This window comes from Meles meles, chromosome 7 (genome assembly GCF_922984935.1).
Source record: "Meles meles chromosome 7, mMelMel3.1 paternal haplotype, whole genome shotgun sequence".
Classification (NCBI taxonomy): domain Eukaryota; kingdom Metazoa; phylum Chordata; class Mammalia; order Carnivora; family Mustelidae; genus Meles; species Meles meles.
The window spans coordinates 88,651,375-88,762,835 of record NC_060072.1 but is presented as its reverse complement, the minus strand read 5'-3'; the positions used below and the strand labels follow the sequence as shown (position 1 = coordinate 88,762,835).

At 47.3% G+C, this 111,461-nt stretch overlaps 4 protein-coding genes and 1 non-coding gene across 15 annotated transcripts; 4 read left to right on the top strand and 1 right to left on the bottom strand.

Annotated features, from left to right (window-relative positions):
* Positions 1 to 1,439: 1,439 nt before the first annotated feature.
* BIN2 (bridging integrator 2) lies at positions 1,440 to 33,016 on the top strand. Of its 3 annotated transcripts, none has more exons than XM_046010862.1 (13): positions 1,440 to 1,557; positions 8,628 to 8,708; positions 17,591 to 17,645; positions 17,936 to 18,030; positions 18,599 to 18,694; positions 20,625 to 20,732; positions 21,059 to 21,144; positions 22,292 to 22,367; positions 23,192 to 23,274; positions 26,930 to 27,665; positions 29,549 to 29,629; positions 31,060 to 31,125; positions 32,526 to 33,016. In XM_046010862.1, the coding sequence occupies exons 1-13, from the start codon at positions 1,477 to 1,479 to the stop codon at positions 32,553 to 32,555; spliced, it is 1,674 nt and encodes a 557-aa protein (XP_045866818.1). In that variant the 5' UTR covers positions 1,440 to 1,476; the 3' UTR covers positions 32,556 to 33,016. The 3 variants fall into 3 exon arrangements, with proteins under 3 accessions (XP_045866818.1, XP_045866820.1, XP_045866821.1); XM_046010864.1 differs by having other exon boundaries at positions 1,445 to 1,557; positions 26,933 to 27,665; XM_046010865.1 differs by lacking the exon at positions 1,440 to 1,557 and having other exon boundaries at positions 17,498 to 17,645.
* A 4,681-nt stretch (positions 33,017 to 37,697) lies between these two features.
* LOC123946398 (small cell adhesion glycoprotein) lies at positions 37,698 to 54,459 on the top strand. The gene is made up of 5 exons (XM_046011825.1): positions 37,698 to 37,803; positions 37,922 to 38,296; positions 39,050 to 39,118; positions 51,836 to 51,913; positions 52,620 to 54,459. Exons 1-5 carry the CDS (start codon positions 37,698 to 37,700, stop codon positions 52,796 to 52,798), a joined length of 807 nt encoding a protein of 268 aa, XP_045867781.1. The 3' UTR covers positions 52,799 to 54,459.
* A 305-nt stretch (positions 54,460 to 54,764) lies between these two features.
* DAZAP2 (DAZ associated protein 2) lies at positions 54,765 to 58,882 on the bottom strand. 2 transcript variants are annotated; one of them, XM_046010867.1, is made up of 4 exons: positions 58,737 to 58,882; positions 57,591 to 57,709; positions 57,019 to 57,187; positions 54,765 to 56,181 (listed from the first exon to the last, which is right to left on the bottom strand). In XM_046010867.1, exons 1-4 carry the CDS (start codon positions 58,747 to 58,749, stop codon positions 55,859 to 55,861), a joined length of 624 nt encoding a protein of 207 aa, XP_045866823.1. In that variant the 5' UTR covers positions 58,750 to 58,882; the 3' UTR covers positions 54,765 to 55,858. The 2 variants fall into 2 exon arrangements, with proteins under 2 accessions (XP_045866823.1, XP_045866822.1); XM_046010866.1 differs by having other exon boundaries at positions 55,914 to 56,181; positions 56,942 to 57,187; positions 58,737 to 58,880.
* A 111-nt stretch (positions 58,883 to 58,993) lies between these two features.
* On the top strand, positions 58,994 to 105,291 carry POU6F1 (POU class 6 homeobox 1). Of its 8 annotated transcripts, none has more exons than XM_046010857.1 (12): positions 58,994 to 59,028; positions 79,572 to 79,624; positions 86,963 to 87,056; positions 88,781 to 88,976; positions 93,644 to 93,765; positions 94,663 to 94,888; positions 95,405 to 95,667; positions 96,344 to 96,472; positions 97,103 to 97,306; positions 100,291 to 100,432; positions 100,917 to 101,085; positions 102,058 to 105,291. In XM_046010857.1, the coding sequence occupies exons 3-12, from the start codon at positions 87,009 to 87,011 to the stop codon at positions 102,401 to 102,403; spliced, it is 1,845 nt and encodes a 614-aa protein (XP_045866813.1). In that variant the 5' UTR covers positions 58,994 to 59,028; positions 79,572 to 79,624; positions 86,963 to 87,008; the 3' UTR covers positions 102,404 to 105,291. The 8 variants fall into 8 exon arrangements, with proteins under 8 accessions (XP_045866813.1, XP_045866817.1, XP_045866811.1 ...); XM_046010861.1 differs by lacking the exon at positions 58,994 to 59,028 and adding an exon at positions 75,207 to 75,491 and having other exon boundaries at positions 93,649 to 93,765; XM_046010855.1 differs by lacking the exon at positions 58,994 to 59,028 and adding an exon at positions 75,207 to 75,491.
* On the top strand, positions 99,053 to 99,123 carry LOC123947813. Its single transcript, XR_006819845.1, has one exon. It is a non-coding gene; the product is annotated as a small nucleolar RNA SNORD63 (small nucleolar RNA).
* Positions 105,292 to 111,461: the final 6,170 nt, after the last annotated feature.

The following is a 111,461-nucleotide window of genomic DNA, read 5'->3' as shown; positions in this document are numbered from 1 at the left end:
GGACTGCCGAGAGTAACACAAGTGTTGGCCCCCTTCTGCTAGTTACAGACTTATTATCATGACCATCTCTCAGTTTCCCACAGTACCATCATCCCCTGGGCTTCTCCCCTCTTCTTCCCATCCAACATCAAGTCTTTCCATTTTCTGCACTCTGCCCCTTCTAGACCATCCCCACAGCTCATATCCAGCATAAACCCCAATGACCTAGGACCCGACGATTTTGTATCCATCTCTATAAATGCCTTCAGCACATAATATTATAATCATCTGATTACCAACCTCTCTCCACCTCCAGACTTAACGTATCTTGAGGTCAGAAATCTCTCTCTCTTTTTAATTTATCCTTGGTTTCCCAACACGGAGCAGTGTCCGTCACACAGCTGACCCAGAGTGCAGTATGTCTGTTTTGGGGAATGGCCTGGGAAATGACAGCAGACAAGGGCCTCCAGCTTCCCTCTCCGCTCCTCAGGAGGTCATCTTGATCCTCTTCCCCTCTTGGAGGAAGGTTAGAGAACGGTAAAAATCTGTGAGTAAATGACACCTCCCAACCCAGTGTCCTAATCTCCAGCTATCCCCTCAAAGCCATCAGCTTCGGGTAGGAGACCTCGATGGGAACAACAGGTGCGATCTGAGCAGCTTCATCCCCACTTTCCCAGCCTGTACCTGTCTTCACATTCTGCCTCCATGGAGTACTTGCACCAGTCCATCCCACTATAGACGTGTGCCCCCCTCTGCAGCACAGGTTTTCATTCTCTCCTCCTCCATCTTTTTCCAGTAAGATCCTCTTTTCCTAAGGACCCTCATTTCGAGCGCTGGCTCAGTTGTTCCTCCCTTTCAAATCCCGATGTGGAGTCCTGCGCCTTCCCACACTTGGTCCCTACCCGTTCCAGGCTTACAGCAGAGGCCTTCCATCCTTAAAAACAGTAACCTGGAATAAGACGAGCATTCCACCCGGCAACCCAGAAGACATGGCCATGCAGTGAAATGACGTTTCCCAATACTCTTGCTAAGTGGAAATCGCAATCTTTCTACCCCATCGTTCCAGTTTATGTTGATGTTTATGGCAAATCGGCTACCGGGACGAATGAGTCTTGGCCCACATTAGAAAACTGTTCTTTGGGGCTGGTGCTTCCGTCCCTCCGGGCCGGCACAGCTTCAAGGCTGGTTTTGAGTGAGCACCACCTGAGGGCAGTCCCAAATTTCCAGCCTCCTCCTCCGAACAGGTGCGGCCCCCGCTCCAGAGGTCCCCCTTGGAGCGGGAGCTGAGCGGTGGTGGGCCTGGGGGCCTCGGGACCCCCGCGGCTGCGCTGGGAGCCAGCCTCCGGAGGAGCCTGGGTGGCCGCGGGGGGCTCCTGCGGCGTGGGGCGGGGCCGCCACGCCATGGCCGGATGCGAGGCATGCTGGGAACCGCACTTCCTCCTTGGGGGCCTCCAGAAAACCACAGGCCGCCCGGCCAGGCCGCCCGGAGCCGGCAGGATGGCGGAGGGCAAGGCGGGAGGCGCCGCCGGCTTGTTCGCCAAGCAGGTGCAGAAGAAGTTCAGCAGGGCCCAGGAGAAGGTAGGTGGCCAGGCCCCCCCACCCGCTGGTCCCGCCAGCCGGACGCGGTGAGAGGGGCGTACAGGGTCCCCGGGGGGCCTGGGCCGAACCGATGGGTCCCCAGCTTCCCCTGCAGACGGGAGTGGGACTGTGTTTCCCTTAAAATAAAACGATTTGAGAGAACGGAGGAAATCACCCGATCTCGGAAGACGCCAAGGAGATAACAGTCTCCCTCAGGAACCCTAAACAAGGCTCGGGCCCACCCAGGACAGGTGGGAGAAAGGAACCAACGTTGGCAGTTTTTGTCGTAGCAGTCCAGCGACGATGGTATTTTACAGATGATGAAATTGAAGGTTCGAAAGGGAGAATCTCCCCAAAGTCATAAGGCAGCCGTGACCGGCTGTGCTACCAGCGAGGACCACCCAGTCCACAAGGACTAGAGTTATTCTGCAGGGTTCTCTCTGTACCCACCCCTGCCTGGCCTCCACCCGTTGTAGAAGCTGTTGTAAGGGGTAGCCCGTATCTGCCTTCTGTGCCGTCTCTTTGGTGTTGGAAAGTACCCGGCCTGGGGTGATGAAGGAGCATCTCTTTCTAGATTGTGTCCTCCATTTAGCTCTGGGTGGCCCTACTCCAGCACTAGCATGTAGGTAAGCTGTCCCCCTGTAACTCCTCTCTACACATTTTAATGACATTCTTGTTTCTGCCTGTCCAGAGTCTGCCCTTCCCTTGTAGCCTGAAGCTGTCAGCTCTCCACCTATCAACCCCTGGTAGATGAATGTCCTTTTTCTGTCTTTGAGGAAGCCAGGGTCATGTGAAAGAGTGGAGGAAAAGGAAAGATTTTGTGTGGCCAGACTTACTCTGACTTCACCTTGATCGTGGTTTCAGCGTCTTGAAAAGCTGTCTAGCTAAAATCCGATCGCGATCAGAGCCTGTGGGCAGATCTAGTTAGAAACCATGTGGAGGAACAGGAGGGACCAGCTACGCTATTATTTGGAAAAACAAAGAAAATCCAGAAGACCAAAAACTCATGGATAGTAGTTACTTTAAAAATACACAGCAGTTGGTTTTACCTCCCTCTTTCACCTCCTGTCCTCATCCAGCCGATCATCAACACTGTGCCCCTGGCTTGGGATTTCTCTCCTTTTCAAAGCATGGACTCGAAAGCCTTAGATAAATAATGTCCCTGCTCTGGGCTTCAGGTTCTGCATCTGTAAAAATGAGAAGGTCGATGTTAAGTGATTTGGAAATTAGACATGGTAAGGATATACCAAAGAGAGAAGGGGCGAGGGTGCCTCGAACCTCAGAGGCAAATACTTTCCAAAGGGAGAACCAGCCACCCAGGTACACCCTGTTCTTCCTGGTCTGAACCCGGAGAAAGCAGAGAGCCCCCTCACATCTGTCTGCCTTAGGGAACTTGCAGGTTAAGGCAGAAAACAGGAAGATGCCCTGAACGCAGACTTAAACACTAAGGCAGGCAGACCCTGAACTTGGAGCAGTACCTCTGGCCCCCTGGAGGTCGTTGATGCACTTAGATAGAATGGGAATGGCCTGGAATGTGGGAAGGAGCTCAACTCAGCCTGCTGGAGTCCTTGAGTCCTGAGAGGTTTTTGAAGGCAAGACAGAGAAAGTTACCATCAAAAGAAAGGACTCCCTGGTACACTTTACAGTTGTTGTATTTTTCTTTATAAGCAGTTGGCTGTAATATTCTGAGTAATATGTAGTAACTCAGGTGTCACATAGTCAAATGGGTCAAAAATATTAAGCGCCTATGATTGACAAGGCACAGGAAATTAAGAAAGACACCATCTCTCTCTATGAGGCCAGCACTCTCATGATATGGTCTCACTTCGTCTTTGCAACACTTTGAGCATGTTATTAACAGCCCAATTTTAGAAATGAAGAAATAAGACTTCAAAGCAATTGGCAAATGGCAGAACTATCACTGAAGGCCAGGTGTCCCGCCTTTGGATCCCAACCCCAGACCGCTGTCTTTACAAGGCTCCAGATAAACCATCCTGACATCTGTGCCTGCCCACTTCCTGCTGCTCTCTCAGGAGCAAAAGGAGGAGGAGAAACCCCTTTTGCTCAGGCCTCCTCTGGAGAGCCAGGAGTGAAGGTCCAGGGAGTGTCACACACAGTGGAGATGAAGCATTCTTTTTGTTTTATTTTCCAGTTTCCACCCAGACTCAACATGAGACTGAATTGTGTTTTTACAGCAAGATCCTTCTTCACATTTCAAATGAATGCTTTCACCATCTGTTTGTGATTTCTCTGTGGCAAATCTCTCTGTTCTCCCCTGAGAAGGGGCATTATTTACCACTTCTTTGTCGGTCTTTTCCTCTACTGACTTTATTCAACTTGTCTTTCAGAGGGTTCTGTCAACAATACTTAGAGAAAAATTCCTTTGTCCAGGATCCTGGGCTGGACCCAGGAAGGAATTTAGAGATGAGTAAGAGGTACTCTCACCTGCCAGACGCTTCTAGTCTAGTTAAAAAAAAAAAAAGGTGAAATGAGTCACCTGAGAAGTCTGCACTCTGTGGGAATTCAGAGGAGAGAAAGACTGAGGAGAATCTCGAGGGAGGTTTTATAGTAGAGGCAGAATTTGAGATGGGAATTATGGCTGATTAGTAGTTCCTCGGGCAACTGGTAGGGGAGCATTCGAGCCGAGGAATGCCAGCATGAGCAAGGCCTGGAGTGTGGAAATCCTTTGAGGCCGAATAGTGAGAAATGCAGCTCAGCTGGAACACTGGGAGCAGTGGCAGAAAAAGCTGGAAAGTATATTAAGACCATATTCAGGAAGAGCTTACTTTAGCATATATCCTGAAAATGAGGATTTCTCACATAAACTACAGTACGGTTGTCCCGCCTAAGGAAAAAATTTTAACAAAATCCCGTAATATCTTACCGGGGTCCTGTTCAAATTTCTCCAGTGGAGAGAGTAAACTAAAATACAATAAATGAGGGGCGCCTGGGTGGCTTAGTGGGTTAAAGCCTCTGCCTTTGGCTCAGGTCATGATCCCAGGGTCCTGGGATCCAGCCCCGCATCAGGCTCTCTGCTTGGCCGGGAGCCTGCTTCCCTTCCTCTCTCTCTGCCTGTCTCTCTGCCTACTTGTGATCTCTATCTGTCAAATAAATAAATCTTAAAAAAAAAATATATATATATATACAATAAATGATTATGGGGGGAGGGTCCTGGTAAAAAACCGTAGCCACCAAACATATCTACAATGATTTTTTTTTTAAGATTTTATTTATTTATTTGACAGACAGAGATCACAAGTAGGCAGAGAGGCAGGCAGAGAGAGAGAGAGGGGAAGGAGGCTCCCCGCTTAGCAGAGAGCCCGATGCGGGGCTCGATCCCAGGACCCTGAGACCATGACCTGAGCTGAAGGCAGAGGCTTAACCCACTGAGCCACCCGGGCGCCCCAATGATTTCTTTTTTTAACCTTTGTCCTCATACCCCAATGTACATAAACGTTAAAATAGGTCAATGAACCCTGGAGTGTTCTCGACCTTTTTCACCAAGTGTTCACATTTTGCCACATCCACTTTGTCTCCTGTTCCTGTTCTTTCTCTCTGAATGTCTCCTGTTCTGCCGGGGGCCAAATTCTTAATGTAGAACTTTAGGGACCAGCATTGGGTGGGCTTTCATCAGGCAAGTGACCCAAAGGTAAAATCTATTCATTCTTTCAGATGTTTGCTGAGCACATACCTTCTCTTCTGTCAGGGAACTCTGGATAAGGAGGAATGTCTGCAGCATAGGTCATGTGTCCTGATACACAGCCCTGTTGCCAATGGCAACAAGTGACTTAGGGCCCAGGGCATTGGGTGATGCTTTCAGGGTGATATCACGCTCCTTTTTTCAGTTTCGGAATTAAAGGCAGGAGTGTTCAGCACACACACTCACAGCCCTTCGAAGCCTTTTGCCTTGAACCCTGTGGGGGCTGGAGAGATCAGGTGTGCCCCATTAACTAAAGACTGAGCTGACCATCCTTTCCGCCCCTTCCACCTAAAAAAAAAACGAACCATGCCCCCCCCCCCCCCCCCCCCCCCCCCCCCGCAAAGGAAGGGAGGAGTAGCAGGAAGGAAGTGAGAGAGGCGCTTACTGCTTAAACAAGGTGGTTTTGCAACTTTCTGGTAGAGGATGGTGTTTGTTGGTGGGGGAGGGAGGGTTGGGTCGGGGATGCCGGTGGACTCTGCAGACCCAGGGCCAGGTGTTCGGTGAGGTGAAGTTAGACAGAGACGGACCTATGGCTGAACTGAAGGAAATAGACAGGTGCTCCTAGGGAAGGGAGTGGAACTGGATGAACGGTGGGTTTAGTGGGTTTGTATTGAGTGCTCCCTGCAGGGTAGCACTGGGAAAGCATGTCACTTAATCCTCCCAACAACTCCAGGAGATGCAGTCATCTTAGTGGGGAAAGGGGAGTTCTCTGACTGGAGGCTCAAGAGACGCATAGTTTTATTTGCCCAAAAGCTTACAGCAGTAAGTGGAAAGGCCAAGGCAAGGCATATTCTGTTTGAGCTCTTGATCGTAACCACCCCAGAGAGAGCTCCAGAAGTGAGAGATGCCAACCCCAGGATGAAGAATGGAGACATTCTGGGTCCGGGGCTCTACATAGGGCCTCCCTCACTCCCAGGACCTGGGCACTTTTGCCTGTGATTCAGAGCCCTTCGCAGTGAGAAGCCAGTCTCCCTTTCTAGCTCCCTTACCCACCACCCCCCATAACACTCTAAACCAGCCACACGGAGCCATCTCAAAAAGCTGTGTGAAAATGGGTACTTCTCTGACTTAGTCTCTTTCCATTCTCCCGCTTTATACTCTATTCCAGTCTAGCAAGATCTTTGTGGTTTTTTTTAAGGCCTTATTTATTTGAGAGAGGAGAGCACGAGCAAGGGGACGGGCAGAGGGAGAGGGAGAAAGAGACTCCCTGCTGAGCAGGGATTCCCCCCCCCCCCCAAGGCAGGGCTTAATTTCAGGACCCTGGGATCATGACGTGAGCCAAAGGCAGACACTTAACCAACTGAGGTACCCAGGTGCCCTGTAGTTTAGCAAAATCTTAATTCAAGGCCCAGCCTGTTGATCTTCTCCTGTATCAGTCCCAATCTCCTTCCTCTTGGAAGTATTAAGTATCTCTTTATTGGATACTGAGAAATCTAGGTGAATAAGGCAAGTACCCAATTCTCAAGGAGCGCACCGTTTAGAAGGACACACAGCTAGATAAATACAAATAATAAAACAATAATAGAAGTGTATGCAAGGTGGAGAGGTTGTAAGCACTTAGGAGGGAGTAATTAACAGGGTGAAGTAGATGTGGTTAAGCGTCATAAAAGGATGTGGAATATGAATTAGGGTTTTTAAAGATTATTTATTTATTTATTTGACGGAGAGAGAGATCACAAGCAGGCAGAGAGAAGGAAGCAGGCTCCCTGCGGAGCAGAGAGCCAGACGCGGGGCTCGATCCCAGGACCCTGAGATCATGACCCGAGCTGAAGGCAGCGGCTCAATCCACTGAGCCACCCAGGCGCCCCTGAATTAGGGTTTTTACATCCTTTTTTGTTTGTTTGAGTCCTCTCTACAGCCAATCTGGGGCTCAAACTCACCACCCTGAGATCAAGAGTCGCCTGCTCTTCTGACTGAGCCAGCCAGGTGCCCCTAAATGGGTTTTGGTTTTTTTTGTTTTTTAATAGTTGCCTGTGAGACAAGGAGGGGAAGAACATTCTAGAAAGAGGGCACAGCATCTACAACAAGCAACAGTATGGCTTATTTGGGAAACTAAAAAAGTGTTAGGGAGGGGACCTGCAGGAAGGAGGACTAGTGTGAGGTGAGGCTTACGGAGGAGTCAAGTCATTGAGACCTGTCTGCGTGCTGGAGTTTGAACTACAACTGATAGATATGTATGGGCATTTCATACAAATCCGTGGAGCAGACGAGTGGAGAATCGTGAGCAGGCATTAAGCAGCAGCATGAGAGGCCTGTTGGCAGACGAGAAACAGCGAGAGCGGAGAACAAAGCGATGACAGACTTGAAGGCATGGGATGGTTTTCAGAGATGGACACAGTGCGGATTCGATGAAGGAAGTGAGAGGGAAGTAGTTGAGGGCAACCCCCAAGTTCTTCCTTGGACTTGGGTGGGGGGTGTTAGTGGTGCCTCCTTCCAAACTGGGGGCTCCAGTAATGGAGCCTGGGCTTGCTTTTTTGTTTATAGGTGTGCTCCCTCTGGGAGAACAGGCGCTGTATCTTTTTCATTTCCCTGTCCTTTGCTTTAGCACCGAGACTAGGGCGGTGGTTGGCTCTCAGGTTCGCAGGGGAGAGGAGATAGACACGGAGAGCCTTCATTTTGAGCTGAGTTTCAAGTGCCTTTTATCAGTGTTCCTCGTAGTTTTCCACAAGGGCCCTCCCAAGAAGAGAGTCTCCTTCCTACCTGCCTCTCTCACCTCATCTATCTAGAGGAATCTGTGGCTGTGGCTGGAAGAGGGTCTTGCAGGCGAAAAGTCTTCAAGGCTTCTGTTTTACCTTTAAAATTAAGCAATGCATGGGGCATCTGGGTGGTTCACCGGGTTAAGCCTCTGCCTTCGGCTCAGGTCATGATCTCAGGGTTTGGGGATCGAACCCTGCATTGGGCTCTCTGCTCAGTGGGGAGCCTGCTTCTCTCTCTCTCTCTCTCTCTCTCTCTCTCTCTCTCTGCCTGTCTCTCTGCCTACTTGTGATCTTTCTGTCAAATAAAATGTTTTTTAAAAAATTAAGCAATGCACATTTTACATTCTTCTTATTGATCCTTATTTTAATGTAATTACCCCCCCAAAAACCCCACTCTAAATAACAAGTCATTCCTGGCATATATGCTCTATTTATTCCAGGCTTTATATATACCCCCAGCACACTACTGTGTATCCCCAGGTGTACCCCAATTTGAGAAGAACCACAAAATGTGATTTTTTTTCACAATGTGCTATATTTTTTATTCCATTGGGCTGATAGGAATACAGCCCTTTAACTGCATCTGAAACTCTGAGAAGCCAGAGTCCCATGAGGCCAGCGGATGAGAAAGACTTGACTCTAACCTTATGGACCTTTCCAACTCACATTCCCAGGTACTGCAGAAGTTGGGGAAAACTGTGGAAACCAAAGATGAACGGTTTGAACAAAGTGCCAACAACTTCTACCATCAACAGGTAATCTGGGGCGGGCGGTGGGGCGGGGTGGGGGAGGGGGAAGGGAGGCTTGGAGGAGGCAAGGAGACAGGAGGGCTGAATGGCAGAAGAAACAGCAGGTTCTGCAAATCAGCAGGCGCCCCTACTAAGCCATCCTCCCACCTCATCCCCCTGCCCACGGGTAAAGGCTACAGGGTGACCTGCTGCTTACCACTTTCCCTGGCAACCAGAGAAACTTCCCTTTCCTGTTCCTGCTGACCTGGGTTTTGGGGGAGAGACAAGTGCTCTTATTTTCTCTTAATGGTCCCCCTGGCTACAGTGGGATCCCCAGGTCCTTAGACAAAGTTGCAGTGAACCCCTGCCCCCTCTGTTTTTGGCTTACCACTTCCCCAGGGTGCCTGTTTCCCACCCTCCGGCTCTTCTCATCATGGTAGCACCCTCTTTTCCTTGTTGCCTCTTTGTCTACTCCCTCTGCCTCACCTGAGCCCTCATTTCTAAAGAATCCCTCCGTCTTTCACCTGTCATTCTCCGCAACACACCTCGTATTCTCCCTGTGCCTTCTGTCTTCGCCGGATACTACGGGTCATTTTATGTAGAAATTTCCATTCAGAAGTGGATGACAGGTTTGGCCTCCCAGGGGATATTTCACTTCCGGTCTCCACCTGCCAGGCATTGTGCTTGGTGCTTTACACACGTGATCTCATTTAACCATCACCTCAGTCCTGGAGGTTGCGGTCCCCTCTTTATCATAGAAGAGGGTCATTCACTTACATGACTATGCAGTTGTCATGCCGTTCAACCGTTTCACTCCGGGTTAGGTCCCAGCTCATGGGTTAGGGACACAGTTGCCCACTAGACTGCTTCTCCTCAGACACCAGTCACATGTGCCTGAGCTCCCATGCCCCCCTGCACTCCTGACCAGCGCTACAAATTTGGGGGTTTCTACGGGCCACTTAGCTTCCACAATCCATGAGGCCAACTGACAGAACTCAGGAAAGCGCTCTAGGTACAATCACTGCGTTATTACAAACGATACACATCAGGACCAGCCAAGTGAAGAGACACATAAGGTGAGGCCCGGGAGAGCTCCAAACGAGAAGCTTCTGCATCCTCAAGACATGTCACCTTCCGGGCATGCTGCTAGAGGAACCAGGGAAGCTCACCAAAGCGTCAGTTGTCTAGAGCTTTTTTTTTTTTTTTTAATTTTCAGTGTAACAGTACTCATTGTTTTTGCACCACACCCAGTGCTCCATGCAATAAGTACCCTCTCTATTACCCTCCACCTGGTTCCCCAACCTCCCACCTCCCACCCCTTCAAAACCCTCAGGTTGTTTTTCAGAGTCCATAGCCTCTCATGGTTCATCTCCTCTTCCAATTTCCCACAACTCCCTTCTCCTCTCCATCTCCCCATGTCCTCCATGTTCTTTGTTATTGGAGCTTTTTTTATTGTGATTTCGTTACCTAGTGAATCCCTGGCCACATGATTGAATTTAATCTCTAGCTCCCATTCTCTCTCCTCTGCTGGAGGTCAAGCTGATATCACCTGTCTCGAAGTCCCAGCCCTCTAATCACATGGTTCATCTTTCCAGCCTGACCAGTGGCTGGCCTGAGTCATTTGTTTAGCATAAACTGACTCTGATCTGAGAGGCCCACCATGAATAACAAACACATTCCTATCACTCAGGAAATTCCAAGGAGTTAGAAGTTACTTCCCAGGAACTGGGGACAAAGGCCAGCTAAATTCTTTTTTTTTTTTTTTTTTAATTTATTTGACAGAGAGAGTGAGAGGGAAGCAGGCTCCCTGCTGAGCAGAGAGCCCGATGCGGGACTCGATCCCAGGACCCTGAGATCATGACCCGAGCCGAAGGCAGCGGCTTAAACCACTGAGCCACCCAGGCGCCCCAATTCTTTATTGGACTGTATCAGTAAATTGAATTATATGGAAAATAATTACCTAAAATTATATTAAAAGGAGATTCACTATAATTCAGCAGTCAATTATATATTAGAATCACTTGGGAAACATATGTATAATTTAGAGATTTTATTTATTTATTTGAGAGAGAGAGAGCATGAGCTGGGGGAGAGGCAGACAGGGAGAGGCAGACTCCCTGCTGAGCAGGGAGCCCCATTTGGATGCAGGGCTCAATCCTTGGAGCCTGGGATCATGACCTGAGCCAAAGACAGATACTTAACCAACTGAGTCACCCAGGCGCCCTTTGGGAAGTATTTTTACATGGGAGATGTCTGATAGTAGGGCTTGGGAATCTGTACTTTTAAACTTGTTGTAATGGAAGATTTCAAATATATGCAAAGATAGGAAAACTTGTATGATTAATTCACGTATACATACCCATCTCTTAGCTTTAATAATCAATCAACTCATTTCTGTCTCCACCTATTTTCCCTCATCCTTGATTACTGTGAAGCAAATTCTATATATCCTATCGTTTTATCCAGAAAAATTTCATTATTGATCTCTAAAGATAAGGACTTTTTAAAAATATAACCACAAAGTCATTATCACACCTAAAAATATTTTCTCTGAGATATTTACTCCTTTCCAACAAACCAGAAAGGACAAGAAAAACATGAAATAAAAAATCCTGGTTTCGGGGCACCTGCATGGCTCAGTCATGATCCTGAGATGGAGCCAAAGCAGGCCCCTTCTCTGCCGGGAGCCTGCTTCTCCCTCTCTGTCTGGCCCTCCCCCCAATGTGTTCTCTCTCTCAAATAAATGAATAAAATCTTTAAAAAAAAAAAAAAAACTTATTTCACACCCTCCCATGCTACCACCACCATTGTTTTACATCCTTACAATCACCCGGCTATGAATGTGTATGATCTCTAAGTAAATCCACAATAAATAGATAGTTTACCAAAGTGAGACTATTCCATTGATACTGGTTTTATAACTTGCCATTTTCAGTTAACAATATAACATAATATCCTTTCTGATACCCCACTAAAATGTAAGACTAAGTGGTATCTTCAAAAAGTAGCACTAATTTTTTAAAAATTTTATTTACTTACTTGGTGGGGGGGGTGGAGCTGGCTCCCCACCGAGCAGAGAGCCCGGTACAGGGCTCGATCCCAGGACTCTGGGATCATGACCTGAGCTGAAGGCAGAGGCTTAACCCACTGAGCCACCCAGGTGCCCCAGTAGCACTAATTTCTTAATATAAAATATCCAGTTAATGTTCACGTTCTCATAATGTCTTTTTTTTTAGTTTGTTTAAATCAGCAGCTTATTGGCGTGTTTAAGTCTCTTAGGTTTAAAGTTAAATCTCTTCATCTGCGACTTTCTGATCCCTCCGTCTTTGCAGTTTGTTTATCGCTGACACTAGATTGTCCTCCCGCAGTTTCCTGCAGCCTCAACTTGATCGATTAGGTCCTCAGAGTACTGTTTAGCCTGCTCACTTGGTTCTGGTATTTTCTATAAATTCATACTTGGGTTTAGAGGCTTGATGGGATTCAGATTTTTGTTTTTGTTTGTTTGGGCCGCAAGAATACTTGGTATTTTTATAGGCCTGAGAGTTTTCCACCTGGAGGCACATGATGGCTACGCCTCTCCTTGTTTTGTGGGACATTAACAGCCTTGGTTGATTATTAACTAAGGAGGCTGTGTTTTATATTAACTTTCCAGGTAGTGACGATGTAGTAGTGAGTCTGAGAACAGCATTTGGCAACCAGTGCCTGAGTCAAACTAGGGGGGAAATAGGATCTGAGAAGGAGGTGGTTTAATCAAGGTAAAAGCCGAAGAGCTGCCGAGCTGGGATTCCAACTTAAACCCTTTGCTCTTCCCCCTGCACCTCACTAGGAGGCCTCCGTGGGCCTCTGCTCAGTGATTGCTCTGTTCTGCTTCTAATTGCAGCGTGAAAGGAACAGGAATTAGTAAGTCAACACCCACATCGAGAGCTTTCTGACTCTTGACTCATTCTGCACCTTGGTCTTTCCTCTTCCTCTTTGCCTTAAAGGATGGATCTGCCAATGGCAGGTGTGTGGGCAGAAAGGATAGGAGATGAAGGAAAGACTATCAAGAAGAAGAGAATAGGATGTTGACAGTCCCTTCAGAATTTCCTGGGCGAGCCCACCACCTGAACAACACTGGAAGGGGTGGGGGAGATGGATTTGAGAAATGAAATAGAGGTCGAATAGGAATAAGGGAAAGTTTTCTTCTGAGTGAAGGATTTTCCTCTAGTAACTGGTATTTGAGTGTGCATGGAAAGGTCACTTCACAAGCGTGTCATGGGGTCCTGCTACACGCCAGGGACTGGACTAGATTCTGGGACTCCAATGTGAATAAGATAAGATAACAACAGCCTGCCCTCAGGCTCTCACAGTTTAGGAAGAAAGACAAGAACAATACAGTCCAGTCTGAGACTGGACCTGGGGCGGCTAAGACAAACAGGAGGGAAAAAGACAAGGTCAAGGAGATTGAAAGTGAAGTATTCCAGAGGATGGACCTGTTAGTTGGTCATGTGCCCAGGGCTTTACCGCAATCAGCTTGTAGGTAAAGTTCTCATTAATAAGTAAATATCACTCCCAACCTTCCCAGCCTGATTTCAAGACCTTGCCATTTGCCTGAGTTCCTAACCAAATTTCCATAGGTAAGTTTTCCTTCAGGGCTCTGCTTGGCTGCTTCTTCAAACCATATTAAATAGGAAGAATTGTTTTCCACAAGCAGCATTTTAATCTCTTATTTCTGAAAGTGACAGCTGCTTCCAAGTCATTGCATTCAAAGTCAAACCTAGGACGCCTGGGTGGCTCAGACCATTAAGCGTCTGCCTTTGGCTTGGGTCATGATCCCAGGATCCTGGGATTGAGTCCCACATTGGGCCCCTTGCTCAATGGGAACCTGTTTCTCCCTCTCCCTCTGCCTCCCCCTGCTTGTACTCTCTCTCTCTGTGTCAAATAAATAAATAAAATCTTTTTAAAAATAATAAAATAAAATAAAACCTAATGGGGCACCTGGGTGGCTCAGTCAGTTAAGCCTCTGACTCAGTTTTGGCTCAGGTCATGATCCCAGGGTCTTGAGATCCAGCCCCACATTGGGCTCCATGCTCAGTGGGGAGTCTCTTGGAGATTCTCTCTCTCACTCTGCCCCTCCCTCTGCTTGTGCATGCATGCGCGCTCTCTCTCTCTCTCTCTTTCTCTCTCAAATAAATAAATAAAGTCAAACCAGCTTCTTGTCTCCCTTCTGGACCTCCATCAAATCAAACACTTTCAGCACTCACTCAGGATTGGTCATGCTACTTGCTGTTTTGCTGAGTGTTTGGATTTCTCTGAGTCCATTTCTCTCCAGCAAGTGGGGGAACCCCAGGCCAAGGACTCTCTCAGCATGTAGCTTTGTCTGCCTAAGTGCTTAGGACAAGCTTCCAGAGGGGGTGAGTGGTCCATTAACTGAGGGCTGAGGCTGTCTGCGTAAGGGGGAGGAAGGCCCAACTCAGACTCTTCGTGGGGCTGCCAAGAATTTGGCAAGGATTCAAAGTGATAAAATCATAAGCTACAGGTATAGAAATGGCCTTAACCCAACATTTATAGAGGAGGAAAATAAAGCCAGAAAAGTGGAATAACCTGCAGGGTTTTGACTCCCAGACAAGTGGGAACTTAAGACTGGGAAAGTTGTATCTGTCAGGAAAGAAGAGAGATGCTGGGCAACCTGGAGCCATTTTGGGGCTGGGAGACAGGGACAGAGAGGCCAGCAAAATAAGAGGAAACCTAGTGGGCCCCATTTCCTGCTACCACTACACACACACACTCTCACACTCTTCATCTCTTCAAAGGAAAGAGCAAGAACATAAAGAACTTGTACTTACAGGTTTGATCCGAAAACAGAAATACAGTTGGGCTTCTGTGAGTGCAGGGGAAGGCAGAAGGCATTCACGTTTTACGGACTCTGGTATTGATAGAACCCCCTGGTTTTGCACAGCAGACACACAACCTCCGTAGTCATGCACAATAGCCTTGATTACTGATCTGATTTTTCAGGCCACATAATATCTAATGGGAGAAAAACAATTTTTATTTCATTTGTAGAAATCATGTGAGATGGCTTAACAGCTTTTATTACTTTTATGTGTATTTTGGAGACCAAATCTTCATGGTGAAGTAAAAGGTTGAGCCCACATTCTTTTCTTTCAAAAAAGCACTTCAAATCCTTGTTAATTTCTATAATCCTCAGAACTCTCTCAAACTTTGGCTATCAGATTTTTAAAACTCTTAAAACTTATACCCACCTACCAGATACAGGTTTAAAATATTTTATGTACATTGAACATCTTAGACTGTTTAAACTTTTCCCATGAATGAAAAAGCAAAGAGGAAATGAAACATCCTTCCTGGTGAATGCTGAGTGTTTCTGAATTTTGGTGACTGACTGTCTCCATTGTGCTATTGAAAGCACTTCCTTAAGGTCACCAGTGACCTCCAGTTACCAAGTCCAGCAACTGTGACTGGTTCTTCCTGGACTCTAACCTCTCTGTAGCATCTGGCCCCTCCTTGGTCATTCTCCGACGCTCTCTGGGTTCCCACTTGCTGTGACACCCCACACAGCATCGGTTCTTCTCCCACCTCTCTGACAGTGTCTTCAACTCCCTTCAGACCACCTAAGGGTTGGTGTCCCTTGAGCCCTGGCATTTAGCCCCCAAGGACTTTTAACCTGAGGTATAGTCAAGTGTTTGGACTGGTTTAGAAGTGAGGCAAAAAGATGGACAAAATAATTGTTCCAATTTTCTTTGACCTAGTTGACCTAGATTTTTTACAGCTGAATTTACATACATAATAATGATCTTTCCTGCCAAGATTTCCACAGGGGAAAAAAATACATACATATATATATATATATATATATATATATATTTTTTTTTTTTTTTTTAAGATTTTATTTATTTATTTGACAGACAAGGATCACAAGTGGGCAGAGAGGCAGGCACAGAGAGAGAGGAGGAAGCAGGCTCCTGCGGAGCAGAGAGCACGATGGGGGGCTCGATCCCAAGACACCATGATCATGACCTGAGCCGAAGGCAGAGGCCTTAACCCACTGAGCCACCCAGGTGCCCCAAAAATACATATTTTTAAGATTTATTTATTTGAGGGGCACCTGGGTGGCTCAGATGGTTAAGCATCTGCCTTCAGCTTGGGTCATGATCCTAGGGTCCTAGAATCAAGCTCTGCGTCGGGATCCTTGCTTTGGTGGAGAGCCTGCTTCTCCCTCTCTCTCTCTGCTGTTCCCCTGCCTGTGCTCTCTGCTCTCTTTGTCAAATAAAATCCTTAAAAAAAAAAAGATATATTTATATGAGAGAGCTGCGGGGGAGGGGCAGAGGCAGAGGGAGAGAGAGAACCCCAAGCAGAGGCCCCACTGAGCGTGAGGGCCAATGTGGGGCCAGTCCCATGGCCTATGACCTGACCTGAACCAAAACCAAGAGTCAGACGCTTAACCAACTGAGCCACCCAGGTGCCCCCCCACAGATAAAAAATCTTTAAGTTGTTAGGTAGAATTTTCTGATTTTCAGTTTTTCGCCCATAAATTTTTTTATACTGTTGGTTTGCTCACTGAACCTATCTAGTGCTGAACACAAGCAAATAAAACAAATGAACAAGTTCCTAAGTGCTTTATGGTACATGCATAATACATCTTAACTTAAATACTCCTTCCCCGGAACTGGTGTGAGGATCACTATTCGGACCCATCGGCCCTGCCCTGTGGCTTACCTTTCAGTGGGCTGCCTCTTTCAGTCAGGCCCACACTCCAGAAGTCACGCTCCAAATGTCAGTGGTCTGGCCTCAACCTCCGTTCTCATACAACTTCTAGAAACTGGAGTCCATGCAGAGGAAAGAGACCAGAATCAGAAAGGGCTTTAAAAATGCTAGGAGCAACAACAGAGGGAGCTTATGAAAGACAGGACTCGGTGCAGGGTCTGGGGAAAGATGTCTTCCAACATGTGCGAGAGATACCAGATCTGCTCTGAGTGCAGAAGGCCAGCCCGAGAGCAGGGGGCCAGAGCTGTAGCAGAGCTATTTAAAATTGAAGCACAGGGATGCTGCCTGGATGTCTCAGTCGGTTAACTGTCTGCCTTCCGCTCAGGTCATGATCCCAGGCCTTCACAAGAGGTCATGAGTTTCTGGTCGCTGGCAGTGTTCAAGAAGCAGAAGCTAAATAGACATTTATTTGTCAGAGTTAAAACAAAAGTGGTCCATCTGTTGGGTTGGAGATTTGAATGTCCAAACTTGAGTGATACCTTCCTCTCCTTTTCTCCCTTCTTCTTCGTTTTCCAGGGAGGAAAGCTAATCTGTGCTTGTGAGACCCAGCCTAAAAAAAATTGAGAATTGAAACACGGGAGCGAAGTTAAGGTTGGGTAGACAGAGCTATAGATGAGGCCATTGGAGTTGAAACAGGAGGAGAATCAGTGATGAGCCATTTGGAAGAGAAGTGTAAAGCACGTGACTGATGGAAGGGGAAGGTAAAGGGAGGCAAAGCAGAGAAGGATGTCAGGGGGAGGAGAAGAATGGCCCATGTTGGGGTTCAGGGGAGGAAGAAGGCCGAGTGTCTGCAGAAGATGGTGGCAGGTGACTTACCCAGAGAGGAAGGTGTAAGCCAGAGGATCGCATAGATACAGTCACATAGGACACTTAAATTTCAGCAGAGGACCTGAGGTATAGGCCTTTGTTCACTAGAAGGGAGAACAGAGGCAAGAAGGCCTGCCAGTGCCATAGGAACAACCTCCAAACAGAAACTGCCCCCAAAAAGACAACCTACAACTTCTGGGTAAAGAGAACAGAGGCTAATTTATACCATTTGCAAATTCCAGGACTGATTTCTGCTTCTAACTTCTCTACCTTGACCTCTAAAGCATCTCTCCAAATGTATCTCTTTGGTCACCAAAAGCACTTCTCCCTTCCAGGCAGAAGGCCAGAAGCTCTACAAGGACCTGAAGAACTTCCTTAGTGCAGTCAAAGGTGGGTAGTGTGTTACACAGGAGACACGAGCTTCTGAGGGCTCTGGGGATGGAAAGAAAAACCACCATTCTCGGGCATTTTATCACTTGCCTGCCCCTGATGCCCGCAACTCGTGGGCATAGAAAGATCGGCCTTTCCTGTCCCAGCCCCCCCAGTTTTCCTCACAGATCACCCAAACCTTCTGGGTATGCGTCCTTTGGAGTGGACCCGCTGGTCTGCCCGTTCACCCAGATGGTTACAGCAGCCTCCCTCGGGGGAAGGTATGGTAGGACCGACTTCTGTCTTTTCAGTGATGCGTGAAAGTTCAAAGAGAGTGTCAGAAACCCTGCAGGAGATCTACAGCAGCGAGTGGGACGGTCACGAGGAGCTGAAGGCTATTGCAGGGGTAAGAGCGTCCTGGCTTTAGAGCTCTTCTGCACTCACCCCTGCCCTCATCTCAGCCTTCTCTTAGCTTCTCCGTCCGAGCAAATAGGAAAGCAAAGGAGCCTGTCTGAACCCCTCATGTGTATAGCCTCAGTCACGGGTGGTAGCACAAAGCACCAACCATGAAGGTAAAGACAAGTGTTCCCTGGTCTGTGGATGCCTCTGCGGTTGGCCATCTTCCCCTCCTTAAAACCTTACAGAAGCTGTACCTACATAAAACCCAACTGGTTGTCTTGGAAAACTAACTTCATGCAGTTTTTTCCTCCCAAATTTCCCTGTCCTTCAAGCTCTAGAGTCCAAGACTCTGACCGCCTTCTCCTGTTCTTGTCCCTGAATGTATGGCCAGACTGTTACAGGGCAGTTCCTAGGGGCAGGGCTGGTTCTTCATCTGACCCTTTGCCAGAACCCAACGTGACATTTGAAACACAGCACTCCAAAAAGGCAGGTTGCTGCAGGAAGGATTTGGGTTTTCCCTGGTATCCAGTTGTTACCAAGAAGCGGGGCCCTCACCTCTGCCCTCTGCCCCACAGAATAATGATCTTCTTTGGGAAGACTATGAAGAGAAACTAACCGACCAGGCTTTGAGGACCATGGAAAACTACGTAGCCCAGTTCAGCGAGATTAAGGTAATCAGAGTCGAGCGGGGCCCCCAGAGGTTAGAGGACATACGGGGTCAACATCCTAAGTAGAGTTCAAGCCCACAGTTAGGAAGGAAGCTTAGGAAAAAAGATTTAAAAATCAGGGGTTGGATAGGAGGTTAGGGTGGAGGGTTAAAGGTGTCAAGGGCATGTTTGTTTATTTATTTATTTACTTATTTTATATATATGTATATATACATATATTTTTTTAGTGATGTTCAACAAGTTTATGTTATTTATTATGTATTTATTTATTTATTTTTAAGATTTTATTTATTATTATTTGACAGAAATAGTGAGGGAGGAAACACAAGCAGGGGGAGTGGGAGAGGGAGAAGCAGGCTTCTTGCTGGGCAGGGAGCCTGATGGGGGGCTTGATCCCAGGACCCAGGGATCATAATCTGAGCTGAAGAAAGACACTTAATGACTGAGCCACCCAGGCGCCCCAAGGGTGTGTTTAGAATTAAGTTTCAGTGAACTAGATCCGAGTGGGTTTTGAATTAGATCCAGGTCAAGGCATCCATTTTAGTGGTGAAAAGAAAAAATAGCTAATAGGGATGCCTGGGTGGCTCAGTTGGTTAAGCGACTGCCTTCGGCTCAGGTCATGATCCCAGGGTCCTGGAATCGAGTTCTGCATGGGGCTCCTTGCTCAGCGGACAGCCTGCTTCTCCCTTTCCCTCTGGCATTCCCCCTGTTTGTGCTCTCTTTCTCTCTGACAAATTAGTAAGTAAAATTTTTTTAAAAAAACCAGATATACGGGGCACCTGGGTGGCTCAGTGGGTTAAAGCCTCTGCCTTCGGCTCAGGTCATGATCTCAGGGTCCTGGGATCGAGCCCTGCATTGGTTTCTCTGCTCAACAGGGAGCCTGCTTCCCCCTCTCTCTTTGCCTGCCTCTCTGCCTACTTGTGATCTCTGTCTGTCAAATAAATAAAATAAAATCTTTAAAAAAAAAAAAACAGCTGATATGTTTATTGTAGAGAAGAGGAAATTTGGAGGAATCGTGAGTCATAACAATTATCTTCCAGTACTGGGAGGTCTGTTAGGTGAAAGAGGGATGCAGCCTGTTCTAAATGGTTTCAGAGAGCAGAGTTAGAATTCATTGATTCATTCAACTCAGATTTATGAAGTTTCTATCCTGTCAGGCACTGCGCTGCTTATAGATTCATACGGAGAAATTAGAGGGATCCTAACTTAAGTTTCTCATAGAGCTTTCAAACACTGAAATATACTGTGAAGTTGAGAGTTGAAGTTCAACTTCAAGCAAAAGTTGAACTACTGATTTTGAGTATTACAGAGAAGCTCCATGTATGAAATAGGAAGTTGGACCAGACGATCACTAAGATCCTTGCAAAATCTAGGATTGGATTTATAGTTCGGATGAGACTATGTAGATGCTCTCTCATTGCACACCGTAATTTAGTACTTTTATTACACTTTAGGGTTTTCAAAGCACTTCATAGTCAGCGTTTGATCTTTAAAATAACACTGTAGAGCAGATGAGGCTGCTCAAGTTCTAGAAAAGATGTGATTTGCCCTCAGGCACAAGGCTAATAGGTGGCGGCATTGGGAGTAAGACCCCACTCTCCTGACTTTGAATTCAGCTGGATCCTCAAAGCCATTGCTCCTGGAGGCTGAACCCATTTTTTTTAGTGGGTTCATAGGAAATATTAACATTTAGTGCAGGCTTCCACGAGTTCTGTAGGATTTCCCTCTATCTCCCCACCCCCGCTGCCACCCGCAATGAGAATCCCCATTCTTTCCAAATAGCGAGAGAAATCCCATGGGCTCCAAGCTGTTAGGAACTGAAATTTGGTAATATGACCCAGTAATTGTGCCTCTGTGTTTGCTACTCTGTTAACCTGCATCCCGGGCCGCTGAAAAGGGAATATCAAGGCCCTCTCTCCTGACTCTGGTTTAGGAAAGAATTGCTAAGCGGGGTCGGAAACTTGTGGACTATGACAGTGCCCGACACCACCTGGAGTCAGTTCAGAATGCCAAGAAGAAAGATGAGGCCAAGACTGCCAAGGTAAACAAAACAAAACAAAACAAAATGAAACGGTGAAACCTTCCTGCCTTCTCTCCCCTCCGTAACAGTGCAAGTCACTGGGCCAAACCAGGTTTAGGAAATGATAAATTCAGCATCCACCATCCCAAAGGAAATCCTGTTTTCCCTGACACCAGTGCTCAAAGGATAGTCAGAGATGCCAAGGCTGGGGAGGGCCCGGGTCTGGGTAAGGAGAGGTGTGGTTCCAGGTAAGCCAAGTCCCTGAAAAGAATGCAGGGAAGATAGGGGCCGCCTCAAGCCTCGGATTCCAGATTGAGGGAATCTGTCCTGTCTCTTTTACCCCCCAGGCAGAGGAAGAGTTCAACAAAGCCCAGAGTGTGTTTGAAGACTTGAACCAGGAACTGCTGGAGGAGCTGCCTGTTCTTTATCATAGGTAATGGTTGACAGTCAGGAAAGGCCTAGACTTCTGGGCAGAGGGAGGCCCAGGTTACCTGGCAACCCAAGCATGTCCCTCGTGAAAAGAGCTCTGTTCCTAGAGTGGGATGTCGCCTCAGTCCTGCTACTGGCTGGCTGGGCGATATTAGGCAAATGGCCTTATCACCCTAGACGCTGGTTTCGTCATCTCCAATATGGAGATAGCGGTGCTTGGCCTGCCAGTTCTTCCGGTTTCAAGGCAAGATGCTTATCGGCTAGGAGAGATCTTGGCAAGTCAATTACTGTCATCATGGGAACTAGGAATATCTGGTTTCATGCTTCAGTGTGTATTGTTTTAAACGAGCTTGGTTCTTGAATATCCAGATTGATCTAGAAGATAAACCATGGGGTGATTATTTCTATTTATGATGTCTTTGCTTCATAAAAGGTAAAAGTGTCTGGGTAGAAATTCTGTTTGTATCCTATTTTTGTTGTACAAGATATGCGGCAATGTAGCTGGAGTCAGTATTTTATGTAGCCACTTAATATTAGTCTATGTATGATGGAGCCTTTTAAATAACTACATGTATATTCAGACACCACTTATGTGACTCCTGATTTAAATAGCACTGAAATTTAATACAGTTTCTTTAAATGTAAACTGCCCCAATTCATTTATAGTAGAATTCCACTAATGTGCATACCACTCCATAGCAGTCCAAGTAGTGAGTAACAAGAAAGAATAATTATTTATTATAATAATTATTATCGCATGGCCTTATATTTAGAGCACACTTTAAAAAGGCCTCAGAGTACTTTCATTCATATCTGCTTTAATACCTAAAGAGCCTGAATCAAGAGAGCTTCATGCAACTGGAGATCTCTCCTACTTTGATGTCAGACTGGACTGATAAGTGTCTCCTCTGACCTTCCCACCCTCTTCCAAGAGTCAAGTGTGCTCCTGGCCCTGGCTTGACAAGTCCAGATTCCAGAACATCCTGAGTCCTTTTCTCTGAGGAGTCTTGTTGTTGGCAGGTGTTGCTTAAGCTCCTACCTTGTATTTCAAAAGGTTTCCTTTACTAACCTTACCTGGATGTGTTGTTGTGGGGTTTTTTGTTATTGTTTTATTTTTTGTTTCTGTTTTTTGGTTTTTTGCCTCCTGACAGTCGTATTGGATGTTACGTGACCATCTTCCAAAACATTTCCAATCTGAGGGACGTCTTCTACAGGGAGATGAGCAAGGTGAGAAACCTCCGGCCAAGGTAGACACCTAGGTGGGTTTTTCTAGGAAATAGGAAAGTAGCCCTAATGTACATAATCACATTAAATATTGATCGTAGCACCCCAGGTTTGAGCCCTCAACTGACCGTGTTGAACTGTGTTAAAGCATAGGTATACACAGCAGAGGGCCCTCTCTGTCTCCATGAACAACTGAATAATGGCAACCAGATTTGACCTTCAGATAAATAAAGGAGGTTAGGCCTGGGGAAGGCAGAGCTGAAATGTGGAACCAAGCTGTGAAATCTTTATCTTGTGTTGCTAGGGAGCAAAGGGGGCAGTGTTTAAATACAGGTCGGTCTCTCAGGTAGCTGGGCATGAATGGAGAAGGCCAGTCCTGTTCAGTGAAAGGCAGCCCCAGAACACTACCTCATGGGGCCTTTTCTAGTCCCAGGTTTCTGAGACTCAGTTCTGTCACAACATTAAATCCACGTACACATCCACATATTCCTCTCCACACTTGCTTTAGCTAAATGAGGGTTTGCCTTGTTAATATTTCCTCCCTGGATTACCTGAGAGAAGCTAGAACCTCAACTTAAACATCAAACATCAAGGACCCAGCCTTGAGAGAGCCGCCCGTCTGACAGAAGAGGCAGAACTTAAGACACAGTCCAGGAAGAAGGGGCATCAGGCAGGGTCCTGGATGCTAGTGCCAAAGAGATGAGGGGGAATTTTATAGTTAAGTGTGGGGAGGGTATTGTTTGGGGAACTGTGAAAGGGAGAGGAGAAGGGATATGTCTGTCTCAGGTCCCCACTGGCTAGCGACCCGTCTCTCTTGCTGGCTGTAGCTGAACCACAGTCTCTACGAGGTGATGAGTAAACTGGAGAAGCAACATTCCAACAAAGTCTTTGTGGTGAAGGGAGTATCCAGGTGAGCAACTCCTCTGAAACTCTTTGCTCCTTCGCGTCTCCTGTCAACATACGCAGCACTGTCACTGTACCCGATCCTGGCCTTTGTGTTCACGTCCATGATATTGTTAGTTATTTGTATTACGGCCCTATATAAATCCTTTTTCTTTGTGTGAACTATTTCAGCGATCACTAAAGGTATAAAGAACGATGCACTAAAAAGGAATACAATAAGTAGCCGTATAGCTGTCACCCAATCTACGAAATCAACTATCCTGTGTACTATTGAAGTCCCCAGTGTCCCCCTCCCCACCCATCCTGCCGCTTCATCTAAAGTAACCACTGTCTTAAATTCAGTATCTGCTTTTCCCATGCTTTTCTTTTTACTTTTTGACACACATAGATACCCACAGAAACTACCATTTTGCATGTTTTTAAACTTTATAAAATGGAATTATACTATGTATGTACCTCTGCAACTCCTTTTGTTCTCTCTGTACTCTTTGTGAGGGTCGTGGGCCCTGCTGCTGCACATTGCCAGCTCTGGTCTTTCCTTTCTCGGTTACGGATGCTGTTGTGGAGCTAGTCTACAATTTATTTATCCGTCCTCTTGCTCATAGACATTTGGGTGGTTTTCCAGTTTCCTGCTCTTACAAATCATGTTGCAATGGACACATTTTACATGGCTCCTGTGACTGTTACCAAGAGTGTCTTTAGGGTATGTACTGGGAGTGGAGTTGCTGAGTCACGGGCCGTGCATCTGGGCCTCTTCAGCTTTACTAGACATTGGCATTGTCCAGCAGCTTTCTAAAGTGCCCAGTTTATAACCCACCAGCAGCAGATAAAAGCCCCCGTTGCTCTATATTCTCGCTACACATGACCTTGTCAGACTTACTAATTTTTCCAAACAGATATAAAATGGATTTTTTTTGCAACTTTAATTCATATCTCTACAATTACTAGCTAGCTAGCTTGAACTTCTTTCCATGTTATTGGCCATTTAAGGTTCCTTTCTGGGGCCTTCCTGTTTATCCTTGTTTTCACATTTTTCATTTAGACTGTTTATCTTTTTAAAAAATTTAAAGATTTTATTTATTTATTTGTCAGAACGAGCACAAGCAGGGGGAGAGGCAGGCAGAGGGAGAAGCTGGCTCCCCGCTGAGCAAGGAGCCCAATGCAGGGCTTGATCCAAGGACTCTGGGATCATGACCTGAGCTGAAGGCAGAAGCTTAACCAACTGAGCCATCTGGGCATCTCTAGATTGTTTACGTTTTTTTAAAAAATTGATTTATAGAACAATTCAGTCGTCCTTTAGAATGTGATCACTTTCTCATTCTGAAGCCTTTGCTTAGGAAGATTTAAGTTCCTACTACATACAGGGTTTTATGCTGAGAGGTAGGGATCCAAAGACATAGGAGACCTGTCCTTTGGGTGGTTTACCAGAAGTTGGAAGGACAGGAAATCTACCTAAGGAGACAAGGAACAATATAAGCTTGCGCATACTAAGTACCTGATGAGACCAGCAGGAATTCCAGAGAAGAAGGTACTTGCTTGCCATCATATGGATGGTCAGGGAAGACTTTTTTTTTTTTTTTTTAAGATTTTTTAATGATTTATTTGACAGCGAGAGATCACAAGTAGGCAGAGAGGCAGGCACAGAGAGAGAAGAGGAAACAGGCTCCCCACCGAGCAGAGAGCCCGATGTGGGGCTCGATCCCAGGACCCTGAGATCATGACCTGAGCCGAAGGCAGCGGCTTTAACCCACTGAGCCACTCGGCGCCCCAATCAGGGAAGACTTTAAAAGGAGGTGGTGAAACTGACCTTGGAACTTGAAGGAAGAATCAGGCTCATATTTGTTATTTGTACTATTCATTTAGCAATTTGTTATAAACTATTAAAAATCATCACTGCAGGGTCAATGTAGATTTTCTAGATGAATTCCCTTTTGCTCTAAAAAATTCTGTTTCTCCTTTTCCCAGCATTAAAAGTCAGAGTTCTTTCTGTCTCTTTATGTGAAACCTACTATCATTTAAACCAAGATGTCCCAGAACCTTGTAGGGAAATCTGGTTTTTTTCTTGCTATGTCCTGGGCCTTCTAAACCTGCTGACTCCAAGAATGCTGCTGCTAGAAGGAACCTCTGTCACTCAGCTTATCCCACGTCTAGAAACTCCCACAAGGCAGGAACTAGGTTTCTCTCTCTCTCTTCCTATCCCTGTCTCCTATCCTTGTGCCACATAATTGGTACCTGTCAAGTAAATATTTGTGGGTTGCTTAATCTGCTTGTGGACAGTACGTAGGAGGCACCTGAGCAAGTGAGAAGGAGTCAAGCTGATGTTGGCTGTAGAAGCACTCAGCTCGGTAAACTCGATAAAATTACATTATACTCGATAAACATTACAGTCAGTTTCATTATCCGTGGTGCTCGTATTCTATAAAGTCACGGCGAGCATTCGTGAATACCGAACCATTGCTGCTAAGGGAAAGACAGCGTTAGGTTCCTGTGAGTTTCTGCTCCCAGCGTCTTCATCAGCCAATCAATACATGAACTCGTCTCGTGTTTCTGTTTAAAGACACCTTATTTGCTACATATTGCTGGGGTGCCTGCGTGGCTCAGTTGGTTATGCATCTGACTCTTGATTTCAGCTCAGATCATGATCTCAGGGTTGTGGAATCGAGCCCCAGGTCAGGCTCTGTGCTCAGCGTTGAGTCTGCTTGAGATTCTCCTCTGCCTCTGCTTCTCCCCCGTCTTGTGCTCACTCTCTACGTAAACAAATAATATATATCGTTGATTCCTTCATATTGAACTTCTGCCGACAGCACCATAATTCATGCTGGAGGGAAGCTTCTCTAACATGTTCTTTCTCTGTAAGGCATGTCACAGTTTTCTGGCCCTAAGCACTGTAGTGCTATACTTGGAGGCCATTTTAAACAGCAGAATCACCAACAAAAAGCACAACAATGTGAAAAACATGGCCAGATGGACACATTTGCAGTGTAAGAGCCGAAACATGGCAGGGATTGCCTTCTTAGACCTCAGCTGGGAAAGTGCTCGTCTAGGCACTCATCTTTCAAAGCTCGTGTATGTCCGCAGCTCGCTGCAAAGGCATCATGAGAATTAATTTTGGAGTTGCAAATAGGTTTTAGGGAGGAGGTGAACTTGCAAATACAGAATCCACAAGGACCAACTGTATATCTATCACCCAGGGAATCCTTCCCACAGAGAAAATATTTTGTCGGTGTTTTGCTGTTTTTTTTCTAGTCTTGTTTTCTTTATATATTTTTATGTAATTGAGATCGTGATATGTATAAAATTTTATAGCCTCTTTCTCACCTTAAGAAGCATGATTGCAGGGGCGCCTGGATGGCTCAGTGGGTTAAAGCCTCTGCCTTCGGCTCAGGTCATGATCCCAGGGTCCTGGGATGGAGCCCCGCATCGGGCTCTCTGCTCAGCAGGGAGCCTGCTTCCTCCTCTCTCTCTCTCTCCCTACTTGTGATCTCTGTCTGTCAAATGAATAAATAAAATCTTTAAAAAAAAAAAAAAGCATGATTGCAAGGTACACAGACTTCCTCATACGTTGCTCTGTTGTGTCTTATTTATCTATTCGGGGTGTTATATTATTCGGGGTTGCTTCCAGTTTTGAGCTCTCCTGAATCCACACGCTTGTGTTTTTTCAGCAGCAGCAGACGCTCTCTAGTCATCTCTTCCCCAGTTCGCACGTCTGCAGTCTCCAGCCCCCTGACCTCACCTACCAGTCCCTCTGCACTTTCTTTGAAGAATGAGAGGGAGTCCGGGTCTGCAAGTGAAGAAGAGCTGGCATCCAATCTAGCCCCAGGAGAAGAGGATTCTGAGATTAAAGACAAGGAGACGGAGGAGGAAGAGTCCGAAGCCAGCTCGTCTGAGGAGGAAGAGTCCCTGCCAGCTTGCAACGGCCCCGCCCAGGCCCAGCCCTCTCCCCCAACTGAGGGCGACAGGTCCCAGGAGGAAGTTCTCCCTTGCTCGCCCTCTCCGTCACCAGGCAGTGCCCTTACCCCCTCAGAGCAGCCCTCATCTCTCCCAGAAGTAGTCCTCCGAACCCGCACCTCAAGCGAGGGAGCTGAACAACCAAAGAGAGCCTCTATCCAGAGGACCTCAGCACCTCCGAATAGGCCTCCTCCACCCAGAGCCACTCCCAGCCCCCGGCACTCCTCAGGGAACATACCCTCCAGCCTTCTAGCCTCTGAGCAGGGCTCACCTGCCAGTCCCAGGGCCTTATTGCGGGCTGGGACTCCAAGTCCTAGGGCCTCCTTAGAGGTTTCTCCTGACCCACAGCCACCAGAGAAGCCAGTAAGAACTTCTGAGACCAGAGAAAAGGAAAACATCAACAATCTGAATCCAGAAGAACTTTGTACTTCCCCTACCTTGATGTCTGAGGTGAGATTGGATCTTGTTGAGTCCTTTTCTTTTCTTTCTTGAATATTTTCATTTATTTCTTTGAGAGAGAAGGCACAAGACGGGGGACGGTCAGAGGGAGAAGCAGACTCCCCACTGAATGGGGAGCTCAATGTGGGGCTCAATCTTGGGACTCTGGGATCATAACATGGGCCCAAGGCAGACACTTAACCGACTGAGCCACCCAGGCACCCCCAGGTTGAGCCTTTACTCCCTTTTAAAACCACCATGTATATCGTCTTTACTATAGTCAGCTTGCCCTAGGTGATAAGATCTTATGTCATTAAATTCCAGTTTTAGGGACATTCCTGGACACCTCCTTTGGTTCTGGGGATTATTTCATATATTCATAGCAACTAATTCAGTGCCGTGTGCTCTTGGGGTGGTTGACTTCTGCAAAGGACTATCTCTAATATTATTACTATGAGCAGAATCTTGCTAATTTCTTTCTTTTGCTCCAATTTCTGGGAGTTCCAGTGTAAAGAATCTTACAGCTGGCATCTTGAGCTTTACCCTCTTTAGTGGGGGATGGGGAGGAAGGTCTCATTTTGGTTTGTCATATTTATGACTACGGTAAGCAAAATGGCATCTGCAAATGTCTGAGGTCTATCTTCTTTGATGAGAGAGGCATCCTAGAAGAAGGCACTCAAAGGAGAAGGTAAAGCAAAAAGGATGGCCTTTTGAAAGGTGAAGATATGGATGAGAAAAGGATTGTGTTAAAATAGAGACAGAGATCCCATGAAGAGCAACCAGTTCTGTGAAGGATCTAGAAATCAAGTCGTATTCTATTCAAATTACATGGAAAGGCTTATTGTATAGGAGGGAGGTTTGACTTTCTCTATGAGATCCCTGAAGGCAGAACTATATGTAAAAAATTTTTTTTCAAGTACAATTTGGATCAGTATAAGAGGAACTTTCAGCATTTAGTTCTGTTTTTAAAAAAAAATATGATATGGAAAACCAATTTGAAATATAGGGGAAGAGGGACATAGGGACTTCCGAAAACAAAATAGGGTAGGCCATCTTGAGAAATAGCCCTCCTTCCTTGCTGTTAAAAGCTAAGGATATATGATCACCTGTCAGGTGCACTGTAGAGAAGATTATGGTGAGACATCTAACTAAATGGCACCAAGATTCATTCATTCATTCATTCCCTAATTATTTACTGACCCCCTGCTATGTGCTGGGTACTTTTCTAGGAGGTAGGCTATTACAGTGAACAAAACATAAAATTCTCTCCCTTCCTGCATCTTACATTCTAGTGGATGGGGAATGGGAGGAATAAGGACAAAAAGCAAGAAATAATAAATAAGTAAAATGACAATTTAGTCATGATAGGAGATAGAAAAATTAAGTAGGGAGTACATTTAAGTACAGGGAGTGAAGGCTAAATTGCAGGGTTTGGTTTTTTTTAAAGATTTTACTTACTTATTTGACAGAGATCACAAGTAGGCAAAGAGGCAGGCAGAGAGAGGGGGAGAAGCAGGCTCCCTGCTGAGCAGAGAGGCGGATGTGAGACTTAATCCCAGGACCCGGGGATCATGACCTGAGCAGAAGGCAGAGGCTTAACCCACTGAGCCTCCCAGGCGCCCTAAATTGCAGTTTTAAACAGAGTGGTCGGAGGAGACATTTAGCCACTGAAGGAGGTCGGGGCCTACGCCATGCAGATATCGGGAGTCTGAGACTTCTGGGACCCCTCAGTTCACACCACTGAAGGCTGACCGGGCTCCGTTGAGATCCTTCTGTTCTCTGGACATGGGACCCCTGCTGCTTCCTTAGGCACCAACTAGTGTGCACAAGGGGTCCAGGGCTGGTAGCCAGGGCGGGAGGGTGTGGAATTCTACATTGTCCACTTTGATCCACAGGTCTTTTCAGAGTCTGACGTGGCAAAGAAGATGGAGGGCAAGGAAGAGAACAGTCAGCTCACCTCCGCTGACTCCCCTGAGGTACTGACACCCGAGTCGTCGGCTTTATTATGCTCTCAATCTTGATTCATGTGAGGCGCAGAAGGTCCTCAACAGAGCAAGATGTGAAACTTTCTGCCTTCGCGGGCTTCCAGGCGGAGGAAGCTCTTCCGATGGGGAGAGAGGTGCAGGGCGAGTAGACAGTGAATAAGTACACGTAAATGTGGGATTTTGAGTAGGTACAGTGTAGCCACTTTTCACTGCCCTGCACTAAAAAGAGCAATTCAACAGCATGGAAAATTCAAAATTCATTTAAATGTGACTTTGTCACGTATTATATGATTTTAGTATGGGGTCAGCAAAAGAGTGAATAAAACAGGTTTGCCTCTTGGGCATCATCTTATTAAAGGGGAGATGATAGGGGCCTACCTACAATTCTTGAGGAACAGGCCAGTAACGCTGTCCTCTTTGGGAAAGAGATACAGGGTGCAGCCTCCTTCCCCCGGAAGCTCCCTCCCTGTATTGGAGATTTATAGTGTTTCCTTACTCCCAGCCTCTGCGCTAGGATTACTTGGTCATCAGCTAAGGAGACATGTTTTTCCTTTCGAATTAAGCAGCTGGAGCATCTCAGATCCTAGCCTATCAGAGTCATCAGTCTCCAGAAGCCTGTGTCCTGCAAGATCTGTTCCCTTCTCTTACAGATGCGCCGTAAGGCATATTTTCCCTCAAGCAGAATTATGAACATATCACATATAAAAATGGGTACATAAAAAGAAAACTGTGAGCAGATCTTTTCTCGCTCAGCATTTGAATCACCTGAGAGAGAACGAAGGTCCTCTTAAAGAATAGTAACTTTCTGGAAAGTGCTATTACCTTTGGGGCAGTTCATAGCCTGGAATTGAAGGAAGGAATAAGAAGAAGGAAAATTCCTTCAAGGAGAAGGCCCCTTAGAGTGCCAAGGTCTTCTTCCCCTGGCTTCCACGCCTCGGGTTCCCATCTCAGAACCCAGAACTTTTCGCAAAGAAACCATCACACCCTTGCCTTTCCTAACCATCCCAGCGGAGGGTCATCTCAGTGTGAGAGCTGCTGTGCATTCCCAAGGAGGGCTGGTCTAGAAGTGGTAGGTAGTGGTTTTAAAACCTATATTTATACCCTTACAGCCTCCCACATAGATTTATATACAGATGCGTGTCACACAGATCACACAGTGTCTGATCATGGAAACAGTGGGAGGCCAAAGACCTGGTTTCCTGTCCCAGCAGGTCATTTGACCCTTGGGATCTCAGTCTCTTGATCTGTGCCAGAGAATGACAGTAAAGCCTTCCATGATGCTCTCAGGCCATAGTAAAACAACACTGTATGTTGTCTGTAATGTCTGTGACCCTTGTGAAGTGTAAGACACAGAAGACCCTTCTGAGCTGAGAGACTGGAGGTTGAGCCGCCTCTCACGGGCAGAACTCTTCTTTTTGTAGAGCCAGGATCTTCAGCTTCATGTCTCTGCCGTTCCAGAAGAGAGCAGTGTCATACCTCAAGAAGAGGTAAGGATGCCAGATAACATGGAGATGATGGGGTGAGTGGTAAGACTGGGCATCGGGGGTGCACAGAGGTTTGGCTAGAGCCTAGAAACCTCACCATGGGCTACAAGGGGAACCTGGCAGTGAACCACATCCTCAGGGTGAAGTCAAGCAGGCGGGAGCCAGAGGACCCAAGAGTAACCTGGGACTTTGTGGCTCCTGTGCTCATTTCCCAGTACTTGTCCTTGAACCTCTTGACCTCTCACTATAGCCTTATCTCCTAATTTTTGACACAGAGATGGGGAGAACAAGCAGGGGAGGGGCAGGCAGAGGGATTGGGAATTCGAGGCTTCCCCCAGCCCCCACCCCAAGCAGAGAGCCTGACATGGGGCTCAATCCCAGGAGTCTGGGATCATGACCTGTGCCAAAGGCAGACGCTTAACTGACTGAGCAATCCAGGTACCCCCTAAATATTTTTATCTGAACTTATTTCAAAAAGGAGTTAAATGCGGTGCCTGAGTGGCCCAGTCGGTTAAGTGTCTGACTTTTGATTTTGGCTCAGGTCATGATCTCAGGTTTGTGAGATCAAGCCCCACATGGGGCTTCTTGCTGGGCATGGAACCTGCTTAAGATTCTTTCTCTCTTCCCACTGCCCCTCCCCTTCCCATATACACGTGCGTGCATGTGCGGGCGTGCACACACACACATGCACACACACACGCACACACACACACACATACACTCTTCAAAAAAAAAAAGATATATATAAAAGGCACACAAAAAGGTAAATACACAGACACACAAAATATACTCAGAAGCAAATTAGCAGGTGCCTGGGTGGCTCAGTTGGTTCAGCGACTGCCTTCTGCTCAGGTCATCATCCCAGAGTCCTGGGATCCAACCCCACATTGGGCTCCCAGCTCCATGGGGAGTCTCCTCTCTCTGACCTCTCTCCTCTCATGCTTTCTCTCTCTCTCTCTCTCTCAAATAAATAAAATCTTTAAAAAAAGAAGTGAATTAGTGATATAATATGGAGCCATGAGTTAGGCAAGTACAGAAACACATTCTATAAAATAAAATTATGGAGGATGGACCACAAAGTTGGTTCTACACTCCCTAACATCCAAGAGGAAGGTGCAGAACTGGTCAGTTCACCCAGTTCACGATGCCCAGTCCTTAAGAGTAACAATTCCAGATATTAAGATGAAAAAGAACTTTCTCCTATGAACCCTCCTAGAGAGATGACAGTGAACAAATCTTTACAGTAATTCCAACAACCAGTTTCACACCGCCTCCCTCCACAGAGGCCAGTGCCTTACAAGAAATATAATTCGACAGAAGCGAAATGAGCCCCTTCCCCATGCCCATCTGGTGGTTGGTGGGAGGGCAGGTCAGCGTCTAACCCAATCCTGTTTCCTTTCTAGGTATCTACAGTTCAAACTGACTACCTCTGAAGAGGGACTACCGAGACCTCCACACACACCTCCCCAGAGAAGCTCCTCAGCTAGAGGGTATATAGGTCAGAGGGACTTAAGATCTAGCATTCCTTTGTAGGTTCTCGAACTGTTTGAATGCTGGTGGTCTCGAAAGATCTAGCATTAATGGAGGCTGAGGAGCAGACTTAGGGGAGGGAGGGCGGCAGGCTGGGGAGAAGAAACTCTTAGTTCCCGGGAATATTTAATTCAGGCTTTTAGCACTGTTAGAATAAGAAGACTTCATATATTAAGTAAAGTGGGCCTAAAGTGACTATAAAAAGCGTAAGCATCTGTAGACGGAGACACGTCTGCATAGAGACACATTACCACAAATACTCAGAGAATAGTGAACGAATCTTTGACTTACCACTCATTTTGCAAGACTTAGAGCCAAAAGAACAGATTTTCAGATTGTTAAATAAAGGATTACTCTGACTGTGCTCAGATTGCTTTTCTTTTTTTGACACGAGGAGTTGTCCCTGCCCCGCACACTGTTCTCCACGTAGGTAAGGTCATCGATTCTACCCCGTGTTCAGAAAGTTTTAGTCACATCCTTGACCCCCAGTTGGAATGACACCAGGGGCCACGGGCTCCTTTGCTCAATCCAGATGCCCTAAGGCAGGCCCCCTGCCCCCACTTTCAGCCAACAAGCAAGTACCCGGGGAAAGGGGTTACATTTTAGAGCCATAGCCCATGTTTACAGCTTGCTACTTGGTGTACATGAGTATATGAGCAGGCTGGAGGGAGAAACGGAGCTCCCAAATGAAGGGAAATGATACAACCGGACTGATAGGGTGGAAATGGCACAGAATTTAGAATCCAAAATCCTGGATTCAAGTCCTATCATTTACTTCCGGGAAAACGTTAAAAATGCACTTTGACGTCCTGCCACCCTAATAAATACACACATGCTGGTGCTTCTCCCTCTTTGCTTCTGTTTGTGGGGTTATGGGCAGTGTCCCAACTCATGCAGCCACCCGGCAAGCATTTGCCAGCCCCTGCTCTGTACCAAGCACCGTACGAGGTACCAGAGAAACAACAACAAGGAAAAAAAGTGACAACTTTATGGAGACAGACTACTGAGCAGGGAGCAGAATGGACAGGATTTAGGAATGGGTTAGAAGAGGCCACATGACCAAAGTTGTAAGGAATTACTCTGGGTTAGGCTTGAGAGACTAGGGTTTGGGGGTGCCGTTCTCTAAAATGGTGATGACAGGCTGACAGGTGTCACTGCGTGTGGGTTCTTTGCTCGCAAACAACAAACTGCCCTGATCAAGCAATAAAGAATACGCTGGAAGGACACTACACAGCTCTTAGAGCTGAAAGAATGGGGATGTCTGTCGCAGGAATGTGTTGGGCTGCCCTCCAAGCAAGAGACTTCCACCACCTCCTGCCTCTGTGTCCCCTCCAGATCCAGATGCCCTGGAGAAAGAATGAGACTGGCCCAGTTTATAGAGATGCATGATAGTGTCTACAGTGACAGACCACTGGTGGTGGTGGGAGGGCGTGTACGAGGAAGCTTTCAGAGTGATGGGACTATTCATAATGCTGTAGCGATTGTTTAATGAGTACACTGTTGAACGACAAATACCTATGTGTCAAACCGATCACATTACACACTTACTGTGTAGTTGACTGCATGTCCTGTATAAAAACTGGATACAAGGAGCTTAAGAACTTGGGGGATTTTCCAGTAGATGTATCCATCAGGGAGCTGGAAATAAATGACTGTATTTTGGAGTCATTCTTCCAAGATCTAATCCTACTAGTCTTCCTTAAAAGCCTTCAAAAGATTTCTACTGCTGAAATGGAGAAGAGTTTGCATGCTTCCCTGTGAAAGCCCTACTGCCTACATTTTAATACCTTTCTCATAAAGCAGCCCATTCCCCTGGTGCTCAGAACCGCGGCTAGGAGTGCTACTCCAATACCCGGGACCTGCTTGGAATCACCCTCCCACATTCATCCAGCAAAATCCAACTCAAGCCTTTTCTCTGCAGGGCTTTCCCTCCTAGGAAAGGAGTATGCCAGGAAGGACTTCTAGGGACTTACAGTCTGATGCGGGTGGGGGGGAGACAAGCACCCAAGGTAACTGCTAGGACAGAGGCACGACAAAAGTGGAGACATTTACGAAACTGTGAGATTGATGCTTCGTGTGCATATGGCCCCACAGAAGATTCTGGGAAGGCAGGGGAAGGGGCCAGTATGCTGGGCATAACTAGTAATTCTGCTTCTTTAGTGTAGATAGTCTTGGCTAGGAACCAACTTGTTTACCCTGATTTACAAGGTGGTGAAGTTGGGGCTCCTCGGTGGCTCAGTCAGTTAAGCGTCTGCCTTTGGCTCAGGTCATGATCCTGGGGTCCTGGGATGGAGCCCACATGGAGGCTCCCTGCTTAGCAGGGAATCTGGTTGGATTCTTTCTCTCCCTCTCCCTCTGCCCCTCCCTCTCCCCCTGCCCCTCCCTCTGCTTGTTCTCTCTCTCTCTCTCTCTCTCTCTCTCTTCTAAATAAATCAGTCAGATGCAATGTTCAGTGGGGAGCCTGCTCTCCCTCTGCTCCTTCTCCTGTTCTTTCTCTCTCAAATAAATAAATAAAATCTTTTTTTTTTTTTTTTTTTAATGGTAAAGTTGTCCAGGGGAAAGGCTAGGATTTAGAAGACTGCCGTCCTGTGGCTAGCACAAGAAAGAGCTAGAAGCCAATAAATTGGGAAGAGATGAGTATCTCTTATTCCCTGCCCTGAGGCCCCTGAGGTCTGTTGACAGAAGGATGGCTGCTCCAGTTTCTGAAGTTCAGCATCGAAACCTTGGAGAACACTGCTAGTTCACCACCATTGAGCCTCCATTCATCATCTGTCTGTATGCACCTCCTTATAAAATTAATTGCAAGAACATCCCCCAGTCCCTGCCTTCTGGCAATCTGAAGGACAATATTGATAGAGAAGACTGGAAACATGACACAGCCAGGATATATAGGATACACCAAAGAACAGCATACACACACTGCCGACAGTATTGCTATTCTATGCTAAATTAGGTGCTGAGCATATGCATACTGGATCTTGTCTGCATATTTACACTTTTTAAATGAATGGTATGTGCCAACAGGGCACATCATTGTACCAGCATACGTTTAAAGGTTTTATTTTAAAGAGAAAAACGTTACTTGTGAATGATTAACCATCAAATTGTGAAAGTAACAGGACATTTCAGTAGCCAGTGGAGCTGGATGGCCTTGAAGAGTATGCAGGGGGTCAGGACAATCTTTAGTACATAATGGAATATGCTATGGGGACAGTAACCAGATTATAAAAAAAATCTCAACCTTTCCTGGAATTCATGATCAGCTTGTCAGTAAATACAAGCATTTGTCCACCTTTGGAATTTAACCCTTAGGATTTGAATTTCCTTTTGTCTTGGATATTCTTTTATCTGAGAACTGGGCAGCTTGACCTCTTTTCTTAACTTGCATACATCTTGCCTACACGTTACTTTCTTTGCCTTTCTTGGTTGGATTGGTAGTTTTCCCACATATGGGCTTCCTTCCTCTTCATTGATAACTACTATGCCCTTAAGTACATTTTAAAACGATGAATTTCATGAATTTACTCTGTTTTTTCCCTCTGATTTTTGCCAACCAAATATCTTTAGGAATGAAAACAACCATGCTTTTATTTATTTTTATTTACTTATTTATTTCAAGATTTTATTTATTTAACAGAGAGAGACAGCGAGAGAGGGAACACAAGCAGGGGTAGTGGGAGAGGGAGAAGCAGGCTTCCCACCCAACCGTGAGCCCGATGCTGGGCTCGATCCCGGATCATGCTTAATGACTGAGCCACCCAGGCAACCCCACGTTTGCTTACTTTATGTTTTCATTTTTCTTCAGGACACTATGCCTCTATTCTCTGAGATTTTCTGTCAGTCTTTGTTCCCCAAACAAACATGCACCAGACCAGTCTGTCAATCTATATAAACACTGATTTCCAAAACTAGAGAACTCCTCACAGGAATACATAAGCAAGGAAATCTCTATCACTAGCAGAATAACCACTTGAGTCCTAACCCTAAATAGGAAGCCAAGATAAAAACAGCTAGCCTTGGGCACCTGGGTGGCTCAGTGGCTTAAAGTCTCTGCCCTTGGCTCAGGTCATGAACCCAGGGTCCTGAGATGGAGCCCCACGTCCGGCTCTCTGCTCAGCAGGGAGCCTGCTTCCCCCTCTGTCTCTCTCTGCCTGCCTCTCTGCCTACCTGTGATCTCTGTCAAATAAACAAATAAAATCTTTTAAAAAATTTTTTTAAAATAATAAAACAGCTAGCCTTTTTTTTTTTAATTCATTTGCAGAAAGATGACAGGTAGGCAGAAAGAGAGGGGGAAGCAGGTCCCCCTGCTGAGCACCATGACCTGAGCTGAAGGCAGAGGTCAACCCACTGCCTGGTAGCCTGGGCGCCATCTAGGCGCCCCAAAACAGCTAGCCTTTACTGAGCACTTACTATGTGCCAGGTAAGGTTCTAACGCTTTGGATGTATTCTGTCCCCCAACTAACTCCATGAGACAGCTATTGCCCTAGATAGAGAAATGAAACCCAAGTGGCTTGTCTGAGATCACACAGCAGAGCGGATTCCAGAGCCTGTGTTTATAGTATTACATCCTTAGTCACTGAGTTCATTAATTTGGTAACATTTCCTGCCACGGAGAAGTGAGTCGAGATGGCTCAAGTATGGCACGATTAGCAGTTAAAACTGAGGTGCTCATCACGTGCTAAACGTGCGGCTGTGACATGGCTTCATTGCAGGGATGAGGGAACAGATTTTAGAGATATTAAGTCAGTATTAGCCCAAAGTCACCACGCTAACGAGCGGCGGGGTTGGTACTGTTTGAATCAAAAGACCATGCCGCTCGTGGCCTCTATACTCCACCGCCTGAGAAGAACGTCAGGCTAGGAAGATCCGGATGGCGCCCGGCGCCCCGGTCCCCTCCCCGCCAACCCGCCCGGCTTCCCCGCCAAGGTGCGCCTACTGAGTTAGCTTAGGCGCCAAGCTTCTGCACACCGACCTATCTACGTAAATGACATGCAACCGCACGTAAATGTAACTTTCCACCTTTGCTGGAAATTCAGATTACGTCGATGGGGGGGTGGTGGTGGTGGCAGCGGACAGATCCCAGTTATCCCAGTTCCCATCCCACGTCGTCTGCCGCCTCGGCGCGAGGGAGGAAGCTGCTCCGGATGGAGAGTAAAGTGACAATCGGACAAGGAAAAGCAGCCTTTCCTCCCGGGGGAGCAGAGGCGGCCCGCCGGGCAGAGGGAACCTGCAGAGGGCGGTTTCTCTCCTCTTTTCCTGTCCCACCCAGTCGGCCGGTCCCTCCACCCCCACTCCCGGCCGGCCTCCACAGCTCGCTCCGCGTGTCCGCCCGCCGCTTCCTCCCGCTCCGCGTCCCCCGGAGGCTCTCCGCGGCTCTCCGCCGTTCCCGCCCCCGGCCGCTTCAAAAGGCCGCGCGGAGTGGCGCCGGGCCCTCCCCCGGCCGCCCGTCCGACTGGTAAGGTGAGCACGCGGAGGAGGGCACCTGGGGAGGGCGAGGCCCGCACGCACACCGCAGTCCCCTCGGCCACGGGAGCCACGCGAGCCCCCAGCCTCCCGTCGCGGCCGCTCGGAGCCGACTGCCCGGACGGACGGACGGACGGACGGCAGCGCGCGCGCCGCGGGCTGTCCCGGGAGCCGGGTGCCGGTAAACGCCGGAGGGCCGGGGCGGGGCGGGGCCGTGACCGGGTCTCCCGGTCCTCGCCGCGCCAGCCCCGACGTCCGCGCGGGCCGCCGAGTCTCCGGCCGGGCCCAGTGGGGTCGGCGCTGCTAGCCGGCCGGTGGGGTTCGGCAGGCGGTACGCGGGCGGCGCGGCGGGCAGGGAAGAGAGGGCTGGGGGGTTGGGGTGGGGGGAACCGGCCGGGGCCTGACAGCGGCTGCTCGGGGACAGGTTGGAAGGGGACGGAGGCCCCTCGCCTCCCTTTCCCGTGTCTGGCTCCCCGCCCGCAGGCCCCGGCCCTGCCCCCGCGCGGGCACCGGAGCCGGTGGGTTCTGCCCTCCCGGGCCTCTCCTGACCCCTAGCGGACGGCTGCGCGCAGACACCCGGCTCGGGAAGAGCGGGGTACCTGTGCCTGCGGCAGGGTGAAACTGGGTCCGCCGCTTCGCCTACTTTCTCAGGTCGGGAGAAATCCCTTAAGTAAATGTGGGGGCCAGGTGAAAGGACCTCGGGTAGGACGTTCAGAGGCAACGCCCTACCAAGTACCAGAGGTCTTGGCTCTGCTCTTGGCACCCACAGCCGGAGGAGACTCAGGGAAATCAGAAGAGAAGGGTTTAAGACTAGCCCCATGAGGGAAGGAATCCGAGAAAACCTGGCCCCAAAGGCCTTCCAGGGACTTCAGTGTCTCCAGCCCCGGATAGGGGCCTACCCACCTCACGCTTGTCTTTGTCGCTCTTCCGACAGATCTGCCTCTCCCTGGTGCCCATCCATTTGCTGCAATGACTAGCCCGCCAACCACGCCTTCTCCAAGAGGTAGGTGGAAGGCCTTTTCCAATAGAACGGTAGAGACTTGTTAACATTCCCCCACCTCCAGCCAGGGCCTGGAATTCCCTGAGGCCTCAGCCCAGATGGGGTGACCCTCCCATTTCCCTGTGCCCGCCTCACACCGGAAAAGGTCCTGGGAAGCTGCAGAGGGCAACCAAAATGCTTACTTTGGTTCCGTTTGAATCTGAAATCACGTGGACCTGGGCTAGTTCCCAATACTCCCGCTTAAAGCTTTGTGACCTTGAGCGAGTGATCCACTCTCTAAGCTACAGTTTCGTCATTGGTAAAATGGGGGAAATAGTACCTATCTTATGAGGATATACGTGAAGACTAAATGAGATAACCCATATAAAACACCCAGCCCCAGTGTCTCATATCTAGTAAGCACTCAGTAACGTTGGTTGTTACTATTAACCGGTGCTTGTTAGAGATCCACCTTTTCCTGGGAAGGAATTCTACCTGCTTTTTAATTCCACTCCTCTGATGATACACTCCAGCATCAAAACCCGTTGTTATCTGGGGCTATGGTCAGGCAGGGATCCACCTCTCACCACATTGCCACCTTTTGTTCAGTAACCAAGCTGAGCCAGACAGACCATCAGACAGTCACTGATGGTTTTCGCTGTGTACTGTAGGGTAAGGGAGGAAAAAAACCTTGGTTGGTCTATCACCTGTGTTTTCATGTACACAGCCTTGTTCGTCATTCATTAGGACACACATTATCTACTATATTGATGTGGAAACAGGTGAGCGACAACCCCAGGGAAGTTGAAGACACTGTCTTCTATGACCGTGATGCACATCATTCAGAATGCCCATGGTCCAGTGAGAAACGAGAAGACGGAGAAGTGGATAGAAATCTAGATTGGTCAGCAAAGGCTTCATGAGTGGGGAATGGAATGGGATGGAACACTTACCCTTGAAGAATAGATGAGGTTTGTACAGACCAAGAAGGGTGCAGTGGCTGTTCCAGGTCAAGTTAGTGCCATGTGTGAGATCACACACACTGTCTTCCCTGGAAGGTGTTCTGGAGAAGGCAAAGGACCTCTAGAATAAATCTACCCACAGGGAAAAGAGGGGGTGCTTCAGCAGCTAACTGAGGAGTTACGACTTGGAGTCAGTAACTCCAGGAAAGGAGTTTCTTTCTTTTTTTAAATTTGTGGTGAAATATACATAATATAAATGTTACCATTTGAACCGTGTTTTGGTAGTTCGGTGGCATGAATTACTGATTAACATTCACACCGTTACCACCACACGTAACCAACCACCATTACCGTCCATCTCCAGAACTTCATCATCTTCCCAGACTGAAACTCTGTACGGATTAAACAATAACTCCCCATTCCCCCTCCCTCCAGCTCCTAATGACCAGCATTTCACTTTCTGTCTGTATGAATTTGCCTGGGTACCTCATATAAGTGGAATCATACAGTATTCGTCAGTTTGTGTCTGGCTTTTTCGCTTAGCATCTCAAGTCCGTCCCTGTTGCAGCGTGTGTCAGAACGTCCTTTTTAAGGCTGGATAATATCATACACACATCATGATATATACATGTACTATCTCATTTTGTTTATCCGTTCATCTACCAAGAGACTGCTTCCACCATTTGGGTATTGTGAAAAAAGGCTGCTGGGAATATGGGTATACAAATTTCTTCTCGAGTACCTGCTTTCAGTTTTTTCGGGTATGTACCCAGAAGTGGAATTGCTGGATCACATGGTCATTCTGTTTAATTTTTTGAGGACCTGCCACCCTGTTTTCCATGGCAGCTACACCATGTTCCAGGCCCACCAGCAGTGCAGAAGGGTTCTGATTTCTCCACATCCTCGCCAACACTTGTTCTGTTCTTTCTCTTTCTTTCTTTTTTTGATAGTAGTCATCCTTACGGGTGTGAAGTGCTATCTCTTTGTGGTTTTAATTTACATTTTCCTAATGATTAGTGATATTGAGCATCTTTTCATATGCCATCTGCATTATTTCTACTTCCTCCTCCTCCCCCTCCTCTTCCTCCTTTCTTTTTGTGTATCTCCTTTAGAGAACTCTCTATTCAAGTCCTTACCCACTTTTTAACTGGCCGTTTTGTTGTTATTGTTTCTCATTCTGCTTATTCCTTATCCCAACCTCATGAACAGATTTTAATCCTCATTTTACAGAAGCAAAAACTGAGGTTCGGGGCAATTAAGAAATTGTCAGAGGTTAAATTCTCCCAAGATCATGTGGCTAATAAAGGCCAAGGTAGGATTTTATGCCCAATCTTGATTTACTGCACAGCCTGTGTTCTTTCTGTCCTGGCTCTCGTGGGCTCTGCACATGAAAGAGAAGGAAAGAGAAAGGAAGTAGAATTCCAGGGCCGGTTCCCATGAAAAAGAGATTTGAGGGAGCCACCCATTGTTGGGCAGGTCTAAAGCAAATAAGTAGGTTGGCAGACTCAGGTGGAAAAGGATCTGATGCCTCAATGATAAGAGATTTAGCCTGAAAACAAGGGCCTCAAAGAAACCAACAGGTATCTGGGTTAACAAGGACCAAAAAGGTACGTAAGCAAAATAGATCTTGAAGTTCATTTGCTATTGGTTAGGATTTGGGTGGAGCCTCAAATCTTGTTGAGGTCCTCTACCTCAAGCCCCCCACCTGAGAGAAAAATGGTGTTACAGTCCTTCCTAGCCTGGAAGAGAGGGAAGGAAGAGAGTAACATTAGTATTCCTTTGTTTGGACAGGGAGACAGGAGAGAAATGGTGTTGGAACTCCATGTTTATGGTGTTCCTATTTTGTTGTTTATTTTTTCATTGAAAAGCTGTTACATGGGGGCGCCTGGGTGCCTCAGTGGGTTAAAGCCTCTGTCTTCAGCTCAGGTCATGATCCCAGGGTCCTGGGATTGAGCCCCACATCGGGCTCTCTGCTCAGTGGGGAGCCTGCTTCCTCCTCTCTCTCTGCCTCTCTCTCTCTCTCTGCCTACTTGTGATCTCTGTCTGTCAAATAAATAAAATCTTTAAAAAAAAAAAAAGCTATTATTTGCCCCCTTAAGGAATAGACTTCTAGACCCTTTATATATATATGCAGACATAATATATGTGTGTATGTATGTGTTTATAGTTTCATCTTAATTTACTTTTTTTCAAACATGTAATCTTATTACACATTGCTGCCCTAGTAATTTGCTTTTTTCTTTTTTTTTTTTTTTAATATTTTATTTATTTGACAGAGAGAGAGAAGTCACAAGTAGTCAGAGAGGCAGGCAGAGAGAGAGGGAGAAACAGGCTCCTCACTGAACCGAGAGCCCGATGCGGGGCTCGATCCCAGGACCCTGAGATCATGACCTGAGCCGAAGGCAGAGGCCTAAACCACTGAGCCACCCAGGCGCCCCTAATTTGCTTTTTTCATCTCACCATATATCCCGTGCCAGTACTTACAGATTTATGACATTCCTTTTGACAACTGTATAGTGTTTCCAGAATGAATGGCCTGTAATTTATTTAATCATTCCTCTACTGATGGACATTCAGATACGTGTCACTCTTGCAAACAGTGCTATAGTACTTTCCATTCCAGGGAACCAAACCCAGTGGACACATAAACTAAAATGGTTAGCTGAGGCAGAGCAGAGATATTTCCAGAACCTGGAGAGTTGATGGTGTGTGGTGGAAAACACCTTGGAATGAGGTGCTCATTCCAAGCTCAGCTCAGCCAACAGCTCAGTGATCCTGGGCTGGCTGATGGCAGTTTTCTGAGCTTGTACATAATGACAATACCAACCCTGCTTACATCACCAGGATGGAGTAGAGATAAAATAATCTTAAAAAAAAAAAAAAAAAAGTGAGAAAATTTAAAAAAAATATTTATGTTGAGGAGAATTCTGATGGAACATTTTCAACTTATAAAAATTCTAATATTAAGGTTGAGGGTCAGCTAGTTGACAATTTATAAAAATTCCAAAACTAAGGCTGAGAAAGTTTCTGAGGGTCAGCTAACTGAACCACCCATTCCGTGCTAGAATTCTCCTTCCAGTACCCCATGAAGGATTTGACCAGTTTTGCTTTTCCTTCTGTGGAGAGACACCTCTCTCCCATTAGTTTCTGCCGGTGGCTCTCTCTCTCTCTCTCTCTTTTTTAAAGATTATTTATTTGAGGGGCACCTGGGTGGCTCAGTGGGTTAAGCCGCTGCCTTCAGCTCAGGTCATGATCTCAGGGTCCTGGGATCGAGTTCTGCATCGGGCTCTCCACTCAGCAGCGAGCCTTCCCTCTCTCTCTCTCTGCCTGCCTCTCTGTCTACTTGTGATCTCTCTGTGTCAAATAAATAAATAAAATCTTTAAAAAAAAAAAAAAAAGAATTTTAAAAAAAAAGATTATTTATTTGACAGAGACACAGCGAGAGAGGGAACACAAGCACGGGGAGAGGAAGAAGCAGGCTTCCCACCGACCAGGGAGCCCGATGTGGGGCTCAATCCCAGGACTCTGGGATCTTGACCTGAGCCCAAGGCAGACACTGAAAAACTGAGACACCCAGGCACCCCATCACCACCACCACCAGTGGTCCTCTTGCACAGGTCATCCATCAGCATATTTGAAGATAGCATTCAAGCTCTGGGCTCTCCCTGAGTTTCTTCTCTGGGTTTTCTCTTGCCAGCTTTCCTTATCTGAACAATTTCCAAGCCATTCACTATGTTAGCCGCTCACCACAAAATTGTCATACGCAGACGTAGCTCAGCAGTCTAAGAGTGGCACAAAGTAGGGCCGCGCTGTTGCCTTCTTTATTAGAGACCATATTTATATTAATGGGGCCTAGAATAACAGCAAGTTTTAAATTCTTTAAGATAAAAGAACAGTCGACCCTTGAAAACTAGGGGTGCTGAGCCCCCACACAGTCAAAATCCATGTATAACTTTTGATTCCCCCAAAACTTAACTACTAATAGCCTACTGTTGACCAAAAGCCTTACCAGTAACAGTCAATCAACACGTATTTTACATGGTATGCTGCATTGTTGCAATAAAGGAAGCTAGAGAAAAGAAAATGTTATGAAGAAAATCACAAGTGAAAAATGCATTTACAGTACTGCACTGTGTTTATGGGGGGAAATGGATGTTGTAAGTGGACCCATGCACTTCAAACCCATGTTGTTCAAGGATCAACTGTACTTATCATCGTAAGAGATTTGGAAGATAAAGGAAAGCATATAGAAGAAAATAAAAGCTATCCAAAACCCCGCAGCCCAGCTGTCCCTCTTGTTGCCATTGGAGGGTATATCCTTCCAGTACCCATTGCTTTCTGGGGATCTCACTGTAAATCTTTTATATATGCTGCTGCCACGCCACGGCCTCCCCATTCTTTCTTTATCAGTAGTTGAACAAGACCTAGCAATCTGTTAAATTCTCGCCCAGCGCAGTCTGTCCCATTTCTCTAGTCGTTTTGAAATCTCTCCGTTCATCAACTGAATAGCTGCCCCCTCTTGGAGACTTGCACAAATTTGCCACACCTTCCCTGGGCTTCTAGGAGTCTGCATTTACCCAAAAGGCACGAAGCGCTTGCACACTCAGCTTATGTGGAAGGCGCCACCAAAGCGGACCACCAAAACAAAGAATTGCAAAGAATTTAATATCCAGTGGATTAGGAAAGTCAAGCGAAAAAGCCAGAGTTATTACCATCAGGGGAAATTGATAGTGAACTTTCTTAGGCCTATCTGGTGATGAAATACTTTTATTTTATTTATTTATTTATAGTCTTTTATTAAGATCTAAGAAAGATCTTAAATTTGGTCCTGGCGTGGCTTGATGTAGTCGTATCAATTCGAAAAGAACTAAGGTCAAATCCCAGAGGAAGAACCTGTGGTTGGATTTGCCCCCTTCTTTCCATGGTGGTCAGTTTCTGCTCCACTTAGTCCTGATAGCTAGGCTCTGTTACTCCGCAGGATATTATAAACAGTCTTTTTAAAAATATTTATGTATCGGGTGCCTGAGTGGCTCAGTGGGTTAAAGCCTCTGCCTTCAGCTCAGGTCATGATCCCAGGGTCCTGGGATCAAGCCCGGCTTCGGGCTCTCTGCTCAGCGTGGAGTCTGCTTCCTCCTGCCTCTCTGCCTACTTCTGATCTTGTCTGTCAAATAAATAAATAAAATCTTTAAAAAATAATTTTTATTTATTTCTTCTGGAGAGTGAGCCCGAGCTGGGGGAGGGGCGAGGGAGAGGGAGAGACACAGACTCCCTCCTGGGAGCCAGACAGGGACTGCATCCCAGGACCCTGAGATCATGATCTGAGCTGAAACCAAGAGTCAGACGCTTTACTGAGTCACCCAGGCGCCCCTAGTATAAACAGCCTTACCCGCATTCTGTGATAAGACACTACTCCTGCAGCTCTCCTTAAACTCCGGCTCCCCCCGCCCCCACTCTCCATTGATGACCTTGCACTCTATTTTCTTGAGCAAATTAAAGTTCTCAGAAAGAACTGCCAAAGGCTCCCACTGTCTCCATCTTTCTGCCCCCACTGCCTGTGTGCCCACGTGCGTGTCCGTAGCCCACGCTCTCTACTCTGTCTGCAGCCGGCCCCTCCCTCTCCGGGGTGCGGGATCCCCTCCCTGCAAGGACTCAGTTGCAGCCACTCTCCTCCCTCAGGCATCCCCAGCTGTTCCCTCTCATCCAAGTTATTCTGTCCTTCCTATCCATACAGAAACATGCTGTCATTTTTCCCATCCTTAAAAAACAAACAAAAAAACTTGAGCTCCCTTCCCCCTCCAACTGCAGTCCCATTTCTCTGCTCATGTTTACAGAAAAAAAGAGTTTTATCTATATTCTGCCTCCAGTTCCTCCTATTCCTTTTTTTTTTTTTTTTTTTTTTTTTAATTCAGTGTCAGCCAGGGCCTTACGTAGAGCAGTTTACCAGAGCTGCTGTTTTCTGGGACCTTCGCGGGCCCTGCGTGGGGAGACCCGGTATCCTCGTACTTGGTCTATTTGGCTGCTTGCTACTACTCCTCAGTCTCTTTTGCTCTTTCCTTTCTGGGCTCAGCCCTTGGGCTTCTTTATCAGTACTTATTTCCCTTGGTGATTTCACCCATTCTCAGGGGCTTAAATATATGGATTTTTAAAAAAATCTCCATTCCAGACCTCTTCCCAAAATTCCAGTCTTAACAGCTGCACTTGGGTATCTAATAAGCAATCATGTCCAAAACTGAACTCTGATCTTCCCTTCCAAATCTATTCCTCCTGCAGGCTTCCCAGCTCGGGTAACACCATGCCTTCCTTCCCTCCAGTGACTCAAGCCCAAAATGTTGCTGTCATCCTTGACTGCACCCCATACATAACTTCTCAGTCTTAGTGTCAGAATGTCTCACAATCCTACTGCTTTTTCACTGGGCTCCGTGAATATTGGGCCTCCCAATATGGTGGTCTCAGTGTTTCAAAAGCATGGTCTTTGGAATTTCAGGCCCTACCCCAGACCCCCTGAATCCTTGTAACAAGATCCCTAGGAGGTTCTTATACACAACAGAGGTCGAGAAGCACTTCTTTGGAATATAAATCCAGTCTCTGCCCCAGAACCTCTAAGAGGTTCTCATTTCAGTCACTGAAAAAGCCAAAGCTTTTCCATGGCCTCCGGCACCCATAGTACACAGCCCCCTCGATTTCCTCTCCTCTTGCTTCTCCCTTGCTCTGTTCAGTGACCTCTGTGCCGTGCCTTAAGCATGCCAAGCATGCATCAGTGTTTTTCATTATTGTGGCTACCCCCATCTCTCAGTTGCTGTTCCCTCTGCCCAGATCTCTGCCAGGCTGCCTTTCTCACCTTCTAGAGGCCTATACTCAAGTCACCTCATCAGAGAGACTCCCTGAGCACCATGTCAACCCCCTACCCCACTTCCTGCTCCTTTTTTTCTACATAGCACTAATCAACATCTAATACAGTTACAATACAATAATACTAATACAGTAATGATTCTGCTTATTTATTTATTGTCCATCTTCTCAGAATGTAAACTGTATGAAGAGAAGTGTTTTTTTAATTACGGTAAAATTATACATAACATAAAATTTACAATATTTAAGTATACAATTCTGTGCCATTAAGTACATTCACACTGTTGTGCAACCATCCGCACCATCCATCTCCAGAACTTTCTCATCTTTCCCAACTGAACTCTACCCATTAAACAACAACTGCCATCCCGGGGCCTCTGGCTGGCTGGGTCGGTAGAGCATGCAACTCTTGATCTCAGGGTTGTAAGTTCAAGCCCCATGTTGGGTAGAGAGATTCCTTAAAAATAAAATATTTTTTAAAAAAACAAAAAAATTGTAACAACTGCTCATCCCCTCCCTCCCCATTTCCTAGCAACTACCATTCTACTTCCTGTCCCTATGAATCTGACTATTCTAGGTACCTCATATAAGTGTCATCCATTAGGGAGCCTGGGTGGCTGAGTCGTTAAGCGGGTGCCTTGGGCTCAGGTCATGGTCCTAGGGTCCTGGGATCGAGCCCCGCATCGGGCTCCCTACTGGACAGGAAGCCTGCTTCTCCCTCTCCTACTCCCCCTGCTTGTGTTCCCTCTCTTCCTGTGTCTTTGTCAAATAAATAAAATCTTAAAAAAAAATAAGTAAGTGGCATCCATTTTGTAGCATATGTCAGAACTTCCTTTGTTACATTATTCAGCCTTAAAAACAAAGGAATTCTGACTCTGCTACAAAATGGATGAGCCTTTATTCCTGAGGTGTGTATTTCCTCCTTTTAGAAGTAAGAGTCCAGAGAGCCTTTGCTTCCAGCAGAGACCATTTTCATCGTAAGTAAAAATCGGATGTAGGGTCCGCCTTCTTCATTAATCCGGTGTCTTCCGGTAGATGTAAATTTCTTTGTACCTCCTTCATTTGTGCTTAACTGCTTCGCCAGATGGCTTCACGCAAGTAATAGGAAGGCACTCCTATGGAAGTGTATGTTTCTTTTTTTAATCTTTTTTTAAAAGATTTTATTTGTTTATTTGAAAGAAAGGAGATAGAGAGAGAGAGAGCACGAGTGGGATCGAGGATGGGGAGTGGAGGGGGAGAAGCAGACACCCTGGTGAGCAGGGAGCCCAACTCAGGACAGGACCCTGGGATCATGACCAGAGCCGAAGGCAGACACCTAACCGACTGAGCCACCCAGGCGCCCCGAATTGTATGTCCCTGAAGGTCTTTCTGCGTTGCTGACATGCGCTGTTTAGTTGTAGTGAGCTTGCCTCTGAGTGCATCAAAGGTTAAAGTTAGGGAGGTTGCCTGTGAAGCAACATGGCTTTCCCGTTACACTGATGTCGCTCCCCTGAGCCAGTCTGCATTAAGGACACCCCCCCTTTTTTTTTAAGATTTTATTTATTTATGACAGAGTGAGGGAGAGGGAACACAAGCAAGGGGAGCTGGAGAGGAAGAAGCAGGCTCCCCACTGAGCAGGAAGCCTAATGCGGGGCTTGATCCCAGGACACCGGGATCATGACCTGAGCCAAAGGCAGACATTCAACAACTGAGCCACCCAGGCGTCCCAAGGACAACTCTTTGTGGCACAACAGTGATTGTAGTCGGTGGGTGTTTCTCCTCCCTTTACCCCAATTTTTTAAACCCTCGAGATTTCTGGAAGGCTTGTTGTGCTGCCCCATGGTAATCTTTCATGATCTCTTCGTCTTGTTCCCTATTGGAAGAAAAAAAAAGGACGCAGTAGAAAGGATTGGTATAAATACCTCGCTTGGGCTTTGGAGCGGGTAGTCCTGGATTCAATTGTCGGCTCCATGCACTGTTCCTTCATGTGCAAAGTGAACTGTTTCACTTAACTCTCCCAGGGCCTCGGGGTCCTCATTAGCAAATAAAAACACCTACTTTGAAGTGATTGATGTAAGGATTAATGAGTATGTTATAAAGCCCCCAGCATGGAGCAGAGTCTTAGTAAATGGCAGCTGTTATAATTGGGATCATTTGCAGAATTTCCCAACTAGTAATCATTGTCTGTCCTCGGGGAGTCATACATATCTGTCCTCTGAACCCTCACTGTGACGGAGCTCCGTGGTCCGGTCCCTGGTTGACCTCAGCACTGCCCCTTTCTCAGCATGGTAGGGGGCAAAGTAAACTGCTGTTGATTGACTTGAATCTTCTTATTCTTTATACTTAAACTTCCATACATGAACTAGTCTTCTCAGTGCTTTGTATATCTTAACGTTTTCTAATGTTTAAGAAAGGCAAAACTAAGAGCATCTGTACAGAATTCTAGGTCAGTGGTGGGAAGACAGAGTGCAGTCCTGGGAGATTTGGGAGAGGAAAGTATGCGTGATGGGGAGCTCTGCCTGCTGGAAGACTAGATCAGGCTTCCTTTGATGGAAGTCACTGCGTAATCTCAGAAGTGACAGCCCATCACTTTTGCTGTACTCTCCTTGAGAGAAGCAAGTCCCTGGGTCCAGCCCACGCACAGGGAGAGGGTCTCACATAGGGTGTAAATAAACACCAGGCAGCGGGGGCCATCCCGAGCCCCCTCACCAGCTGACCGCCACGCTCCCATTTTGCAGTTCAAGAAAGGAACGCTCAGAGAGGTTTAGTAACTTCCTTAAGGTCATCTAGTAATCTGTTTGGGCAAGGTTCAAACCCAGAGTAGCTTTCTCTTTTAATCACTAAGCAGGTAAACAGTGTCACTATGTGATTGCTTTCTGCTCTCGTTCAGGCCTCACCAGTGCCCTGCAGAGTTGGCTAACGTCGCCCCAGCGGCCCCAGGAGAGCACATTTGGGCCAGCCTGGGGCAGGGTGGGGAGGGGCCCTAGGCAGCCCACCTCTGCTTTCTCTGTTGTGGGACCAGCTTCATCAGCCCTCTTCTCGGCCCATGTGAAAAGACCCCCCAACACCATTGGCCCCTTTCAGCGCTGCTTCCAGGCACTCAGGCCCACGGCTGGTGACTTCATCTCACTTGCCCTAGATGGAAACCTGAAGTCAGTGGGTGTTAGACAGGAGTCACGCTCATGCCCTGTGCTCCAGCTGTGCTGGCTCTTGTCCCTTTTACCCTGTAAACTCCTACCCCTGCTTCAGCTGCCAGCTCAAATCTCACTTCCTGCGGAGGCTGTGCCTACTGGAAGACTAGATCAAACCCTCTGTCCCGTGCTCTCCTGCATGCCCCAGGTTTCCTTGTCTCCTGTATTGCGGTCCTTAACTGTGAGCCTTGGCATGGTGGGGGGCCAGCTCCGTGAAGGTGGGCCGAGTGCTTTCTGTGATAGACCCAGTACCTGGCGAAGGGGAGGCAGTTAATGAGTGCTGCCGCTATTTACTGAGTGAATGTTAAGTAAGGCCTCCTGTGGGCATGTCAGGGTCAGCTGGCCTGTTTTCCCCAGGATACTACCTCTGTCCTACAGTAACCTTAACTCGGTGACTTTCATATCCCTATTCTAAAAGGATAACTAGGGACAGAACTAAGGACTCCCTGACTGCCCATGTAAATACTTTTATTTCTTGTTTAAGATTTTATTTATTTATTTATTTATTTGAGAGCGACAGAGAGAGAGAACACAAGCAGGGTGAAGGGCAGAGGAAGAAGCAGATTCCCGCTGAGCAGGGAACCCGATGCAGGACTCGATTCCAGGACCCCAGGATCATGACCTGAGCCGAAGGCAGACGCTGAACCAATGGAGCCACCCAGTGCCCCGTGTGTTTTACACAGTTTTGAGTGTTGTGACCCTGGGTAGTGACTTTAGGGTGGGACTTTCAGGCTATAAAGGATGGATAGACCACTAGCAGGAGGAGGTATGAGATAATATTTTAGGGTAGGAGAGGCCTTGTTTCAGAATCTTTCAACTGCAGAGCCTACTCTGGTGGCATAGGAAAGGGTTTTAATAAGGGAGGAGTATTATTTTATTATTTGAAAATAATGGGGTGTCTGGCTGGCACAGTCAGCAGAATGTGTGAATCTCAATCTTGAGGTTGTGAGTTCAAACCCCATGTTGGGCATGGAGCCTACTTTTAAAAAATACAATTTAAAAAAACGAATAAAAATAATGTTTACAAAGAGTTTGTAAGAGCATTAAAGAAATGCCTGTGCCAATATAATGTAAATATGTATACGTATACACTCATCATTTGATCTCATCTGTGTAAAAGTATGCATTCCTAATAATAGCTTACCCTTACTGAGTTACTTATTACCTGTCACAACAACCCTATGAAGTAGATACTGTTATCTCCATTTTGCAGATGAAGATGCTAAGGCACAGAGGGGTTAGGTAATTTTCTGAAGATAACACAGCTAGTAAAGGACAGAGCTTAGATTCAAATCTTACCAGTTAGGCTCCAAAGCCCATACTTTTTTTTTTTTTTTTAAGATTTTATTTATTTATTTAACAGAGATCACAAGCGGCGGGGGGGGGGGGGGGGGGGGGGGGGAGTGGGCTTCCCGCTGAGCAGAGAGCCTGACGTGGGGCTCGATCCCAGGACCCTGGGACCACGACCGGAGCCGAAGGTAGACACTCAACTGACTGAGCCACCCAGGCGCCCCTCCAAAGCTCATACTTTTAACCACTGTATGAGGCAGAGAAAAATCCATCACAGTGTTCATTGTCTTTGGATGGTAGTTTATTTTCTGTTTTGTTCTCCAGGTTTTTTCATATGGATTTACGATAGGAGTTGAATGACAAATTCTTTATTAGGGAAGAGGTGGAGTGGTGAAATTTGAAGGACAAATGTACATCTTAGAACAAAAGAACTCACCCCATTTCCTCTTCCACTTTTCTAAATTTTCTAGAAGAACTGATGACCACCCCGTTTCTACAGGCCACTGAAGCCCTGTCAGAAGCCGAGGCAAGCACAGCCCTCATTGCAGGTAACAAAAGCCCTGAGCCAAATCCAGAAGACTTCTTGAACTCAAGGGCTATCTCTCTCCATAGACTAGGAACCCAGTATGGTGATCAAGGGTTTTCCCTATGCAGGAAAGCACCACAAATTGGAGACCAGATCCGTTAATGGGCTCATTCTGGCATGTAGGTTTTCTTCTATGCACACACACGAGGCTACAAAAGACTTAGAGGCTTCACGCCTGAGACACTGCCAGTAAATGTGGGAAGTGGCCACAAATAGATATAAGTGTGTACGGGCCCTACGCTCCAGTGTGCGGGTAGCGGTGGGGGTATGTGTGGCTTGTCAAGTGGATGAAGACAGGGATGGGAGGGATCAGAGAAATCCCTGCAGGAGGCCGTGGGTTTCAAAATGTCTTCCTGTCGGGATAAGCTATTTCCTCTTTCCCTCCTTCCTGTTTCTATCAGAATAATCAGGAACTGGTTGAGAGGGAGTGGTTTTGTTAGAAATCCAAAGCCGTGTGTGCTTAGCTTAAGCCCCAGGAGGCTCCAGAAGTTGTGGAACTGTGGAAGTTGGGCTTGTGGGGGAATATGGATTTGGACGTGGACACTGGTTAACTCGGACAGGAGGATCCTTATACAAAGTGAGGGAATCATTGAATTCAGGGGACCCCGTGAATGACTGAGACATCCTCAATCCTGAAACATCTCTGCATTTTCCCTCTCCTTTCCAAGTTGTCATCACCGTGGTCTTCCTCACCCTGCTCTCGGTCGTGGTCTTGATCTTCTTTTACCTGTACAAGAACAAAGGCAGCTACGTCACCTATGAACCTGCAGAAGGCGAGCCCAGCGCCATCCTCCAAATGGAGAGTGATTCAGCCAAGGGCAGGGACAAGGAGGAATATTTCATCTAATGATTCCCGGGCCCCCAAGGAGCTTATCCAGGCTCCAGAGCTAACACACTCTTTAATTTATTAGGCGAAAGTTTTATCTGAAACCAGTGAGAAGCATTGATTGATATGGGCAAACCTGAGCTCCTTCTAGGACACGAGCCCAAATGCCAACATCACTGATGCCAGGGACACAGAGAAAGCTGTTGATGATGTCTTTAGCCAGACCATTGTATTATAGCTAGTTTCGGTGGCTGCCCAGCAAGGTGGAGTGACGCCAGGCCACATGAGTACGTGCCTGGTCATCTTCACTTTTTTCAAGGTCAAAGGGCAGGAGCATTAGGGTCTCTGGCTGCTGCTCTGTCCCCTACCTGGTCTACTAGTGACAGCTTGAACAAAGATAGTGTCGGTAGTTCTTCCCAGGTGCTAGATACCATGGTAACAGGCTGAGCAGGAAGGGACAGGAGACTGGGGAGACCTCAACCCCTGATGAACGTGCTCCATCTCTTAATCTGAGCCCGCCCTTTCTGTCTTCCCGAACAACCTTGTACTGATGCTATTTTTATCACAATTAAAAATGTTCATTGATACAGAAATCTGATTCCCATGTGCAAGAAATAACTATTTATATTTTGACTTACCCATCCTCAAACATTTTTGACAGTTTCTTTTGCTTATTTAACTCATTTGGATATGTTCTGTCCCCAACAGAAAGAACCCTAGAGGAGTTTCACAAGTTCCCACAACAATCTCAGGAGTTTGAAACAAAGATGGTCGTGGGAAGCTTGTTCCCGGGGAGTGTCATTAGAAACATACCCTGGGAGGTGAAATGGTTTTACCTTCCATCTTGGCAAAAGCCAGAATTTCCCAGACCCACTTTTTTTTTTGAAGATTTATTTATTTGAGATTCTGCTTGAGAGAAAGCATGAGTGAGTTGGGGAGGGGTGGAGGAAGAGAGCAGCAAGCGCCCCACTGAGCAGGAAACCCAACTCGAGACTTCATCCCAGGACCCTGGGATCATGACCTGAGCTGAAGGCAGATCTCAACTGACCTGAGTCACCCAGATGCCCCTTCCCAGACCACTTTTGTATACACAGAGGGAACCAGGAACAATCTCCCTACCATTCTTCCCACCAGTGTCCTTTGAATCAAGCCCAGAGAAACTTCTTGGATCTTAGTCCCCAAATGATATGTGTTTAAAAGACACAATGTTTTGATAGAAATCATAGCTCCCCAAATACTGTTTTACTTAGAAATTAAGTTAAATCTCCTTTGAGGTCTTAACTGTATTGCTCCATTGTCCAACCTCAATTCCTCCCAAGACCCAAGAGCTGAAGAATCAATTTTGACAATTCTAGTTTTCATTATTTCCCCACACAGAACTTTGGAGAAACTGAAGGTCGCCTTGAACTTACAGACTGTCATACTAAAACATTTTCCTCAAGTCATATTCTAGAGCAAGTTAGGAGAATCAATCCCCTTATTTCTAAGTTTATGTTCTGACTGCCTCTGGCATAATAGGCTTTAAGGATATGAAAGGGCTTAGGAAGTAAAATGAAGAAAAGTAAAACATCTAGAATGGGACTCATGAAAATAGTCAAATCTTGGCCTTGTACTCCTCAATTTATTTCAAAGGCTTCATTTAAAAAAACAAAACCCCAGGGGCACCTGGGTGGCTCAGAGAGTTAAGCCTCTGCCTTCAGCTCATGACCTGAGCCCAGGACCCTGAGACCTGGGATTGAGTCCCGCATCGGGCTCTCTGCTCAGTAGGGAGCCTTCTTCCCCTCTCTCTCTGCCTGCCTCTCTGCTTACTTGTGATCTCTCTCTGTCAAATAAATAAATTAATTAATTTAAAAAAAAAAAAAACCAGAATGACAGCAGGACCCATCTGAATTCTGGGTGGGACATGAGAGATACGTGAAGAAAAAACCTAAGAACGAGTTGAGTAAAGAACCCTTAAAGTGAGGTGTAATGCAACTTCATCACTTTATTCAAATCTTCAAAATAGTCTTTATTCTACATTTTTAGTATAAAAAAATCCACAAGTTAAGTGCACCACAGTGTAGAGAGAGACATACAACGCTGAACTTCCATAACAGTCAATGGTACAGTCAAACATCACATGGACAGAACACAAAATTTAGATGAACTGAAATTATAAGATAAAATAAAATAAAATCCAATTTCAGAAAACAAAAATCAAAATATTAAGGATCCCTGAAATATTCTTAACCCTAATGAGATTTTACTGGACTCAAGTCATTTTGTAGTGAGGGACTCATAATATGACCCCATTAAACCGGCTGCGGAATTTTCGGGAGCCATGAAGGCTTACATGAGATACTCTGACAATGAACGGTAACCAGTTTTTGGGTAGGAAAACTTCCCCTAATTTGGCTCTAATGTCATCAGGCTTTGGAAATGCATCCTCCTCCTTGCCCCCACATTTTTAAACAAACCTGTTTATAGTTTGCATTGATATCCTTTGTTCAAATGGAGCTCTGTTTTTCTGGCACCGAGGCAAATTGGAGTTTGGTTCACAGACGAAGAAACAACCTGTAAGGAGGGTCCGAGGGGCACCCTCCACTTTTGCCTGAGGAGATGCAAAAGCAGAAGTAATGGGGCCTGTGCTTGGGGCACAGAGGGGGTTTCAGAGGATCCTTGTGAAAGACTAGTTAAAAGATGGCAAGTGGGGACAAGTGCAAGGAGAGAAGGAAGTTAGTCTGACTGGCTTTCTGTCCTGCACCATTGATTCAATGGAGATTGGCGGGAAGGAACTGGAAGACTAGGGGTGCGGATGGGCCATGGGGCAAAGGAGGGAAAGGCAGACAACTAATGCATTTCATTTATAACAAGTAATAGAAATCAAAGACTTAAAGGAGATTAAAGACCAATCAGAATAATTTGGCAACTTTAATTCTTAGGAAGATCAAAGTTCCCTCCAAACCTAATTTGATGTTTTATTACTAAGAGCGAAGACCAGTATGGTACAGTAGTACTCCAGAGGAATTAAAAGGAAGATCCTCAGGGCTGCTTTACCCACATTCATTTTATGAATGGATGCCTCCCCTACCTCAAAATGCTTTAAGGAGGTACTGCTACCATAACATGGTTCCTTATTAAGTTTGAAAAGTGCCTGAAAGTTTGGGCACCAGAAAGACACCCCAACAACATGTGTCTAAACTGCAACTTCAGGTTAATATGACTAAAGCAGTTACATTGTGAGAAGTGCTGAAGGTATGTGATGTCTTTCCCGGCACGGAGGTGGCCTTGGTTCTTCACCAGATGGTGTAGCCACCATCTGAGCCACCCATGAAGAAGTTTCCCTTCCGCTGAGTTACGAGGACATTGGCTCCCTGCATGACTGCAAGCTGAGCGGCGTTGGGAGGGCATCCAGGGGGTGGAGGCTGAAAGGAAAAGACAAGGCTGACTGGGCATAGCGCAGTTGAGACAAGGGAAGTGGACACGGGGACAACATGATCCATCAGGAAGATGGCAGTGTGCTCACCAATCGCATTGTTAAGCTAGTTCTGTCACCAATTTGGGTTGTAAAGCAGGTCTATATTCTCAAAGATATATATCCAAAGATACAAACAGGAAAGAGAGGGCCTACCACTCATTCAAAGGCATTCTCATCTCATTTCAGGTATACGGTTTTGAGCGGATGGCCCTAGCAAGGACCCTTTGAACTCCAAATCTTATACATGGGGGAACTAAGCAGGAAAACAGAACTAAAATCTCTAGTATCTCTCCAAACCCTATTTCATATGGATTGTGCTTTTCTCCATTTAATGATCATGTTTCCTGACGGAATGCCATGCTGATGGCACATGTGAAGTCAATGCTTTAAATGCTCGTGGAATGAATAAGGAGAATTCCTAGACCAGTACCAAATCGGCACTGAAAAGGCAGCAGGCAGGACTCCTAAGATAGGAAAACAAAGGAATCTGGTTAACTCAGACCCCAGGGAATGTGCTAGATGCTACTGACTTGGCACAGATCTCCTGCCCCGCCCCCAACTTGCTTTCTGCCTGACTACTGGGTATCAGTGGTTATACCAATACCACAGCAGCTGTTACCCAGGGATGGTGAAAGGATGACTACATAATCTCTTCCGGGAAGTGAAAATACACAAGAGCTGAGTGTTTCCGGTAAGGTCATACTCACAGGAATGTTGCCAGCAGTAGCCCCAGCTCCAAATCTGGCACCCGCATCATACCCTCCTTCCACCAGCACAGCTGAACCAGGCGGATAGATTGGACCAACTGGATAATAAGCCATAGGGATTGTGGAACCTAAAGGTCCAACAGCCACAGACTGGGCCATGGGAAGATACAGTGAGGCGCCAGGAAATGCAGCAGACATGGTGGGGACTGTGGCGGCCCCGGGGTGCACGAAGCTTGGACGATAGAGCTAGAAGAGGTAGAAGAGAAGGGAACAGGTTACTTTAAGACATTCCAATTTTAGATCCCTTTCCTGAGTCCATTCTTAACTCTCCTTGTGCAGATTACACCGTGAGTTCCACAAACTGCCTTTCCACTACCACTCGATATTCTCCTGGGTCATTTCCTGCTATAGCTAATGTTAGGCTCAAGGAACGCAAACTCATCTTCTTCACCTCAGCCTATGCCAGAAAACCTAAAATAATCAGAGAATGCATTATCAACCCTGACAGAAATTGCTGAAGTACACGGTGTTTCAGATTAGTCATGTGAGCACGCTCTCCTCTTTGTGGAGAGTAAATAAAAATGTGGGGACAGGCTCAACTAAGGGCTGAAAATGTTATCCAAGTTCAAGTCTAGTAAACTGGAAGCACCTCGGAGTAGGCAGGTGGAGCATCAGTATAGGGTGGAGCCTGAGGAAGATGCAAGGTCTGAGGGTACACCGGATTCCCAGGAGGCTGCACAGGGTAGGTTGGCTGCGTTGGATATTGACCTGGAAGACAAGACAAAAATGCACATCGCCTACCATACAGAGCCACCAGAATGGAACATACTGGGTAGCTAACCTAGTGACAGCAAACCCATTTGGAAACAGAGTGCTCTGAAGGGCCCGATATCTGGGGCCAAGAAAATAAGCATTCTCTTTGCTCCTTTATCCCCACTTATGCCCGAAGATGCTGGATTCTAACTGGACAGAAAGGAAGCTCTTTCCATTAGCATACTGGTGTAAGGTACTAGCTTGGACCCAAGTTTCACCATCCATGCAGGGTAGGTCTGGGCACCCATTCCTGACAATGTACCAACGGTAGGTACATCCTGCCTCTGCTCTGGTGGTCTTCCCAAGCCTGGATGTAACTGCCCAAGACTTCGTTGAGTCACAGTAATTACGATTATTTGCCCCACAGATTCCTACTCAAGGTCGACTTCCAAATAAAATGAGTGGTGGAAGTGAACCTTCAGATTCGAGAGAAGATAAAGGGAAATGTCCTGAGAAACAGCTGAGACTCGTGCTCTGCCAAACACTAGTACAATCACAGGAACCGGGAGAACTTGGCGCCGCCATCGGAGGAAACGGGAGAGAGACCCTTCTTGCCCCCGGCCCGCCCACCAGCGCCGGCACTTCACTAGTTAAGCCCGAGCGCCAGCCTCAGGTTCCGGAGCGCGGCGCCCCGCCTCCGCCGGCTCTCCATTGGCCTACCCGAATCCCTGCTCTAGCTCCCCATTTGCTTCTGCAAATGCCCATCATGACAAGCCTTTTCCACCCCCCCCCCCCCACCCTCCACCCGAGCCCGCAGCTCCAAACTGCGCCACAGAGTTTAAGGAGAAAAGGGCCGGGAAGGAGCGAGCAGTCGTAGTTCGGTGATGACGAAGGCGTCTGGCGCAGTCCCCGGGACTGCAGCTGGCCCGGAGCGAGGCGCAGCTCGCCCCGAGCCTGGCGCTTGGCGACCCTGGGCTCCAAGCCCACTCGCTCCAGGCTAGCACTATTCCCCCCGACGGCCCCAGCCGCCCCGCGTCCTTGCCTTTGCTGTTCATGGTGGCTGCTGGTCCGGTTCGGCTCGGCGTCGCGGACGGTTATTTTTTTCGTCCTCTTCCTGTTCGTAGTCACTTCCGTGTCACGTGACGATTCGTCCTCCTGGCGTCACCCGACGCCCGAGTCCGCTATCACCGGAAACCCCGCCCCTTTGCCCGGCCTCCAGTAGCTAGAGGGAGGGCTCGCGTGGTCCCGCCTACTCGCGCGCGTTGGCCCCGCCCCTTGGGCCTCGTCTGCCAACCGCCACCCGCGTCCCACGACGGGAAGAAAACCAAATACAGGTATTGTCTCAAAACAGGATTTTTTTCTCTCTTGGGCGCTTGGAGGCAGAACCATTCAACTGTTCCCCGGAACCTTTTTCCACCTACGCGCCGCAACTCAAGGTCACCTCACCTTGACAGCCTTTCCCCAAGGAGCGGGGATTTCTGATTACTTCTCTAACTGCCTGAAATACGCTCCCCAAACCTTGACCTGTCGTGCAGTTTCCCTCCTGCGAGGTCCGACTTAAGCCTCAGGTCCGTCCAGTTTTATTTTGCCAGTCCGGCTATCCAGTGTCCTTTCCTGAGGTCGACCAGCAGTGGAATCTTCGCTGCCTTGTCCGTTCCACCGACAGGCTGTCCTGACTACTTGTGTCGCTGTCTATCTTCGCAAAAGGCAGGACCTGCTGTGCTGTGTCCTCCAAGCGGCTAGCGCTAAAACCGGCACACTCGCGGTACCCAGGGAGTGCTTGTGGCCCTGCCTTTCCTTTGGCCCTTGTTGCAGGTGACCTGTGTGGTGCCTTGTGTATATTTTCTCTGTTTTCGTTTCGCCCCAACCCCCTAATTGTCCTTAAGGGCAGAGATGCCATCCTTGAGGGCAGCAATTAAGGTTTTCCTTACATCCTACATTTTAAAATATGCCTCCTGTATGCAAGTATAGAGATGGAACTGAACAAGACATTTTTAGTATGGTTCAGACTAATACTAGTATTGAAAAACCTATAACATTTGCCATTTCCTGTATGTCTGACTCTAATCTTCTCCAAGGCAGTATACTGTTAGACATCCACTCATTCATCTTATTTGTGAAATACAGATGCCAAGCGCTGTTCTAAAACAAAACAAAGACTTTGCTCTCTTGAAGTTCACCTTCTAGTGCAGGGGCTTGCAAACTGTTTTGACCACAGTCCACAATGCTGCGCTTTAAATCATGACCCACCACACACACGCATTTGTAACAAAAATTTTTTACCTTATCCTTCTGTGTACAGTGCACTGTAGTATTTCCGATTATCATGTTTGGTTTTTTGTTGTGTTTTTTTTTTTTTTCAAACCTGGTTGTGGTTTCTCATCCCACTAACAAGTCAACACCCACAGCTTGAAAAACACTGTTTTTTAGTAGACTTGTATCTCCAGAGACCTGTACTTTTCTTAGCATGAAGTTTGTAATCAGTAATTAGTCAGTAAAGGAGCAAATAAATCCTTGAAGGTCAGATCAGACAAATCTTCCCTGTATCCTAACTTTTCCAAATTAGGTCATAAGTTGATTCCACCCCAAAGCCTGAAACTGGAGAAGTCACTAATCTGTCCTAACCTGCATCCTATGCTCAAGGCTTCAGAAAAAAAAGGACTGAACCTAGGAAAAGTTTTAGTTCCTTATTTCTCTTTGTGGCCCTTGGGGACTCTAAAATTGTGTTGACTATAGCAGTCTGTGTCGATGAGAGTGTTGAGGGGGCCACTGAATCAAGGTACTCGTTTTGTTTTTTAAGATTTTATTTATTTATTTGACAGAAAGAGATCATAAGTAGGCAGAGAGGCAGGGTAGAGAGGGAAAAGGGGAAGCAGCCTCCCCACTGAGCAGAGAGCTCCATCGTGGGGCTCGATCCCAGGACCCTGAGATCATAAACTGAGCCAAAGGCAGAGGCTTAACCCACTGAGCCACCCAGACACCCAAAGGTCTTAGTTCTTGTTCTCATTCTGTCACCAACTGACTTTGGTCCTCATCTATTCAGCTCCCACTTATCCCATACTCTTTATTAATTAGATACTGCACGGGTAACCTTGCAGATGTAATCCATTGTCCATTGCAGATTGAGGAAAAGGGCAGATCAGGAAACTATTTCAGAGAAGTAGTTGAACTCGGCTTCGCAGCTGCAAAGCCAGTATTCAAACTCGGGTTTGTGACTTTATAAGCATTGTTTTTAATTTGTTTACATTGTTTAATCTTTTTACCTTGTTTTTAAATCTGTTGTCTCCCAAGGGTCTCAGTTTCATCATCTGCCAAAGAGGTCACACAATCCTTGTGTCACCTCCAACTCTAGACTCTGTTTTCAGGAAGGAAAGGAGCAAAGGGAAGCCTGAGAAGACAGAGGAGAAGTGGGCAGAGCTGATAACCAGGTTGTAAATTTTGGTCAGGCCCTACAAGGTATTAAAAATTTAGATACTTCTGGGGTGCCTGGATGGCTCAGTGGGTTAAAGCCTCTGCCTTCAGCTCAGGTCATGATCTCAGGGTCCTGGGATCGAGCCTCACATCCGGCTCTCTGCTCAGTGGGGAGCCTCCTTCCTCCTCTCTCTCTGCCTGCCTCTCTGCCTACTTGTGATCTCTGTCTGTCAAATAAATAAATAAATAAAATCTTTTTTTAAAAATTTAAAATTTAGATACTTCTGGGGCGCCTGGGTGGCTCAGTCATTAAGTGTCTGCCTTCGAATCAAGTCATGATCCTAGGATCCAGCCCCACATCAGGCTCCCTGCTTGGCAGGATGCCGCCTTCTCCCTCTCCCATTCCCCCTACTTGTGTTCCCTCTCTTGCTGTGTCTCTCTCTGTCAAATAAATAAAATAAAAATAAAAATTTAGATACTTCTACTGGATGGTAAATAGCCATTACCCCAAACTGTGTCCCCAAGTACACCTCTCTGCTCTGGCTCTCCCTCCACTGGAACCCACCCCCGGCCCAGGACCTAGCTCTAGCTAAGGCAAGTTGCCCTCAGTTTGGTAAGTGCTTCCTCTATAGGATATTAGTTATTTTGCTTATCACTGTGGGACCTGGGCATAGAGCAAGCTAAGGCAGAGGCAAATGAGGTTACCAAGAGAAATGGAAAGATCACAAACCATTGTTTTCTCTGGCAAGTGGAATTAAGGAGCAACTGGCTACTTTCTTGGACAGGAGTCAAGAACCTTTCTATTTTCTTCATTCTCCTGGAGCCCCCAGCAAGATGAGGGCTTCATTTAGTCATTTATCAGACATCCTTTCTTGAATTAATTTAGGAAATATTTATTGAACACCTATTACATGCCAGGCCCTGTGATAGGCACTAGGGAAACAGTAGTGAAGAAACAGGCTTAGTCCCTACCCTCCCAGAACTTAGTCTGCCTAATGGGAGAGACAGAGGAGTAAACAGATAATCATAATGTAATGTGACTAGTGCTGACATAAGGACAGTATGGGGCATTAGAACACATAGATGACGTGCCTAATCTCTTACACTGGGCTCAGGGAGAGCTTCCTGCTGGCAGTGATGTTGGATAGGAAATCTGAAGGCTGAGTGGCAGTTTAGCAAATGAAGGGAATTCCTCAAAGAAGGAACAACTTACGCAAAGGCCTGAAAGTGAGAGAGCTTGTGGAAAGGGAGGATGTTAAAACAGTTCGGTATGGGGCGCCTGGGTGTCTCAGTGAGTTAGAGCCTCTGCCTTCAGCTCAGGTCATGATCCCGGGGTCCTGGGATTGTGTACCGCATCGGGCTGTCTGCTCAGTGAGGAGCCTGCTTCTCTGTCTCTCTGCCTGCCTCCCTGCCTACTTGTGATCTCTGTCTGTCAAATAGATACATAAAAAATCTTTAAAAAAAAAAAATTCAGTATGGCAGGAGCGTGGAACAGGAGGTGAATTCTAGTAAGACATGACTCTAAAGAGGGAAACAGGAGCCAGACCACACAGGGGACCTTGGAGCTCATAGAGGATCTGATCTTAAGACATGGGATTCTAAGTAAGGGGACTGGTTAGCCACTGAAGAGTTTTAAGCAGAAAAGTAACATGACCCTGTTTTTAGTTTAGAAATAGCTTTCTGGCTACAAAACATAGAAGAGATTAGAAGGGGGCAAGAATGGAAATATGTCTGGGAGAGCAGTTAGAATACCAAGTAGTAATTTTAGTGAGTGATGATGGCAGACTGACCCAGGGAAGTGGCAGGGGGTAGAAAGAAGGAGGGCAGCATTCCAGAACGATTTAGGAGGCAGAAACAACTGGACTAACACTCAGGATTAATGTGTCCAGAATTAATTAAGAGAATTAAAGCCAGGATGAAAACTACATAAAGTGAAAAGACAAATGACAAATTGGAGAAAAGATATTTGCAGTTTGTGTCACAAAGAGCTAATCTCCCTGTCCCAGAACTTATAGACATCTGTAAGTCCATGAGCAGCCATTAGAAAAAGTAGCAAATGACATTTACAGACAATGCAGAGAAAAGGAAATACAAATGGCTTTTAAACATATTAAAGGATGTTCGGCTTCACTCTTAATAAGAAAAAGGCAAATTAAAACCACACAAACACCATTATCAGTTTGGTTAAAATCCAAAATGCTAACTTTATTTGCAGTGCTGTGAATAAACACTCTAATTTATTTATTTTTGTTTAAGTTTTTATTTTAATTCCAGTTAGTTAACATTCAATGTAATATTATTTTTTAAAGATTTTTATTTATTTATTTGACAGAGATCACAAGTAGGCAGAGAGGCAGGCAGAGAGAGAAAGGGGGAAGCAGGCTCCCCGCTGAGCAGAGATCCCAATGCAGAGCTTGATCCCAGGACCCTTAGATCATGACCTGAGCTAAAGGCAGAGGCTTTAACCCACTGAGCCACCCAGGCACCCCACAATGTAATATTAGTTTCCGGTGTACATATAGTGGTTCAACACTTCCATACAACACTAGGGGGTACTCACCACAAGTGTGCTCCTTAATCCCCATCACCTATTTCACCTATCCCCCCACCCCCCTCCCCACTTCTAGATATGATCCCTACAGATACATTTGCATTCCTGAGAAACACTGTATAAGGTGTTCACTGTGGTATTGTAATAGCAGAAGATTAGAAATAACCCATATGTCCATGGCGCCTGGGTGGCTCAGTCAGTTAAGCATCTGCCTTCAGCTCAGGTCATGATCTCAGGGTCCCGGGATCCAGGCCCACCTCGGCCTCCCTGCTCCATGGAGAGTCTGCTTCTCCCTCTGCCCCTCCTCCCACTCATTCTCTCAGTCTCTCTTTCCCTCTCTCTCTTGCAAATAAAAATAAAATCTCTGGGGCGCCTGGGTGGCTCAGTTGCGCCTGGGTGGCTCAGTTGGTTGAGCGACTGCCTTCGGCCCAGGTCATGGTCCCGGACTTCCAGAATCGAGTCCGGCGTCGGGCTCCCAGCTCCTTGGGGAGTCTGCTTCTCCCTCTGACCTTCTCCTCTCTCATGCTCTCTCTCACTCCTTCTCTCTCAAATAAAGAAATAAAATGTTAAAAAAATAAAAATTAAAATAAAATAAAATCTCTTAAAAAAAGAAATAACCCATATGTCCACCAAAAGGGAACTAGTAAAATAAATCTTCACACATCCATACAATTAAATACTGTGCGGCTATAACAAAGAATGAAAAATACTCTCCAAAATGTTTTTTGTTTTTGTTTTTTTTTAAAAGGAAAGGTTCAGAACAGTGGAGTTAGTATGATGCCTTTTGCAGAAGAGTGGGAAAAACAAGAGTATTCATTAGCATTTGAGTAAAGAAATTCTGAAAGAATACCCAAGATACCTATAAAAGTGGTTACTGGTTGGCATAGAGAGACAGAGGCAAAAGTGAGACTTTTCACTCTATGCCTTTAAGTTTGTTTTTGTTTTTTTTTAATTTTTGAACCATGTGAATGCTTACCAAGTCAAAAAATTAAAACAGTGTTCGCACACATGTTTAAATGGCTAATAGAACAAGCCTGAATATTTCAAGTGTTAGAATGTGGAGCTACTAGAACTCTCACACACTGGTGGTGAGAGCATCAAATGGTACAACCACTCTGAAAACAGTATGGCAGGATCTTTAAAAGTTAAACACACCTAGAACCACCCTACGATCCAGTAATTGCACCACCATGTATTACTCAAAGCATACAAAACTACTGATTCAAAGGGGCACATACACCCTGATGTTTATCGCAGCGTTATCAACAACAGCCCAAGTATGGAGAGAGCCCAGATGTCCATCAACTGATGAATGGATAAAGAAGAGGTAGTATGTACACACAGTGGAATATTACTCAGCCATAAGAAAGAATGCAATCTTGCCATTTGCAATAGTGGATGGAACTAGAGGGTATTATGCTAAGTGAAATAAGTCAGTCAGAGAAAGACAATTACCTTATGATTTCACTCATGTGGAATTTAAGGAATGAAATAGATGAACATAGGCGGGATCGGGGGGAAGAGAGAGGCAAACTGTAAAACAGATTCTTAACTATAGAGAACAAACTGAGGGTTGCTGGAGGGGAGGTGGGCAAGGGGATGTTTTAGATGGGCGATAGGTATTAAGGGGTGTACTTACTATTTCTTCCTTTTTTTTTTTTTTTGAAAGAGAGATCACAAGTAGGCAGGGAGAGAGAGAGGCACCCTGCTGAGCAGAGAGCCCGATTCAGGGATTGCTCCCAGGACCCTGAGATCATGACCTGAGCAGAAGGCAGAGGCTTAACCCACTGAGCCACTCATGCCCCCCAGGGGTGTACTTAAAATGAGCAGTGCGTGTTGTATATAGGTGATGAATCACTGGATTCTACTCCTGGAACTAATATTGTGCAATTTGTTGACTAACTGGAATTTTTTTTTTTTAAGATTGATTTATTTAAAGACTGAGAGCATGCGTGCGCGCAGGGCGGAAGGGTAGGGAGGCAGAGGCAGAGGGAGAGAGACGCTCAGGCAGACTCCCTGCTGAGGTTGGAGGATGCACAGGGCCCTGAGAGCAGACCTGAGCCGAAAGCAGGAGTTGGGTGCCACCCAGGTGCTCCACTAACGGGAATTTAAATAAAAACTTGAAATTAAAAAAATAAAATAACTTTTTTTTTTTAATCCACATACCCTATGATCCAGCCATTCCATTCCCATTAACCCAAGAAAAATGACAGCATATGAGCAAACAGACTTACCAGGATATTTTTTTTTTTTTTTTTTTTTTTTTGACAGAGAGAGATCACAAGTAGACAGAGAGGTAGGCAGAGAGGCAGGCAGAGAGAGAGGAGGAAGCAGGCTCCCTGCGGAGCAGAGAGCCCGATGCGGGGCTCGATCCCAGGACCCTGAGATCATGACCTGAGCCGAAGGCAGCGGCTTAATCCACTGAGCCACCCAGGCGCCCCCTTACCAGGATATTTATCCCAGTTTTATTTGTAACAGCTCTGAACTGGAAGAGACACAGATGACCCTCAGTAGGTGAATGGATAAACAAATCGTGGTATTGCCATACAATAAAAATGAATGAACTATGGATCCACACAACCTGGATAATGTCAGTTATGCCAAGTGAAACCTGACCCAAAAAAAAGAGAATGTATACTGTAGGATGCCATTTATATATAATTTTGAAAAATACAAATTAATACGTGGTGACAAAAAGCCTGGGGAAGAGGGGGGGGACAGGAGGGAGAGATGGACTCTGAGAAACTTAGGGGGTGATGGATATGTTCATTATCTTGATTGTGGAAATGGTTTCATGGGTGAGTACCTATGTCAACATTTATCAAATTGTCCATTTTAAATGTGGTTTATTATGTGTCCGTTATACCTCAATAAAGGTATTTTTTTAAAATAATGTTGGGGACACCTGGGTGGCTCAGTCAGTTAAGCATCTGCCTTCGGCTCAGGTCATGATCCCAGGATCCTGGGATCCAGCCCTGCATAGGGCTCCTTGCTCAGCAGAAAGCCTGCTTCTCCCTCTGTCTGCTGCTCCCCCGCTTGTGCTCTCTCACTCTGACAAATAAAAAGATAAAATATTTAAAAATAATAATAATAACAATGTTAGGATGAGGAAAAGGGAAAGCCCAAGATGATGGTTAGTGAACTGCTGATGTGCCTGGTGAGACAGCTGCTGGGAGCAAAGTTAGGGCAGAGCTCAGTAAGTGCTGCAGTAGAGACGGGTAAGCTGTGGTCTGAGAATCATCTTGTCTCTTCCTGCAGGGTCCCTACTCCCAGTTAATCAGGCTGGGCAGAGCTTTTTTATGTACCTTTCTTGAACACCTATGTTTTCTGCTCTTGACTCCTGTACCTGGAAGAACAAAACCACCTCCCATTTTCCAGCCCAAAGAGGGAGGGCAGAGGCTTGTAGAAGAATCCAATCAGGCTCTTTGAAGCAGCCTTTTCAAAGCTTTGGCTGGTTGTTTTTTTGTTTGTTTGTTTGTTTGTTTTGTTTTGTTTTTGGTAACTAAGGGAACAAGGATTACAAGATATATGACTCAGAAATGGACCCTCCTTTCTTCTTCAGGCCAGCCTTTGTAGGAGAGGCGCTAATACTGCTCTGCATGGTAATGCAATGGGCTAACTCCACTGTGGCAGGGGCAGCCTAGTAAACCCCAGGGCAGTGTCTCTTCCTCTGGGGTTTCGATCCGTTTTTTTTTCAGTGTGAAATCGTAAGGCACTGCATCAGAATCATCTCGTGCTCATTAAAAGTGCAAAGTAATGGGAGTCATACTAACACACATCGACATTCGCCGGTTTGGGGGTGAAGATTTCATTTTCTTCTTCAAGGACACACCTTGAACACACAGTTTGTGTTCCAGAGGTTGGTTACTCACTTTCCAAAAGACAAGAATAGAGCCTCATCTGCATCTCAGTCTGGCCAAGAGATGCAAGGTTCTGGACTTGGATCCTGGCCTCCCCTAGACAGTTCTGCTGGGCAGATTGTGTGCCAAAGTTCACTGGGACACAAGCTCTGTGGCGCCTTTCACTGGTTCCACCACACACACACACACACCCACCCACCCACCCACCCACCCCCATTCACCTCTTCCGGATCAAATTTGTCAGATTTAAGGAAATGGACTCAGGGTAGCTGAGGAACAAGAGGGAGGAAGGGCCTGGGGCTTCCCAGAAAGAAGTGGAGGTTTGAAGGAGTTTGTAGGGAGGGAGGCAGACCTGAGGACAGGGAGTCAGGTTAGGGTCTGGCCTACATCCATGAAAGGAACAGACCCTTTAATATCAAGAGTGAACTTCTCAGCTGTTTTTCATCTGGATCATGGGGAAAGTTAAAAGCAAATTTTTACGCTTTCTCTTATTCCCTGGAATTCTCTTTAGTCTTCCCCCAACCCTCCAGTAAAGAACACCTTGTGTAGTCATGTTGGGGAGAAGTCACAGCTCTGCCCCACTGTGAACATAGTTGCATTTCATCAGAGGAACCACACCAGGTGTGCTAGGCTTTGGCAAGTTAGTGGCCCAGGACCAGACAGAGCAGAAGGTGAAGCAGATTTGGGAGACAGGCATGAGACAAACCTTGCCTTGCGTTCCAATTCCCCAAGTACACTAGAGAGAGGTGACCCTTAAAATGGAGGGAAATACAAAAAAAAGAAAAGAAAAGAAAAAAGAAAAAAAAAGGGACAAAAAATGCTGATGCTTGGGTTTTACATACATTATCTCCATCAACACTTACAAAACCTTAGGAGTGAGTGTTATTTCCATTTTACAAATGGGAGACTATGGCTTAAGAAAACTAATTTGCCCAAGGTTACACAGCTAGTAAGCAATCATGGTCATGTCTGAACACAGATCATGGATCTGATTGGAGTGTGTCTCCTACTTGTTCCTGTGGCCATAGCGGCTGGCAGTCCTAGCAGCTAACTACCTGTTCGTGCCCCAGGGACATTTGTTACTCTCCATTCCATAGACCTTTGCCTTATTTGATGATTTCAAGCCTATACTACTTCTGTAGTTCACAGAAATAATCAAGATGTAAAAAAGGGAAAATAAAATCAAAGGTTCGTGGAACGCGTTGTGAAATGCTTTTGTCCTGGGACCTGTGGCCTTTATCATCCAGAGGCGTTAGGAAGACAGAGTATGAAGAACATAGTGTGTGAAAGAAAATGTAGGCTCTACTCCTGGTCTGTTCCTCACCAGCTGTTTGGCCTTAGATAAGTCACTTAACCTCTCTGAGCCTCAGTTTTCTCATCTTGAATATTATTCCTACCGCACAGATTTGGTGTGAAGGTCAAATAAGATTAATGAAAAATACGTCTTGAACTGTAGAATGCAACTAACTCTATCAGATTTGCTGAAGCTGCTCTTTTATTGCAAGGAAGGGTAGCCCCTCCGGCCACTTCCTGGGCACAATTTCTATGCAAGCAGGAATCAGGGGCCTTTAGCCAAGTTAAATGAATGGTGGGTGATTCTGCCAATTTATTTCCTACTCCAGGCTTGCTTTCCCTCTTACCTACACATCTGCATGTCAGGAATAAATTTCTTTTTCCTACAATATCATTTTTTGTTGGAAACTTCCAGACTTACTCAGATGGGAGAAAGGAGGGGGAGAGAACAAAAGACGACATTTCTTCAGCATTTCAATCAACAACCTCATTTTCTTCTAGCAGTTGAAGTGAACTTCTTATGAATAATGGATGATGGCCTGATGAATATGCACACAGCCTATTATGCCTGTGAGGTTTGGTAAATAATTTATGAGCTAAAATGTTCCTCACCTTGTTACTGTACAAAAATTATGGGGGGAAAAAAACCCACATATTTACCCTTTGAACTGGTAGGGTGATCTGTCAGAGTGACAGCAACCTAGTAATACAGTTCTACTACATCATTGCTAAAATTAAAGTAAATAGAATAAAATATACGCATTTCAGGGTGGGAGGGCCGTAAAAAAAAAATGGAGTATGCACAGCCATACTCTGAGTCACATACAAGTTTTCAAAAACTCTGGCTTCTCAAAAAATAAAAAGAAATTTGAAAAAAAGAAGAAGAAAATTAAAAAACCCTTCTGGCTTCTCACCTTAAAATATCCCGCATTGTTAACAGTACTCAGGGACCTCCTCCTTCATCACCCATTCTCACAAGGGCTGCAGTATGACCAGTCAAGATGGACAACAGCTTCCTTGTTTTGTGAAAACCAGCCAACCACCACAAGCTATAACGTGGTAAAATTGAACACTCCAGAGGTTTAAAAAAAAAAAAAAAAAAAAAGGCCTTATCGCTTTCGGAGAGAATGAGCAGGTAGCACAGAGGGGAAGACACTGGCAGAGAAGCACTTGGAAATGCATCACTGTCTTTTCTCTTTTCCTGCTGACCAACCTGACTCCCCGCTGTATCATCCTCCAACTCAACTCCTACCTGCCCACACCTCATTCCCTTAGCAACAGCAGTGATGCCTTTAATCTTGTGATTAGAGAGGGGGAGGGGCAAGATTAGCTATGGACGCCAGGAAGGTGTTGGGGAGAATATGCATGGATCCTGGGGAAATTTGATTGTTCCCTGACCATTTCTGAAGACCTGGAACTGGGTTAGTTCTCAAGGCGGGGAAGATGGGACACCAAGGATTATTTGCTCAGATTCCCAGAGCTTTCTAGGAATGGAGTGCGGTGTCACGGGAGACTCTTCCTGTCAACAGCCTCTTGCTGTCCCCCTGATATGCTAAGTGCTTGGAGGGGATAAGACAATAGAGGAAACATGAGGCCCTGCCCCACATCTGTGGGGAAACCAATATATTCTCCAGAAAAAGAACGACTGGCCTATAAACTACAAATTATGTAATGAAGTCACTGGAACAATGATGTAATTAAAATAATACTAATTAGAACAATGTGGTATCATTCAAGAAGGCTTTTGGGAGGAGATAAACCTTGAGTGGAGTTTGCAAAGAAGGAACCCAATTAAACGGAAAGATTAGAGGTGGATATGGCCAGGCCTTCCTGATGCGGGCTGCCTATCTTCCCCAGCCCCATTCCGTGCAGCTCTCACTTGCCGTGTTCCAACCATTTTGGTCCTCTTTCAGGTTCTCGAACGCCAAGTTCTTCCCTGCCTCATGGCCTCTGCCCTGCCTCTTTCTCTGCCTTTGCCGTTCCTTCTGCCTCCTGCTTATACTGTCTTTTACGCTTTGCTTTATATTTGACTCCTTCAGAGGTCTGCCAGCCTCTCCCCGTCACCAGCGTGACTCTTCTGTACCACCTTGTTTTCTTAAACATGTGTAATGTGTAATGATATAGTGTTTATTTTTTGTTTCATGTCTGTTTCCCTAGTAGACTATAAATTCCAAGAGAGCAGTCTATTTTGTTTTCCACTGGACACTTAGCACCCAGCCCAGTGTCTGGCATACAGTAGATAATAACTATTTGTTAAAGAAATGCAGGCTTGGAAGGCATGGGAAGTGGGAGTGCAGGAGAAAAAAAATGTGCTGGGCTGAGGATACTGCTGAAGAGCTTTCTTTGGCATGGGAAGCAGAAGGAAGAAGGAAGCCACTGGCAACAACTCTCTCCACCCATCCATGAAAATATTTATATTGTTGAAACTTTTTTAAAAAATTATCAAATATATACTTATTCCAAAAAAGACTGTACTGCAATATTTAAAAACAACAACAACAACTATTACAAGTATTGGAGGGGATGTGAAACAGCTAGAAGTCTCATATGTTACTACTAAGGACATAAATTCATTCAAACATTATCGAAAATGCAGACTCGATGAAAGTTAAATATATACTCCAAACCTAGCAATTCCACTCCTCAGTATTTACCCAGGAGAAACGAGTGGATATATTCACCAAAAGACTTGCGCAAGAATGTTCCTAGCAGCTTTATCCGTAGAAGGGACAAAAACAGGAATAGCCCAAATGCCCATCAATAGTAGACTGTGGCATAATTATGCAATGGAATATATACAGCAATAAAAAAAGAACAAACAGTACTGCTAGACACAACAACATGGGTGAATCTCAGGAACATATGTTGAGTGACAGAAGGCAGACACAGATCCCATACTGTCTGATTCCATTTATATGAAGTTCAAGAACGAGCAAAACTCATCTATGGATAGAATTCAGAAGAGTGTTAACTGGGAGTTTATTGACTATCAAGGAGCACAGGAGAGTCTTCTTGGGTTTTGAAAATGCTCTTTTTTTTTTTTTTTTAAGTAGTCTCCACATCCACTTTGAACTTGCAACCCTGAGGTCAAGAATCGCATCCTCACTGAGACAGCCAGGTGTCCAGAAATGCTCTATATCTCGTTGTGGGTGGTGATTTATAATTACGTAAAAAGTTGTACATTTAAGACTTAGATGCTTTACTGTGTGCCCATGTTAGACCTGAATTAAAAAATTAAACATATGGGGCACCTGGGTGGCTCAGTGGGTTAAAGCCTCTGCCTTCGGCTCAGGTCATAATCTCAGGGTCCTGGGATAGAGCCCCACATCAGGCTCTCTGCTCATCGGGGAGCCTGCTTCCTCCTCTCTCTCTGCCTGCCTCTCTGCCTACTTGTGATCTCTCTCTCTCTCTGTCAAATAAATAAATAAAAATTTTAAAAAATTAAACATAGGGGCGCCTGGGTGGCTCAGTGGGTTAAAGCCTCTGCCTTCCGCTCAGGTCATGATCCCAGGGACCTGGGATGGAGCCCCACCATCTGGCTCACTGCTCAGCAGGGAGCCTGGTTCCCTTCCTCTCTCTCCCTGCCTCTACCTACTTGTGGTCTCTGTCTGTCAAATAAATAGAATCTTTTTTTTTTTTTAATATTTTATTTTTTTTAAGATTTTATTTATTTATTTGACAGAGAGAGATCACAAGTAGGCAGAGAGGCAAGCAGAGAGAGTGAGAGGGAAGCAGGCTCCCTGCCGAGCAGAGAGCCCGATGCGGGACTCGATCCCAGGACCCTGAGATCATGACCCGAGCCGAAGGCAGTGGCCCAAACCACTGAGCCACCCAGGCGCCCAAATAAATAGAATCTTAAAAAAAAATTAAACATACAAAAAAGTTAATATATTCTTATCATAAAAAATTCAAGCAATGCAGGGTGCCTGGGTGGCTCCGTTGGTTGGGTGACTGGGACCGGGAGTCCCAGGAAGGAGTCTTTTGTCTGGCTCCCTGCTCAGCAGGGAGTCTGCTTCTCTCTCTGACCCTCCCCCATCTCATGCTCTTTCTCTCTCAAATAAATAAAGTCTTTTTTAAAAAATTCAAGCAATACAGAAGTATACATAGGATAAATTAAATGTTTCCTTTTTCCAGAGAAAACCACAATTGACATTTTAGTGTATGTCTCCCTCAACCCCTTCCATCACATCTGTTTCTTTCTTCAAACTATCCTTGAGAGGACACCTGGGTGACTCAGTTGGTTAAGCAGCTGCCTTCAGCTTAGGTCATGATCCCAGCATCCTGGGATACCTGCTCATCAGGGAGTCTGCTGCTCCATCTCAACTTGCTTCTCCCCACTGCTCACATCTCTCTCTCAGTCAAATAAATAAATACTATTTTTAAAAAACATTCAATGTTTTTTTGAATGACATTCAAGTCATTCAAGGCATTTGATCTGTGTGTAGCACCAAACCAAGTCCCACAGACTAAGAGTTTCCACTTTTGTATGACAATGATCCATAGCAAGACTGTGCCCCTCCTTCACACAGCGTAGTGGGAAATACAACACAGCCTGTGCTCCTGAGGAATTTATAGTCTGAGGGAAAAGAGCCTACAGACAGACCAAACAAAACTCCCAAGAGAAATAATACCATGACATGTGTCAGTTTCACAAAGCCATTAATACGCATGAAACTATGGGACACCTGGGTGGCTCGGTTGGCTAACTGTCTGCCTTTGGCTCAGATCATGATCCCAGGGTCCTGGGATCGAGTCTCAAATGGGGGGTCACCCCTAGCAGGGAGCCTTCTTCTCCTTCTGTCTGCTGCTCTCCTGCTCTCTCTCTGACAACAAAAAATACATGAATAGAATCTTTTTAAAAAATGGATGTAACTATCATACAGGTATCTTACAACAGTATAGAGCTTACAGTTTTCAAAGTGCTTTTACATACAGCCTATTAAACTTCTTAACCCTATGAAGTAGTGATTATAGATAGAACCCTCATTTTATAAAGTAATGAAGAGGTTAAATTACTGGCCTGGACTGTGAGTGGAAGAGTTGGGACTCAAATCTGAATATTCTGACTCCTAATCCATTGGTTTCTTATAAATCTGGTACCAGCAGTATCTCCTCACCCTCAGGTACAAACAGCGGAGGGACAGAACCAGAGCCATTCTGGCCAGGCGAATGATAATGCCAGGCCTCCAGAGGGAAGCTTCTGTGACCAGGACCTCTGGGTGTGAGCAAGCTCCAGGCAACATTCTGGAAAGTGTGTAGGAGTGATGGTGTGAGGCCACTTGGCGCCTGCTTCCCCTCTTCTCCCCGGCAGTGTATTCCACCAGGGGGCTTACAGTACAGTCCTGGGACAGTCCACTTCCATTCCCCTCAAACTATACTAAAACTATACCAAACAACTCTCTCCCCGCTCTCCATTAACCAGCAAATTGGCGAGGGTGGGGGGATGGGGGACGGGAAAGGCGGGCAGAGGTTGTGCAGTCCAGACAGACAGCCGGCCGGAAGCTGCAATCACTGAATTTCCAGTCTCCCTCCTCAACTCTCCCCTCATTCCTTCTCTTCCACTTTGGTCTTCCAACGCCTTCCTCTTCCACTTGTCCACTACTTCTCCAAACTGCTTTACCTTCGGCCCCAAACTCTCCGTCTTCGTATCCCTTCCCCTTCCCCTACCCTCAAGAGCCTCCAGGTAAACCAAAGCTTCTGCACCATCACCACCAGCAAAACATAATCTCCATTCTACTTAACTGTCATTCTCATTCTCTCTTTTTTCTTTTCTTTTTTTTCTACATTTTCTTGTCTACTTGGACAAGAAGGCAAGGAAGTTGTCTTTAGACAAGACAGCCCACAACCAATGGCCAGTTGTTGGAGGTGAGGGCGGAGGGAGCATTCAGGACCTGGGTCCCCTCCCTAGGGAGGAAAGGCGGCGGTGGCTGGGAGTCACCGCCCCAACCCATGGCTGCAGGGAATGTGGCACAGGTTCCCCACTTCGGACTCCCGTGCTCCTGCTCCCCCTCTCGCACCTTCCAAAATGAAACCACCTCGAGCAGCCCCTCCGAGGGGGGGCTGCGTGACCCGCCTCACGGACCCTCCACTCCAGTCGGGGAAGAGAGCCCCTGGGGCCTCCCAGCGTGACCAACGGCGGAGGGTGCCCACCCCACCCCCACCCCTCCTCGTTCCCGGCTCCCCAGATCCCCTCCCTTCCTCCACCGCCCGCCCAGCCCGCCGCCCCCGGCGGCTGGCGCGCGCTGTGCAGCATGCGGCAAAGCTCTTTGCATAAATTATGCTCATGACGCAGCAGCTAAAAAAATCCAAGTAGCAGAAGGAGGGAAAAAAGGGGGGGGAGGAAAAAGGGGGGGTTGTGGAAGGGGGAAAGAAGAAAAATATATATACCTGCCCGCCCCCCCCAGCTCCCCCTTCCCGCTTCCCGGCCGCCCCCCCCTCCGCCCAGCGCAGCCCGCGGAGTCCCCTTCGGCTCTGCCCAGCCCGGCCTGGGGGCCCGGGGGTGGTGGTGGGTCCCGACCGGCTCCCGGGCCGAGCCGAGCCCAGCCAAGCCGCACTGGCTTCTTTGTCTGCGGGCGGCGGCCGCCCGGTCCCGGCCCCGGCCCCCTGGCCCGAGCTGTGAGATGAATCTCTAATCGGTGGCCGCCCGGCACCCGGAGCGAAGGCGGCTCGGGCTCGGGCTCCGGTAAGTAGCGGGGTCCGGGGCGGGGAGGGGTTTGCACGGAGGGGGAGGGGGCCGGGCAGGGGAGGTTTCGGGTTTGGTTAATATGCAATGCCCGTAATTAGCATAATTTATATATTTATGATAAAGAGAAAAAATGCCGCGGGGCCGGGGTGCCGGGATGCCGGGCCGGGGCGGCGGGGAGCTCTGGGAATGAGACTGCGCGCGGCCGCCCGCCTGGGGCCGGAGACCCCTGGGGCCGCGCCCTCGCCCGCCAGGCGGCCGGCGGGGACCCGAGGAGGGGAGGGGGCTGCCGCCAGGTGGACCCCGTGGGGAGCTTGGACCGGTCCCCTCCCCTGGAGCCCAGGTGGGGTACGGACGGAGCGGACGTTACAGACACTGACCCGGTGGCTACCGGGAGCGGATTCCCGCCCCACGGGAAAACCCGGACGCCTGGGTTCCCGGCGGTGAAGGTCAACTGAGTCGGCCTGGGCGACCTGTCACCATTCTCCCCAGCGACAGTGCACAGGGAGGACTGGTGGGACTCGGGTTAGGAACCCAGCCGTTGCTGGAAGCGTGGAGCAATGGTGGGAGGGTCATCAACGATCAGAGCATGAGCACTTCATAAATATTTAATAACAATATTATTATTAATAAATAGTCATAATAATAGGCCAGATTTGTGCTTCCCAGCCATTCTCACCTGGCAAGGCCAAGGGAGCGCCAGGGTGCCTTGAGATCCCCACTTTAGCGTTGGGATCCCCCATTCCGCGGTGACTGGAAGCCTGAAACCCCAGAAGAGCCTCTGCCGAAGGGCAGGGGGTAATAAAACAGGATCAGGAAGCCTTTCCGGGCAAATGGAAAGACGTTCTTTGCAGAGATTGTAGCCTCATCTGCTTTTCCAGGTTCCTTGCTCCAAAAGTAGAGGCTTGTCTTGAATTGTTATGGACATATATCCCTCCTCCCCTTATCTTGGTATTCTGAGGCAGCCAACAGGGACAAGCAGGGCTTTCTGAGGAAGAATCCCATATATTCCATTTGGATAGAAGCCCTGGTGCAGGGTGGTGATATTTCTGTGATCTGTTTTCTGTTTGTTTATTTTGTTTTTGAGTATGTGCCAGAGAACTTCATTTTGTTCCTTCGTCAAACAAAAGTACCTAGTATGTGCCATGCTCTGAGCAATACAGATAGAACTTACCCTGTCACGGAGTTTTCGGTTTAGGTGGTGGTGGTGGCTAGGGAGTCCAGGGAAGGCCAATCATAACCATGAAAAGCTACAAAGTCATACCATGGAGTGATGATGATATGTGTGTGTGTGTGTGTGTGAGAGAGAGAGAGACAGAGAGTTGAGCTATTTCTTCTCTTTTGAAGGTATATCTAGCAACTAAGAAAAAGTGAATCAGAAGAAATTTGCTTCTCTAAGGGTTCTCTGCATAATGAAGGAACATGGGATAAGATCATATCCCTCTCCCCAAGATTTACTGCCTATAAAATCATAATAGTAATCTTTTCTATTTTTAACACTTTACAATTGAAACCATTTTTATATGCATACTTTACTTCAAATAAAAACAATAACATTATTTTTATATGCCATAGGTGGTTCTGTCAGTTAAGCATCTGGCTCTCAATCTCAGCTCAGGTCTTGATCTCAGAGTTGTGAGTTCAAGCCTCGCACTGGGCTTTTTGCTGGGCGTGGAGCCTACTTTTAAAATAGTAATAACAATAGTAGTAACTGTTACATAGTTTTGCTGTGTGCCAGGCCTAGTTCTAAGTGCCTTACATAAATGTTACCAATTTAATCCTTAGTAACCCATGAGGCCGGTACTATCGTTTAGCTCCATTTTACAAATAAGAAAACTGAGGCTTAGGGAGATTACCTGAGGGGAAGCAGTACTCAATCTGGGTCTTCTGCCTTTAAGCCCCAAGCTCTTTCTGTGTCAGAATGAGGGTCAGTGAGGCCACAGAGGGAATAGGAGGGAAGCTGGATTGCCACATTAGGAAGGGGTAAGTGTGGTTAGAGTTCTCCAGAACTTATTGCTACTTCTTTGAAACAATTTTTTTAAATCAATTCCTCAGTAATGTATCTTTTTTTAAAAAGATTTTATTTATTTATTTGACAGAAAGAGATCACAAGTAGGAGAGAAGCAAGCAGAGAGAGAGAGGAGGAAGCGGGCTCCCTGCTGAGCAGAGAGCCCGACGCGGGACTCGATTCCAGGACCCTGGGATCGTGACCTGAGCTGAAGGCAGAGGCTTTAACCCACTGAGCCACCCAGGCATCCCTCTTTGAAACAATTTTTAAGTAGTCCTAGAACTGTGAATTGGGCAAAAAAATTGAAATAGGATCTGTGTTTCAAGGGAGAAGGTAGGAAACATGAGGAGGGCAAGTGATATGACCTGATTTCTTAGTTTATATTTTTGGCTCATAGTCACTGACACACACACACACACGCGCGCGCACACACACGCGCGCACACACACACACACACACACACATTATGTACCAGGTATTATACTAGGCACTGGAGCATGTTAATAAGTGGGTGGGTCTTCGTGGAGTTTACAGTCTAGTGGGGAAATATATCTACTTCTTATTTTTCATATTTCATTTGCGTCCTCCCTTCACCCTACCTGGGATGAATCATGTTTGGGCACAAGGGAAAGCGAACAGGAGGAGAAACTAAATCTAAATGTGTCTTTACTAAACTAGTGTTTACTGTTAGCCTATATATGTCTACGATTATACATGAGAGTTTGGAAAGGGGGAATTAAAGTTGTCCACTGCTTTCCTATCTTTTTCTCCTTCCCTTTTTTCTGGCCCATGTGAATGCCTAGCTGGTCTGTCAACTGTTTACCAAGCTATTTATCTCTGCCTGTGGATGGAGGGCGGGGTGGGGAGGTGGAGAGGGTTGTCTTGTGGAAAACTGAGAGTTTCATTTTCAATGTGTCCTGATCCTTGGGGCCCAAAATTGGCCCCTTACCATTACAGAGAGGAAGCTTGGTATTGTATTAGGCGGATAGGGGTCTGGGACAGGTGGACACTGCATTGAACTTTGAGTCTGCCGTTGACTTTCCTGTGCCCTTGGGCAAGTCCCCTGAGCTTTCTCTGCCTCCATTTCCGGGTCGATAAAACTGGGGATCATAAGAGCACCATGCTACGAATTTCAGTTACATGATCTCGTATCACTGTTGTAACAACTGCATATTTTCCCATTTAATCACTGTTTTAAAGGTGAGAAAATTAGGGGTGCCTGGGTGGCTCAGTTGTTTAAGCATCTGCCTTGGGCTCAGGTCATGATCCCAGGGCCCAGGTCAGGCTCCCTGCTACATGGAGAGTCTGCTTCTCCCCCTCCTTCTGCCCTCCATCCCGTTCCCACTCATGTGTGCATGCTCTGTTTTGTTCTCTCCCAAATTAATAAATAAAATTTTAAAAAAGAAAAAAAGATGAGGAAATTAAGTTTCGTAGAGACTAAGATCACACCGAGATCACACAGCTATTTCATGGCCAAACTGGGATCTGAGTCTAGGTTTCCCTCCAAAGCCCATACCCTTACCTCTCCTTAATCCTCAACTTTCTACCTGTAAAAATGGGAGTAATAACAACCAATTGTTCTTAGTGTTTTATACAATAATTCTGAGGTAAGCTTTCTTATTGTTTATCCCTGAGAAAACAGAAGTTACCTTCCCCCCTGTGGAAAGTCACACAGTTGGTCCAGTTTCAGTATGGATTTGCACTACGGTGTGGGGGGCGCCGGTGTCAGAACTGAGTAATAATAGTTAAGATACATTGAACCCTTGTGCAATTTACTGTCATACTAGCCCCATTTCACATATGGTAACTGAGGCATAGAGAGGTTAGGTCCTTGTCCAAGGTCTCACAGCGAAGACATCTTAAAACTGAGAGACGAATCTAGCTTCTTAATTGCTGCACTAAACTCAAATGAGATAATGTATGTAAATTAGGATAATAGCTCCCATTTTCTGAGCCCTTACTGTGTGCCAGACATCGATCTAAACTTTTACATGCATTAATTTATGCATTAATTTATTCAGTCCTCACTATAACCCTGTGAAGTCGGTGCTATTTCTCTCATTTTTTTTCAGATGAAGAAACTGAGGCACCAAAGTTAAGGCATTTGTCCTGAGGCCCACAGCTGGTAAATACCGGAGTTGAGATGATGAACCCGACAGTGTGTCTCCAGAGGGTGCTCGCTGTAATACTATGTATAAAGGGCAGCAATCCCGATAAACTGTAAATGATTCTTCTTCTTCAGCAGGTGTAAGCAGGGAAATCTGTGTCCTGGGACCAGAAGCAGAGAAGGATGGGAGGGCGTGCAGAAAATCCATCAGGCAGTAATGACTTAGAGGTGGAAGCCTCTTTGGAGTCTGGCCATTTAAGAAAAGGGCTGATAATAGTTGTATGCAGGGGTGTGGTGGTGTTCCTTCACACCAGGTATGAAAGCTGTGTGGACTGGCGTGGCAGTGTTAAGTGGGGGATTTCTGGGCATCCTGGAAGGGAGAGCCTGTGGGATTTGGTGAAGGAGCAAATGTGAGCCATAAGCGAGAAGGAAAGGATGATGGCAAGGTTTTTGGCCTGAGCATCTGTGGAAAGATGCATAGGCTGAGATGGGGAAGGCTGCATGCAGGTGGAATGGATTTGGGGGCGCCTGGGTGGTGAGGTTGGTTAAGCGTCTGATTCTTGATCTTAACCCAGGTCTTGATCTCAAGGTTGTGAGTTCAAGCCCCGTATTGGGCTCCACATTGCACGTGGAGCCTAGTTAAAAAAAAAAAAAAAAAAAAAGGACAAAGAAATCAGGAGTTTGGTTTTGAACATGTTGAGTACGAGATATGAACAATCAGTAGGCACTTAGATATCTGAGGCTGAAGTTCCCAGAGACAGTCCCAGATTTGGTCCTTGTGTGACTCAGTGAGCCCATCTAGGGAGGACGTAAAACCTTCCAGTGAGCTCAGCCCTAGTTCCCCATCTCGGCCAATCTCCTGCGTCTTGTCATTGTGGCCTTTCTGAATGGCAGCTTTGTAAGAGGTAAGTGCAAACACAATTTAAATACAAAAGTAGCCTAGCGCTGGAGATGCTGATGTGGACAAACAACCTAGCCTGAGAGAATTAAGTCAAATTTGTGAAAGGTGATTTCCCACAATAAGTGGGGCTTTCTTTCAACTGAGTACAGGTAAAACTAATTTCAGCTTGATCAGCCATATCTTAGAGTCCACTGACACCATGAAGAGGAGACGCCCGCTGCAAAATGGACTATAGATTGAGAAGGTATTTTACACCTTGAAAACCTCAACCACGTGAAGTCTTAAGGGAGGGATGAACACCACAGAAGGGAGTCTGTGTTAAAAGTAGGCATCCTGGAGCGCCTGGGTGGCTGAGTGGGTTAAACCTCTGCCTTTGGCTCAGGACATGATCTCAGGGTCTTGGGATCAAGCACTGCATCGGGCTCTCTGCTTAGCAGAGAACCTGCTCACCACTCCCTTCCCCGCCTCTCTCTGCCTGCCTCCCTGCCTACTTGTGATCTCTGTCTGTCAAATAAATAAATAAAATCTTCAAAAAAAAAAAAAAAACCCATAAAGTCAGCAACCCGCACGAGAATTTCCGTTTTCCTCCACATGGCGTAAGATTCTGCATACATAAAATTTCATGTCAGAACCACATGCCACCCTGGAATGAGGGAGAAGGGACCACCCAAAACTGCAGCAGGTATCCTTTCTGTGGATCCTCTTGCCCTTGTTTATCCACCATGACTTTGAAACATACTGTACCACAGTTCTCTCTTTGTTTCCTTAACTCCCATGTTAGACTGAAGGCTTCTCAGCAAAGCCGGGAAAGGATTTCTCCCCCATTGTATTTTTAATGCCCAGCAGGTATAGCCACTCAAATATTTGTTGACTAGATGAAGGATGAAACATTTCAGAACTTTTCCCAATAGGATCTCAGGCTCCTCCAGGGGGTTTCGGATGTGTTTGAGATTTCCTTTTTTTTTTTTAATTTAAGATTTTATTTATTTGAGAGAGAGAGAGCATGGCAGGGGAGAGGTCAGAGGGAGAACCAGACTCCCCGCTGAGCAGGGAGCCTGATGTGGGATTTGATTCTGGAACTGCAGGATCATGACCTGAGCCGAAGGCAGATGCTTAACCAACTGAGCCACCCAGGCGCCCCAAGATTTCCTTTTTTTTTTTTTTTGTAAAATTTTTATTTACTTATTTCACAGAGAACACAACCAGGGGGACAGGCAGGCTCCCCGCTGAGCAGGGAGCCCAACGTGGGGCTCGATCCCAGGACGCTGGGATCAGGACCTGAGCCAAAGGCAGACATCTAACTGACTGAGCTGAGCCATCCAGGCACTCTTGTTTGAGATTTCCTAATGCTCCTCCTGGGTGCCTTAGAACGTTTCTCTAAGCAGGCCCAAAGCAGTTGCCAAAGGAGGTCCCCTGACTCCGTCCCCTCCGCTGGAACTCCTGGATAGTCCTAGACCTCTGGATTTTCAGATTGTGGGCAAATGCCTTGGCACCCACAGTTCACTCTCCTCTTAAGGTTACCTGTGTTTTTAGATGTTAGCCCAGGAAAGCGAGGCATAAATGAACTCTCTGGGAACCAACTGAGGTGCTTTGCCCGGTTTGAGTCAGGTGTGTTTCACTCATCTCACTGGAGAAACAAGACCCAGGAGGAGGCTCCGGGTGGGCTCTGGCTCCCATCCCAGCTTTACCCAGAGCAGCTCCGCTGTACTGTGTATGGTGTGGAGTTCTACTGCCAGAGTGATCGCAGGAGCCCCTTCTCTTCGAACAGACCAAGGATCGTCTCTCCTCACTGGCTCTCAGGCTATGGACACGGCATGGCATCGTGAGCTCAAAGGAGGCCGTTCACTCCAGTCATTGGGGAACTGGTCAAAAAGCAAACTAAAGGTGGCTGCTGTCTCGTCAGTGAGGCCAAGCACAGACTTAGGCTTGAAAAATGTGGAATGTTCCTGGCAGGGGGCTGGGACCTGGTGCAGGGGAAAGTCTGCACAGATACTGAGCTAGGAAGTACACAGGACAGTGCTCAGAGTCAAAATGCTGAGTGTCTGCAGATTGGAGAGGTGTTTCCATCACATATATCTCTGATAGGAGCCATCTAAAGCCAAGACGGAGGGAGATGAGTAAGTTCTGGGGTCTGAGATGAGGGAGGCATTTGTCTCTGTCCTGCGTGCCTTTCTGGAGGGCAGAGCCTGGTCAGTGGGTCAGAGTGTGCCTGTGTGTGGGCAGAGGCTCTGAGCCAGGACTACCTTTTCCCTTGACACAAAGGACTAAATACTGAGGAACCAGGTCCACATAAGGTCATAGAATTTCGAGGGTGGAAGGGATGTTAGAATTACCTGAGCCTCTCTACTGCTTAAATCCCCCTAATAACACAGTCACAAAGTGGACACTTGCTTAATCACTCCCTGTGAGGGGCCATGGTTGGCCCAAAGGAACCAGTGGCCACAAGACTGGGAGCACGCTTTAAGCCCCTCTTGACTGGCTATGGATGCCTCCTGCCTGAAGGCCTTTGGAATTGGAAAATTGTTCCCCCGTGAAATGTGTGTATCAAGCTATAATGGACCCAAATTTACTTTGCACACCTTTCCGCTCTGTTTTGTCTCTGCCTTTTATTTGAATTTGCAGATGACTTGCTAACTGACTTCTGTATATTACAAATTTCTTGGCTCATCCCAGTTCTCATCCCAAACTCGTGGTAAGTTGCCAGGTTGGCAAAACTCATAGAAGATTCCCATGTACAAAATCTGGAGGAGGACATCACCCAGGAATGAGGCCAGAGTCCCAGTGAGGGTGGAAGGTGCCTACTAGGTCTTCCAGCAAATTCCTCTGCCCTTTCTGCCCCACCTTGTCCTACCTGAGAAGGGGAGCCTTATTTACTCCTTTTTCAAATTGCTAGGTGTCTTGAATTTCTTTTTTTTTTTTAAGATTTTATTTATTTATTTGACAGAGATCACAAGTAGGCAGAGAGGCAGGCAGAAAGAGGGGGAAGCAGGCTCCCTGCTGAGCAGAGAGCCCACTGAGGGGCTTGAGCCCAGGACCCTGGGATCATGACCCGAGCCAAAGGAAGAGGCTTTAACTCATTGAGCCACCCAGGTGCCTCGGTGTCTTGAATTTCTTGCCTTTCCTTTCATCCCTAAGCTAGATGGTTAGGGAAGGAAAGGGAGAAAAGGAACCTCGTGGTCCTCCTTGCCTTCTTGGCCAAGGAAAATTCTGCCATAGAGTGAGGACCCTAAAACCTTTGCCATAGAGTGAGGACCCTAAAACCTGTAAGCCGGCAATTACACTCTTAGGTACATATGCCAAAGAATTGAAAACAAGCGTTCAAACAAAAACTTGTACGGAAAAATTCACTGAAGCCCTATTCACACAGCCAAAAGGTAGAAACAACTGAAACATCCATCGACTGGTGAACGGATAAGCAAAATGTGATATATCCATACAGTGGATTTTTTTTCAAGACATGAGTTTAATTGCCTACTAGACCATCCAGATGGAAATATGTGGTAAATGAATGGAAATCAGGTCACAAATTAGGAGAGAGGCAGGCATTTTTAGGCCAGTTTAGGTTGAGACATTCACCAGGTTGGACTTTTTTTTTTAAATTTAAAATAAAACTTTTTACCATAATAAACAGAACAATATATTAAAACTGACTTCCACAATTGTCCAAATTATTTAATCACGATTAAACTTTCTTTTCACATTTCTTTAAATGTTACCCTTTCTTTGGCAAGTTTATTCAAAATAATAAACTTTCATTTTATGATTTAGTTTCTCTAAGAGTGCCTTACAGTGATGGTCATCAGGGTAACTTTCTCTAAGCCCTAATGGTTTATATCTTCCCTTTAAAATGCATAAGGATCTTCAGGGGTGGTTCAGTGGGTTAAGCCTCTGCCTTCTGCTCAGGTCATAATTTCAGGAATGGATGGAATTGAGTCCCGCATTGGGCTTTCTGCTCTGCAGGGAGCCTGCTTCCTGCTTTCTCTGCCTGCCTGCTTATGATCTCTCTTTCTCCCTCTCTCTGTCAAATAAATAAATAAAATATTTTAAAAAATAAAATGTATAAGTCTCTTCAAAAAGTGTATAAATATCTTTTAATTACATTATCATTTTCAAAGAAATCCTAGGGGAAAATTATGAATTAAACACCCGTTTTTTCTTCATTTCTGCTGGAGTATAGCAATTGGTCATCTAACCTATAGTGGGCTAGCAGCTTAGCAAGGCTTAGTCTTGCTGCCAGTTTCAGCCGGCTGCCCATCATAAAGCAACAGCTGATTACAGCTTCCACACTCCTTTTGGAGCAACCCAGTAACTGACACAATCCCTTCCTTGGTCCGTACATTATGCTAGTTTCCTTTCCCGAAAAAGGCCTTCCTTTCCTTGAACCTGCTTCATCCAGTTTTGCTTGTTCTTCATTTAATCCGTGTTTGGGACAGCCTCACTCACAAAACCGTTTTTGGAGATCACCGCGTGACCCAGGATCGAGTGCATAGATCCACAGGCATCCATATCCTGGAAGGTGTTTTATGGAATACGTCCTTTCTTCACCTTTGCGATCTATGTGGGGTTTTTTGGTTTGTTTTTTGTTCTTTGTTTTTTGTTTTGAGAGAGAGAGCATGAGAGGGGACAGGTCAGAGGGAGAAACAGACTCCCTGTCAAGCAGGGAGCTGGATATAGGACTCAATCCCGGGACTCCAGGATCAGGACCTGAGCCGAAGGCAGTTGCCCAACCAACTGAGCCACCCAGGCGCCCAAAAAATGTTCTTAAAATTAGAAATAGATTTCTTCTGGTGAAGATACTGGTTTCTTTGAAAAGGTCTGATAGGCTTCTTCATTCTCTAATTTAAGACATTTTACCATGCTGTAATAGGGATTAAATGAAGATCTTGTTTTCCTTACTCACGAAGTGTTGCACTTAACAGGTTTTTGTCTTGAACTGCTTGTGCGGGGAGGTGCTGGGTCAGGGCCTGGGCCAGGGGAGTACTTGGTAAAGTCGCCGCTGAGCTTGATGAACTTTCCGTCTTGGAAATGAAATCTCTATTTGCCTCTCCCTGAGCCGGCGCAGACAGTGCCAGGAGCCCCCCCCCGCAATATTATCGGCTATTCCATAGCTGTAAAAAGGATTAAAGTCTTGGTGCATGCTACAACATGGATAAACCTTGGGGAAATTTTGCTAAGTGAAAGAAGACAGACACAAAGGCCATTTATTGTATGATTCCATTTATATGAAATATGGAGACTAGACAAATGCATAAAGAAAAAAGCAGATTCGTAGTTGCCAGAGGCTGGAGGTGGCAGAGAAAGGAAGTAACAGCTAGTGGGGTTTCCTTTGGGGGATGATGAAAATGTCCTAGAACTAAATCGTGTGAGGGGTGCACAACATTGTAAATCTATTAAATTCTTCTGAGTTTGACACTTTAAAATGGTTACAGTGGTGAATTTTACCTCACTCAATAAAATCACAAAAAAAGGAAGACCGATCAACCCACCCAGGGTTGAAAGAGGAGGAAGGGAAAGATCTAGAATCTAGAACATGTCTCTGAATTTACTTCCCTCATCTGTACCCAGCTCATAATAATGCCCCTTTCCCTCAGCTGGCATGAGTAATGAGCAGGAATAAGTGTTACATAAACACTTAGCAATAGAGGCTCTCAACGTCAGTGTTAATTGCCTACTTTTCTATGTAAGTATCTAAACCTGTTTGTCCCCTTTATACCTTTATTTCTTAATGACCCTACTGGTTTGTGGCTCCAGCCAGCCAATGTGGTCTTCACGAGGGTTCCTCCCACTCCCTCTCCCTGCCTTTGGCCACTGCTCCGAGATCTGGGAGGTTGTCCTGCTTCTGGTGTTAAAGGCCAGTAGTGTCCTTGGGCCACTGCCACAGAATCACTTGAGAGCTGGTTTTGTGGGACCCACCCACTGAATCAGACTCTCTGGGGATGCTTGCTTCAGTGGAATCTGGTGTCTGTATTTTTAGTAAGTGCTCTAGATGATGATCGTGCCTATTCAAGTTGGGGACTACTGTTTTAAGGTATCCCTGTCTTCACCATCTCCCCCAGGAAGTCTGCTCAGAGTCCTCCCCTGAGAAGCCCTCTGATTAGCCAGAGGGCTCCTTCCCTGTGTCTGAGATTCTCAGTGTCTGGGCCCAAATCAGCTTGGGTTCTGCTGGGTCTGCCCTCTCCCTGCAGACTGGGGGACTCCCAGGGACAGATAACCTGCCCTTCTCTTTCCTCTGGTCACCCTGGCTCCTCCTGAGTGTAGATTCTCCTGGGATGCTGTAGGAAGCGAGACACTTTAGTTTTAAAGTCCTTAGAATCCTCTTTACTTCTGTAGACACCTGAGAGAACTTAGGTTCGCTCTCTTCCTACCATTCTACTCCTGACTTTTCAAGGTGATATAGAAATTGTATGACTACGTCACATCAGCCTTTGCTTTTCCTGTCCCATGTCATCCCACAGATGTGCTAGGTGTGGGCCGGCCCCCACCCGACCCTGACAAGTGACCATGGATCCTGGAGCCGGGCCAGAGTCATCTCTGACTGTCAATGAGCAGGTATATGCTGGGGCACGAAGAGGCGGGGGAAGTGAGGGTCATGGACCCCAGCGTGTGTCCTGGGGGAAGACTCCAGAGAACCCATCAGTATCTTGTTTCTTACCAAATTCATGGTCACTTCACCCATCCAGATGTAGTTACCAGCTAGGATTTCTCAGGGACTGAGTTGGGGGATTTAAGCTGTGACTTTATATTTTTTAAAAGTTTTTTTTTTTTTTTTTCAGGCAGAGAGAGAAAAAGAAAGAGGGGGCGTGAGCTGGGGAGTAGGGGCAGAGGAAGAAGCAGGCTCCCCACTGAGCAGGGAGCCCGGGTGCGGGACTCAATCCCAGGACCCTGGGATCATGACCTGAGCCAAAGACAGACACTTAACTGACTGAGCCACCCAGGTGTCCCTAAGCTGTGACTTTAAAAAGTGAGATTAAAATATACAAGTATGTATGGGGCACCTGGCTGGCTTGGTTGGTAGAGCATGTGACTTTTGATTTGGGGGTTGTGAGTTCAAGCCCCATTTTGAGGTAGAGTTTACTTTAAAAAATAAATTAAATAAAAATTAAAAAATATATATACAAATATGTGTATGTTTACATAAGGAAAGATTTGGGCATCATGTCATTGACTCTATTTTTTCTTATAATTTTTTGTAGTGAACATATTTATTACATCATTTTTTAAAAGAAACAAAAAGACTAACATTTCTTAAAATGTAATCAGGCTGAAGTCCCTCACAGGTCAAGTTTGCATCAGAGAGGGAACTGCTTTTGGAAGCGTATTTCCCTCATCCTTCCTTGATGGGTTTACATTGTCACTTTTTCCAGCAGTCTCTGGCTGGATTCAGTTTTCAGGCTTCAGGACTGTGTGGTGGGAATGCCTTCCGGTACAGGCCAAGTGCAAGGCAGGCCCAACAGAACTTTTGAGTACAGAGTGTCCCTGACTCTTGAATGGCCCAATTGAAAGCCAGTCAGTGCTGGAGGTAAAGAGCCAAGGAGTGCTGGCTGTTTGAGCAGGAGACGACCAGAGTTTCTGAGGAGGCCCTGGGTGTGGAAGCTCCCTTCGAGGTGGGAGCATGCCCACAGATGGCACGACTGGTCCTGCGAAGCTGCCATCTCCAGGATTCCTGACCCGCGTTTCAGGAAGTTAGCGCACAGGGAAATCTTGGCCTTTCCTCCCTGGGATTTGGGAAATAAAGGAATCATGAGCTTAAAAAGTTTCTTGACAATGTGGAGCATTCATTTTCCACCCCCTATATCTTTGAGGGAACTTCTGGGTGGTTTCAAGAGGATTTGCTTCTTGGCCCAGCTTAGCTGTGGATGCCGTGTCAGGGGCCTTCCTCAGCACACTCCAATATCCTAGCAGCTGAGAGGACGCCCTTGCGAGGCTGTGGGTTAGGCCACTTACCACTCCCTGAACTGAGTCCCTAAAGGGGGGCAAATAGAAATATCCCCAAGTGTTTTGGTTCTCTGCGGCTTTTTCCAGCCCATGTCAAGCCCTTCCCCTGTCACCAGGCTCCCAGGTCCTTTCAGAAGCCCCTCTCCTGGAATCAGGGAGCTGCGGCCTGCTCCAAGCTGTGGAATTGGCCCAGAGCACGCAGCCCTCAGGTGGGAGGTCGGAGTCTTGGAGGCCTTCTCCGCTCTCCCCCAGCCGCACCCAGAACTCTGCTTCCCGGGAGCTAGACCCGCTGCTCCGCCCGCTCCGCGCCAGTGAAGTCCCCTGTGCTGTGTTTGCAGGTCATCGTGATGTCAGGCCACGAGACCATCCGCGTGCTGGAAGTTGGAGTGGATGCCCAGATCTCAGCCGAGGAGGAGGGCAAAGGGCTGGAGGGCGTGGCTGCTGAGGCCTCCCAGAGCAGAGGCCCTGGCGAAGCCAGTGAACCTGCTGGTGAAGCCGGGCCAGACAACCCAGACTCGTCTGCAGAGGCCACGGGTACGAGGCCATCGCTCCCATCAGGCACTGCTCCACCTGAGTCCCTTCCTCTGGCTCCTTGGAGAGCCAGCGTGAATCCCTGGGCCTAGGCAGCCTTTGGGTCTTGTCTTCCTGTCCGCTGGACAGCCTCTGGCCACAGCTATCCATCTGCTTAGCTGCTAGGGCTGTGGGGTGGATTCTGTGGGACGTTACAGAATCCTTGCCCCTTACTTCCCGCTGGGCTGCTGTGAGTCAAACCTGGGATCTTCTTTCGTTTCTTTCTTTCTTTTTCTTTTTCTTTTTTTTTTTTTTTTTTAAGATTTTACTTATTTATTTGACAGAGAGAAAGCGAGAGAGGGAACACAAGCAGGGGGAGTGGGAGAGGGAGAAGCAGGCCTCCCGCTGAGCCTGGAGCCCAGTGCAAAACTTGATCCCAGGACCCTGGGATCATGACCTGAGCCAAAGGCAGACACTTTACTTACTGAGTCACTCAGGTGCCCCTGTGCTGCCCTCTGAAAAACAACTTTAGGGCAAGAGTGTGATTCTCCTGTACGGGGAATGGAGAGAGATGATCCCCCCTGCACGGTCTCCCCTAATACCCTGCAGGGCAGCTGTGACACAACTAGGGCTGTTCTAGAGGCTGGGATGGTGCCACGTGTGGCTTTCTGGCCGTGGGGCATCCTTTCCTGGATTTTCCTCACTGTTACCTCACGGAGGAGACATCTTTTGCGGGAAACCTGGGACCTGGGACTTCCCTAGTCATCCCCCACCCCAGAACTCCACAATACAACTCCCTAAGCTGCTGCTTATCTTCCCTTCCCTAGATATCTGGGCTGATAGGAGTGGGCCAAGAGGAGGAGCCAAGAAGAGAACAAATGAGGACAGGGGACCCTAGTAACCTAGGATTTTTTCTCTTTTTGAATAAAGGAATGGCAAGAGACATGACCATTCTCCCCTAGCCTGGAAATGCTCTACTCCATGTTGAGGCCAGGGTGGGCATTTCCTGGTCCCATGGGGGCAGTGCCCTGGAGAGCAGGCAGCCAAGACAAGGATGTTACACCTGGCCCCCCTCTTCTGATTCCTTCCCATGGTGGGGGTGGAGCCCTTTTTCGGAAAATTCGGGAGGTTTATCCCAGGTTTATCCACAGTGTCCTGATTTCCCTTTTTACTCTTTTTTCTTTCTTTTTTTTAAAGCGGGGTGTGGGGGGGGCAGAGGGAGAGAGAGAATCTTAAGCAGGGTTATGCTCAACCCGGAGCCTGATGTGGGGCTCAATATCAGGACCCTGAGATGGTGACCTGAGCTGAAATCAAGAGTCAGACACTTAACCGATGGTGCCACCCAAGCTCCCCATCCGTTTTTACCCTTTTTTTTAAAATTTATTTATTTATTTATTTGACAGAGAGAGATCACAAGTAGACAGAGAGGCAGGCAGAGAGAGAGAGAGGGAAGCAGGCTTGCTGCTGAGCAGAGAGACCGATGCGGGACTCGATCCCAGGACCCTGAGATCATGACCTGAGCCGAAGGCAGCGGCTTAACCCACTGAGCCACCCAGGCGCCCCACCGTTTTTACCCTTTAATCTGTCTTCCATATCTCATTTCTTCTGGTGCCTTGATTCTGTTCCTTGTTCAAACCTGCTCTCAGAAATGGATCCTAAATCGACTATTTACACCCTAGCATGAGGGTTTATGGTAGTGTGTGTTTTCTTCCAGAGGTTTGTATAGTTAGGCCTTTCACGAAAGTCCTGTTCTTTGTAAAGAAAATTTTAGTTATCATCTAGAAGGAAAGGGAGGCATTTTGACAGTACCTCTAAGAAGCTGCCTACTTAGACTGTGGCCTTGCTAGTCTTTCTAGATACGCAATAGTAAGAAGAGTTTCCTCTTCAAACAAAACTAAGTAATGGGAAAATTTTTCAGGATGAAAAAGATCGCATGATTTATATCACTCTAAATTACTACCCTGTCCTTGTCACAGGTATGTATTTTTATGGTTGTGACCACCAAGAGTAGACTATAATAGGACACTTACCACCATATTATTCATAGGCCCATTTCCTTTTTTTTTTTTTTTTTAGATTTTATTTATTTATTTGAGAGAGAGAGTGTAAGAGAGAGAGTCAGAGGGAGAAGACTCCCCACTGAGCAGGGAAGCCCATGCAGGACTCGATCCTGAGACTTCAGGATCATGACCTGAGCTGAAGGTAGTCGCTTAACCAACTGAGCCACCCAGGCACCCCCATTTCCTTTATTGACGTAGATTCACACACCTGATTCTGGGCTTTGCTATTGCCAAACTGTTTGGGTTTTCATTGTCATAACTGGTGCTGCATTGAGTGCCTTTGTTCTGGTCCTTTGAGAATTTTTTTTTTTAAATGTTTATGAATTTCTTTTTTTTTTTTAGATTTTATTTATTTATTTTTTTATTTTTTTTTTTTAAAGATTTTTTTTTTATTTTTATTTATTTATTTGACAGCGAGAGACAGGAGATCACAAGTAGGCAGAGAGGCAGGCAGAGAGAGAGAGAGGGAAGCAGGCTCCCCGCCGAGCAGAGAGCCCAATGTGGGACTCGATCCCAGGACCCTGAGATCATGACCTGAGCCGAAGGCAGCGGCTTAACCCACTGAGCCACCCAGGCGCCCTAGATTTTATTTATTTATTTGACAGAGAGAGAGATAGGCAGAGAAGCAGGCAGAGAGAGAGAGGAGGAAGCAGGCTCCCCGCTGAGTAGGGAGCCCGATGTGGGGCTCGATCCCAGGACCCTGAGATCATGACCTGAGCCTAAGGCAGCGACTTAACCCACTGAGCCACCCAGGCGCCCCGAGAATTTTTTTTAAAAGATTTTATTTATTTATTTGACAGAGAGAGAGAGATCACAAGTAGGCAGAGAGACAGGCAGAGAGGGGGGGGGAAGCAGGCTCCCTGCTGAGCAGAGAGCCTGATGTAGGGCTCGATCCCAGGACCCTGGGATCATGACCTGAGCCGAAGGCAGAGGCTTAACCCACTGAGCCACCCAGGTGCCCCAAGAATTTTTTTTTTCTTTGAGGTATAGTCCACTCAAATTCCTTTTGAAGAGAAGTTAAATGTGTATGTAGGAGGAAGTCATCCCGTGGGAAAATACAAAATCTCTCAATGAGAGCTCAAGTAATTGACTAGAAGGTACCACGTGCCTGTTAAGCCAAAAAAGTAAATAGTGATAAAACCTAAATTGGGGGCATGGTGGAGAAATGGGGACATTATTGACAGTACTGTGAATTGGTTCAGTCTTTCTGAAAAGCAGTCTCGCAGGAAAGGACCTGAGCTAAAGACAGTCAGCCCTAAATGGATGCAAACCCTTGGACCCTGGGTCCTACTTGGGAAATAGGTCCTAATAAAATGAATATCTCCTTTCTTTAGATAGTAAGCTTTTCACCGTCATGTTAATCACATTCCCATTTTCCCACTTTCCTCTTTTTAATTTTATAAAATTTTGTCAAGCAAAATCTTATTTAAATTTTCATAGATTCAGAGTATCCCTGTGCTCTCTGATTTTTTTCAGTGGTTAGAACTGTATTTCCCTTCCATGGGGGAGATAAACCTGCCATTTTGTTTTCTGTTTGACTTTTAGAAGGCTTTCGTGTTGCCTGTTTGTCTCCTTATTTCCTTAAACAATTGGATTTTTTGTCATTGTATACTGTGGACATCACAGTCCTGAGTTAGGTTGCCGCCTTTCCTGATTAACAGAGGGGTTGGGAATGCTGGGTTGGAAGTTAATCTATTTCATGCTGTGTCACAAGCGAGCTTAAAAGAAAGAAGAGAGAGTGGAGAGTTTGCTGCCTCCACTCCCGGGCATTCTGATCCAAGAGGCCTTGAAATGGGCCTAGAAATCTATGCCCATCCGGTATTAAGAAGCCACGAATCTGGTCTAACCTCCATCACCCCATCCGTAGTCTCACCACATATTAAATAATAACCCCCCTCCTCATTGTTGTATGGCTTTGAAGAGGTTTCCCGGTGGGGGTCCCCAATACCTATGTCAAGGGAGCAGGAGGGGGCTTTAATGTGGGTGAAAAGCTCCCGTTTAAGCTCAGTGAAGCTTCTCTTCTGGACTTCAGACCTCAGGCCCCGGCAGAGAAACGCTGTCCAGCCTGGAGTGCCCCTGGGTTCCGGTGTCCAGTTTTCGGGGCCTGTCACTTCAAGGACTTGCCCCTACAGGAATCCTGGTAGCCCTCCCCCAGGCCAGCACCTGCTTCCAAAAAGTAGCCCACGGGTGTTGTGAACAGTGATTCCGTTGCCAGATGAGCCAAGGAGAGTTGCTTCCATCCGTTCTAGCTCCCTCCCTCCCCGCCAGGTTCACTGAGGGCCCTTGTACTGATTGTGTGATAGGTCACCATGTCCTGGGGAACCGGGAAGTGAGAGACTGAGAGCCAGCTGTGCACAGGCCTGCGTTTACTTCCACTAGAGGTGGGAAGAGGGTGACCTACCTTGCAGGTCGGGTACAGGGCGCGCCAGCCTCCTCTTCTTGAGACTGGCAGCACTGGGGGAAGCGGTCTCTCCCGGGCCAGGGAAGGCCAGCGATTGACCTGGGGTTATGCAGAAGTACAGTGTGAGGCTGAGAGTTGCCACCTCAGGGTGCAACCAGACACTCTACGCCGGTGACCCCTCTGGGTGTACCAGGCTCACTCCTTGTCCTTTCTCTCCATGCCACGTGAAGTGAAGTCTCTCCCGGGGATCCCTCCGAGCCCTGCCCCTGCCGTTGCCACCTTCAGCCAAGCCCCGAGCCAGCCTCAGGCATCCCAGACGCTGGCGCCCCTCGCTGTACAAGCTGCCCCCCAGGTAAGGGCCTCCCAGGGAGCTGAGCAGCGGGCCCTGGGCAGGAGCGAAGCATGGGATAGGGAACGTGGGGTGGCCGCGGGATCTGGGAATTTCACGGGCAGAACAGGGAAGGGGCTGTGGCTTAGAGGAGGGCTTCCCCTACGAGGTACCCCTGGTCTGTCCCCTACCCCAGATCAGGCCCTCTGGGAAGATCAGATGTGTGTTTGCCAAGTCATATCCCTCAGCCCAGCAAGGACTGTAGGTAGGGATAACATTGACTCTTTAGTGCCCCAGGCATCTCTGTTTAATCTCATGACTAAATGAGCGGGTACCCTTGTTAGCCCCTCCAGTGGATGCCTGGATGAGTTAATAGGTCATTCAGAGTCCTCTTTTAGAGCCAGGGGGCAGCCCCAGCACTGTGAAAAGCTGCATCCTGGATTCCCCCAACCGTACTGAGCTCCCTGTGGCTTTCTGCTCCAGGCACAGATCCGCTGGGCACCTGGCAGGGGTATCTTCCATCAGAACTTCCCAGAGGCCTCAGTAGGCCCTTGAGCCCCCACCCCTGCTTCCTGGCCACAAAGCCCCAGTCCTGTGGCTAAGGGCCCAGGAGAGGCCTAGGAGGCGACAGGCCATGCCTGTGCCCCCTTGGCGTGCTGTGAGCAGGGCCAGGCCCTGTGTCCAAGGGGGGTGGGCAGCTTCTCTGAAGGCAGGCTCGTCAGGTCCAGGCAGCCCCTTAGGGTTGGGCCTCTGGCTAGGGCTTGTCTCTTCCCCACCCTCATGTGGCCTTCCCCCCACCCCCCCACCGCCCTCAGAATGCGTTGTTTGTGCTCAACCGGGTCCTAGAGACCCGGCGTTTGCGCTGTCAATGTTGATTTTTTATTTTTTCTTTTCTTTTTGAAATCTTGTTTGCTTTTGCAGGTCTTGACTCAGGAAAACTTAGCCACAGTTCTGACAGGAGTTATGGTTCCAGCAGGGGCAGTTACTCAACCTCTTCTTATCCCCATCAGTATTGCAGGTCAAGTGGCTGGTCAGCAGGGGCTGGCCGTGTGGACAATTCCTACAGCAACCGTGGCCGCCCTCCCAGGACTGACAGCTGCTTCTCCCACGGGGGGAATTTTCAAGCCACCTTTAGCCGGTCTGCAAGGTAACGGCCACTCTCCCCAGGACTGCACCAGGCCCCCCTACCACCCTATACTACTCTCCCTGCACGCGCGCTGGCCATGTTGGACTCAGAACCCGCGGCCCACGGGGCCCCAGCCCGGAGTCTGGATCCGGTGTCCCAGGCACCCAGCCACAGAGCTGCAGCACCACCTCGGGACTCGAGACCGTGACACCGTGCTGGCCCAGCAGGCCTCTCTTACTTCAGCCAACTGAGACTGCCCCTCTCCCCCCACGCCAGAATTCACCCCATGACCAGCCTCGGGAGAAGGACCGCAAGAAGATCCATCTTCTGGTTTTGAACCTCCAACACCTCCAGGCCCAAGGGAGGGGGGATGAGAGATGTTGTCCTGTGCGAGGATCAAGGGAATCGCAGCTGTCTGTCCCCTCTGCCCTGCTGTCCCAACCCCTTCTCATCCTTGTGCCAGATCCCCTGGGATTGGAGCCGCTCTGGGGCTGCGGCTGGGCGTTTGAGCACCCCTGTCTCTGCCTTGCTCCGTAGCAGCAGCCGTGCTGAACGCCGCACTCCCGACACCTGTCCAAGCTGTACCACCGCAAGCGCCAGCACAGGCCTCGTCGCCCACCCAGCCCCGGCCAGCAGCCCCGCCCCAGACGCTGTTCCAGACCCCGCCGCTGCTGCAGACCACGCCTGCCATTCTCCCGCAGCCCCCTGCTGCCACCACGACGGCCCCCACACCCAAGCCGGTGGACAACCCCCCACAGATCACCGTCCAGCCCGCGGGCTTCGCGCTAAGCCCGGGAATTGTAAGCCGCTGCCCTCACCCAGGGCTGACCAGGGATGGACGGAATCTCGGGCCAAGGGTGGAACTGGCCCTTCCCACAGGGGAGGAAGGAGGTGGAGGACCAGCCCCTTGAAAACGGCTCTTTTCCAACACATCAGCAGAGATGGCTCCCTCGGAGGCCTTCTCCTTGCATCCACCAGCCCGTCCGTCCCAGACAAGAGCAGACAGCCTCCGCCAAGAGGGCTGGGCCAGTTCTCCAGAACCTGAACCACTGGATCGGCCTTGGAGGGTGGGATGGTGTCTGGGGTAGCACACTTGTGAGCTCTGGCTCATGCAGAGCTGGAGGCTCCCACCCCTACCAGTGTCTGTCCAGTGTGGCTCCTGGCTTGGCAGGGGAGCTGTTAGATGTGACCAGAATCACATCGGCCCCTCCCGTCGGACTTTCTGTCCTCCTAGGCCTGGCCTGAGAGATTAGCCAGAGTTGCCCTTCCCTGGTGGCAGCCCCACCCCTCCCCACCAGCCCCCTACGGCCCCGGGCCCTGGTTACTCTTCAGCTGGTGGACCTGGGCCTGTAGCCCACATTCACATCTGCCCAGCACCTGTATCACCCCAACCCCCCAGCCCTCAGCCTCCTCCTCTCTGCCTTGGGCTCTTTCTTGCCCCGTGGCCTCTGAGCAAGGCTCTTTCTCCACCCACAGATCAGTGCTGCTTCCCTCGGGGGACAGACCCAGATCCTAGGCTCCCTCACTACCACTCCGGTCATTGCCAACGCCATCCCCAGCATGCCGGGGATCAGCAGTCAGATCCTCACCAACGCTCAGGGACAGGCAAGTGGTCAAAGGCAGGGCTGAGGGTTGGGGGCTGAGGAGAAGCTGGGGTTGGGGCGCGGGGCGGGGGAAGATGACACGTGCTAAGGGTTAGAGAAACTCGAGCAGGGTGTCAGGCTGCTGTCCTGTCCCTCGTGTGGCACCCATCTACTGATGCTGAGCTCAGGCAGGGGTGTAGCCACCCCTCTGCCCCCTAGGGGCTCCCTCTGGGGGGGCTTTCTTTTGTGGATCCCCCACTTTGTAGCCCGGCTCTGCATCTGCCTTCTCATACATGACGTCACCTCACTTTGAGTACAGGCCTACCACGTGCAGATTCTCATTCCCCTTTCACAGGGGAGAAGGCTGAGGTCCAGAGAAAGGAAGCCACCCAGGAAAATGTGGCAGGGCAGGGATTTGCAACCAGGGCTGTGATTCACGGGTGGACCTCTTCCTGCCCCACCATAGCTCTGGAGGTTGAATGAAGGCTCCAGCTCCTAGAGGATGAATCCTCTTTACTGATGAGGAAACTGAGGTCCATAAGGGTGAAATGATTCATTTAAGTCCCTTCGCCTGCCAGTGTTGGGTTTTGGGTTGGGGGCGGGACTGGGCACTGGCCTCACACGCCGGGGTCCCTGCGTTGTCTTCTCCCAGGTTATTGGAGCCCTGCCATGGGTAGTGAACTCGGCTAGCGTGGCAGCCCCAGCTCCAGCCCCGAGCCTGCAGGTCCAGGCTGTGACCCCCCAGCTGTTGTTGAATGCCCAGGGCCAGGTGATTGCGACCCTGGCCAGCAGCCCCCTGCCTCCGCCTGTGGCTGTCCGGAAGGCAAGCACGCCTGAGTCCCCCGCTAAGAGTGAGGTACAAGGGCTGGGTTGGGGTGAGGACAGGGGTTGGGGGCTGGGCGGTAGGCAAGGCTGTCTGGCGTGGGCTGCCTCCCTTGAGACTGCGGGGCAGGACAAGGTAGTCTTCTGAGGTCCCTGGGAAACAGGGCATCTCTCCAAAGTGAGGGGAAATCCCAGGGTAGAAGGCACAAGCGAGTCCGCCCATAGTCTGTCCAGGGAAGGAGCACTCCCCCAGCTTTCCCCACACACACCCAAGATGCGTCTCTGTGCCCTCAGAGGCCAGTGGTGGTGTGCTGAGAAGGCCAGGGAGGTGGTCAGAGTAGACGGAGCCTTGATTAGCTCCTGGATGAACAGACCACCAGAAGAGCCCCAGGGGGTGATTCTGCACCCCCTCCCACTTCACCCCTTCACTCTGCACTGTGGCTTCGATGGTTCCTTTTTTTTTTTTTTTTAAGATTTTATTTATTTGACAGAGAGAGAGAGAGATCACAAGTAGGCAGAGAGAGAGGGGGAAGCAGGCTCCCTGCTGAGCAGAGAGCCCGATGCGGGGCTTGATCCCAGGACCCTGAGATCATGACCTGAGCCGAAGGCAGAGGCTTAACCCACTGAGCCACCCAGGCGCCCCTCAATGGTTCCTTTATTTGTTTGTTCCAGGAGCAGTGTTTGAGTGCTTACTGTATTCCAGGTGCTGATGATCTAGTAAGATGGCCTTCCTAGACTTAGGTAGTCCAGCGCTGGAGATGGCTGCAAGCCAGCGTGACTAGGACTATGATAGGGACCTGATAAGGTGCTGCAGGGAGCCAGAGAAGGGAGCTCCTGACAGACTGGGGAGTTCAGCAAGGCTTCCTAGAGAAGGGACGGTGACCTAACCTAAAGAGATGAGTAGTGGGCCTACATTTACATAATTGCAGGAATGATAACGTGCCAGACAGAGCAGGGGTTCTCAAATGGGAGTGTCAGAACCACCCGGAGGACTTGTCGGAATGCAGAGTCCCAGCACACATGCACACATGTCCCCCCACCCCTGGAGTTCTTATTCAGCAGGGCTGGAGTGGAGCCCAAGAGTTTGCATTTCTGGCAAGTTCTCAGGTGATGTCGAGGCCATGGCTCTCAAATGCGGCATGCTGCTTCCAAACTTTGTGAATAACCCTTAGCCTCCTCTGTAGCATGGAGATTCTCAGAGTGTCAATTCAGAAGGTTACAAATGTTAACAGGCACGTTACACGTAAGGCAGTTAACACTCTGGTACACAGGAAGCACTGGGAAAAGGGTGCTTTTATTTCATCACTGTTATTATATAGTGGGGAGTCATGGAAGGGTTTTTAGTAGGGAAGCAGCTAGATGTGTATTAAACAGAAATTACCCAGGTGGCAGGGGGAGGGGGGCGTGCCTGGGTGGCCCAGTCAGTTAAGGATCTGACTCTTGGTTTCAGCTCAGGTCTTGATCTCAGGGTTGTGAGATCCACACTGGACATGGAGCCTACTTAAAAAAAAAAAAAATTAGCTCTTGTCCAGGTGGAGCTAAGAATTGAACCATGGTGAGACTTGAGTCCTTGTCACCTGTTAGGAGGCAGCTGAAACAGTTCAAAAAAAAAAAAAAAAAAAAAAAAAAAAAAAAAAAAAGAAATGAGGAGCCCTGACCAAAGGCTAATAAGATTCTGGTGATAAAGAGGGAGTGGACTTAAAAGCTGGAAGGAATCCGGGAATAGGCCTCATCCTAGAGAAATTTACACTTTTCAGGAAGCTTTAAAAAAAAAAAATCAGTGCAGTGATGCATTTTATCAACACATCATTCTGATAAGACAGGTGTGTGGAAAATGAATGACTGAGCACAGAACCTGTTGAAGATGCAATTCTTGCTGTATAGCTTGATTAGAATTTTCATGGGCCTTGATAGAAATTTTCCTTTGTTGTTCCTGGGCTTAGGAGAATATGCACAGAATAAATTTGGAGAAAAAGAAAAAAAAATCATACTGGGGTGCCTGGCTGTCTCAGTCAGTAGAGTATGTGACTCTTGATCTCGAGGTCATGAGTTCTAGCCCCATGTTGGAAGTAGAGTTTACTCAAAAAAATCATGCAAAAAATACTAATTAGTTTCTCTTGATGATAAATATGATCCATGAGTTTTATAAAAATTCCAATATTAAGTGTAATGGAAAAAAGAAAAAATTCTTTCCAGTTCCACCTCCAGAGATGACTTCTGTTGACAACTTGATTTTTATGCCTCAGATTTTTTTTCCCTGGAAACTCATATCTATTTTTAATAGGAATTATTCTCTAAAAACTGTTTACACTTTACTTTTTTTTCCACTTAGCACTGTGAGCCAGAGCTCTTTGCATGCCAGTATTTATTTCTTTGTGTCTTCCTCAATTTCTTTCATGAGTATAGTTTTCTGAGTATAGATTCTTAGCCTCTTTGGTTAGGTTTATTCCTAGGTATCTTATAGTTTTGGGTGCAATTGTAAATGGGATTGACTCTTTAATTTCTCTTTCTTCTGTCTTGTTGTTGGTGTAGAGAAATGCAACTGATTTCTGTGTATTTAAAATTCTGTGTATTTAAAAGACTTACTGTACTCTTTTTAGCAGCTGCGCAGAATCTCACTGTAGGGAAGTCCCAGGAATCACTTGCCAGTTCCCTATTAATGGACATTTTGGGGAGGCCCTAGAATCAGGTTTTGGTTTCTGCTCTGAGGGAAAAGATTTGAGAGCAGTTATCTCAAGGGTGGAAACTTGTGGGGGTTTTGACCAAGTGTACTGAACCTTTCTGAGCCTCTGACCTGCCGGTGTCACAGCTGCCTGTGAGGCTCCGACTTGGTCGTGATTGTTGGGTGGGTTCTAATAAGTAGTTTCTAGTCTTGCTTCGTGATGGCGCATAGGTAGGCGTGTGCGAGTGAGTGAGGATTTTGTGCCCATTTTGCCCTGCCTCTGGTCCTTTCAGGGACTGCAACCCGCCCGAGCCAGGCAGGTGAGCAGTAGAGACTCACTGGCTCTCTTCTCATAGGTACAGCCCATCCAGCCCACGCCAGCCGTGCCCCAGCCTGCGGTGGTCATCACCAGCCCAGCCCCAGCGGCCAAGCCATCTGCCTCTGCTCCCATTCCAATCACCTGCTCTGAGACCCCTACTGTCAGCCAGTTGGTATCCAGTAAGTGGCTCCCCGGGAGGGTTGTGGAGAAGAGGAGAGGAGGCATTTCTCACCTATCCCAGCACCTTTAGATGCCACTCTCCTTAATAAACGTTCTAGAATCCAAAACGGGAAGGCAAAGGCCCAACGCCAGGGATTGGCTTTCTTAGTTCCATTTCTGCTGAGCTGGATTCTAGACATGATGATAGTGGAAGCTGCTTCTTTGAGAACCCAACCCATTGGCTGTCTGTCCTTTGGTCTGTCACCCATTATCTGAGGACTGTGAATGGCTAAGGTGTGCTTGGGGCTAGCAGTAGGGAGAATGGGGGTGGGTCGGCCATTAGGGCTAGAAGAACTTGAAGGGGTGATGAGGGTAATAAGGGTGCATGGCCCTTGTGTCAAATGTCCTCATCTGTCACTACTTTACCAGTTGAGGCCAATAAGCTAGATAAGCAGTGATATCATCTGTCTTACACACTCACCCCGATCCCTTCCTCTGGCCTAGAGCCACATACCCCAAGTCCGGATGAGGATGGAATCAACTTGGAAGAGATCCGGGAGTTTGCCAAGAATTTTAAGATCCGACGGCTGTCCCTGGGCCTCACGCAGACTCAGGTGGGCCAGGCTCTGACTGCCACAGAAGGCCCGGCCTACAGCCAGTCAGCTATCTGCCGGTGAGTAAGTCCTGCTCAGGCACCTGATGTCGCTAGGCACTCAGTGGGACCCACGTGCATGGCTCCTTTCCATATTCTCCCTTGGTCCTGCCTCCTTCCAGACCAGGAAGGCTGTTCTAGGGGTCAGCATGAACACCTAGAGTAGCCAAGGATTGATCCCGTCTGCCTAAGGGCCCTCTGCAGTTTATCCTCCAGTCCTGAGCGTTTATGTGGTCTTTTGTTTGGGGAAACCCAGGACCCTAATCCATTCAGGAAACCTACAGGGAAAGGGGTACAGCTTATGAAGCTGGTCACAAAAGTGGGGCTTCAGTACTGACTTAGCTCTCAACCACGTCCCCCCACCCCCCACCCCCCTTATGCTCCCATCTCCCCCTCCTCCAAGGCATGCCTATAAGGTGATGGAGCTGACTTTTCTGTGTGCAGAACTGGTCCCAGCATCAAAGCAGGGCAGGGGGTTTCAAACAAGAATGAGCACATGGCTCAGGGATGGCGAAAAGGTGCCTGCCGACTCCTTGATGAGATGAGAGTGACTGTTAGAGCGGGCACCATGTTGGCAGTTACGTAGTCACATCTGGGCATGGTCAGAAAGAGTCATCTGACTTCGGGAGGCTGCTGGGAGGCTGACTGGAGAGGGGCACTCATGACATCCAGATGCCATCTCTGAAGGCCTCTCTAGACAGCTCCTCAGAGGACCTCACTCCCTTGGGTGTGAATGTTCTGGAAGAGTTGTTCAAAGGGCAGTTGCAGCACTGAACTGAGGCCATGGGAATGGTCTCCCTGGTGTGACCTGGGATCCAGGAGAGTCTGAGGAGGCCGGGCTTGGCTGGGCCAGGGTGGTCATGGTGGGGGCACTGAGGAGAACATTTAGTCCTGTGTCACCAGCCCTGAGGGGAGCAGCCCCTTGTGGAGAGTACTCACACCCTGGTGTGGAGAGTTCTCACCGTCCCTTCCATGGGTTCGGGTCACCCACAGGTTCGAGAAGCTGGACATCACGCCCAAGAGTGCCCAGAAGCTGAAGCCAGTGCTGGAGAAGTGGCTGAATGAAGCTGAACTCCGGAACCAGGAAGGACAGCAGAACCTGATGGAGTTTGTGGGAGGTGAGCCCTCCAAGAAACGCAAACGCCGCACCTCCTTCACCCCCCAGGCCATAGAAGCTCTCAATGCCTATTTCGAGAAGAACCCGCTGCCCACGGGCCAGGAGATCACCGAGATCGCTAAGGAGCTCAATTATGACCGGGAGGTGGTGCGGGTCTGGTTCTGCAATCGGCGCCAGACGCTCAAGAACACCAGCAAGCTGAATGTCTTTCAGATCCCTTAGGGCTCAGCCCCCAGCCCTGCGTTCCAGCACTTTGTACTTTTCCCTTGGCCCCTGGCTGCAGCCACTGCCATGACAGCACCTGTCATTCTGCCGCGTGCAGCTGTGCTTGTCCTGGGTCGTGAGGCTCCACTGTGTGCATGTGTGTCCACTGCCTCCCTCGGCTCCTCCACGTATCTCACAGCATGGAGAGGGCAGAGGGGCCCGCTGGAGAGCTCCAGGCTCCAGCCTGTCATGCCAGGGGACCCCTCCCTTAAGTGGTGTCACTTAAAGAAGCACTTTGCTAATGTGGTTTTCCAAGGGTGAATTCTGGTTGGGAACCAGACACTCCCCATCCTTGGGGCGGGGCTGCAGCCGCCCCCAAAGGACCCCTGGCCCTTAGCTCTTGTTCTTGATGGCATTCTCTCTCTGCGCTCTCTTCCCCTTTGCTCCTGTGTGTAAGTGTGGCAGGTACAGCCGCTCGTCCCGTGGAACTGTGGAACCACAGCCTCACCTCCCACCCTTTGCCTGCAGGCACACTGTCTCCCCAAAAGGACCCAAGAGGCACAATTCCGAAAAGTGTGATGAGCTGCTCAGAAGGTCAGGCTCAGTGTCTGCCTTGCCTTTAAGGTCAGAAGGTTCCCACAACCCTGGGGCCAGAACATGGGATCTCCTTTCGCACTCTCCATGATTCCTTTTGGGGGGAAATTGCACTAAAGCAGAACCTTTTCATTTGTAATCCATGTTGGAAGGAAACAGCTTTGAATTCTAGGTGTCCTGGAGTTGACCGGGGTCTACAGCAGGTTAGAAACTCAATAAGTAAGCCCATCCTCCCAGATTTTAATCTAATCTCTACCCCATGGCTGTCTCCCCCACTAAACAGGGAGGGTTCAAGAACTGGCAGCCTGGAAAATCCCATTGCCCAAGCTCACAGCACTCTGGAGAAAAATGAGGGAAGGAATGCTGACTCTCTTTCTCTTGTCCTCCCACTCACCCCAACCCAGTACTGGGCCTTCTCAGAAGGGGCAAATGAAACAGTAAACCAGACATCAAGGCCCTGGGGGAAAGGCCAACATCCAGGAAGGACTGATGGTAGCCCAGGAAGGTCTTTTGCAGAAGGTGACTTAACTCTAATTTTCTTTGAGATTTTGAGCTTTGGATACTGGAGGAGAAATCTTCCTTTGTCCAAAGTCTTAACTGAGTGTTTGCGCCAATAATCCCTGTTCCCTCTGTGCTCCTCTGAGTTAAGAAGACCCCCGAGGTAGGATGGGAGTCACCTGTAGAGAGGACAGTGATGGCACACTGAGGGCTGGTATCTCATCCAAGCTGCTAAGTGAGTTTCCCAGCCTCACGGTGGCTGGATAGCCCCTGAAAACGCTGCAAGGTCAAGAGAGCACTAAGAGGTTGGCTTAGAGGAACCCAGGCTTGCTGTGTAGACCATCCCCTAAAGGGGCACAAGTCGCAGAGTCGTCAGGTCCCCAGCAGCTGCCCTCCTCCAGAGCTCACACGATGTACCCTGGTGAAGTGGCTGTGAGGCAAGGGCTCAGCCCCACCCCCACTGGTCGCTGGTGGCAGAGCACCTCCTTATTCTAGCTTCCTCTGGCTTGCTGTCCTTTCCTGCCTACGACTGGTCCCTGGCAGGCCCTCCATTGCCAGAGTGGCCACTCTCTTGGTATCCCTGCCAGTGAGAGGACAATTGAGTGTCAGAGTCACACACACTCACACACACCCCTGCCCCACTGCATTCAAACCAACCAAACCTTCCCAAGTGTGGTAAGAATGAGGAAGCAGGCAGGCGCCTTGCCTGCCCCAGCCTCCCAGGAGAGAATATGTCTCCCAAAGGGCAGGCTCAAGTTTAAGGTTATCTAGCCCGTCTACATGAGATGAGGACCTCACCTGGGAGAGGCATGCCTAACAAGTTTGCAGTAAGAAGAGTTAAATACCAGGGTCGGTAAAGGATTCAGTGGCTTACCCTTCAATGAGTTAGAGAGAGGCAGGTTTTCACCCTCAAACACTTGCGTTCAGATATGCTTTCTTTTTTTGGGAGAGAGAAGTGGGTCACAGCTGGACCCCGGGGAGTAGCATATAATCCGGGGGGGTGTGTGTGGCTGGGGAGATTCAGGAGGATCCCATCTGTCCTGGTCTGGGAAAGGAAAAAGATAATGAAGTTCTGGTCTAAATTAGGCCTGGCCATGCTTTCTCAGCTCCTCCCTTTTCTAAATCTGTCTTCCCGAGGCTGGGCTAGAATGAAACCATTTTCTCCTCTCCAGGAAGGATGGATAGGTCTTTCAGAGGGACAGAATTTTTGCAGGCTGAATTCCCCAGGCAGGAGGGGGGGGCACAGAGTATCCCTGAAATGGCCCAAGGCAGAGCTCATAGGCTCCCTGTCTCTGCTCCTGCTCTCCCACTGTCAGGTCCTCGGGGAGCAGCTATATGTACCTGAGGTGGGTCTTCTGCTTTGTTTCTGGTAGCACCACGCAATGAAGGGAATTTATATAACGTTTGTTTTGAAAACACCTTTCTGGACAGAAGCCAGAGCTTATGCAGGAGAGAGGGCAGAAATGATTTAACTGTCTGCGTGTGGTATTGTTTGTTTGGTTTTGTTTTAAATGAAAGAAAGACTGGAACTTTTTATATGGCCCTGTGAATCAGCTGGGGGCTTTGACCCTGCACTCTCCACGGCATTGTATCTAGTGGGGGCCCAGGAAAGAATTTGGCCAGGTGGATTGAGGAACAATCCTGAATTTGGAATGAGAGAGACCCTGACATTTTTTCTGTCCTTGGACCCGCTCACCTTTCTATGCCTAGATTATCTTCCTGTCTCATAGGCCAGGCTCTGACACTGAGGTTCTGACTGTCCCCTGACAAGGAGCAAAGCCTGCTGAGGGCTGGAGTGAGGGGTGGGGAGGGGAGAATGGGGAAGAAGCACTTGATGTAGTTGTGTGGAATAAACAGTATTTTTCTTTTGTATGGGCCTGCTTGTTGATCCTTCACCTGGGGGGGGGGGGGGGCTAACAGAAGCCAGGAAAGTACCAGGGAGCTGTCTCTGCTATCAGAGCTTGTAGCCTGGAAAACCCCATTGTAAGAGGGCGAGGATCAGAAAGCCCTGCCATGACCCTCCAGCCAGGATCCTCGCCACAAAAGGCTAGGTCAAGAGGATGTGTCCTTTTTCCTTCCAAAACCTTAGAATTCCCTGCAAAGCCCACTTTCCAACCTCTCTTCTCTGGGTCTTGACAGACTGTGCTATGGGTGTGCACACTCCTAGGCCCACTGTCAGAGAGCTGAGTGGATGGACTTTGGATATGCAGACTGGTGTGTTTTATACCCACAAAGCCCCTTGCCGTGGGAGGTGGGGCTGCCAGGGGGAAGAGAAGGCAGACTTGGCTGGGGACCGACACTGTGGAACATTCTAACACAGAACTTCAAGGAGAGCTAGAAGTTTAAACTTAAACGTGGCCTTCCAGGTAATTATGAAGGTAGGCTTATGATACAAGGCTAGACCATTCACAGGTAACTTAGACTTGATACAAATTTAGCTCTGTAGTGAGTGGATCTTCATTTGTGCTCTTCTTTAGGCCTGTAAGGTGAGGGGCAGGCCTGGCATTTGGGCTTAGAGCAGGGAGAGCATGATGGTATTATGGGCCCCTCTCTTTACTTGTCTGCCTCCGAGGAGTTGGGTTCATGCACTGCTCTCTCCTCCCGCTTCCACCTAGCTGAATTGGTGAGGTCTGGGCTCCATCATCAAAACTGATGAGAGTAAGGCATCACCTTTGATTCCACCCAACCAACATCCCTGAGCCGAGTCCTGTGCTGGATTTTAGATCGTGCTCTACCACTTCATGTCTGCCCAAGGGACCATTGGTGTCTAATATTCTGATGCAAGGTTTAGGGATCCGAGGAGCTTGACAGCATTCTGAAATAATGGGGCAGAGGAGTCAAATAGAAGCCAGCGCTTACCTCTGTATAGATCTCACAACCCTAATGTTAGCTGGCCACACCAGGCTGGGACTCCTCAGTACCCAGGCCAGGAGCACAGAGCAGGTGCTTGATGAACAACAGATAGATGGCTGAATGCACTTCCCGTCCTCTCCTTCAAGGAAATAATGAAAGCTGAGTCCCTGACTTCATGCTCCTGGAAGAAAGCAGGTACAGAGGATTAGGCTTAGCTATGTGGGGTTTAGACTGTGATATGTGGGAGTGAACGGAATCTGGGTGGCAACTGGCCCTGACCCACGAAGGCAGCTCCCACCAGGAGAGTTGGTGGAAGCTCGTATCTCTGGCTCAGACCAGTTGAATGTGGTTCCTGGCATTTGGCCCAGGACAGCCTGAGAAAGAAGGGGTGGGTTTGTTGAGGACTACAGTTTCTATTCCCAGGTCTGAGATGTTCTTTTGGGTTCCTGGACCCAATTCTGATGTGTGTGTGGAGGCTGGGGTAGGGACACCAATAAGCAATTCTCAGACACCAATGAGATATCCAAGAATTCAACTCAGTTCTGACACTATCTACCTGAAGATAGCATCACATTCCACAGGTAAAAAGCTCAGTCCCACAAGACCACCCTTCACTTCTGACACCATCACATGACCAGGTTGTCACCTGTGCTTCTGACTGCCTCGCTGCCAATTGGAGGCTCCAATGGTCCCCTTCCAACAGGATACCAATTGTGAATATAGGTTATTACCTACACTTCTGACCAACTGGCCATAAATTAGAGGTTCCCATGACCCCCTCTTTGGGTTGAATTAATTTGCTAGAATGGCTCACAGAACTCAGGGAAACCCATTTACTCACTAGATTACCACTTTATTACAAAGATTATTAAGGGATACAAATCAACAGCCCTATGAACAGAAACATATGGCAAGATCCAGAACAAAGGAGCTTCTATGTTCATGGAGCTTGGGGCCCTGGCACAGTGGCACATGGAACTATTATATTTCCCAACCTGGAAGCTCTCTGAACACCCTCCTTTGGGATTTTTATGGAGGCTTCCTTACATAGCCATGGTTGATTAGCTCATTGACTACTGGTGATTGATTCAAACTCTAGCCCCTTTCCCATTCCCAGAAGTCAGGGGGTGGGACTGAAAGTTTTTTCCCTGGCAATAGTCCCCATCCTTACATGCTTTCCAAAAGCCACCTTCCTCAACAAACGCAGCCGTGGTGGAAAGGAGCTTATTATGAATAACAAGACACCCAGTTCACCTTCATGGCTCTGAAGCATTTTCAGGAACTGAGGACAGAGACCAAATATCACAAAAGATGCTCCCAAACTCTATTGTTCAGGAACCTCCAAGGGTTTTAGGAAGTGTGAGCCAAGAACGGTGGGTGAAGACCAAATACGTATGAGACTGTATTTTGGTCATCCGGAGAATGAATATATATATATCTCATAAATCACAATATTGCAGATGTCCACTGTGCTGAGGACTGCTGTGAAGAGGGCACTGATCTTTTATGGACTGGAGAACTGGAGAAGATGTGGGCTGATTTCTGGATTACAGATAAGAGATGCAGGCTACCAGAAGTTGCTTGGAGCTGCATGGCTGTGAAAGGCTTTGATTTCCTTTTCTCTCAACTACAGAGTCCTTCAAAGAAACCAGACTGGGGCTCATAGGGTTGTCGGGGGTGGGGATGGGGAGGGATGTTTGAAGACGTGAAGAGTTAAAATTAGGTGGTCAGTCCCTCAACAAAGCCTGCCTAGATGATGGTTTCTTCCTGTATCTAGAAGAAAATGCCCACTAATTGACTGGGGAACCCAGCAACAGTGTCTGACTTCAGTATTTGAGTGAGAAGGGAAGCCTAGGGGATGGATGGGTGCTGACCCAGAAGCTTGAGCCCTCAAGCCTCTGAGAGAATTGGTTTGTCTTGAGAAGTAGGCAGGACAGGTGCTAGCGTCCCCTTTTTGTCCATCATAATAGCTAACCCTTACTGATCACTGACTATGTGTCCAGTACTCTTCTAAGTACTTAACATGCATTATGTCAGTTAATTCTCACCTTAATTCTGTAAAGTAAGAACTACTATTGTACCCATTTTATAGATAAGAACTTGAGGCACAGAGAAGGTGAGGGACCTACTTAGGGTTGCTTTGTTTGTGAGCTGCAGAACCAGGTTTTGAACACAGGTAAGTTACTCTAAAGCCTGTGTGCTTAATCTTACCCCATACAGGATGGGACTTGGGAATTGCTTTTCTGTCCTGATCTTATTGGTAGGATTTTCACATGTTTTTACCACCCAGGGGCAGCTCTGCTGTGTTCTGTAGAGGAGGAAGAATTTTTCCTTTACCCTTTTAGGTTTTTTTGGTGGGTCTATTAATTACATTGTCATGAAACACACTAACGGTGGAAAAACAAATCTAATTACATACGTCAACAGCCCCATAAGAATATGAGCCCCACAGGTGGTCAGGCAGTTGAGGCTTATATGCCATCCTGAGCTATGGGGAAGGGGGCTGGGGTCTGAGACTTCAAAGGGGAGGAAGATAATTTACAGGAAGATGGGAAGAGCGAATGTTTGGTAAGCAAATGTTTGCCATGGCATGCAGAGACAATGGAGCCAGAAAGGAATCTGAACAGACAGGCCCTATCGAGCTTCCCAGAGCTACCATACTTAGTTCATCTTCTTTGTAGTTATCTCTGATGACAGTTCTCTTCCTGGACTAGGCCCTCTATCTAAATTATTTTAGGCAGTTAAAGGGAAGATAAAAGCTCTTCTTCAGCCTTTCAGGCCTTGACTGACTTTAGCTCTAATTAATCCACAAGCCAAAAGTGCACATTTTGGGGAGACTCGTTCTGAACCCCCTCAGTTCCACCTAAACAGTGTCTCGTTTCAGGACATAATCTAGGGAAATGAGCCCTTTACGGATAAGCCTTAGCTCCACCCAGTGGTCCGGAATACTGAATTTGGAGCTCTGTGCCACAGGTGCTCTAATTAATTAATTATTTATTTATATTTATTATTTTTATAATTTATTTTTATTTATAATTTATTTTTATATTATATATAATGTATATAAAATATATTTTATATTTATATTTTAAAATTATTCTATAATTTTATTTATAATTTATTATATTTATTATACTAATAAGAACCATGATTTTCGCTGTGGGATGAATTTACCCATACAAAATTTGTTGTATTGATAGGTGGTACTGGATTTCCAGGGGAATACCTGGTGATGTTTTCTCGGAAAGAGAGCTCCCAGGGGTGTCCCTGAAATCCCTGTTTCCAGCCCTGGCACTCCAGTTTCACTTTTAGTTACAGTAAGAAAGAGAGAGGAAGAGAAAAGTCCATTCCCCCAGTCATAGCATTCCAGGAGTAAATAGTCTGCAAAATCTTTTCCCCACAGTGGTGTCTGGGCTCACAGACATAAATCTGGACACTGATCTGTGTTACAGTTGGGAGGGGCCAACGCTTAGGAATTACTTCTCATCTTACCCCAGTTTATTTTAGAATTAATAAATGATAAGGAGGACTTCTATGGCTGTTAAATTTTTTAAAAAATATTTTATTTATTTGACAGAGAGAGAGGGAACACAAGCAGGGGAGTGGGAGAGGGAGAAGCAGGCTTCCTGCTGAGTAGAGAGCCTGATGTGGGACTCGATAGATCCCAGGACCCGGGGATCATGACCTGAGCTGAAGACAGCTTAACAACTGAGCCACCCCTGTGGCCTTCAGTTTGGTTCAGAATTTAAACTTAAGCTCAAACACTTCTGAGAAGGACAAGTCTGTCTTTTTCTAAATATTTTCCAAAGGAGAGGGCTCCATAAGATTCCTGAATATGGTAATTATCTCTTCCAAACATCTAATATAAATATTCCTTGTTTTATTGTAAATCCATTCACTTTGAGCCATTTTTCTTTATATTAAAAAAAGTTTTAACCAAGGTATCTTCATGTGTGCAGTTTGATAATTCAATATTCTCACCTCCACAAGTTTCAGGAGTCACTTCTGAAAAGAATAGGTAGGAGGCAGATCTTTTTTAGGTTAAAACTGTCCACAGAGAGAGTGGCATGATGGTTAGATGTCCAGACTGTGAGATTGGTCAGGCTTCACCACTCACAAACTGGGTGATCCTGAATAAGCCAATGAATTTTTCTAAGCCTCTGTTTCCTTATCTATGAAATTAATCTAATCATGGTACCTTTCTGACAGGAGAGATGAGAGAATTAAAAGAGCTTTTATACTTAAAGCGCCTAGTCGAGACTTTGGCACTGAGGAAAGTCTCAGTAAATGCGAGTCTCTCGTTATTACACCAGAGATTTCGAGTTATTTGCCCAGATTACGCATGTAGTGATGAAGCTGTTAATTCAAGGAGGCATGGTTCCACCTAACAGGTATGTAAATAATGGTTATAATGTTTGTTTACAAAGGATTTTGATTATGGCATCTCTCTTTTGGTTTCTGAGCCCAGGACCAGTTTGGTTTACTTATAGGCACATATTTTGAGACAAAACCTGGCTCAAGGGAAGAAGAAATGGTTTGGAGAGATATTGAATGTCCCAGGAATGAACCAAGACTTGGATGCCAGGGCTTATTAAAGTAAGATTTGAGCCCTCGAAGAAACTCTTGGGGCTGAAACTGGGGGCATGCTATTAACTTCATGTCAACGTCTTTCCTTTCTTTTTTTTTTTTTCTTTTTTTTTAAACAACAAAGATTTTATTTATTTATGTAACAGAGAGAGATCACAAGTAGGCAGAGAGGCAGGTAGAGAGAGAGGAGGAAGCCGGCGCGGAGCAGACAGCTCCATGTGGGGCTCCATCCCTGAGCCACGACCTGAGCCGAAGGCAGAGGCTTAACCCACTGAGACACCCAGGCGCTCCAACCCCTTTCCTTTCTTAATTCAATAAGCATTTTTTAAAAAGTCCTATTGAATGCAGAAACTATACTAGGAGATATGTAGAACACAAGCCTGAAAAATATTTAGGAAATTGCAGTCTAGTGAAAAAGGCAGATATATACGACTCGAGACAAAATGTAAAAAGTTCAATAATGGAATACAACAATGAACCAATACTTTAACATATAGGCAACATATTACAGTAAAAAATATCAGACTTTGGAATCAGTTCTTAA

Coding starts and splice junctions, on each gene's coding strand:
- BIN2 (XM_046010862.1), top strand. CDS start 1,477: ATGGCGGAGGGCAAGGCGGGAGGCGCCGCCGGCTTGTTCGCCAAGCAG. Junction 18,031..18,598: donor AGCTGAAGGCTATTGCAGGG/GTAAGAGCGTCC, acceptor TCTGCCCCACAG/AATAATGATCTTCTTTGGGA. Junction 21,145..22,291: donor CTGCCTGTTCTTTATCATAG/GTAATGGTTGAC, acceptor GCCTCCTGACAG/TCGTATTGGATGTTACGTGA.
- LOC123946398 (XM_046011825.1), top strand. CDS start 37,698: ATGGGGGGGTGGTGGTGGTGGCAGCGGACAGATCCCAGTTATCCCAGT. Junction 37,804..37,921: donor GAAGCTGCTCCGGATGGAGA/GTAAAGTGACAA, acceptor TGTCCCACCCAG/TCGGCCGGTCCCTCCACCCC. Junction 38,297..39,049: donor GTCCCGGGAGCCGGGTGCCG/GTAAACGCCGGA, acceptor CTCTTCCGACAG/ATCTGCCTCTCCCTGGTGCC.
- DAZAP2 (XM_046010867.1), bottom strand. Junction 57,188..57,590: donor CTCCACCTGCCTACTCCGAG/GTGCTTCCAGTT, acceptor TACCTCTTCTAG/CTCTATCGTCCAAGCTTCGT. Junction 56,182..57,018: donor TGGTCCAATCTATCCGCCTG/GTTCAGCTGTGC, acceptor TTTTCCTTTCAG/CCTCCACCCCCTGGATGCCC.
- POU6F1 (XM_046010857.1), top strand. CDS start 87,009: ATGGATCCTGGAGCCGGGCCAGAGTCATCTCTGACTGTCAATGAGCAG. Junction 94,889..95,404: donor ACCTTTAGCCGGTCTGCAAG/GTAACGGCCACT, acceptor CTTGCTCCGTAG/CAGCAGCCGTGCTGAACGCC. Junction 96,473..97,102: donor TCACCAACGCTCAGGGACAG/GCAAGTGGTCAA, acceptor GTCTTCTCCCAG/GTTATTGGAGCCCTGCCATG.